Here is a 144,179-nt window from a genome sequence, read left to right as displayed (position 1 = left end):
GGACCCACCACTAAAAATATACAACTATGTACCAGGGGGCTTTCGGGAGAAAAAGGAAAAATAAAATCTTAAAAAAAAAAAAACTTGCGCATTACAAAGAGTTAATCTACAGGCAAATACATTATCACGGGTTTTATCCTACTAGCTGGCCAGGGTGGGTGCGACCTCAGCCAAGCCAGCTTTGAAAGAGAAGGGAGGTAGCATTTTCTTTGCTTCAGTCTATACCTGGGGCAGTCTGGTCGGCAAAGACTCGCTCAAGTTGTAAGTCTCGACATCTCCTCTTAAAATTCCTCGGCCAGATGTCCAGCCGCAGCTCTGGAGGAGTTTGTCTGCTCGGGACCCTCACCAATTTCCTTCCAGTTCTTAGCACGTTGACAGTCAAGGCTCCAGAGCCAAATGCTGAAGGCAGATTCTTACCGCAAGTACCTACCTGTGGCAGTTTCATATCATTAATATCCCAGCTTAATATCTCTTTGTCCTCAGAACCAAAGTCTTCAGGTTGCATGATAAAGTCAGGTCACGCACAGGGTCCGTCTATTCAGCTCCCCTCAGAAGTGCCTGAGAATCTGGCTCTCAAAGGCTCTTAATACGGTTGGATCAGTCCGCTCAAGCAGCTTAGACCAGGAGACTGTTTTCTGACACTAAAAAACAAATGATAGTAATACTGACCATTAAAGAGATCCAAATCAGGGCTTGTCTGCCAGGAAAATCTGTTTTGTTGGCATTTTTGCGAGCACTAACGTACGAATAAAAACAAAATGTAGATGCTGTTAGCAGTCTTGCAGAAATAAAGCTTGACCATGGGGGACCAGAAGCACGGCGATCATTGCTTTCTCCTTCGGGTTTGGGCTTCCTTTCTCGTTGCTGGACCCAGGCTGTGAGGCCTTGGTAGGGACTGTTGTCACCTGTAAGCAATGGTTAGGACCTTTCCCTCCGTATACCTGTGTTGGGCGGAAGGGAGAGCTGGCTTGGAGTTGCTTCCACAGAAATGCCTTCATATGTTAGCGAAGGTGTGGTTAAAGTTACAAGAGAGAAACATCACAACAGAGGTGTCTAGGAGTATTTTTTTAAATCCAAATTACCATAGGGATCAATTTTGGTCTCCTCAATAAATCCAGTGTGCACTTTCCAGCTTCAAATATTATCAAATGATATCCTCATATCAGATTCCTCTAAAACCTCGGTGTTATTGACATTTTGGACCTGATAATTCTTTATTTGGGGGGTTATCTTGTACAGTGTAGGATGTTTAGCAGCATCCTTGGTCTCTGCCCATTAGACGTTGGTAGCATTCCACTCTTACTTGTTGTGATAACCAAAAATTTCTCCAGACAATGCCAAAGGTCCCTTGGGGAGGGGGAAAATTGTTTGAGCACCACCACTCTAAAATAGCGTTTCTCAACTTTGTTTAACTCAAAGCACCTTCAAGACGTTCTGACTTTTATCTTAGCGATCTCCTTCTTCCTTGCGGCCCACAAGAAAATTCTGCATCACTTTACTTTGATTAAATTGGATTATGTAAACGATAGATATTCACAAACGTTTCTGCCAACTTCATTCTTTACCCCATGAGAACTACTGCTCTAGTTTCTAGCTATAGTTGGTTAAAGAGGATTTAGAAAGAAAGAAGGAAAGAAAGAGAGGGAGGGAGGGAGGGAGGAAGGAAAGAAAGAAAGAGAAGAAAAGCAAGAGAAAGTTCTATCCTGAGAAAAAAACTAATCATTTTGCAGATGAAAGGTGCTTGTTAGTAGAAGATGAAATGAACATGTTGACATGCGTAACATTTCTATCCGTTGGTGCTCTTGTGAAAACAGGGGAGAGGATGTTACGTGGAATCACTTACTAGTAAACTCAAACTACAAATTAGATTAATAGTCTCAACCTTAGGAAGTCTCGTGTGCTCTGTTCTTGGTTATTTAACTTTATGTAACCCGAATACTTGTCAATCACTGAGATGTATTGAGCGAAAGTGTATGGATATAGGGACTGTTGACTGAACATATAAATGAAGTTCTCAGCCATTAAATAACAAGCTAAGTGGAGTCTCTTCCCTCCCTTGCCCCCCTACCCACACTCACCTGCAATCTAGTGGTTGCAGACTCAAAAGGCTTGAAGTCGTTGCCCCCCGATACAAATGCTGACATGCAAGATTAAATTCCCATGACTTTTAAATCAAATTCTGTGTTTGGGAAATAGACACTGAGTAACTGAAGAAATGGTGCCACAGGTTGACTTTAATTCAGGAGATTTAAGTAACAAGTTTATTAGACACAAATATCAATTGTACACGTGATAGCAACTTTTTGTGTACTTACCTCTTTCGACATTAACAACAGTAACTCAGGTGGCCTAAAATTTGTTATAGTTAATTGGAATAGATTGATTTTTCTTTTGAAAACTTGAATAAGAAGATTCACTTTTCGGAAAGCAGACAACATTCTTTTAAGCCTAGGCAATGTAGATATAATTCTTTTGCTTTTAAAGCAAGGAGAGCAGAATCAAAAATCTTGCTGCAGAAAACACGACATTGCTTTTTAAATTTTCCTGATATAAATGTTTGCCAAATAAATGAACATTAATTTTGTATTTCCCTGAAAATTAAGAACAAAACATAAAAAAGAAGACTTTTGCAGCCCTTAAAACATAAACAACTAAACTCAGTTTTCCTCCAGGACCAAAAAACTAAATTCATCGAGACTGTTTTTTTTAAAGCAACTCAGGCCAAAGTGTATTCAATTTTCATCATTTCTACAGAAAACCAAATAGAACAAATAAAACCCTGTAGAAATGGGGAGGCCATTACCGTATCCCTTACATTTGCCTCTCCCCAGAGTTTGTGTCTTCCTTACCTTCTGACTTCTTATGGAGATGCAGACAATACCATGTTATAAAGCTGTCACCTCTGGTTCAGGTCCCAGCAGGCTCTGGTCATTTTCTAGGTGAGCTGCTGTTCCCTAATCCAGGTCAAGGTACACTATGCTAATGAGCTCTGGCGATAGTCCAATCAAAATCTAGATGCTCTCAGCTAGGGATAGGTAAGGCCAAGGGGGCCGCTTCACCAGCCCAATTCTCTGCAGAATGCCAGCAATGTGATGAATATTCTATGGTGCGCCCCTGAACTTTCTCTTCCTTTATGTTATGAGGACATTTTAACTGAAATAGACATTGAAAAGAGCCTTATGAGAAAGTATAGATGTTTCCCTTCTTAAAATTTCATAGGTTGGGCTCAAGGCGGACTGATTAACAATCGATTCTAATTCTCCCATCATTTACCCCTGCCTGTGTACAAGAGCGGACAGACAGACACCAGTAAAGAGCTGTCACACTGATGGAATTCACCGGGATAATGGATAGTCAACATCTCCTAAACCAGAAAAAGCAAAATGCTATCCTGCCTCTAACAGTGATGTCCCACTAATTCGTTGTTTTTTTGTTTTTTTTTTTTTTGAGGAAGATTAGCCCTGAGCTAACATCTGCAGCCAATCCTCCTCTTTTTGCCGAGGAAGACTGGCCCTGAGCTAATATCAGCGCCCATCTTCCTCTACTTTATACGTGGGACGCCTACCACAGCATGGCTTGCCAAGCAGTGCCATGTCCACACCCGGGATCCGAACCGGCAAACCCCGGGCCACCAAAGCAGAATGTGCGAACTTAATCGCTGCGCCACCGGGCCAGCCCCCTGACTAATTCTGAATGTTCTACTTCCCCCCAAATAATACAATTCCCCCTTCTAGAGAGTCCTCAGCAGTCTGGGCACATCCCAAGTGCTGTGTTCCAGGCAGTCTGCTGGGCTCTGGAGATACAAGGGAGAATGAAAGCCATTAAGAAGTTCAGGGGCCGGCCCGGTGGCACAGCGGTTAAGTTCGCAGGTTCCGCTTCAGCGGCCTGGGGTTCGCCGGCTCGGATCCCGGGTGCGGACATGGCACCGCTTGGCAAGCCATGCTGTGGCAGGCGTCCCACATATAAAGTAGAAGAAGGTGGGCCCCGATGTTAGCTCAGGGCCAGTCTTCCTCAGCAAAAAGAGGAGGATTGGCGGCAGACGTTGGCTCAGGGCTAATCTTCCTCAAAAAAAAAAAAAAAAAGAAGAAGAAGTTCAGTCTAGTGGAAAAGATGAACAGACACTAAATAAGCCTAAGATAACTTGATGCATGGAATAGAGACAGTCTAGAAGGAGTGCAGAGGAGGAAGGTGTTAAGCTGGAGGGAAGAGAATCAGAGGAAACTTATTCCACCAACATGATGCCTGATCAGCCTTTTGAAGGATAAATAAGGATTCATCAAGTCATCATGGAATAGAAGACGGTGTTCCGGTAGTGGCAATATCATCGGCAAAGGTAGAGTGCTAAGAAAAGTGTGGTGTGATCAGCATCACAAGAAGTCGGGACCTTTCAGGAAGGTCTGGACCATCAGAGTTACGCTGTGGAGGAAGGAATGAGCAGGCCAGAAGGCAAAATGCTTAGGGAGCCCCATAGGCTGTGTGAGGCAGTCCCTAAGAGGTCTCCGACAATGCTGACATTTCTCACCAGTCTTTCAGTTCATGAAGGAACTCCTCTTCCACCTGGAGGTTAAGACTCTGCATTTCTCTTTTGCAGTCCCTCTTTGGTCAGTAGGTTCTCTCTCTATCTCCGGAACACACTGTAGCAGGACCGAGCCTAGCGGTGCGCCAACCGGCAAAAGAGAAATGTCTACGGGGTCCAGCTCCAGAATCACAGAGCAGGGCAAAGAGGAGCTTTAGAGCTGAGAGGCAATCAGTTGATAACAAGAACACCTGTCAGGATTATCCACTAGCTGAGGACCCTCCAGAGCGTCTGCTCCCACCCACATATCTATCCTTAAGGAACCCCCGAAATGCCACCCCTTTATGAGAACTTCCCACACTAGTCTAGAACACACGATGTCTCACTTCTGTGGTGCTCCAGAACTCAACTAAATTCCATGCTGTCTTAGATCACTTAGAACTAACATTTTTTCTAATTACAAAATAAATTCACAGTCTTTAAAAAAGTCCTGTTCTGATCTCCTAGAGATTCCCACGGTTTACATTTTGGTCGTGTCCTTTCAGACTTGCGTTTTTCCCTACATCCATCACCAAACACAGGTATTCTTTGCCTAGTTGTAACGCTACTGTACGTACTGTTGCTTTAACTGTTGATTGAGTGTTAGTCCTGGCTCCCCAGCTAAGCTGCTATGGTTCCCTCATGGTGAGGTTGGTATCTTCCACTTGCCTTCTCACAGAAGGCCCTGCTGGTATCCCAGCTACAGCGTCAGATCCATCCTTGTTCCAAGAACCAACCCTACTCTGACATAGACAAGAACTGAGATGCTGTCTCCACACCCTGATTGAGCTATGACCTTATGTTCCAGACTGGTAATAACAGCACTTCTGCTTTCTGAAGGCCATGGTCCTACCTTCTTACCCAAATTCTCCTAATTGGATCTCTGTCCCTGTTATTAATAACAATAATCATAGCAGCTTCCCTTAACCAAACACTTACAACGTGTCAGGTGCTAAGCACTTGATCTTTACAGCATCCCTGCGAGGTAGATGCTATTTTTATTTTCCCCCTTTTGCAGAGAAGGAAACCAAAGTTCAGAGAAATAATACCTCACAAGCACTTAGGCGACACGGCTGCTGGCCACAGTCCTGCGTGAACTGCCCGATGCCGTTCAATGTCTGGAGTCTTTGTCTCTGCTCCTATGTACTCGGAGCTCCACCTCGCTCTTTCCGGTCTCTGTCTCCTCCCTGAAGACAGGAATCCTGCCCTAAAAGGCAGGTGGCTAGAGGCCCTATTGCTTGGTGACCAACCTCAACCACTGTAGCTTGGATTTCTCAGTCTCTCTGCTTTTAAATTCCCTGTCCCTCTGGAGCCTGCCTATTGAGATCTTTCTGGGTTCTTTCATCATCAGTGGTGCTTTAGGCATTTTAGGAAGGATAATTCTTTGTGACTGTCCCAGGCACTGCATCCTCAGCCAGGAAGCCTGACTTCAGAGCTGCTATGGCCATCTCTGGTGGCACATGGCAGAATCTGAGAGATGAAACCAACAAGGGAGCAAAAACCAGAGGGGAGAGAGAAAGAAAGGGAGAGGAAGAGGAGAGAGCTGGATACAGGCAAGCCTGAGGCCAGCTCCAATCCTCTCCTTTCCAGTTATGTGATCCACAAATAGTGTTTACACTTAGACTCCTTTGAATTGAGTATCTTCATTTTGCACCTATTAGAGATCTACTAACACATCCCCCATCGAGGTAAGCCTGAATATAGCCAGGACCTCAAAATAAATCTCTTTCCTCTTTATTTATGCTTCTAAAGGTTGGCACCCAAATGGACATATCTGACACACCATAAAATCAGAAAATGCCCCATAATGTCTCACCTGAGTCAACATTCAGGGCTCAGAGGGTGGCCATCACCAGCCCGATGAGACACTTACCAGCACAGGCAGTTCTTAAAGCACGTACTCGAGAGACCTCTCAGGGGTCACTTCTCTGTGCTGTGTAACACTGAACTTTGGATTTTTCCTTTAGAGTTTCTCAAATTTTAAGTCATTTGTGGCTCTCATGTGGAGAGTCTCCAAGTTCTGTATAATATACTTCATTTCTAAAGACCAACCTGAGTCATCTTAAATTGGATTCTGAGCTGCATCTGTTCTGAGAAAAGAGACTGACGTAGTGGTCTTTCTCTATATCTCTGGGCAGACAAGACACACACGGTTGGCTGTTGAGAGTCCCCAGTCGGTGGTTCAGGTGGGAAAGCCCCTGCACGTCAGGGTGCCCTTTGGAAAACATTGTGAAATTTTAAAATATTTACTTCATACAACTTAAGAACTGTTTTACTAATAGAAACTATGACTAACATATGGATATGTAATACCAAAATCACAACTATGAACCCAAGGGTGAACCCCCTAAAAGGGGAAAAAACAAGCTCTCACATTTATCGTGGTAGATTGTTTCCCATTTCCTATAAACATTTTGCTGTCCTTTGGTTTTGTGCTAGACGGCAGGAAATGAGGTGTCCTACAGGTTGATGACAACGTGGGTAAATTCAGAATTGAGAGAATTATTCTATTTTTTTAAATAATTTTGCAAATTAGGAAACCAACATCAACTTTTTCAAAGGTAAGCACCACAGCCCAAACAAAGCAGGAATATGATCCCATCATTTCCATGAAGAAGCGAGGTACCCCAATTTTTTTTCATAAAAAATATAATTTTTATGGTTATTCTCACTAAAATATGGTTTTATGGTTCTATTTCATTAAAATGTTATTTATGTAAAAATGTAATGAGTTGCTACTGTTATTTTAGGTGAATCAATGAATATTTCAAAAAACATTGAGTTCTAGTTTCTAATATGGTAAATATTGAGAGATATAACCACATAAACAAAAGGTACTTGAGGTTCTCATTAATTTTTAAGAGTGAAAACTCGTCCTGAGACCCAAAAGTTTGAGAACTGCTGCCATAAAGTATTAAATCCTAAAGTACTCCACCTTGGTCATCAGGCAATGGCTGTTCCTGGTGGTACTTAGCACTCAGAGTGTAAACCGCCCCCTCTCTAGGCCCCCATGGGCTCGTATTCAGGACGAGCATGGAAAGGGGAAGATGATGAACACGAAGAGAGATGCTTTCAGTAAAACCGCACACCATCAACTCACACAGGACAAAATACCACTTGAGGAGGCAGGCCCTGCCCACAGCAAGGGTTTTTGGCACCCAGCACCGATTCCAGCAGACCCAGCGCCCTAACTCCTGCAGCCCGGGAGCCCCCATCAGCGGCAGTGGAGGCGCCCAGCAAAGGTGGAGGCGCCCAGCCGAGCCTGTTTGGGGATGCGTGACCCTGGCAACTGAGTTATCCTCTGCAGCAGGCTGTGGAGACCTTAGCAGCTCCCACCACCAAAGGGGCAAAGCAGGAGAGGAAGAAAATGGTGGACATATGTGCTATGTGAAGACTCAGTGATGAGCACACAGCACACACCGGAAGAAGACACAACCAGGGAGCCGAGATCCTGCAGGTGGGTCCAGGGACCAACAAAAAACAGCCTAACTCTCCTTATGTCACCTCAATTTAAACTTTTGAAGCCTCGTGAAATCAAAGATCACTTATTTACAATTAAAGAATACCGAGGCAAATGCAACAAAAACGGCAACAGCTGTGCTTTGTGTTATGGGATTACTGATAACATTTCTTTCTTTTTTGATATTTATCTATAATTTTCTAAATTTTCCATAAGAAGCATGCATTCTTTTTTTTATCATGTGAATCATTTAAAAAAACAAAAAGGCCAATGATACAAAGTCAAAACACCTATTTGTACAGTATAGCAGCAGTTCTCAAACTTTTGGGTCTCAGGACACTCAAAAAATAAGCAGAATCTCAAAGAGCTTTTGTTTATGTGGTTATATCTGTCAATACTTACCATAAGAGAAATTAGAACTGAAAAATATTTGAAATATTTATTAGTCTAAAATAATAGTAATAACATTACATTTTAACATTTTTATGAAAAGTAACTATATCTTCAAAATAAAAATTGAGAGGAGACACATTGTTTACCACTTTTGCAAATCTCTTTAGTATCTAACCTAACACAAGACAGCAGGACAGCTGATATCTGCTTCTGCCTTTGGTCTGTTGCAATCGCACATGTCATGTAAGTTCTGGAAACTGCACCGCATACTTGTGAGAGATTTACAGCAAAAAAAGGGCAAATAACATCTTAGTATTACCATGAAAATAGTTTTGATCTTATAAACATCCTGAAAGGCTCTAGGGGACCTCCAAGACTCCCTGGGCCTCACTTTGAAAACTATTTTCTTTGAACCATACAAAATACATTCACAAACAAATCTCATTTGACTCTCAAAAAATATTTTGAATTGGGCATGTTTTTAAACAGATGAGAAATCTGAGATTCAGAGAGGTTAACAAATTCATCCCAGATCACACACTCAGATTCCTCTTCAGATTCTGAATTCAGGACTCCATTCCTGACAACCAGCACATCAACTCTGGAAAGGCTTTTTCACCACCCACCTTTCCCAGATAAACCACAGCCTGGGACACTCAAAAGAACTTTCACACAGTAATTAGGATGGCTAATATTTTAACTCTAGAATGTGGTAGAAAAATGGAGATCCAGAGAAGTTACGTGAAACAGAATATGACATAGCAGAAATAAGCACAAGTCCTGGGATGCAGCAGACCCGATTTCTGGACGTCACCCGCCACTTCTATGTGACTTTGAGACAAGTTTCTTTACCTCAGTGGGCACCAGGATTGCTTCATCTGTAAAATGGGATAATGATATCTTACCTGCCTGAAGGCATGGGCTGGACCAGATGATTGCCCAAGGTCCCTGCTAATGGAAGGGCTGTCATTTACCAAAAATCCCAGTCATTTAGGAGGTTAGGAATACAGCCAGCTGAGATGGACTCTCCTTTTGAAAATGTAGTCCCTATAAATTTTTTCTTTTTCTCTAACATAATATCTGGAACTTAGTATTTATTGAAAGCTATTTCAGTTATCTTTCTCATAACTCCTTCAAACTTTGTCTGAAGATCAGCCTGGAGAACAATTCACTGAAACCACTTGAAAAGTTGATATGTAGAAATCAGACGCAATCCACAAGCCCAAGTATATTGAACACCTACCGTTGTGCAGTAGACGTGTAAGACTAGCGAGGCCTGCACATCCGATTTTATTTCTGGGCGTGCTACTGGATTTGCACATTGACAATGCACTTAAGCTGCTTTATTGTTCCCATTTTTTTAACTGTGGTAAATATATATATTGCATGAAATTTACCATTTTCACTAGTTTTAAGTGTACAGCTCAGTGGCATTAAATACATTCATATTGTTTTGCAACCATCACCATCATACAGTTCCAAAACTCTTTTCATCTTGCAAAACTGAAACTCTATACCCATTAAACAATAACTCCCCGGGACTGGCCCAGTAGCTTAGCAGTTAGGTTCACATGCTCCACTTCAGCCACCTGGGGTTCATAGGTATGGGTCTGGGTATGGACCTACTCACTGCTCATCAAGCCAAGTTGGGCAGCGTCCCACATATAAAAAATAGAGGGAGATGGACGCAGGTGTTAGCCCAGGGCTAATCTTCCTCAGCAAAAAGAGGAAGATTGGGAACAGATGTTAGCTCAGGGCCAATCTTCCTCACCAAAAAAAACACAAACAAGCAAAAAACAATAACTCCCCTTTCCCTCAGGCCCTGGCAATCACCATCTACTTTCTGTCTCTATGAATTTGACTACTCTAAGTACCTCATCTAAGTGGAATTATACATTATGTGTCTTTTTGTGACTGGCTTATTTCACTTAACATAAATATCCTTAACGTTCATCCTTGTAGTGGCAGGTGTCAGAATTTCCTTTCTTTTTAAGGCGGAACGATATTCTGTTTATTGTATACCAAATTTTGTTTATCCATTCATCTGCCAATGTACATTTGGTTTGTTTCCACTGCGTTCAAGATTTCAAGCCTGCATTTAAAGGTTAGAGAGATTCCACCCAGGCAAAGAAAAAAGAAAAATAGAGCTAATGGCGCTAGACATGGATCACAGAAGTATGCACTGAGTTTTTTCAAATCTGAGGAGTAAATTCCAGTGTTTAAAAAAAAAGCCAGATTTTTGTCTTTGTTATTTTCCTCTCTCCTCTAAAGATATGCTACTAAATTGTAAGTTTCCTAAGATCAGGGAATGTACTGCATCTAACTTCGCATTCCGCGTAACACACAGCAGAATTCCAGGCAAATTCCATTACCTTATCTTCGAATACAGCAATGTATTGTACAATTAATGAAATATTTTGATCTGAATTGCTACATTTGATTTTACAACAATCTTCCGAGAAGGACAGGGCAAGTATTTGTGCAATTTTATAGACAAAGAGGCTGAGATCCTCCACCCTTAGCTTACCGCTAGGCAACATGGGATCCAGGCCACCACCAGAGGTCTTGTCACACCAACGCCAGCTCTGGCCCTCTGTCCCTACCATCTGTCGGGATTTGTGAATGAGCATTTGAAGTCACTTCCATGGAGGCACAGAAATATAAGCCAGACAACATCTTAAGGTCCTTCTAACCTTACAAAGTGAAAAACTTTATGAAAACTAAAATCAGGGAAACTTTCCAACCAGAAAGTTAAACCAAAAGTCAAAGAGAACAAAAATAGGAACTAAACTTAGAGGCTCAGACTAGAAAAGTCTACTTAACCAAAATTAAAAGCTGCCAGATAAAGAAATAGTTGAAGGAAGAAAAAATAAAGAGATACAAGAAATTTTTCCCGAGTTGAAGGACGTGAAACTCTGCACTGAAGCTTCTAGAGGATGCTCACGTGTAACTGAAGGCAGATCTGTCCTGACGTATGGCTGGGAAAGTTCATTTAATTCTTAAACTTTCAGAGAGAAAAAGCAGGTTTCATGCAAAAGATGGGAAATCAGAATTTCACGAGATTGTTCCAAAGCACTCTCTCCAGAAAAACCAGAAGTTGATGGAGGAATCCCTCCAAAATTCCAAGAGAAAAGTATCTCCAAGCCAGAATTCTAGAGTGAGCCATGTCAGTCAAAGGTGAGGAAAGAAGAAAAACATTTTTAACATGTAAAGGCTTTAAAATTTTACTTCCCGTGCACTGGAAGCTACTGAAGGATCCACTCCACCAAAATAGAGGTAATTGAATGAAGAGAAAGGGCTCCAGGAGAGCAATGAAGAAAAGCCCAGGACGACAGTGCAGGGACGTCCCAGCAGGGCAGGTGCAAGAAGGCCCTATGCATGAATAAAGGATTCTGGGAGAGAGATTGCGATGGTTAAATTTTTTCTGTTGTGTGATGATTATTTTATACGTCAACTTGGCTAGACCAAGATCCTTACATATGTGGTCAAACACCACTCTAGATGTTGCTGTGAAAGTATTCTTTAGATGAGATTAACATTTAAATCAGTAAACTTTGAGTAAAGGAGATTACCCTCCATAATGTAGGTGGGCCTCATCCAATCAGTTGAAGGCTGTAAGAGAAAAGACAGATGTCGCCTGAGGAAGAGGGAATTCTGTATCCAGACTGCCTTTACACTTGAGCTGCAATATCAACTCTTCCCTGAGTCTCCAACCCAACAGTCTGCCCTGCAGATTTAGGATTTGCCAGTCTCCACAATCATTTGAGCCACTTCCTTGAAACTAAATTTTTCTCTCTCTGTATGCACACAAACATCCCATTAGTTCTGTTTATCTATAGAACGCTAACTAATACAGAAGTCGACAGGAAAAAATGAGAGGCAGTGCTTTTGTGAGTATGGAAAATATTATTGGTCAGTATGTGGCAAAGTTTCAATAAAGTAAATTAATTATGAGTACATAGGAAACCGAGCAAATGAAAAAATGAGGCAATTTTTAACTCCAGGAAAAACAAAGGATTGTACTTCAGCAAGAAACAATTATTTGTTTGTCAAGGTAACGCAAATACCTACCATCAACTAGCCAAAAATGCTTTACGTAATTATCTGGGGAGAGGAGAATGAATCAGTAATATCTAAAACTGATAAATTGAGAAACACAATATAAACATATTATTCAGAACCATGGAGAAAAACGCTAAGACAAATTGTGAAAAAAGGCAAGAGTCATTTCCCGCAAATACAGGGGAGGGAGGCAAGAAAAGTCAGATCCTTTTTGCAGGGTTTCATCGTAAGCCGTTTGACAATTTGAATTTATGTTCAGGCATTGCTCAGTGAACATCTGACATGGACTGTCATAGAAAAGCACAAAACTCCTGCTCAGGATTACTCTGAGTGCAGGGCGCGTCTAGGGGGCAGTATGGGGGCGGGTGCGGCGACAGGACAGACCCTAAAGTATGTCCCGCACTGGTTTTCCACAGACGCCTGAAATTCAATGACGATCTCATTTCCTTGGCTCTTGAAGGCTTTTTGATATTTAAAGTTGGCTCCTAAGACAGAAACCTTCCCAGGAAAGGAGCACCCCTTAGTAGGGATTACTCAGCTTGCTACTGAGAATGAGAATGGAAAATCGACCGGGAGGGAAAGGCGGCGGCCGTGGCCACACTGGACTAGCCCTGGGCCAGGTCCCTGTTTTCACCCGGCACCGCGCCGGGGCAGGGAGAAACCAGCTGTGGGCCTGGAGGATTTGCAGCAGCAGCAACCGGCCAGGAGGTGGCAGCCCTGTCTCATCTGGTGCCCCAGCCTCGGTCCCTGCAGCGCCATGGAGGCGGGGAGGGCAGGGCAAGAGCCGGCAGGGTCACCTGAGAGGCAGAGAAACTTGGCAATTCTGAGCCACAGAAGTAGTTTTATGACATTCCTGCTGCGATTGCAGTGAGCATGCAGCAAATATTTGTTTGAACCCGTCAATTCCGTGACCGGTCGTTCAGATTGCTCCCTTGAATGCACCCTCGACACCAGGGCGGGGACCACAGCCCGGGGTCATCCCACTCTGCTCACCAGACTCCCGGCCCCTTGCAGCCAACAGTGGCCAGAGAAACACGGCGCAGACTGCTCTCACTTAAACTCATGTCCCTAAATGTCACCTGGCCCTTAGTCATCCTGTACTTCCCCAGTGTGCTCATTCTTCCACTCTCTCCTGAGACAACTATTTGACACTTTCAGCTCACTTGGCAGACCTCCAACGCCTCGCTCTGCTGCTGGCCTTCCTTCCCACTTCACTGGGAAAATGAAGCCCCCAGAAGGGAACTTCCACGAGGCCCCCGCCAACATCCACACCTTGGAGCTGGCTTTCCTGCCTGTTGTTATAGACAAACTGTCCTGGCTCCTAAGGGCAAGCCAGCCTGTGCCCCGGATGGAATCCCCTCTCATCTCCATGGGAACATGACTCCAGCCATTTTCCACCTTGTTTTCCCTCAGCATCAATTTTCCTCTCTCTACTGTGTTATTCTCACACAAACCTGCTATTATCTGTCCCATCGTTATTATTTATAATCCCTCCTTGGCCCCAATTACATATCAGCTGTGACCTCATCTCTGTCCTCCCTTTTCCGGTAAAATTCCTGGATTTTCCATGCTCTCCGATACTCGCTGTCTCCGAAGCTTTCCTGCCGTTCTTGGTTAACCCCACGGCTATCAGGCTTCTGCTCAGCCCGTTCCAGAGAAGTTCCCCTTGCCCTCCACATCGCCTAAATCCAACGGTCAACTCTTTGTCCTCATCTTAACCTTATCTATAGAAAGCACTTAACACAGCTGACTGCTTGCTTCTGGAAACATGTCTGCATTGGCTCCCAGGTTGCCATCATCTGGCTTCTCCTCTTCCCTTCCTAGTTCTTTGCCGATTCTGTCTTTTCTCCCCAGTCTCTTATTCTTAAACTCAGTCCTTGGACTTCTTTTCTAAACATAATCGCACTCCCTTGGTGAGCTCCTCTAGTCCCATGACTTTAAATACCACTTAGATACTACAAGTCCCAAACAGACACCTCTGGCTCAGACTCCTGCCCTGACGCCACACTGTGACATCCAGCTGCCCACCCAGCACCTCCCCGTGACCGTTGAGTCGACGCCCAGATTGAGATCCTGATAGTCCACTGTCCTGCCCATGGTCTTCCGATCTGATCTGTTAACGGCAGCCCTATTCTTCCGGTTTCTCAGGCCAAAATCCTTGCAGGTGTCTTTCATTCCTTCCTTCCTCTCACATCCCATGTCTAATCCTGCAGGAAATCCTGTAGGCTCTCCCTTCAAAATATATCCGGATTCCAACCGCGTCTCAGCACCTCCACCACCACCCTGGGCTAGCCACAGTCATCTCTCCCCCAGTTACTGCAATAGGCTCCTGACGGGTCCCCCCACTTCCACGTCGGAGCTCCTACAGTTTCATCTCAATACAGCAGCGGAGCGATCCTTTTTTAAAAAGGCAGATCATGTCACTCCGCTCCTCTAAACTCTCCAAAGCTCTCCCCATCTCAATCAGAATAAAAGCCAAAGTCCTTAGAAAGGTGTATAAGACGCTAGACCAGCACCATCCAATAGAAATATAATAGGAGACACGTGGTATTTTCAATCTCTTGGCAGCCACAATAAAAAGGTAAAAAGAAACAGGTGAAATGAATTTTAAGGGTACGTTTTATTTAAGAGTATCTCTAAAATATCGTCATTTCAACATAGAATCCATATAAAACTTGAGAAATTTTTCATTCTTGTTTTCAAAGTCTTTGAAACGTCGTACATCATTTAGTCATATAGCACGTTTCAGTTTGGACTAGCCGCATTTCAAGGGCTACATGTGGCTAGAGGCTACTATGCCAGACAATGCAGCTTGAGCCCACGTCTCTCTGATGGTACCTCTGATCAGCCTCCTGCTCCCCTCCACCTTGCTCACTGCTCCAGCCACCAGGCGGGCTTGTGCCTCAGGACCTTTGCACAGCCTGTTCCCTCTGTCCCCCCAACCCTCTGCTCTTTCCCCTGATAACCTCATGCCTGCGTTTTTGACTCCTCCTCCTCTTCACTTACAAGGCCATCCCACTTAAATTGAAGCCACCTGACTTCCCATGCTGATACTCCCAACTCCTCTTACCTGCTTCAATTTTTCCCCCTTAGCACTTATCACCTTTTGGAAGATCATATATTCATTGGGTATTCTCTATTTTCTCACAGAGAAGATAAGCTCCACAAGGGCAGAGGCCTATTGTGTTCCCAACAGTGCCTGGTACATAGTAGGCACTCAATAAATGCTTCTTGACGGAATGAATTCACGAGAGCATAACTCTATCCCCCCACGAGGGTTTTCAGGTTAGGGCTTGGAGCCAGTATCTCACACCAGACCACAGCAGCACTGATCTTGGAGTGATGGAAACAGAGCCATCTCATCTGTTAGCAATCCTGGCGAGAAAAGGCAAGGCTAGGTTCAACGGCAAACGTTCTCTGAGCGTCCACCGTGTGCTTGGCCGTAAAGCAGCGGCCATGGATTTCCTCCGCACAGCCAGAGGCCAGAGCCAGCACCAAAGGGGGAAACTGACAGACTGATTTCAATTTGTTGGAAAGAAGAACGTTTGACTAATCAGCACAATTCAAAATGAATTGGATTGTCTTAGGAGGTCTAACCATGGCCCAAATCGAGAAACCACCATTGCTAAGAAGATCTGGGCTCTGGGTGGGAGGCTGGACCAAATTTCCAAAGTTGCCTTAACAGGCTAAGATGCTTAAGCCTACATTCTGATGTAGTAGAAATGATATGGGTTTTGACATCCGACAGCCTGGGTTCGAAGTCTTGTTCCACTGTTCGCCTGCTGCTGCTTAACGATTTGCATGTTTGTTATATATTTTCAGGTTATTGCCTGTCCCCAAGGATTTTTTCCAGATCATGTATGTAAAACTGTTTTCCACACGAATTGACATCCAATAGAAAGTACGTCATTTTTTCAAACTTTTCTTGGAGGACTTTCTCTTAGCTTCCAGGATTTCCAAAATTTTCAAGGTTTCCTCCCCCTTTATTTTTGAATTCCCAGGCTATTTCTAAAACTCTGCTCTCACCACATGGCTCTCTCTTCCCCTCTCTTTTCCCATCAGCAACAACCACTGCTCCTCAGTGTCAGGAGCTATCTCGTTTCATCTTTGCAGAGGGTGTGGAGGTGTTAGCCAGAATTGTCTCATTATTCAGATGAGGAAACAGAGGCTCAGAGAGGCTAATTAACTTGCCCAAGGCCACGTATCTAGTTAAGAGGCCAAAGGTAGCCTAGGAGATCCCAAAGATTTTCTTTCACTGTTCTGTTGTCATTTGTTTGCTCAACAAGTACTCACTGATCTCCTAGTGCAACGGTTATTGTGCCAGGAGGTCTGCTAGGAACTGAGGACACAGCCACGTGCAAACCCCTTCTCTGCCCTCTGCGCCCTTGGACTCTGGAGTCAGGTTGGAGGCTGTGGACCATCACCTGTCCCCATTCACGTAATCCCCTGTCAGCCCCTCCAGGCCCGGGCGGGATCTCTGTAGATGCTGCTGGTCTGCTGGTCTGCTGCTGGCTCTGCAGGATTTTCCTGAAATTATTGTAGCCATAGTTGTGCAAATAACCTAATCATTTTCCACTTCTGATTGGATAACAAGACGGAGGTTGGGGCCAGCCCAGGGGCGCAGCAGTTAAGTGCACATGTTCCACTTCGGTGGCCCTGGGGATCCCAGGTGTGGACATGGCACTGCTTGGCTAAGCCATGCTGTGGTAGGCGTCTCACATATAAAGTAGAGGAAGATGGGCATGGATGTTAGCTCAGGGCTAGTCTTCCTCAGCAAAAAGAGGAGGATTGGCAGCAGATGTTAGCTCAGGTCTAATCTTCCTCAAGAAGAAAAAAAAAAAGACAGAGCTTACTTTTGCTTAAGAAGCAGCCGCACATCTTAGCCAACATCTCGCAGAGTGGACTGTAATTTGAAAACCTGAGAACTCCGAAGCCCCCTTCATGTCTCCTTGACTTCCAATTTGTTTCGGAATCCCAGTTACAAACTGTGCATACCTTGGGGAAGGGTAGTTGTGTGTGCACACTGAAATGGGGCGGACATTCATTAGCAAAAAACGTTTGCCTGCTCCTCCCCTCTTCCAAAAGGTCTAAGTCACACCTCTGTTCCTGTCACAAACCCAGCCCTTGCTGGCCCCTCCCTGGCCCCTCCTGGGGCCAACTTCGAAGGCCAACCATAGGCACTCAATGCGTGTTTTAAGGGCTCAACCTTCCTCTTTTTAGTCAATCTGATTTTACTCACTTGTGCTGGGCAAAGTATTTTCTAAATTACTTTCATTTAAAAAGTAACCAGAGGGTCTGGCCCAGTGGTGCAGCGGTTAAGTGCGCATGTTCTGCTTCGGCGGCCCGGGGTTCAGCGGTTGGGATCCCGGGTGTGGACATGGCACCACTTGGCAAGCCATGCTGTGGCAGGCGTCCCACATATAAACGAGAGGAAGATGGGCACGGATGTTAGCTCAGGGCCAGTCTTCCTCAGCAAAAAGAGGAGGATTGACGGCAGATGTTAGCTTAGGGCTAATCTTCCTCAAAAAAAAAAAAAAAGTAACCAGAAGAGAGGCCAGCCCCGTGGCCGAGTGGTTAAGTTTGCACACTCCGCTTCGGCAGCCCAGGGTTTCACTGGTTCAGATCCTGGGTGCAGACATGGCACCACTCATCAGGCCATGCTGAGGCGGCACCCCACATAGCACAACTAGAAGGACCCACAACTAAAATATACAACTATGTACAGGGGGGATTTGGGGAGGAAAAAAAAAGAAAAAAAGAAGATTGGCAACACTTGTTAGCTCAGGTGCCAATCTTAAAAAAAAAAAAGTAACCAGAAGATTATGAAAGCTTAAAAAGAACTAACTGTAGTTAACTCATGCCCAGGTCATATGATATCCTAACATAATGTGTTTCAAGTATTTAAAATGCTTTCATATTCAGGAATGTCAAATGGGAGGAGGTGTGCTCATTTCATTGATTTTTCTCCTTTTCTCCATGGGGCAGGGGAGCAATAGGACATGAGGGGTCCTAAACTTCTTAGTGTAACATTCAAGGGCCTCCCTGATCTAGTTCTAAATGACCTTTCCAGCCCATACAGGTACCATGTCACTCTAGACTGGAACCCTCTGATGAATCTTTATTTCATGTCCCCACACAGTGCTGGACACATGGTAAGCATGCGATATTTTCAGTCATCGTATGGCATTATCAAGACACTATCAATGTATATGATCTCCGTGAACAGTCGGTTCCTTGACTTCTTTACCTCCAATGATCTTGTCCTCCACCCAATGCCACCCACTCACCCCCACGGTTGGACCTAAATTTTGTCTTGACCAGAAGCTGCAACTGCTCATGATCTCCGCGTCAAGCATTCGATTCCATCTCACCCCTTCTGGCAGCCCTCTCCAGCAGTCTCCCCTGGACTAGACCCTCCAATCCATTGATGCTCCAATTTGCAGTGCTCCCTCATCTGCGCTGTGTTCTCTCTCCCTCCTAATCACGGGACCTACTTATACTCAAAATTGTTGTTGATCTGAAATTCACATTAACTAGGCATCCTGCATTTTTATTTGCTACATCTCACAATCCTACAGTCATTATAATCACTCTCTTATTAAACTCCCAACCTCTTTGGTCTGGTCCAACTTGAAACTCCCTTGGCAAAACCATAGCTTGTTAAAGCCAAACTTTCTGACAACTGTATCGCCATCCACGCAGCTGATGGAGGCTGGAGAAAAGCACAAGCCCACTGAATGGATCTCGCTTGAACTTCACGACCGCAAATCTCAAAAGAGGTCTTAATGCTTCCTGGAGAAGCATTGGACTTCTCTGTTCCTAGTCAACTCACGCTCTGTGTTTTACGCCTTTACTTCTGAAATCTTCAATACCTTCTCTCTCATCCTCATTCACAGGGTCCTACTTCACTGAGAAAATCAAAACACTCAGGAGACTTCCCAGATGCTGCTCACCACACCTTCCCAGCTTATTTGTACTCACCTACGTTCATTTCTTGTCTGTTACATAGATTGAAGGTCGGCCACCGATGGCCTGTGGGCCCAATGTGGCCCACTGCCTGTTTTGGTACAACTTTTAAATAGTTGGAAGGGGAGGGAAAATCAAAAGAAGAATATATTTTGCAACATGTGAAAATTCTATGAAATTAAAATTTCAGTAGCCTAAACGAAGTTTTATTGGAACACAGCCATGCCCGTTCGTTTATGTGTTGTCTGTGAAGGCTTCAGAGCTACAGCAGAAGAGTAGCTGGGACAGAAAGCGTATGACCCAATAATACTAAAATATTTACTATCTGGTCCTTTATAGAAAAAGGTTGCTGGCCCCTCATCTATCTGTACTCCAATCTAAAACTCCTTAATTCCATCCCTTTGCTCCTTTTCGAGAATATTGCCCTAGGAATTCTACCCAATCCTGCGTCATCAGGTTTACCCTCCTAAATCATTCCTACTAGTGTCCCAAAAGGCTGGTATTTCTCCAATTCTGAAAAAACACAACCACACACCGCTCTCTGTCTTCCCCCTGCCCCCACCAGTTACTGCTCTCATTTGCAGCAAAAATCTCCAAGAATCATCTGCACTTGAGGATCACAATTCTTCCCCAAATCTCTCTTAAACCATCCCCATCACTCTAGTGAAATGCTCGCATCAGTTACCAACGGCCCCCGCGAAGCGAAATCCAGCGGCCAGCCGTCCATCTAGTCCATCTCGTCCATCTCGTCTTACCTGATTGATGGGTGGCATGTGACAAAGAGGATCTCTCTTGGCCTCAAAGCTCTTTTTGCATTTAGCGTCTGAGACACCACACCCTCTTGATTTTTCTCCTACCTGCTGGATGCTTCCTCATAGTCTCCTCTCCTTGTTCCTCTTTCTGTCCTCTTATCACTGGAGGGCCCCAGGACCTCCTCTCTTTTATCCCTGGTCTCTCCTTCGCAGCCTCCTTCAGTCCCACAGCTTTAAAGGCCACTTCTCATGCTTATGACTCCCCAACATATACTTCTGGCTCAGACCTCTCTCCTGAGCTCCACGCTTTATGATCCGGCCGCCTACCTGCCGTCACCACGTGAGCATTTAACAGACATCGCAAAATCAACATTCCAGTCCAAATATTCAGTCCAGAGCTGAAATCCAGGTTCTTCTCCATCCCCAACCTGTCTTTCCTTCCTTCTTACTGGCAACCCCACCTTTCCTTTCAGACCTAAATCCTTGCAGTCGTTCTTGGTCACTCTCTTTGTCTCACACGCCACCTAGAATCTGTCAGGAAATTCTGTTGGTTCTACGCTCACAGCTTATCCAGCAACGGCCCGCTTCTCACCCTACCTCATCATCTCTCCCCCAGGTTACTGCAACACCCTCCTAAGAGTTCTCCCTGCTTCCTTCCTTGTCTGACATTCTCCTCTCTACCAGCAGCCAGAAAAGTCCTCTTAAATGGAAGTCAGATCAGAACGCTCCTTGGCTCCCCATTTCACTCAGAGCAAAAGCCAAAGTCCCTGGATGGCTGACAAAGCTCTGTGAGACCAGGCTTGCTGCCTCCCCTCCCTTCACCTCTCTGACCCCTATCATCTCCCCCAAACTCACTCACGACAACACACTGGCCTGCCTGCTGCTTCTGGGAAAGACAGGGCTGCTCCCACTTGGGGCCTTTGCACTGGCTGCTCCTTCTATCTGGAATGCTTTTCCCTAGACAGCTGCATGGCCAACCTCTGTCACCTTCAAATCTGGTCACATGTCCCCTTTTCAGTGTGACCTACCTGACCAGACCCCTCAGCTCTGCTCTGCTGTATGATATTGCTCTATTAGCTTTGGACGTATTAGACTATGCGCTTACTGTGCAGTTCACTAGAATGCTGACTTCAAAGCCAATATATTTTGTCTGTTTTGTTCGCTTCGATTATTTGGTTTCAAGTGCTTGGAATTAAAAAGTGTCCAATAAATGTGTTGAGTGAGTGAACTGAACGTCTACTTGCTAGACGATTTCGCCTTTGTTTTTCTTACTTAATTTTTCAGTAACGTTGAGAGTTATGTGTCGTCTTCATTTTACCTTGTTGAATTAAACAAGGAGGCCATTAGACCGAGAGGTGGCTCTAAATCTCTGGTGGCCTACAGAAGCAAACCCAAACCTAAGCCTGTAATGCCCACAAGTTAAGAAATCGGAACCTAAAGATAACCATTCACGAACAGCCAATTAGGCTTTAGCGGTAGCCAATCAAATAATCGCCTTTCTCTGCTTTGCACCTCCTCTATATAATCACCAAAGCGCTCCCACCCACTTTCCATTGACCGCTGCCCCATTCGAACCGATTTTTGCTCAAATGAACTTTTCAAATTCTTAATATGCCTCAGTTTATCTTTTAACAACCTATAAGGATACCAATGCTTAAGAAGTTTAAGTAACTTGCACAAATCACAAGTCCTTAAGTTGAAAAGTGAAACTGAGGACCTTAGTCTTTTTTTTCACTCCACAAATAATACTGTTTCCAGCTTTCTGCATGGCGGCCTCCCAGGTTCCAGTTCGTGAGGACCGAGGAATGACAAGTTCACTCACACCAAAGATGGACTCTTGGAGTCTGGGAGGAAAGCAAATTTCTGTAAATCAAAGAACTTCCCAAAATAATGACAAATGAAAAGTTAGGAGCGGACGCTCGCTTGTGATTATAATTCCATTTGTCCCTAAAATAACTCACGCATTTAAATAACATAATTTTTAAATTATTTAAATAGGTAGAAATCTTTTTAAAATACTCAGAGAAGTAAACATCTAACAAATCACTTACTTTGATCAGGTTTAAAGGTTTCTTTGAGGGCGTTGTGGTTGTAGAGAATTGAGATGAACTTGATGAGACCTGGTTGTTGGCTTTGGGCCTCGAAAAACGGAGAATAAAAAAAGAGTGAAAGAAGACGGAAAAAATTAGTGGAAAGATGTTACCTAAAAACTTTAGATAGAAGACACTTTCTAGATCACTAAAGGTGATGACCTCAGAGAACCTTTCTTTGTCTTAAAAAATCTGAAGATGGTAGCACGCGCTGTCTTTTGCCTTCGGGAGAACCAAACGCTATAGTCCAGATCGAGAGTATTGTACCTAGAAGAGAAAATCAGGACAAAACCAGCAGAACATCTACTACCCTCTGGTCCCTGGACCTTTCAACCCAAAACTCAAGCTCCTCCCATTTCCGCTGTGGGAAACCCTCAAATTTGCATCAGAAGCTTTAGAGGAGGGATGTCTGGGGACCTGGTCAACTGAAAAGCTAGCTGTGCCCAAGGGTACACTCACTCTTCCCATATGTGGGTATGGCTGTAATTGGCCCTAAGATTTGTAAGGAGACGGGAGGGGGACATTTTTATATGTCATCATTAATTCTCATTTAAAATCAATATAAAAACTGCAGAATCTCTCCTAGTTAATAATTAAATACAAGAGCCATCAATCTAGCCATATTAGGATTATGCATTTTTAAAAATCAGATGCTGCAGATAAACAAGCACTGTCATTGCATGAATAACGCAATGTAAGAAACGATAAACAGGACACGTAGTTATCTTTTTTCCTCATTCCTCTCAAGCTTACTTGCCAAAGATGGAAAAAACAATAGGCAGCCACATACCCTAGTGGAGTAAGAGGGCGTGGGCTGGGCCATTTATCCTGAACTGCCCCTCCTTCCTAAGATCGTTGCATTTCAAGGGCTCCTTGAAATTGTTAAATACAGAAAGTTTGAAAAAGAATGTAAGTGATTTCCAGCCTGGGTCCCAGATTGGTTCCCCAGTTGGCCTACCCAAAGGAATAAGCCTCCCACCATTGCTGACAACGCTTAACTCAAAACTAGTCTCTGCTGGGGATTCAGTTGTGGAAGAGATACTGCACAACAACTTCAGCTGAAGCAAATCTCCACCAAAGCACCAGAAACCAGGAGCCTGGTATGTTCTATCTGTTATGTCATCACTAGAGGCTAGAGCACATCTCCTATGGCTCCACCTGGTAAACACAGTTAAGTAAACTATTCATTTAGTAAAGTAAATGGGTAGTAATCTAAGAACTATGTTCTGGTCTTATCTATGCCACATCTATACAGACGTGGAAGATACTACATTGAACAGATCCTTAGCAAATGTCTGCATATTGACTCATAATGGATCAATAAAATATTTTGGCTTAGGGCAGGCCCCATGGCCGACTGGTTAAGTTCCAGCGCTCCACTTCGGCAGCTGCGGGCTTCACCGGTTTGGATCCCGGGTGCAGACATGGCACCGCTCATCAGGCCACAGTGAAGTGGCGTCCCACATGCCACAACTAGAAGGACCCACAATTAAAATATACAACTACGTACTGGGGGGATTTGGGAAGAAAGAGCAGGAAAAAGTAAGATTGGCAACAGTAGTTAGCTTAGCCGCCAATCTTCAAAAAAAAATTTTTTTAAATATATATATTTTTGCTTACAACATGTTTAAAGTTGGCTAATCTAACTCAACTTAGGAAGATAGTTAGATCTAAAATATAACTTTCCTAAGAATCATAATGATATCTAGCAAATTAAGTCATTACCACTGAAAAGCTTATTTTTAGTTTAGTTTTTTTTTTAAGATTGGCCCTGAGCTAACATGTTGCCAATCTTTCTTCTTCTTCTTCTCCCTAAAGCCCCCCAGTACATAGTTGTATATATTGTAGTTCTAGGTCCTTCTAGTTCTGCTGTTTGGGACACTGCCTCAATGTGGCTTGATGATCCATGACGTCTGCACGCAGGATCCGAACCGGCGAAACACCAGGCTGCTGAAGCAGAGCATGCGCACTTAACCGCTCAGCCACAGAGCCAGCCCGTTTTTAGTTTTGAGCAATTAATCTAAAAGATGATGGCATGGAGCTTGCAGAGTAGAGTAAGTTCTATTGGGTTATATGGCTAAATAATATTGTTGCTTGACTGCCTTTGTGCTAGACACACAGTTGGACAACTGGAATGCCAATCCTGGCTACCCTACTTACTGCTTACAGACCTTGGGCAAGTCGCTTAATGTCTTCGCATTTCACCTGTGAAATGGAAATGATAATACATCCCTGCCTCATTGGTTAGACTAATGTAGGCGGAATAACTCTATGACTCTAAAGTTCTGTACAAAAGTTAGTTATTTTTACTATCAACTACTATAATTGCCAAAATGGCCAATATCAGCCAAAAGCCACATGGGATTGGCCCTAATCCCTTGAAATGGATTTTTTGATCACATTCTGGATTATTATATTTTATATGTTCCCAGTAGATGGATGACAAGAAAAACTTACTAATGTCTTTCAACTTCCATTTGTGACCCCCAAAGGAAACAATCTATATAAAGTCTTAATGTCTTCATTGGTGGTGTGAATGAGAGCAAAAGATTGGAGTCAACCTAATTGTCCATCCACAAGGGCTGATAAAATAAATTATGGTTTATCTATCCTATAGAATACTGTTCAGCTTTCAAAAAATAAAATAGGGAAGCTCTTTCAGTATAGTTATATAAAGACTTCCAACACACATTGTTAAGTGTAAAAAACAAGATGCGGACCTGTATGTATGGTATGCCACTATTTAGGTTAAGAAAAGGGAGAGAGACAAACTGATTCTAAAACATACATGGACATGGAAAGGGCCAAATATAGCCAAGGTAATCCTAAAGTGGAAGAAAGCCGGAGGACTCAAACTACCGGATATCAAGACTTATTATGAAAAAAAAAGATCAAACTCCTTAAAACTCAGTAGAAAAGTGGCTGCCAGGGGCTAGGAAGTGGGGGAAATAAGGAGATGTGGGTAAAAAGGTACAAACTTTGGGTTATAAGATGAATAAGGTCCGGGGGTCTAATGTATAACATAGTGACTCTGGTGGATAACACAGTATTGTATGATGAAATCTACTAAGAGAGTAGAACTAAAATGTTCTCACACACACACAAAAAGGTAAATATGTGAGGTGATGGACGTGCTAATTAACTTGATGGGGGGAATTCCTTCACAATATATACCGTATTGTCACATTGTGCACTTTAAATATATTACAATTTTATTTGTCAATTACAGTACAATAAAGCTGGGGGGGAAAATACTTATTACGAAGCTCTAGTAGTTAAATCAGTGTGGTATTGGTGCAACGAAAGGCAAATAGACCAATAATATGGGCAACTCACTTATAACAAAGGTTATTGCAGTGTGGTAGAGAAAAGAGAGCCCCTTGCAAAGATGGTGTTAAGTGAATTGGATATGCATGTGGAAAAGAAAAAATGAATCTTGACCGCTAGCTTACAACAGACAGAAAAATCAACTTGGATGGATTGGAGATCTGAAAACATAAAACAATCAAGTTAGTAGAAGAAACATAGATAAATATCTCCATGAGCTTAGGGAAGGCAAAGACTTCTTAAAAAGGAAACAAAAAGTGCTAACCATAAAATTTCCCAATTGGACGACATTAAAACTAAGGACCTCTGTTCCTCAGAGGACACCACGAAGAGGGTAAGAAGGAGACCACGGAGAGGAAAAGCTGTTTGTAATACACACAATAAACGAAGGACTCATAGCCAGAAACGTAAAGAACTACTAATCAGTGAAAAAATAGAAAAACCTGTTTTTTAAAATGGGCAAAAGGCCTGAATACCTAAAGCTATCTGAGTGACCTGTAAACATATGAAAAGGGGTTCAACTATTACTCTTTAGGAGAATGTATAGGAAAACCACTCCGCAGAATGACTCAAATGAAAAAGACAGTCACTATTAAGTGTTGGTGTGGATGCAGAGCAGCCCTGAAGGGATTGTAAACTGGAAAATTGCTTGCCAGTAGATAGTAAAGCTGAATGCACATGGCCTGTGAGTCAGCAGTTGCACTCCTAGCTATACAACAGAAACGCTACACGGATTCACAAAAGGCAGGCACAGTTACAGCTGCGCTCTGCACTACAGCCCCCCAACTGGAAATGACCCAATGCCCACAGAGAGCAGAGCAGATAAATAAAATGTGGTATATTATTTATACAAGGAGTACTATTTAGCAACAAGAATAAATCAATACCACTACGTATCACAACACAGATGAATCTCACAAACGTAACGCTGAGGGAAGGATCTGGGCACACTGGAATACATACTGTATTATATAAAGTCCAAAAGCAGGCAAAACGAATCTATGTCGTTACAAATTCATGTGGAAAGGGCGTGGGGTGAGCCAATGGGCTGGTTATTGACTGCATATGACTTTGAGATTCTGGTAAAGTTTTCTTTCTTGATCGAGGATTACACGAATGTATTCACTTTGAGAGAAAATCTTGAGCTGGGCACTTACGACTTGTGCATTTTATCATCCAGGCGATTATACTTTAATAGAAAGTTTACATTTGAAAAGTAAGGTAAGTAAACATTCATATTCATATGCATTAAAATCCCTGGAAGAATACAGAAGAAATTTGTTTCAGGGTGCTGGGCAGATGGAGACAACTATGGGAGAGAAACTTCTCACTCTAATTTCTTCCTATCTTTTGAACCATTGGCACGGATTACGCACTCTAACATTTAAAAAATAAACTTAGGGGGCCTGCTCGGTGGCACAGTGGTTAAGTTTGCACGTTCCACTTCGGTGGCCTGGGGTTTGCCGGTTCAGATCCCGGGTGTGGACATGGCCCCCCTTGGCAAGCCATGCTGTGGTAGGCGTCCCACGTATAACGTGGGCGAAGATGGGCACGGATGTTAGCTCAGGGCCAGTCTTCCTCAACAAAAAGAGGAAGATTGGCAGCAGATGTTAGCTCAGGGCTAATCTTCCTCAAAAAAAAAAAAAAGGGACCCACAACTATGTACGGGGGGATGAGGGGGCTTTGGGGAGAAAAAGGAAAATAATAATAATAAAATCTTTAAAAACTAAGCAAAAATAAAATTATAAGATATGAATCAAAAATAACACTCTTCTAAAATTCTAAGAGTTGTTTTCTTGGTGGTCACCAAAATTCTTGTTACAAGAGCCAATAGTCCATCAACAAATGAGCAACCAGCTATGGAAATTGAGGATGCACACAGAAAGGTGTTTTATCATTTTGCTAATTATTTTGCTAAAAAGATGGTTTATTATTTTGCGAATCGATCAACTTTCAGTCTTTAACAAATGTACTCATAAAGATGACAGCTCAGCAAAGGATTTAGGAGTGTAATTTAGGACGAAATAAACAGGTTGTGACTGGGCAGCTCTCCTTGTCTGAGGACTGTCCTGGGAGGGCCGGGGGCTCCAGCCCAGTGGAATATAAGACACATTTGCCGAAATGGGAATCCGAAAAGAATTCTCCACCGGCTGGGAAGGATGCTGGCGAGGGAACACTATTATTGTCTATTTATCTCTTCCAGAATGCTTTGCCATCAACTTTTAGCCAGACTGCTGGCAGCAAAAATACTTGTCTATTCTTTCATGTGCTTGGATCAATACAAGAAGATTCTTTAACAAAACCTCTGAGTCACTGCTTGTTCCGTCGCAGGACAGGATGTTCTGGTTAAACCAATGTGATATCGAATGCTTCAGCCCCAGCTTTCCGCAGCCAGCACTGAGTCCACAAGGAGAGGCGAGACTGCCCTCATAACAGGGAGTGTGGAAGAGGTGGAGGAAGGGGCCACGGCAGAGCACACAGCTACTGCCCTCAGAAGCACAGCAGAGCACGTGACAGAAAAAGAGAAGCAGAATTTACCTTTTTGTTTTTCTCCCCGAGGCTGTGGAAACAGACACAGCGGGGACAGGGGTTCTCAGGATGACATGACCTTGCACTGGTCAGTGTTTGCAAATTTTCCTTGGTCTCTAGGCTCCAAGTCTGCTCCTCAGAGCATCCTTCCTTCCTCCTGTCTTTGTTTTCCTGCCTTTCTCCTGCTACTCTTCCTTAACTGTTGGTTGTATTCTGTTTTTATTTATTTATTTCTTATTTTTATTTATTTATTTTTTTTTTAGGAAGATCAGCCCTGAGCTAACATCTGCTGCCAATCCTCCTCCCTTTGCTGAGGAAGATTGGCCCTGAGCTAACATCCGTGCCCATCTTCCTCCACTTTATATGTGGGACGCCTACCACAGCACGGCTTGCCAAGCGGTACCATGTCCACACCTGGGGTCCGAACCAGAGAACCCCGGGCCACCAAAGCAGAACGTGCACATTTAACCACTGTACCACTGGTCCAGCCCCAGTTTTTATTTTTAAAATCAGGTTTATTAAAGTATAATTTACATCGAGTAAAATACCCCCTTTTTTGGTGATTAGTTCTATGAATTTTGACAAATGTATACAGTTATGCAACCACCGAGACATAGACCCTTTCCATCACCCCCCAAAACTCCCCTCGCCTCTTTGTGATCCATCACATCCTCCCAGCCTGGGCCCTGTCAACCTGATCCATCTTCTGTCTCTTTAATCTTTTTCAGAATGTGGTACAAATGGAATCATAGAGTATATAGCCTTTTGAGTCCGGCCTCTTCCAGTCAGCATAATGCTTTCGTAATTCATCCATGTTGTTGCGTATATCAGTAGTTTATTCCTTTTTATTGCTGAGTAACTATTCCATTGTATGGTTGTTAGTTTATCCCTTCACCTGTTGATGGATATTTGGGTTGTTTCCAGTTTGGGGCGATTATGGATAAGGCTGTTATAAACATTGGCAGACAGGTTTCTGCGTACTCCTTAGTTTGTTATAAATATTCAAACATACATAAAAGTGGAGAGAGACAGTACAGTGACCCTGCACACAGCCATCGCTGAAATGCAATAGTATCAACATTGGGCCATATCTTCTATATCCGTCCCTTTTTCAGTTTTTTGCTAAAATATTTTAAAGATGCTTGAAATCATATCGAATCTCTAAAAGCACAACAGATCTCTAAAGCATGATGTTTTCTTGTACAACCTCAGGACCACTATCACGCCTAACTAAGTTGCTTTTTCTTGGTATTATCTACCATATTGCCCTTAATAAGACTTCTTTCATCATCTCAAAAGTGTTTTCTTGCCGTTGGTTTCCTTGAATTAGAGTCCACATTACACGAGGTTGTTAAGTCTCTTTAGTGTTTTCATCTAAAGTAGCCCCCTCTCCTTTGGCCCCCATGTCATTGACCTACAGAAAACAGGTCTGTTTTCCTATAGAATGTTCCCCATCCTGGATTTGTCTCTTTGCTTTCTTGTGGCATCATGTAACCATCTCCTCTATTTCCTGCATTTCATGTAAGTTAGCCCTGAGGATATGATTACTTTGTTGGGAGTGTTAAAGGATAAACTGAGGGGCCGACCCCGTGGCACAGAGGTTAAGTTCGCACGGTCCACTTTGGTGGCCCAGGGTTCACCGGTTGGGATCCCAGGTGTGGACATGGCACCTCTTGGCAAGCCATGCTGTGGCAGGCATCCCACGTATAAAGTAGAGGAAGATGGGCACGGGTGTTAGCTCAGGGCCAGTCTTCCTCAGCAAAAAAAAAGAGGAGGATTGGCGGCAGTTAGCTCAGGGCTAATCTTCCTCAAAAAGAAAAGATAAACTGAGGCAAATTAAATATTTTTAAGAGTTTATTTGAGAAAAATCAATTCCAAACCAGAGGTGTTTGGGAGGGCTCCACCACTGGAGCTTGGGAGAGACTTTTATAGAGAAAAGGTGGAATTAAAATAAGGAAATTACTGATTGGCCATAGCTTAAAGCCTAGTCAGCTGTTTGTGATTGGTTGTCCTTAGATTTCCACTTGGTAACCTTGAGGCACGTACAGGTTTGCTTAGAAAGGCCGCCTCAGTCTAATGACCTCCTTATTTAGTTAATTCGTCATGGGTGAGACTCCTTTATGGGTGGGGCAATGAGCTTCATGTTCCATTACATCAGGAGCTCCATGTCTGCTGCCCCTATTAGTGATGCCAAATTCGATCAATGTCAGAACACGCATGGCAGGTCAGTCATGAAAGGGACCGTCAAGCCATCTTTAAAAGTCAGGCTGCTGTATTTGCTTGACTCTCCCCGTTCCCTTCCAGGGAATCCCTGTCATGGATGTGGAAGCCTGGGCCCTCTGTTCCTCACTCCTGCCGGCACATCCCCCTGCGGAAGGAACTCTCTCTCCTAACAGCTCTACTTGGGTCTGACTGCATTCTGTCTGGCTTATTTGCGCCCACCCCTTTTAGGTGCAAGGTTTCCAGGGCCGGGCGGTGGTTCCTGTGTCTCCTCATCCCTACTTCCCTAAGCGGTATGATGTTATCGCTCAGAGCACAGCTCTGGAGTCAGACTGTCCCTGTTCAAAACCGTCTCTACTCTTGTTGACCGTGTGCTGTGGACAAACGACTTGGCTTCTCTGTGCCTTGGTTTCTACATCTTTAAAGTGGGGATAGTAACAGAAACTGACTCAAGAGGCTGTTGCGAGGAGCGAATACTCAATAAAAATCGCTTATCTTCATCGTTACTGTGCACAGTGGGCTACCTACAAATAACTGTTTGTCCCGTGGGCTGCCACTTCCTCACACATTGCTGTATCTCATAATTGCTTCATGCTCAGCAACGAGGTACCAGTGTACTGTTGGTTTTCTCTAATTTACAGGATTCTATGATCCTCAAACTGAAGAGATTATCAGGTCCAGTCCCTGGCCTTCACGAGGGGACATGACGTTGTTGTCCTCTTCTTACAGAATAGCTAACTGTGGTCCTCAGAAGCTAATCCAATCACACAAGGGGGCGAGAATTGAAGATCTAGTGGAAGATGAGAAATTGTATGGCAATGGGGTAAGTCGTTCATGGTAATCATACAGATAAGCCTTCAAAGAGGGTCAGATTTATTTCAGGTTTCCTGCTTCCAAATCTAGAGCTCTTCCTCCTACATCATAACGTTAACAGATTTATCTGCTCTTTAGATCTTTGGGAATGTGTGTGAGGAAGCCTGGCCCTGAGCTAACAGCTGTGCCCATCTTCCTCTACTTTGTATGTGGGATGCCTCCACAGCGTGGCTGATGAGTGGAGTAGGTCCGCGTCGGGGATCCGAACCTGCCAACCCCAGGGCCGCCAAAGGGGAGCAGGAGGAACTGAACCACTTGGCCACGGGGCCCGCCCCTGCTCTTTAGATCTTCAGCTGCAGTTAGTGACAGTAGCTGTGGCAATGAGCAAATCCTCAATGGAAAGGGAGAAAAACTCAAGGCCAGTTTTGCAGGCAATCCCTTCTGCAGTCCTGCGTTTGCTCTCAGTTTTGCTATATTTTTGCTTCCGCCTCTCTGTGGTAAATGTTTCCAGTAGAAAGAAAGAGAAAAGCATACTTTCCCCTGCTTGACTATCTGTATGAGCAGCTCCGGAGCTGCGGTCAGGCCCTTGCAGATGACTGAGTGACGTGGGCCTGGGGATGAGCACTCTATCCCCTGTACCCGATCCCGCCTATGCGGCCTGCACACAAAGCCAGACGATTTAGTGTGGCTAGGATGTGTACCTTTCAGGAAAAAGCTGCCTGTTCCCCCAAACCTAACCCTAATGTGCACACACACCCCTCTCCCACCCCCACCAGCTCCTTCATCTGAAAGACAACTCTGAGAGAACTCTGTCCCTTAAGCCAAGGTGTCGTCTCCACGACGACTTCATTAAAGTGCAAATAGACCCTGAAAGAGATAAGAGACCCATTGTACTAATTAACGATGACTCAGTGCTCCTGCAGTCATTCTGATTAAGTCTAGGAGAAGAGCCCTAACACTTGCTAATCATCCTTTCCGCAGGCAAAGGTATTAAAGTAGATTTGAGAGTCTTTTATTTCTGCTGTATTTATTTTGACAGTTGCTTTATATTTGTGGCAAATGTGTTTTCCATTCTATGATGTCACATGAAATTTTCTTTTAAGATACATTTATTTAACTTTTAAAAAGTGAATACATGTTATTAAGTAAATAACTAAGTAAATAATAGTCCTCAATGTGGGCCGGCCGGTGGGGCAGTGGTTAAGCTCGCACATTTCACTTCGGCGGCCCGGGGTTCCCTGGTTCGGATGGTGGGTGCAGACATGGCACCTCTGGGAAGCCATGCTGTCGTAGGCTTCCCACAAATAAAGTGGAGGAAGATGGGCATGGATGTTACCTCAGGGCCAGTCTTCGTCAGCAAAAAGAGGAGGATTGGCAGCAGAGGTTAGCTCAGGGCTAATCTTCCTCAAAAAAAAAAAAAATAGTACTCAATGGTACTCAACACGGATTAGTACTCAATAATGGCAAAAATCAGGAAGGCTGTGTGCAAATGACTGAGCATAGAATTATGCCATCCCCGACTTAGTAATAGCTTAGCTTAACTTTTAAAAATTAATCTTAAATTATAAAATAATGCAATCAAGTTAGTGAAAGTTCGGGAAATAGAGAAAGAAAAACAAACAAAACCGCTATAAACCTTGCGCTTGCAAATATCACCTGTGATCCCATTCACACTTGAGTGTTTACTGGGGAGAGTCTCTGGGAGGAGGTCCCTGGGATATAAGAGACATGGCAGGCAAGTCTGATGGGGTGAGAAGTGGAGAGATGTCTTGGAACAGGTCAGTATTGGAAGATGGGAGAAGGGGAAGGGAGTGGTGTAAGGAGGTCGTAACAAGAGGAAAAGAGAGATTGAAAAGGCAGATGGGAGAATGTTGGGCACCATTCCCTAAATTTGCTAAGCACAGCTTTGTCTGGGTGACCCTAGTAGGAATGAAAATCTATCACCTAATTGCCTAATGGCCAGATATGACCTTCGATTTTCAAGGACCAACGACACCTTTAGAAGAAGATGAGGAATAAGTAAAACACGTATGAGACTGGATTGGACAATAGAATGCTGATGTATTAACGCAGAGCACAAAATGTAACTCGCAGACCGGAAGCACCGATGTGGTAAAGATCAGAGATTCCCACGCTGCGGTCAAGATGCCTTGGAAGTCACAACATAAGCAGAATCATTATTTTTTGATCCACTGAAATAGTTCACCTTACGCAGGGACCACTAGTTTTCATATGAGGACCAGGTTAACTTAATTCAACAAGGAGGGCCTTAGACCGAGGGGGCTTCAAGGCCTTAGCAGCCTACGTCAGCAAACCAAAACGCAAGCCTGCAATGCGTCAAGGTTAAGAAATGGAAACCGAAAGGCAACCAATCACAAACAGCCAACCAAACTTTTCCGAATAAGGCCACCGCTTAAGCTGTAGCCAATCAAATACTTTCCTCGCTTTGCTTGCAGCTCTTCTCTTTAAAGCCCCTCCCCTCCTGTCCCTGGAGCGCTCCTAACCACTTCCAGCCTGGCTCTGCAGGATCAGGATCGGTTTTAGCTCAAATAAACTCTTAAAATTTTTAATACCCCTCAGTTTATCTTTCAACACTGGTCTCTCCCAATAAATGTGATTAAAGCAGAATTTAACAGTTACTTGCTAAATGAAGTATATCAGAACGTGGATTTAAAACGAATAACTTATTGACCACCTGCTATGCGTCAGGCCCTGTAGACACTGGGCAGACAATGGCAAAGGATGGACAAGGTCAAGGACTTGCAGTCTAATGGGGAGACCCAATAAAATAGCTTGACAAATAAATATATAAGGCAATTTCAAATTTTCATAGAAATAGCTACTATAAATACAGAATGTGGTCTAGAAGGAGGAGAGAGTCAGTGCGTGTGTGTGGTATGTGTGTGGTATATGTGTGGGGGCTGCATGGTGGCAGGAGATGTTGCTTCTTTTTACTGGGTGATCAGGGAAGGCCTCTTGAAAGAGGTGACATTTGAGTTAAGCCCCAAGGGATGAAGAGGATCCAGGAAAAGATCTGGGGGTAAGCAAGGGAGGCAGTGTTGGGCAACGCCGGAGCAAAGGCAGACCACCGTGGGCCTTTTAGAGGAAAAGGTGAAAGCCTGCAGGGTCGGAGGAAAGAATGAAGGGGCACAGACTGTAGAGTTATACGCCCTGAATTCAAATCCCCACTCAGCCACAAACCAGCTGTGTGACGGTCGACGTGCTACTTAACTTCTCCACCACTCAGTTCTTCATCCATAAAGAGGGGGAAATTATAGGACGCTATTTCATGGAGTTTCTATGAAGATTGCATGAGATAGTCTAAACAATGCACCATGCCGAGGCACACGGTTAGTCCTCAATAAATGTTGGATATTAGTATGAATGTGGCCATCTCCACATAAACTCTCGTCCCGTGGGTAAGATTTCCTCTCCTTGGGACTGCACGTGGAAGGACACTGCCAATTTAGGAGTCTATGGCTACTTTTTCAAAGTTGAGTCATAATACGTCAGAGGTCTGCAAATTATGGCTCCTGGGCCAAACTTCTCCTGATGGCTGTTTTTGTAAATCATTGAGTTAAAAATAGTGTTTACACTTTTTAAAAAAATTTTTTATGTTTTGTTTTTGGTGAGGAAGATTGGCCCTGAGCTAACATCCGTTGCCAATCCTCCTCTTTTTGCTTGAGGAAGACTGTCACTCACTGAGCTATGTCTGAGCCAGTCTTCCTCTATTTTATATGTCGGGACGCTGCCACAGCCTGGGTTAACGAGCAGTGTGTAGGTCCGCACCTGGGATCCTAACCTTCGAACCCCAGGCCACTAAAGCAGAGCGCATGAATGTAACCACTACGCCACTGGGCCAGCCCCAGTGTTTACATTTTTTTGGAAAAAATAAGAATATTTCATGACACATGAAAAATATGAAATTCAAATTTCAGTGTCCATAGAGTTTTATTGGAACACAGCCACAATCTTCATTTATAGCACCATTGAGAAATTTCAACAGAGACCAACATAATCTACAAAGCTAAAATACTCACTATTTGACCCTTTACAGAGAAAGTTTGCCAACTCCCATAATATATCATAATTGTTAGGAGTGTGGGTTTTGGAGACAATGAGTTACCTGGAGCCTGAATTTCTTTCTAAGCAAATGGACATAATGACAACTCCCTCAAGAGATTGCAATGATAATTAAGAATATTTATCCTACAGTCTGAACTCAACAAGAGTACTTGTGGTTTTAACATGAAGATAATGATGATGACGAGGATGATGATGTTTCTCTAGCTGACAGTTCACTGTCTGATTGACACTTTTCCTTCTTAAATTATGTATCTATTTTCCTCGGAAGCATAATCTTTCCAGCCTGGAAGACAGTCTCTCTTTTTCAGCTCATTTTGCATATCTGTATGAGTACTAACAGGTTAACTCTACGATGGCAATCTTTCCCTGTTATTTCTAGGTTCCTAGAGGGTTTCTTACCTAAGATTCCCAGTGTTTAAAAATACCTACATCTATGAGCTGTCTAACTCCCCTCTCCTATCTATGCCCAGGTTGGCAAAAGTTCACGATTCTGTTTGAATGATATTAAACAGAACACCTTTACAGACTCAGTTTATTTGATTCTTGACTATGGAATAAGGTCTGATTTTGATTTTATGCTATCTTGAGATAAGCTAGTAATGTTTATCATCAGAAGTCAAATGTTCTCCCAAATTCATTGACTTTTTTTTCCTTTTAAATAGACTTTATTTTTTAGAGCAGTTTTTGGTTCACAGCAAAATTCAAAGTACAGAGTCTCAGATGACCCCTGCCCACACACGGGCACAACCTCCACTACTGTCAACATTCCACAACCACAGTGGTACATTTGTTATAGTTGATGAACCTACACTGACACATCATTATTACCCAAAGTCTGTAGTTTACGTTAGGGTTTACTCTTGGTGTGGTACATTCTATGGGTTTTGACAAAGGTATAAGGATATGTACTCACCATTATAGTATCATAGTGAATAGTTTCACAGCCTTAAAAGTCTCCTGTGTTCTGTTTATTCATCCCTCCCTCCCTCCATCCCCTGGCAACCAGTGATATTTTTTTTTACTATCTTTTCCAGAAAGTTGGAAAAGTTGGAATCATTCAGTTTTTAGCCTTTTCAAATTGGCTTCTTTCCCTAAGTAATATGCATTTAAAGTTCTTCCATGTCTTTTCATGGCTTGATAGTTCATTTTTTCCCCCACGCTCAGTCCCTGGCAACCACTTTTCTACTCTCTGTTTCTTTGATTTTGACTTTTTTCTTTGTTTAGAGTCCACATGTAAATGATACCATGCAGTATTTGTCTTTCTCTGTCAGTCTTATTTCACTTAGCATAATGCTCTCTAGGTTCATCCATGTTGTCACAAATGACAGGATCTCCTTCTTTTTCAAGGCTGAATAATATTCCATTATATTGATATGTTACATTTTCTTTATCCATTTATCTGTTAATGGGCGCTTAGGTTGTTTCCATACCTTGGCACTTGTGAACAATGCTTCAATGAACATGAGTGTACAGGTGTCTCTTTAAGATAGTGATTTCATTTTCTTTGGATATATGCCCAGAAGTAGGATTGCTGGATCATATGGTAGTTCTATTTTTAATTTTTTGAGGAACTTCCATATTGTTTTCCATAGTAGCTGCACCAATTTGTATTCTCACCAACAGTGCACAAGGGTTCCCTTTTCTCCATATCCTAGACAGCATTTGTTATCTCTTATCTTTTTGATGACAGCCGTTCTACCAGGTGTGTGGTGATATCTCACTGTGGTTTTGATTTGCATTTCCCTGATGTTTAGTGATGCCCAGTGTCTTTTTATGTACCCACTGGCCATTTGTAGGTTTTCTTTGGAAAAATGCCTATTCAGGTGTTTTGTCCATTTTCAAATTGGGTTATTATTATTTTTTTTGCTATTATTGAGTTGAATGAGTTCTTTGTATATTTTGAATATTAATGTCTTATCAGATATATGATTTACAAATATTTTCTCTCATTCCATAGGCTGCCTTTCTGTTTTGTTGATGATTTCCTTTGTTGTGCTGATACTTTTTAGTTTGATGTAGTCCCACTTGTTTATTTTTGCTTTTGTTGCCTTTACTTTTGGTGTCATAGTCAAAAATCATTGCAAAAACCAATATCAAGGAGCTTACTCACCATATCTTCCTCTAGGAGTTTTATGCTTCCAGTTCTTAACCCATTTTGAGTTGATTTTTGTGTATGGGGTAAGAAAGGAGTCCAGTTTCCTTCTTCTGTATGTGGCTGTCCACTTTTCTCAGCACCGTTTATTGAAGAGACTGTCCTTCCCCCATTGTATATTCTTGGATCCCTTGTTGTAAGTTAATTAACTTTACATGCATTGGTTTGTTTTTGCTTTCTATTCTGTTCCATTGATCTATATGTCTGGAGTTTTTTTGTTTGTTTGTTTTGGTTAGGAAGATTGGCCCTGAGCTAACACTCATGCCCATCTTCCTCTATTTTGTGTATGGGTTGCCACCACAGCATGGCTTAATGAGCAGTGTGTAGGTCCATTCCTGAGATCTGAACCTGTGAACCCCAGGCCACCGAAGTGGAGTGCAAGAGGCCAACTCCTACATCACTGGGCTGGCCCCTATATGTCTGTTTTTATACAAATACCATACTGTTTTGATTACTAGTTATTTTGTAATATGGTTTTAAATAAGAAAATTTGATGCTTCCACCTTTATTCTTCTTTTTCATGATTGCTTTGGAGTCTTTGTGGTTCCATATAAATTTTAGGATTGTTTTCTCCATTTCTGTGAAAAATGTCATTGGAATTTTGATAGAAATTACATTAAATCTGTAGATCACTTTGGGCATTATGGAAATTTTAACAATATTAATTCTTCTGATCTTTGAACATGGAGTATCTTTTCATTTATTTGTGTCTTTTTCAATTTCTTTCACTAATGTGTTATAGTTTTCAGTGTTCAGATCTTTCACCTCCTTGGTTAAATTTATTCCTAGCTACTTTATTCATTTTAATGCTATTGTAAATGAGCTTGTTTTCTTAATTTCACTCTCTGATAGTTCATTGCTTATGTACAGAAACACAGCTAATTTTTGTATTCATCTGGTATTTACCTGGATGAGTTGAAAACATGTTCACACAAAAACCTACACACAGATGTTTACAGCAGTTTTATTCATACTTGCTAAAACTTGGAAGCAACCAAGATGTCCTTCACTAGGTGAATGCATAAATAAACTATGGTACATCCAGACAACGGAATATTGTTCAACATTAAAAAGAAATCAGGGGCCGGCCCTGTGGCCGAGTGGTTAAGTTCGCATGCTCCGCTTCAGCGGCCCAGGTTTTGTGGGTTCAAATCCTGGGTGCAGACTTGGCATTACTCATCAAGCCATGCTGAGGTGGCATCCCACATGCCACACTAGAAGGACCAACAACTAAAAATACATGACTATGTACCGGGGGGATTTTGGTGACAAAAAGGAAAAATAAAATGTTTGAAAAAAAAGAGAGAGGCTTTTTAAAATTTTTTGTGAGGAAGATTGGCCCTGAGCTAACATCTGCTGCCAATTTTTCTTTTTTTTCCTCCTCAAAGCTCCAGTACATAGTTGTATATCCTAGTTGTAAGTCCTTCTAGTTCTCATTTCTTCTATGTGGGACACCGCCACAGCATGGCTTGACGAGCAGTGTGTAGGTCCACACCCAGGATCCGAACCAGTGAACCCCGGCCACCAAAGTGGAGCATGCAAACTTAATCACTACACCACTATGCTGGCCCCTGCTCATTTTCAAACTGAGTTGTTCATTTTCTTATTGTTGAGTTTTAAGAGTTCTTTGTATATTTTTAATATAAATCCCTTAATAGATATGCCTTTTGCAAATGTTTTCTCCATTCACTAACTTTTCTTTTTTCCTCCCCAAAGCCCCAGCGCATGGTTGTATAACTTAGTTGTAAGTTGTTCTCGTTCTTTTTTGTGAGCCGCCACCACAGCATGGCAGCTGACAGACAGGTGGTGTGGTTCCACAACCCGGAAGTGAACCTGGGCCCCTGAAGCAGTGAGCACTGCACTTTAACCTCTAGGCCATCAAGGCTAGCTTCCATTCACTAACTTTTAAAGCAGAAATTATTTGTGGGTTCTTTTGGTTGGAGAAGGAATGTGAGTTTTGCTGTATTTAAATATCAGATAAGACGGGGCCGGCCCTGTGGCCGAGTGGTTGTTTTCATGCTCTGCTTCTGCAGCCCAGGGTTTCACCAGTTCAGATCCTGGGCGCTGACACGGCACTGCTCAACAAGCCATGCTGAGGCAGTGTCCCACATGCCACAACTAGAAGGACCCACAACTAAAAATATACAACTATGTACCAGGGGGCTTTGGGGAGAAAAAGGAAAAATAAAATCTTTAAATATCAGATAAGAGAATTGACTACAAGATGGTAAAACTAAAATCATTTTTCCATGCTAGCAAGCAAAAATTATTTATTGGAATGACAATTTTCAGTTTGGGTAATAAAAATGTTGTCATCACTCTATTCTTCCATTAAACCATTATTTATGGAGGACTTACTATACACGAGGGACTATTCTAATCTACTCCCAGGAAGGAGCTCAAGAGTAAACCTCTCATAAATCTCCTCTCCAGGGGAGTTTTGTGGCCATGAAGAAGACAGAGAGACTACTCACACTTACATAAACGAATATTATCACAAACTTTCTGATCTCCTGTTTGTTCTTCTAGAAACCCATTTGAACAGTCTAATCAAATGACTGCTTACTCCCCAAGACTCTGAAATATTCAACTCAAATCCTCTTCTTGCTGGGTCCACCACTTCTAAAATACATCATAACCTTTGCGCAACCCTAATCAAGCCTCTCCAGGGAAAGCCTTGCCTTCCACTCAATTCCCAGAGCTGATAAGTATCCCAACATCATGCCCGAGCTCCAAGACTCTGTCTTGGTGGCCGCGCACTCTTTCTCTCTTATTGTGGTAAGAATAAACTCAGCTTTGTCTTATTAATAGGTTGTTTCTCTGATATATTCTGGAAGCCACTGCTGTACAGGGGTAAATTGCAGTTTTAAGGATAATCATCAGGTAGGCCTCGTTAGGAACACGATATTTGAACAAAGACTCAAAGAGAGGGGGTTCGCCCCAAGGATCTGTGGGGGAAGAGTTCTCCAGGCAGAGAGAACAGACAGAACAAAGCCTTGAATGAAGGTCAAGCCTGTCTTGATTACAGCAGAGTGAGCGAGGAAAGAGTGGTGAGAGACAAGGTCAGGGATGTCGTGTGAGCTTGAGTGGCGGCCGTGTGTGGGTGTGTCTATGGGAGGGTCTTGTGGCCAAGTATATATTTATTTGTGTTTCTGTAAAAATATGCGTGAAAATAATTTCCTCGGACTACTTAGACTCAGGCTCTTCTCATTTACATTTCTCCCAGTATTTCGTCCAATTTTCCCCAGGCTGCAGCTCCCTCAGAAAATGTTTGGAGAATTGTCCCAAGTTCCCCTGGAGCTAGGGTCCAGGAGCCAACTTCGTGATATTTCGTCACACTTGAGTGAGATCGAACTCACAAGAACTAGCCGCAGAAAGAATTTCCTAATAGTATTAGGCCACCCCTTCAATAAATTTCAACGATGATCAGCGTAGGGGTTAAATAAAAGAAAAGAAAAGAAAGTCAGGGTTTGAGACAGAGGCAGAAATTGTAAGGAGTATTTTTCTGGGAGAACACTTTTTGTGTAGGCAGGGCCAGCTCGTGGGTCTACGATCTTTGCCCTTGCACAGGGCTATACATTTATTTTCATGCTTTGCTGTTGGTATCTTAAAATTCCTAATAATTTTTTAACAAGCTATCCTGCATTTTCATTTTGCACTGAGCTCCACAAATTATTACCTAGAGTGTAGGTTAGCATTTGTCTCTAGGGCAGGCGTGTTGCTGCCAAATACAGATCAATTGTGACACATTAGGGTCCTTGAGTGGATTAAAGAAGACGATATCTGTATGTTGGTGGTTGTGTCAAGAATAATGCTGTACAGTGTGGATGAGTAGATAAGCTTAGTGTTTGAAGGCATCACCATTCCCTTAGGCCTACTTAGACCAGATCTTCTTAATTTCACAATTAAAAGGAAAAAAATACTAGTTTAAAAATATTGATATATCTGAATATTGTTCAGCCTTAAAAAGGAAGGAAATTCTCACACATACTACAAAATGGATGAACTTTGAAGGCATCACACTACTAAGCCAGTCACAAAAGGACAAATGCTGTCTGAGTCCACTGATCTGAAGTATCTAGAGTACTTAAACCCACAGAGACAGAAAGTGGAATGGTGGCTGCCAGGGTCTGGGGGATGGGGAAATGCGGAGTTGGTGTTTAATGGGTACAGAGTTTCTGTTTTGCAAGATAAAAAGAGTTCTGGAGATTGGTTACCCAACAACATGAATATAATTAACACTACGGAACAGTACACTTAGAAAGGGTTAAGATGGCAAATTTTATGTCTGTGTGTTTACTACAATTAAATTAAAAAAAAAATATATAGATACTTCCGAAAATTCAAAAACAGAGGTGGTTAAGGGAACATACCAGATGTCTTCCTCCATGGTGGAAAAGACAGGAAGTTTGAGATTTCTAGGTGGTTAATGAGAGATTTGGTATCAAAAAAGACAGATTTTAAAGGCTTGACACACTATTTCATCTTTTTGCTTCCAAAAAACTATATCACGTGAACTATGTTATATTGTTCCAACTTTCCCTAAGTGTGTTTTTCTATTATCCTGATAACGTTTCATCTTATTTTCTAAACAAACATTTGTGGAGAGCTTGCAATGCATGAGGCGCTGCCCTGGGCAGTGGGTATACAGTGATGAATCCAACAGATTCAGCTCATTCCCTGCCCTCGTTGGCCATAGGTTCCTGTAAGGGAGACAGCTCATCACATAACTGACTTGTGATCAATGTCATGAAACAGAAATTCAAGAGGCAAGGAGAGAACGTAACAGAGTCTGAGGCCTAAACTGGAGTTCAGGGAAGGCTGCCCTGATTGTGGTAGAATCAAGAGGGCTGCAAATTCTTTGCCCTTCCCCTGATGGAGAGGTCGGGTGCATTTACCCCCCCTCTGATTCTAAGCTGGTCCTGTGACTTGTTTTGACCAAGCAAGTGCAGTGGAAGTGAGGCTGGGCCCTAAGAGATCTACAATGCTTGCCTTTGTTGCTTGGAACCTTTTTCCCTGGAGGCCAGTTGTCGTATAAGAAATTTGACCACCATGTGATGAGGAAGCTCAAGTTAGGCATGTGGACAAAGAGAGGCCACGTGGACGAGCACCCAGGCACCAGCCACGTGAGTGAAGCCTTCATGGACTTTCCAGCCCGTCCCAGCCCGCTACCAGATGAATGCAGCTGAGTTAATGACCCCAGCTGATCCCACAGAGAGCAGAAGTACCCAGCTGAGCTGTGCCTGAATTCCTGTCTCATAGGATCATAAGCAAATAAAATCATTGCTATTTTGAGGCACTATGTTTGGGTAGTTACACAGCTATAGCTAACCGGAATATTGAGGAAGTGATCTTTGACCAAAATAGAAGTGATGTTTGGGCTTTAACACATGAACAAGATTCCCAACATTGGACCGTGGCAGTGGTTTTCAAATTGTACTTTATAGAACTATTTTTGGATCCCAAGGAAGACTGGGGAACAAGGAAGGGCTGACCGTTCACAGTAGGGTCAGGATGAGAGGCAATAGATCAAGCAGTATTCCCTCAGCCAGTGGGGACTTGCTTTCTCTGAGACTGGTGGGGCAGGGGTGGCGGGATGGATTTGTAGCATCTGAAATCAAAACGATTTGCGAGTTGCTCATAAAAGAATAAATAAACACATCCCAATGCTTTCTCAGATTTTGCATCACCAGCCTACCTATAAACTTAGAACTTTCTCATCCCTCTGGTACCTCTCCTGGTCTCTGGCATCCATCCGTTTAGCTTGAATTTCCTGGTGCCGCCATGTGTCTACCGTCAAAGCCCTGCTGCAGTGGGACACTTTGCTGTTCCAGGAAGAATTTCCTGGAAGACTCGAACCTCTGCTTCCGCTGCATCACCAGCCACAGCACCTGCAAGACCCAGATCCTTCCAGAAAGCAACGCTTGCTAGCCAGGCCTTCTCTCTCCATCTTCCCCTGGAATGGGCTTAAAATGAGAGGAGAGGGCAGACAGTCGCTGTGCTAGTGAGAACGCCTTCCACTTCTTGCACACGACTGTGACCCAGTAGATTTTAAATATCACAGCTAGCTCATGAAGAAGGAAGTGTTATCCCTACGTCATAGAGGTGGGACCTGAAGCTCAGAAAATGTAAGCGCCTTGTCCACATTTACACTGCTAGTAAGTGACAGTGCTGGGAGCGTGCCCTTTGAAGAGGGCAGGGACCTCCCCACATGTGCTCCAAGCCGTTCAGGACGAAAGGCTGAGTCCTTCAGGCAGCCTGTCTAGCAGTGGGCACACGTATTCTTTCAGGGAAGGTCTTTGTTTAGGGGATGTGACAAAGACAAGATAGTATTTGAAATTCTGCTGTCTTGGCACAAATGGGCTTTTTTGAAATTATACATCTATTTATTAACAGAATTCATCTGTTTATAAATAGCCCATGTTGTGTATGTGGCATTGAGCACAGAGGTCTTCATTATGAGTCAGAAGATGTAAGTTCTACTTTTCATATGAGTTGGAACTCTGTGACAAATTGCTTTATTATTCAAAATTTTCAGACCTCAGTTTCTGTCTCCTTCACTGAGCTGAGAAAAAGTCCAGGGCAGGGAACGCTCTGGTCTACCCTGTATCTCTAGCCTCTGGGTCAGGGCCCGAAAACTTTGGAAGGTGGAAAGAAATAGGAAGGAGGAAAAGAAAGAAGGAAGGAATTTATCATGTAACACCAGTCATGGGGTCAGTGATGCGAATTTAAACGACTTGCAGGGTTTGTGGAAAGTCATGAGATCAATCTGGGTGGCAAGCTTTTAGGAGGAAATGGGAGCTGTAGCAAAGCCCTCTTTTGCATAAAGGCACAGAAAATGGAATTGACGGGTACATACAATCTAATGCCTTGGCATCTTTCCCCTGCTCCTCCCAAAGCAACTGATACCACAAAATGACAAAGTGGTGAAACAAGAGGACGGCTGTCAACGACATCTTATCTGGCTGCTTCCTTTTCAGTTACCTTTGCGGGTAGCAACAAGAATAGAAAGGTTGGAGGAGCCCCTAAGACAAATGTGGAATTGCGACTTAGTTTTGTGCCACCAAACTCACCTCATATGTGTTCTTTGGTGTCCTCAATTCTTTTGACCTTTGCAGACTGAACTCCCATTTGAGGATTGTGCCAGAATTTAAACTGGGAGCCTCAGCTGCAGAGGGCAGAGGAGTCAAGTTAATAAGCTCTCCAGTTCTGCTTCTTGCAGACTCAGTTTTGAAGAAGGCATTATTTTTAGAATTCCTTCTTGCTTTCATCCTGTACCCTGAATGATTAACTCCTAGCGTCTCTCTCTTAATATTAACTCATGTTTCCTCTGCAGTTGCTCCTGGGGAAGCAAGTGTACTTTCAACTCAGGCAGAGACCAGAGGTTTTTTTTTTAAAATCATTTTTAATCTGCCTCTTCCCCTGCAACCTCACCTCTCCATCTTCTGCCCCCATCCCCCATCTCCTCCTATTAAAATCATCTCCACCTGGGCTCCAGGATAACGGCGGCTTGTTTGGGAGGTGGTAACCCTGCGAGATAAACCTTAGATAATGTTTAAAGTGCAGTTTAATTCTTCTGGTGTCTAGACAGAGCAACATCATTGGATCTCCAAGTGGATGATAGCTTTACTTGATTTATGTCATTAAAATAGAGAGGCTGGCCCAGGGTTCCTGGGTTCGGATCCCGGGCACAGACCTATACACTGCTCATCAAACTATGCTATGGTGGTATCCCACATACAGAAAAAAAAATAGAGGAAGATGGTCACAGCTGTTAGTTCAGGGCCAATCTTCCTCGTAAAAAAAAAACAACAACAACAACTGAGGTTGGGATAAAGGGAGAAGGAAGCACACAGCTCAGCATTTGGGGAGTTTGTTGAACACTTCCATGGTCTTTCATAGAGTAGGCAGATGAAGCCTCTCTTCACTTATAAATCTACAAAATACTTTAGAAATGTAACTTATTCAGTGGTTTGTTTTTGCCAAATTATCTTTTTACAAATCTGAAAAAAAGTCTCAGGGAGAAAATTATAATTTCCTTTCACTCAGTTCAAAATCTATAAGTATCTTTCAGATAAATTTTCTTAAGAGAAAAATACACACAAATAGTTACGCTTTGGGAATATTTGTGCCTAAAACTGAAGAACAGGCTCTATGTGAATAGGGAGTAAACCCTAATAATGACTTATCAGATTCAATGTATTATTTATTTATTTATTTATTTATTTTTTGAGGAAGATTAGCCCTGAGCTAACATCTGCCACCAATCCTCGTCCCTTTGCTGAGGAAGACTGGCCCGGAGCTAACATCCATGCCCATCTTCCCCCTGAGCTAACATCCATGCCCATCTTCCTCTACTTTATATGTGGGACACCTACCATAGCATGGCTTTTTTTTTTTGCCAAGTGGTGCCATGTCCACACCTAGGATCCGAACCGGCAAACCCTGGGCCGCCCAGAAGCTGAACGTGTGCGCTTAACTGCTGTGCCACGGGGCCGGCCTTATTTCTTTTTTTAAAAGATGTGACTATGGTGACCAGTAAAGGAGCCAAAAAAGATGCTTGTGATTAAATGGAAACTTTTAAGTTAATATGAACTTGCAGTAATAAATGGATTCATTTGGTGACCCTGCCAAAGTTGTACTGAGTCTGGTTATAGTGGTTCTTGAGATATAATGATTAGAATTTTAAATAAATGTAATTTATCCTTTAATTCTCTAAAGCAAGTTTTAAATAAAGCCTGAATCCAACAGGAAATCTTGCTATTCATTCTTTGCAAAGTTCCAAGTAGTTAAGCCACAGAAGGAATTTCTGTTTCTTTGGTATGGCTCATGCAAATAAAAATTGGCATCAAAGATGTAAAGAACACAGTGTTAAACTCTGAAGTACAAATGACTTTAGGCAGAGGCACAGATGGGCGAGGAGAGGGGAGACAGAAGGAGAGATTTCTCTCCCATGAACACATCGTCCCAAAAAGGTGCCTTGTGTGCAATTTTTAAGGTCACATGTTAACACGATGGCTGTTATGACTTTGATGAAAAAAAGCTTGAGGAAGCCAGAGTGAAATACTCGGATGAAACGTCAGCGGTGAGACTTTGAGACATATAAAAAAGGTCCTCAAACCCTGCCATCTCTTTTATTTGCTCTCTCTCCCACCAAACGGCATCTCTGCTCACATGTTAAAGAAGGAGGAAATATTTGTTGAGAATACAGTCATCCTAATGTGCTAGATGAACGAAGAGGTGTTGCAACCGCGTGTGACAGAATGTATTTGTTCTTTCCTTCTTAAGTACCTTGTATTGTCCTTTACTAAGCTTAAAGCTTGTCCAAACAAGATGAATCACACACACGCGGAGATGTAAACACCAACCTCCCCACTCCTCCAGTAAGCCCCAAATAAATCTGATCTGCTTGGAACGATTGCTTTCACAGCTCCCACTGCTCTCAGGATGTAGTCTGATCTGGTGCAGCAGGTGCAGCCCCGCAGGAGCTGGCCCCTGCACCCTCTGCACCCATCCGTCTCCTCCCTCCCTCCCTCCCTCCCTACATCATATTGACTTTGAGGTTCTTGAACCTGCCACTCTCCCTTCTCACACCTCCAAGCCTATTTTTCCTGCTCCCTTCACCTCCATGGCTGCCTGTCTCTGATCTGACCTTCCACAATGAGCTCCCATGTCACCTTGCCCTGAAAACTTTGCTGGACTATCTCCTTGCTCATATCAGGATTGGTACCTGGCCGGTCTGTTCCCACACATGCTGTCCATGCCTCTACCACAGCATCCCACCAATTTGAAACCCTTGGTCTTTTCCTATTGACTGTTTCTTGTATTATAGCACAAAACCTGTCCCACAGTGAGAGTCTACTGTACTTTTGATGAATGAGTGGTTCAATCAGAGGGTGTTTCTAATCTTGTTTCTAGCTCATGTTAGCTGGTTCACTTGTGGGCCTAAGTGGGTGAGGATGATAAATCTTAAATGGTCTGCTTGACAAAAAATATTTTCCTCAGAGTGATTTGGCAACTTGAAAATTAGTGGGGGAGGTAGTGATAGTTTCTGAACAGACGGCCTTTGATTATCTTCACTTATTCAATCTATGAATGCTGGAGATAACAATAATAACTAAAAATAATGAAGACCACAATTATTATGGATATATGCCAAACATCCTATTATTGTTCCGAGGGCTGCAATTGCAACTCCAGAATTCGTCTTCTTCCCCCCACCCTGCTCACCCCCAACACACACACACAGACACACACACACACTCCCCTAGAGCCACCTTACCAGATTTTGTCTTTATTAGAGTCCCTAAGACAATGTCACTACATTTCCAAAGTCATAATGGATCTTATAAAGGAAAGCTGTAGAAAATGATGATAAAGAGACCCACTCAGTTGGCATAAGAGGCTCCCCTTTGACCTCTTCAAACAAACCAAGAAATCAAGAGCAAAAGTCATCTAAGAAAGCAAAACTTGAGGGGCCAGCCCCGTGGAGGAGTGGTTAAGTTTGAGTGCTCTGCTTCGGCGGCCCAGGGTTTCACTGGTTCAAATCCTGGGCGCGGACATGGCACCGCTTGTCAAACCACACTGAGGCGGCATCCCACATGCCACAACTAGAAGGAGCCACAACAAAAAATACACAACTATGTACTGGGGGGCTTTGGGAGAAAAAGGAAAAGTAAAATCTTTAAAAAAAAAAAAGAAAGCAAGACTTGGGATATTCTCCCAGCACCGCTCAGCCCATCGCACCAGTCATGTGGCTCTGTGTCAAGTACAAAGTCAGTTCTACAAGTCACCTGGTAGAAAGAAGAGTTATTTTAGAATGACCATCTTGGGAAGCTTATTTATACTCTCTCTGAAGTGATGAGTCCAATGAACTCTTGAACTGGAGAGTTGAAGTCCCTAATTTTTGCTGTCACTTGGAAAACATCACTCAGTAATTTTCTACGTAATTTATTAGAGAGCAGCAAAAGTGGCTGACAACATTATTAGCTGGACTTTTGGTCTGTTTTGGTAAATACCAGATAAAACGTTTTAAGGGTGGGGTTTAAAAGTCTAATTACACAACACTGAAAACAAATGTCTTGATGTCAAGTCTGTATTTTCAAATGGACACGAAGGACTGTCAGAACAGTTCAGCCAGCAATTCCGTGTTTCGGAAAAACGAGGTTATAGGTTTGGCATAGAATATGACATAGACTCTTTTTCTACAAGGTGTAATAAGAAAGAACACTGAAGTAAGAGACTTAAGACTCAGTTTTAGCTCCGGTTTTGCCTGTGCGACCCTGGCCAAGTCACTTCAAAGTGAACTTGGACTTCCACAGCCACGAAATGAAGGAGTGGACTTTTCGTCTCCTTGCATCTCTGACGATGTGTGGGGTTATCCCACATCTGGATAAAGGAGGCCAAATGTTTTTGGCAACACTACCTACCATGGAAAAAACAGCCTTCCCTCGTCTTAGTTGGGGCAGAGGTTAGGCATGCCCTGCCTTCCACTCAGCAGCCATCAGCTGACCAATGTGCCCACAGCCTGTTCCAATGGGTCCACTGGTTGGGATACTTGTGGAGGCAGTTGGGTTACACCCCCTGACCAAAACCGGCCAGGTAGGAGAGAGGCAGATGTGCCAGGAGTTACATCACCCATCCTCAGGAGGGAGAATGGGGTGAGGGAACAATGGTTCTAGGGCAAGACTCACTCAGGTGATTTGATCTGTGTGTCCAGCCCAAGGCCCTTCACCTGGCCTCAACCCACCTGCAAGGCCGGTGCCTCCTCCTTCTGCTTTCCCCACACCTTCTCTGGGTCTCTATTTCCGTTCTGACTGGTGTAGCTGGCTCCTGCGGGCTCATACAGAAGATAATATAAGTAATTCACCACCCCCCCAACCCTTCTGCACATGTCTTCCTTGTTGCCAGAAGTCTGGTTATGTTCAAGGGTGCCCCCAGCCCCAGGGGGCGAAGGGAAGGTCTTAAAGTCTCAATCCCAGGGGAAAACCCTGAATGGGGTGAGCGGTCACCGAGCTCCCATTCTACTGTCCTCACGAGTGACTGGTTTAGGAATGGCTATATACTGTGGTGTGGTCCTGGCCAGTACCAACGTGGTGTGTTCTGGTTCAAGCTTCTAGGAAAACATATATTGTCATGCCTACATGCTGTGCCTGGAGTACCATGGCTGTCTTTTGAAAATGAGAAAGTTAAGTTGACAGGCTGAGGAGAGCACCAGCAAGAATCAGCTGGGTCCTTGGTACTAAAGCTGAGCTGCCTAACTCAGCCACCCTGGAGCCCCTCTACCTCTCGAATTCTGGTTATGCGACATAACAATTTTTTTCTTACTCTTTGAGTCAGAAGCCAAAAGCATCTTAATGCAGCCCAGGCTAGCATACTGGAGAGGCAATGTGGAAACCCCTGGGCTTTAGAATTAACATGGACCTGGGCTCAAATATCAGTTCCTCCACTAAAAAGTTGTCGCTGGGCAACAAATTACTTCAAAACTTAGCAACTTAGAAAAACAATAAGCATATATTATTGCTCAGTGTCTGTGGGTTACAAATTTGGGAGGGGCTTGGGCAGGCAACTCTGGCTTAAATTCTCTCCTCCGGCGAGATCGTGAACAGGTATGGGTTGGGGCTGCAGCCTTCTGAAGGCTTGACTGGGGCTGGTGGCTCTGCTTCTTGGGTGGCTCACTCACAAGGCTGGTGGGACGGACGCCTTAGTTCCTCCTCATCTCGGCTTCTCCACAGGACTCTTGAAGGTTGTCTGTTTTAAAATATAGGTTTTATCATTATTTAGGCATGGCAAGGCCAAGAGATCAGGAGATCACTGCCAGTGAAAAGAGAGTTGGTTGGGGATGTGGGCTCTGGACTGGTTGCATTGCATTAGAGAGGTGTGCTCACAGACAAGCTGCTTATTTTCTCTAGGAATTGGCTAACCCTAGGAGGTGCAGTCCCTCCAGGGTCAGCAAGACCCCAGAGGTCAAAGTAGCAAAATACAGAAAGAATAGACGTGGTTAATACATCCTCACAGCATGGTGGCTGGCTCTGCCTGCAGTGAGCAATCTAAGAGAGCCAGGCAGAAGCTGCAGTGCCCTTTATGATCCAGATTCAGAAGTCACATACTATCACCTCTGCCATACTCCACACAGACCAGCCCTGATTCAGTGGGAGGAGATGACACAAGAGTGTGAACATCTAAGAGGTGAGGAGCACTGGCAGTCACCTGCAGGCTGGTTACCACACATTTGATAAGTTATGTAACCTCCAAGTGTCAGTTTCTTCATCTGCTAAAAATAGAGCCAATGTTGTGTTAGCCAGACTTCTTGGTTGCAAACAACAGAAAATGACTCTGGCTCACCTATGCAAAAGATGGATTTATTGGATGAATTTGGGGCAAAGCACACCACGGAGGCTATATAACCTTATAGATGTGCAGAAATGAAAGGAGGCCAGGGAGCAAGTAAAGATGTGCAAGGTTGAAGCCTCAGGATTGTTCCAGTTGGGACACTGGTGTTGACACTACCCCCACTGGCCACTGGCTGTTGTCGCCAAAGCTGAATTTCTCTGCTGTGAGTAACTGTCACAGCAGCTCCCTCTGCCCTTAAGGTTCCACAGCATGGGGAGCATGGCGACGGGAGAGTGTGGCCCCTTCTGCTTCCAAGAATTCAGCTAATGTCCACTAGAAATTCCAGTCTCCTGGGATTCTCATGAGGATTCAACAGGAGTATATGAGCCTTCGGAAAACATAGTGATCAGGAGTTGTTGGTTATTGAACAGAAGGAAGAAAGCAGTCACCTTGGAATGGCGTACAGTGGGTTTAGAGATCTCAAGGTGAGGGGGATTGAGTCCTAGATCCTGAAGCATTCTCATAACATTTCTAGACACACTGATCATTTCTAATCGCACCCTCTCCCCACCCCTGCTCTTACACGCATACACAAATTCTAAATTGCTGAGATTTATGCAAATCCTATCTCTACTCTGATCGAGTTGCCCGATGACCAGAGCTGGAGGCAAAAGAACAGTACGTGATTAATTAAGAAAAGCTAAAGTGCAAGCTTCCTATGAAATTGCAACCCTGGTTCCTTGGGAGCCTGATGTGGTCCACAGTCAACCGCACTCTCTATGTGGTGGTGGCTCCCATCTGTGCTCTCAGTGCCTTTGCTTCCATCTCAGTTTGAATTGCCGAGCCATGACAAGATACCTCTGCCCAGAGAGCCTGTGTTTTTCTAGCTGTGGGTACGGGCCTTACTGTTCAGACTCAAGGCTTTTGTTCAAAGTGTTTCACCTCCCTTGGGTTTTAACTGAGGTTGACGTGTTTACCTTAGGTCAGTGGTTCTCAAACTTTAGTGTTCAGGCTGACTGATAGGAGGGCTTGCTAAAACACAGATTGCCAGGCCCCACCCCCAGAGTGCCAGATTCAATAGGTCTAGGGTGGAGCCTGAGAATGTGCATTTCTAGTAAGTTCCCAGGTAGTGCTGATGCTGGTTTGGGGCTACACTCTGGGTCACCTGATGCTGGTGCAGGACTGCTTCGTAAACTCCTTATATTCTTCCTAAACATTGCCTTTCATAGAGAAAACCAAGACATCACTCACAGAGCAAAACTCTATGATGCTGAGAAATAAATACTGAAACATGATTTCAGTTATAAAGATATTTGATTACATGGAACTGAAACTTGACCATAGGAGCTTAACCAGATAGCAGTTTATTATTTTTCCTCCCATTCTCAAGAAGACCAGGGGCTGTCTAAGGCTGGTGAGATGATGCCACGTGATCAGGGGCTCAGGCTCTTGCTAACTTTCTTCACTGCCATCCGGTAAACTGTTATTGCCCTCATGGTCACAAGATGGCTGCCACATCTGCAGGTATTGCCTCTGCACTCCAGGTAGGAAGAAGATGAAAGATGAAGAGGAAATGCACATGTGAGCTTTTCTGAAAGCCCTTCTATAGACTTCTGTTCCCTTCTCATTGGCCAGAACCATGTCAGTTGGCCCCACCTAGCTTCAAAGGAGCCTGAGAATTCAGGTAGTTTTAGCTCAGCCCTTGTTGACCCAAATAAAAAGGGGTTCTGTTACTGAGGAAGAAAGGGAGAATGGGTGGTAACCAGCAGCCTCTGTGTCAGCACTCACCTGCTCAGCTCCCAAAGGACCCAGACGGCTGACTCTGGCCAAGGCTATGTACAGTGCTAAACCCACCATACCACGGGTGAGGGGCCGAAGACAGGACATGGAGACATTGTCTACACTAGCATTTCTTGTCGCATGCTAATGGATGTTACGTGAAAAGGGCAAATTCTGGGTCAGAACTTGTTTCTGTAGGACTGAGAAGTTTTATTAGGCTGAGGTATGTAATGACTTTCCAAGATAGGGACAAACACGCTGCATTTCCCAAGTGTATCTGACCACAGAAGCTTTTAAAAAATTTTCCTGGAGCATCTCTCCAAACTAAGGTCCACAGGACGTTTGCCAAGAAACCTTGATGTACACAGCGTCGACTATCAGTATGTTTTCAGAACCCCCGTACATGGAAAAAGCTAGCATGCTCTTCTTGAATCAATAGACTAGCCTATTTTTTTAAGGGGAAGGAAGTGAAAATAGGAACAGCTAGTGAGTCAGGACACGGGGTGTGGTGCTGGTCTGCTGTCTGGTAACTGCGTGAGCTTGACAACCCCCTTGCCATCTCAGAAGTCTCCGGTTCTTATCTGCGAAACAAGATCTATAGTAGATGACCAGGTTGCATGCAACAAACCAAAATTCTGCAACTTCACAGCTCCTAGAAACATCAAGAAGTGATGTCTGGATAAATCTTTGCTAATGGGTGACAGGAGAACTAAAGAAAAATGTCTAAGATTAAAAAGTCTTTCAGAAGTCAGGAATCATTTTAAGGGAAAAAATACCTTAATGAATATAAAAGATGGAAAAATGAGGGATTGCATTAGTTTCCTGTGGCTGCCTTAACAAATTACCACAAATTTGGTGGGTTGAAAAAACACCCAATGTATTATCTTGCGGTCTAGAGGCTAGAAGTCCCACATGGATCTCACTGGGCTCAACTAAGATGTCAGCAAGGTCACATTCCTTCTCCAGAAGGCCCTAGGGGAGAATCCACTTCTGCACATCTTCCAGTTTCTAAAGGCTGCCCACCTTCCTTGGCTCAAGGCTCCCTTCCTCCAAACCAGCAATATTGCATCTCACTGATCCTTCTCCCCTGTCACATCTGCCTCTCTGGCCACAGCCAGGAAGGGTCCTCCCCTTTAAGGAACCATGTGATTGTGTTGGGCTCACCCAGAGAATCCAGGATCACTCCTTCTTTTAACATGCTTCGTCACATTGTCAGAGTCCCCTTTGCCATGTAAGGTAGCATATTTACAAGTTCCAGATGTCAGGAGGTGGGTATCTTTGGGGGTGGGAGGCATTATTCTGCCTACCATGTGGATGAAATCTGTTTAAAGAAGTTTAGGTGTTGAGAAACTAACAGACATCACGAAAAATTGAAGTTAGGCTTAATAATTTGTGAGGCAAAAAGAGGTAGAGAGGGTTGAATAAAAAAAAAGTCCAAGAAAGGAGATAAGTTACAACATGAACAAAAATAGGACAACACTAGTTAACAGTGTTAGAAGCACATTAATCCTTTGTGAAAAAAACAGAGCAAAGAGCAGAGGCTTAGTTTGGGATTGTTTTTTGCTGTTTTATCATACCTTCACAAAACAGAACTAAAAATTGCACTATTTAAACAGCTAGAATGTGTTAGCTGTAAACTAAGTTCGTCCTGCAGGAGGTCCTCCAGGGGTGGAAGGTTGGGGGAAGCCCCAAGGATGGCCTGAAATCATCGCAGAGCCCCGACAGTGTTTGGAAGGATTTATAGAAACCTGGTGACATGAGGGCAGCCTTTGTTTAGCAGCTTCAGGATGTGGAACAAAAAGGAACGTGGCATTTACATCCAAGGTGAGAGTGGGCTTGGGGCCGAGGGTGGCAGAAGCAACAGTCCTAGGGTCAATAAGACAGTAAGAACCAAATTCAAGGGACCCATGTGGAGGGTACACCCATGCTTTCTCAGCCTCCGCACCGTTGCCATTTTGGACCAAATAATTCTTTGTGGTGGGAGGCCATCCTGTGCATCGTAGGAAGGTTAGCAGTATCCTTGGATCCTGTGCACCTGAGGCCAGTAGCACCCTTCTCCAGGTTGTGACAACAAAGATGTCTCCAGGCATTGCCCAATGTCCCTTGGGAGGCAAAGTTGCCCCAGCTGAGAACCCCTGGTAGAAACTGAGAGAACAGGTGAGGGGCAGCAGCAAGCCAGCCTGCAGAGCCTGAGAGCCTGGAGAGAGTCTCTGGCTGCAAGGGCAGGAACCGAGGGATCCTTCTACAGGAACTTTTGCTGGAGCTCCTGGGCTGGCAGGGAGCCACCAGAGCGCCCAGCTGGTTTGCATATTGGTCTCTGAATTGGCTGTGGCAGCCTCCAGGTCGAGAGAGCTCAAGTACAATTGGTTCAGGGATCACACTCTGGCTATTGTCCATTTGTTATGCAAGCATAGGCTTTAGAAGGCATGTCACCTGGGCAGGTGACATGCTTGTTTGCAATCTAAACAGCTTGGGACCTATTCTCTTGTTTTCCTTCATCTAGGTTAACTGCCAGTTCTTCTGACCCGATTCACTGAGTAGGGAGAAAAGGGGGACTGTGGAGGGACTGGTATGCAAGCAGGGCCACCTCAAGCCGCATTAGACCGATGATGTTATGCAAAGTGGAAAAAGTGCACCCCTCGTGGATGAATTAGAAAAGGATGTCCCTCTGGGAGGGTCAGGAGCAGGGCTAGGAGAGCAGGTGGCACATGTGCAGCCCTGGCCCCACTCCACATGGCACCCTGCACAGTGAGCACCCGCCCCGCCCCTGGGGAGGCCAAGCTCTGTCTCCCACACTGTGTCGTACCTGTCACCGGAGACAGAGGTTCATACATGGAAACCTTGGGAATCAGGCACAATACTGGGGAGCCCCAAACTCTGAGAGGTCCTAAACTTTCTTACAGCAAAATTAGAATTTTGATACAACACATGGTCAGAAACAAAGGCAATCTATTCTGTAGGAATGAGGGCAAAGTAGTTTAGAAATCATCTAAGGGAGGAAAAACCAAAATGGACAGCTAGGACAGGCGGTACCCAGTTGCCTGTGCGTGTGGTCAGAGGAGCCTATTCATTTAGAGACTTAGGACCGAGGTGATGAGGGGGACGCAGAGATACACAAGAGAGCTGCGCTTGGCGAGTGAGGCAGACCTCCGAATGCCTCCTGTTTCAAACACCAACCGCCCCAGGCCTCTGTTCAGGAGATGCCACTCCCCAGAGCAGATCATGGTGTGCTGTGTCACTCCTGTGAACTGGCTTTGATGACCCCGGAGGAACAGCCTTGTTAACCTCCTTCCTGGTTGGGCAAGGTGTCATCCTGCCAAAGGGATGGACAAGAGATTCTAAAGTCAGAAAACTCTCACCAAGTGCAGATTACAGGTTATGGATGGAGACCCTGAAGCAGAGTCGGGCCAGCCCCTAACAACTGCAGGGCCTGGGGCGAGAGCATGAATGGAGGCCCACACTTCTAACGTCTATTTAAATAAAACTTGCTTGAGCCTTGTATTTGAATAAATATATCCTCATAGCAACAAAATTGGGGAAAAAAGTGAAATTTATGTTTTTTTATGATGTCAAATTGGCAAAAAATTTTAAATGACTATTCCATTATCATTGCACACTTGTGGGTGTTCGATTAATGAGCTGATATGCTAAAACTTTTTATTTTTTCTCCCCAAAGCCCCAGCACCCAATTGTATACCCCAGTCGTAGGTCCTTCTACTTCTTCTACATGGGACACCACCTCAGCATGGCTTGACGAGTGGTGTGTAGCCCCACACCCAGGATCCAAGCTGGAGAACCCTGGGCCGCTGAAGCGGAGCGTGAAAACTTAACCACTCGACCACGGGGCTGGCCTCAAGGGCTGATATGTCTAAATGAGCAATACAATAAAGACACAATTCATGTATGGTTATATATTTATCCATAAAATTAATCTTCCTGGTTTTCATTTCAGCAAAACCACTAATTATGTTGTTATAATCAATATTTTCACATCATTTGCGTCCTATTAAAAGTAATGCACACTAGATGACCTTTCTCGAATCTTTGGGTTTTTTTAAATTTTCAATGTAGAGAAATTTTGCTCTGCAGAGGCAGCAGCAATTGAAATCGTCAATAAAATTCTTAAAGCAATACTTTGATTTGGAAATGGATCATGAGTTTTATATACCAACATTGTAATTGGGTTGCATCTGATATATTCATGATCACAGACACTGTTACAAATGTTTTAATTTCATCCTATAAATCACTATCATTTATTTCATGATTTTCAAAATCTCTTAAAACAATATTTAAAAATATACAGATCCATATAGTGTTGTAAAGAGTTGATATCATGCTTCACACATATTATTGGTGCACCTACATACATCTGCATTTAAGTGTACCGTGAACTGTTGTGGATATTGTGCTAATTCACGAGTAATTCCAGAACCATCCGTTGGAACATGAAGAGAAACCAGAGACTGTTGCAGGCAGGCCACTTGGAGAGGAGGATGGCACAGCTACGTCATCTTCCCTCTCTCCCAGGAGCTTCTACCACCAGCATCTTCCTTGCTCTCCGAGGCAGCGTCAGATCTGAGGTCAGCAGTGGCACACTCTACAAACCTTTGCAGCTTTGGGCGTGGTTACCTTCTGCTTGGAGAACACGGGGCAAAAGATGTAGGGGATACCTTGGGGCCTGGAGGGTGTCAGTCACCTGCAGATGTTCAGCATTGGGGGTTACACTGAGCCCGTGCCATGTGACAGAGGGCCTTCTAAAGTGATGGGCCCAGGAGCCCGCCCGCCCAGGGTGATGGCCAGTACTGCACTGCTTGCTAAATAACCATATAAATATTACTGTAGTGGATTGAATGGTGGTCCCCGAACAGATATACCCACATCCTAGTCCCTAGAACCCGTGAATGTGACCTTATTTTTGCAGATGTGTTAAATTAGGGGTCTCGAGATAAGATCATTCTGGATTATCTAGGTAGGCCCTAAATACAATAATGTGTCCTTCTAAGAGACAAATAGAAGAGAGACAGAGGGAGAAGGGGAGAAGGCTGCATGAACGTGGAGGCAGAGACTGGAGCGATGCATGCAGCCCCAAGCCAAGGAATGCCCACAGCCACTGGAAGCTGCTAGAGGCGGGGAAGGATACTCCCCAGAGCCTTCAGGGGAGCACCGAGCTGCCAACACCTTGCTTTCAGACTCCTGGTCCCTAGAGCTGCAAGAGAATAAATTTCTGTTGTGTTAAGTTACCAAATTTGCGGTAATTCATCATGGCAGCCCTAGGAGATGAGGGCTAAGTACAATTTCCCACAATGTCCAGCATTTGTCAGGGCTGATTGTGTACCAGGCACTCTGCAGAGCCCTCTCTACAAGCATCATCTCACTTAAGCCTCACAAGGCACTGTTCTCACCCTCACTTTACAGAGGAGCGGAGAGAGGTTCTAAAAGGCAGGAAGCTGGCCCGAGGCCACGTGGCCAGGAAGCTGGGATCTGAACCCAGGTCCGTCTGCTGCAAAGATCTTAGAGCACCCGGAAGCCTCCTCGCCTGGTGACACAGCCGGCTGTAAGATGGATTTACCCTGTGCTTGGTGGCTTCTAGCTGAATGTCACCTCCTCTTTGTCCCCCTACTTAAAAGAGGCCCACATCTTTTAGCACTCTCTGCTCTAACCCTCGGCAATTTACCACCACCTCAGAAGTGAGATATAAATTACAACAGACCATTCTTCTAACTCAACCGATCATGGGAACACTGTTTGCTGTTACAAAGAAACATTCTAGGCATACACAATCACGCCTAGTTCTTTGCATCTATTTAGCCTCGGGGTCATTCGGGTTTATTCGCACACATTGCCAAGATGAATCAGAAATCTGGAGAAACCATTTGTTCTTGGAGAAGGACAGCAGTCAGGAGGGTTTTTTGTTAGTTTCTTTTTGTTGATTTTGAATTTGTATGAAGACTATGTCCCGGTCCCAGGAGAAAACAGACAGAAAAGTTTGTTTTCTTAAGACTTAAAATATATTCTCTGAGCTCACTAAGCCATCAGAACATGCCACTGGGCTCTGACGATGGCGTGATTTAGGGAGTAAGCATTTCTTTCCGCTCTATGTTTGCCCTGTCTTTTGGGGACTAGAAGAGATTGTTGTCCATCTGCTGACAAGCCCCAAAACTGTGTGTGTGTGTGTGTGTGAGTGTGTGAGTGTGAGTGTGTGTGTGGTGTGGCTGGGGGAAGGGGGTCTGGATGAGGTGGTTACTTTTATGTTGTTACCCTTCATTTATTTTCTTTCAAACAAAAGCTACCCCATTTCACAGGTGGAAACACTGAGTCCTGGTGGATGGAAACGATGTTCTCCAAGGTAACTCAACCAGACAGACTTAACTACAAATGCCATGCTGTCCTCTCAAGAAACCATTCCATTTAGTGAAAACGAGACCGGTTATGCAATGAGTTTGAGGCTAATTTTAAAGCAAGTCATGTGTCCTTCCCGTTGCTCTGACCCAAATACGAGACAGGGACTCAAAGTTGCACACAAAGAATACCCAAAACAATCAGGACACTCGACATGAGCCATCTGGTTGATGACGGGAATGCAAGCGTCATTTTTCAGCCACCGCAAGGCTCCGGCACTGGGGACTCGTTCAGCGTTCCAGTTAGGACACCGCCCGGAGACTGTGCCAGAGACCGGCCCCAGGTCGCTAGTTCTGTCTGCAGCCAGATTTCTAGAGCAGTAAAGAGAAGCTAACCTAACCTCTCTCACAAAGGTGGCTTTGTGCTGTGCTGACCAACAGCAGTTAATAGGGATTTGAAGCCAGGGCCGGGGGCTTTCTCCTGAGGGCTGACGGGAGGGGAAGGACAGAGTCCTTAAGGGGCAGACACGCGTGAGCGCAGACAGAAGGTGTGGCCTGATGCAATGAAAGTCTACGCTGATCCCGCCTTTCTGAACCCCTTCTCCTGTCCAGGTCTGCAGCGCGCCGTCACTGGGCCCGGGCCCTAGGGCTTCCCTCTTCTCTCACGTCTCTCAACCAAAACCCGCTCCCGGGAAAGAAGACGAGAAATTCATCCGCATCAAGGAGAACGGACAAATTTATCTTCCTGGGAGCGTCCCGGAAAAATAATGGGTCTCTGGGCAGTTTCAGGTATCCGAGAAGTCAGGTCGGAGGGGTGGGATCTGCTCTGGGGGCAGGGAGTGTTGGGGGGCCTGGGGCGGGAAAGTCGGGGGAAGGCAGGACGGGCATTTTCAGAAAGGCAGGCAGAAGTCATCAGAAGAGTCCAGGGGCCGGCCGGTGGCGCAGCTGTTAAGTGCGCACGTTCCGCTTCTCAGCGGCCAGGGGTTCGCAGGTTCGGAGCCCGGGTTTGGAGACAGCGCTGCTTGGCAAGCCATGCTGTGGTAGGCGCCCCGCCTATAAAGCAGAGAAAGATGGGCACGGATGTTAGCTCAGGGCCAGGCTTCCCCAGCAAAAAGAGGAGAACTGGCAGTAGTTAGCTCAGGGCTAATCTTCCTCGGGGGCGGGGAATAAAAGAAAGGAGTCCAGGGCCCGGCCCCGGGTGGAGTGGCTAAGTTTGGGCGCTTCGCTTCAGCGGCCCAGGGGTTCCCGGGTTGGAATCCTGGGCGGAGACATGGCACTGCTCATCAGGCCACGCTGAGATGGTGTCCCACATGCCACAACTAGAAGGACCCACAACTGAAAATATACAAGTATGTGCTGGGAGGCTTTGGGAGAAAAAGGAAAAATAAAATCTTTAAAAAAAAAAAAAAAAAAGAGAGAGAGTCCAGCAGCAGATGAAGGAGCTAAGGAGGCAGAGAGCAGAAAACCTTGAAGTCTAAACTCCCTTTGGGAGTTACCCGCTTTTCCTTAAAGTAAAAGATTCAAGAAAACCGAGTGTGTATATAAAGCTCACTCTATACTTTCATTCATTCATCCATTCCAATGAAATGGTATTTCCTGTGTTCCAGATACCAGAGAGAGAGCCAGGAAGAAGATATGTGAGATCTATGCATGGAACCACGGAACTTTCTGTCTGGCTAGCAGGGGAGGCTAACAAACAGAACTTCATGTGGATGTTTTGAAACAAGAAAGCAGGGTAAGGAGATAAGGGAGCGATGGAGCCCGAAGGCAGCTGAGGGGCCCGCAGTGTCTGGCTGAGCTGGTGAGGAAGGGCATCCTTTGTAGGGTTGCCAGGTCTAGCAAAGAAGAACACGGGGCACCTAGTCACATTTGAGTTTCAGATAAACAGTGAATACTCTCTCAGGATAAGTGTGCCCCGTGCAATATTTGGGACATACATGTAACTAAAAATTGCCATTTGTCTGAAATTCAAATGTAACTGGGTGTCCTGCATTTTATCTTGCACCTCTACTGCCCTGGGGCCCCCAGGAACGAGGTGGGGAGAGAAACAGTCAGCCCAAAGATTGCCAGGCAGAAATGGGCTTGGCTCTTGTTCCAGTGTGGCTGGAATAGAGGGAGGCAGGGAGACGATGGTAGAGATGACCCCACAGAGGCAGGCCCGCTAGGAAGAGTTTGCGTTTTATCCCGATCAGTAGAATTTTAGGAAACACCCTCACACTGCAATTCTTCATTTCCATGAATATTCCAGTTTAGTATTGTGTTTCCCGAAGCAGGTGCCACTGACCTTGCTTTAAGGCCAGACTTTAGAATGGGAGACTAGGTGTCCCTGCCCTGGGTGTCTCACCTAAATTTACCTGACCTCCCCTCTCTCTTTTCACCCCATTCACTATTGTCTGCAGTTTTCCTAGTGCTAGACAGTCATCGGACCATAAGAAATGAACTTAAAATGCTACTGGGAGAAGAGATTTAGGGACTCAAATTCTCACTAGTGTGTAGATGACTATTAGAAAGTGTTTTGAAAGTGAGGAAGGGAAGAGCATATAGCACAGGTCAAGGAAAGGTGGGAAAAGAATAAAAAAGGGAAATTTGAGGGCGCTAATGCCAAGCTTGACCAATTTGCCTTGCTGTGACCCTGAAGCTGAGAGTTGGCTGAGCAGAACTGCAAACCAGTTTTCCCCACTCTCAGTGTGGAGATGACCAAGAGTCTGTCGTGGAAGAGAGATTCAGAGCCAGGCCGGCTGCGAACTGATACTGCCAGATGGCAGAGCCGTCAAAATATTTAGCTGTGAAGCCCACACTGTGTTCGGGAAGAGGCTGAACTCACCTTCCTGCCGCAGACCCTGGTGGGCTCCCGTCTGTGGGTGCCGCCTGCCTCCTCAGCCGGCCGCTTCGGTGACTCACTGAGTGGCTCACTGAGTGACTCACTGAGTGACTCAGGCTGGGCTCCGGTGGTTCATCCCTGGCAGGGATTTATCCAGCTGAACCAGCTTCCTCTCCCGCCTTCTAGTAAAAGATATCCTGTGTCGAAAACGGAGTCTTGACTGTACTTCTGTGAGAACGGCCCTACCTTGCTTCCGGGGAATGTGGGGTTTTCTGGACCCAATAACACACAGAAAAGCAATATTGCTCTCCATGTTATAGAGGGGAAACATTGTGAGAAGACGGGCTTGCCCAGGTTCCGAGTGCTGGCGGGTGCACTTGAACGCCCGAGTCTTTTCTATCACACTGAGGGTGGTGAGTCCATTTGAAGATTCCTTAATGACGTGTGCAAGATTGCATAACTACTTGCTGCCCTCTGAAACCGAAACGTTCTTTTTCTATAAAATCATGGTTTAGAAACCAAGAGCAGAATCTACAAGGGAGAAGTTGTTTCCCCCCATGTTTTGAAAAACATTCATTTCAGATAATGAATCCCTGGGCAATGGACTGGTTGATTCTTTCAAAAGAATTTAATGACCCCTCCATTATACAAATAAGAAACGTTTATTGCAGAAACTTTGGAAAAGTTAGAAAAAAACAAAGGGGAAAATAAAAATCACCCGTCATTCTCCTAGTTAGATATAATTGTTGTTATTTTGATGTGTGGCCAGCCCTGGTGGTCTGGGTTAAGATGTGGCGCTCTCACTGCACGGACCAGGTTTGTCTCCCATCAGGGACCACACCACCCATCAGTCGTTGTCACACTGCGGCAGCTGTGTGTTGCTGAAAGCTCTGCCACCGGGATTTCAAATACCAGCAGGGTCACCCATGGTGGACAGGCTTCAGTAGAGCTTCCAGACTCCGACAGACTAGGAAGAAGGAGCTGGCCACGCACTTCCAAAAATTTTGACCATGAAAACCCTGTGAATAGCAGCAGAGCATTGTCTGATGCAGTGCCGGAAGGTGAGAGGATGGCGCAGAAACACCCGGCAGGGTTCCGCTCTGCTGTACGCAGGGCCGCTAGGAGTCGGAATCCATTCCACGGCACAAACGACAAAAATTTTAATATGTATCCTTCCTTTTTTCATACACGTGACCATATTTTAACAAATTGGAAAAAATGTGCTATAAACTGATGAATGATACTTCCATGAGCGTTTTCTCACATCAATTTCTTTCCAAGCGTCTTTGATCCATAGCACACCCTCTATCCTACGGATGATGTATTTAATTTACTCCACCTCTTGAGACTTTTAGGCTGTTACCATTTTTTTTTATTATAAACACCACCACAACAGGCTTGCTTGGTCTTATAAATATTTAGTGAGGTTTCCACCCAGCCATTTGTATGGGCTTTGGTTTGAGAAAAACTGAAAATGGAAGAACAGAGAAGGTTAATAGACATTGGTTTGATTTTTGTCTGGCAGAGAAGGGAGAGAAGGAAGGGCAGCCATCTCAAGTGTCCCCTCTGTAAAGGTCATTTCCGTCCCCCGGGCTCTTAATTCTGTTCCTCTGACTTGACTCCGGTGCGCTTTACCATCTCCGTCTCCCCACAGCTCCTCACCTTCTCGCCACCCTGTCACAATCTCTGTTTGCCCTCGTCACACTCTGGGGGCTCTCCTCAGGGCCTCCCTGGTCTTGCCCGCTGTTGATGAAGGTTTTCTGTGTCTCGACTCAGTGCCTGAGAAGTTATTTCTAAGAGCAGCAAGTGAAGGATCCCGGCACAGTGTACGAAGTCATGCCCATAAAGCTCTTCGGCAAATCACTGCATCGTTCCACCCGTTGGGTACAGCCCGCAATGCGGCTGCAACTGACCGGGCCCAAAGACGAACAACAGTGGTGTGACCTCTGGACTTGTCTAATTTCTCCACTGGACTAAGCGACTGCCCCTCCATTCCCTTCCCATCAGGCACTATCAGTGTGTCAGCTCTAATAACAACTAGAAAAATGGGGACAATCGTTATTCCCAAGCTACAATTTGAGAAACATCTAAGAGAGTCATAAAATCGAATAAGGCTCAGCTGAGTGCCTTTAGAAAAAAAAAAAAACCATCTCATTTGTTGCAGGTTATTAAAATAGTTCCCAATGCTGTCCTTCACCTTCACAATTATTTTCGGCTTCAGTTCTAAATCTGAATGGCACAGAGCAGCAGAATTTATACATTTAAGTTCATAAGAGAACAGACAGCTCATTAATTCTTAACGTTGGTGGGATTTGACTGTTTGCCATCGTATGCTCCATTCCGAAATATGTCTGGGTCTGCTTTTCTGAGATGATTAAAGTGTCTTATTGATAACCTTGCGGCTGTTAAGAACACGGTGCCCTTCAGGTATGAGACAAGGTTACACGCCCCTCCCACCCAAGGGAGGGTGTGGGCAACATCAACACGAATCATCTCACGTTTATCCATTCACAACTTCATTTAGTCAAATATTTGAGATTTTCCCATGTGCCAAGCAAGAGAAAAAGCCCTTGTCTTCCAGGGGGGAGACAAATAAGCAAATTTGTAACATAATGAAAATGTGACAAAAAAAAAAAATAAAGCCAAGTAAGAGAATGAAGTGTGTGGGGGGATGGGGGTGGTACTTTAGATCTGGTAGTTAGGCAAGGCCTCTTTGGGGAGGTGGCATTTAAGTGCAGGAACGAGGCATGGAAATAACTATCAGGAGGAGCAAGGACAAAACCCTCGAGATGGGAAAGGCTCCACGAGAGAAGGGGAGCAGCAAAGAGGTGAAGGTAGCTGAACGCAGCGAGGCAGGGAGAGGGAGATCTGAGGGGGCCAGGAGCCAGCTCAACGAGAGCCTGTCAGCCACGGACCTTGCTCTGCTCCACCATGCTCTCTCCCAAGTGCCAATTCACTGCAGACTCTCACGGTCCCTGAATCCAGCGGTGACCACCTTGGGTCCCGGCAAGCTGGAAGCCCTTAGGGATTCCTGGGAAAGCTCTGGGTCCTGTAAAGTGGTCACTGCGGCTGCCAGGCCCACCCTTTTGCTGGTTTTACGATTCAGATGAGCTGCTCCTACAGCCTAGGTCTGCTGCTATACCACCACCTCACTTAACCATCGACTGCTGTGTGGGGATCACAGTTCCTGAGTTCTCCTGTAGACCATGTGATCTGTATGTATTTCCCCCCATCCTAGAGAAGGAGGCTGAGTTTCAGGAGGTTAGGGACAAGGTCACATTGTGCCTTAGTCAGTTCAGGTTGCTATAACAAAGTACCACAGACCAGGTGGCTTATAAAATCTGTTTCTCGGTCGCTCTGGAGGCTGGAAGTCTGGGATCACGGTGCCAGCACAGGTGTCGGTGGGACCCGCTTCGGGTTGCAGACTGCCAGCTTCTCACTGAATCCTCATATGGAGGAGAACAGAGAGAAGTGGCAAGGTCTCTTGTGACTCTTCTAAGGGCACTAATCCCACTCGTGAGGGTTCCACCCTCACGACCTCATCTAATCCTAATTACCTCCCAAAGCCCGTCTCCTAATACCATCACGTTGAGGGGTAGGGTTTCAACACAGGAATTTGGGGGGACACAAACATTCAGTCCATGACACTTGGTTATTGAGTGAGGGTGGGATTTAAATGCAGATCTAATTGACTGGAAAGTCTGCTTTTCTTACATCACGTTGCCTAATCCTTCCTGAGCACTTCTGTTCATTGATCAAAATATTTAGTGAACATCTGCCGTGTGTTTGGTGCTGTGCTGAGCATCCCCGAGGGACGGAGACACAAATAAGAGACAGTTCCTGCCCTCAAGCATCCTAGAATCAAGTGAGCCGTCTAGTCTATAATACATCCCCAGCATGGAGTGGGATTGTAACACAGCTCCACCACCACACACACACACACACTCACACACACACACACACACACCCCGTCGTTTTGGACTTTCTCACACAGACATTTGTCTTATTCTTCTCATTAAAGAAACTTGCCAGCTGCCAGGCAGGATGGGCCACTGCCAAGCGTGAAAAGCATGCGTTGACCCATCTGGCCTTGGTTGACATTGGTACTATTGTTCACAGTTGGATTTCATTTAAATTTGGATCTTAATTGTCACTTTAAAAAATCTTCAAAAAGATCACCCTATGTTGCAGGGCTAAAATGGTAAGACGTCACTGTAGAAGCCTGGCCGTCACGCGTCGGCAATGCAGCCGAAGGACAGCAGGAACTGCCACGTCTCTGAGCTCTCCCAGCAGTGTCAGAGCCAAGCCCAGGACTCACTCAGGCATGTGAAGGACGAGCGTTCAGGTGGAGAACACACAGCTCTATCAGAAGCTTCCAGACGACTTTCTAGAGAAGGTGTGATACTTCCAGTGGTATCTTATTCAGCTCGGGAATATATGAACTACAAGTTTAACCACATCGGTGAAATGTCTCAAAATGATCTCCATCCCAACAGTGCCTAAGAGATTATTCTCAGCCTCAGTACCCTGGTCGTTTCCTTTGCTATAGTTCCCATAATTTGAAATTACTTTATTTGCTTGTCTTTGTTTCACGATGAGGTTATCTTTTCATTGTTGTTTCTCCAGCACATGGCAAAATGCCTCAAGCAGAGTCGGGTTGCGGGAAGCAGCTTCTGAGATGCTGTATACTCACCGTGGCCAGGACGATTTACAACTCTTTCTTTAGTGTCTGGGAGAAGCTTGGTCTCAAAAGTTTTCTTGTGACGCTGAAAAAAATAAATGCTATGTTGTTGTCTAAATAAATATACGCTACTGTGAGTTTTTTAAAACACAGAGTTATGAAGACGTGATTTTTTTTTTCTGAAAAAAATTTTATTAGCTTTACAGATACTATTTGGTGTTAATTTTTATGACTTGGCAGTTCCTCTTACTCAGTGGCATCACAGAATGAAGGAAACAGTATAACAAGAGACCTTTAAATATTTTAAAGCTTTAAATCAGAGATTGTAATGTTTGGGAATCTCTTCAAACGACTCTCCCAACATCTCTAACCCATTAACAAAAAACTCTCATTAGATAATGTGTACTTTCCAAATAATTTGAAATCACCTTGATAGGGCTTGTAGGCAAATCATCACTGTGGCTGGAAAGGAAGATGCGAGCAAATGTGCTGTAATTGTACTGAAAGGAGCTGGTCCGAGGGGGTCCTCTCTGGGCGGCTCCCTGCATCGTGAGCTCTGTGGGTGGCATCGGCTTTGGAATAGGAGAGCCTTTTTGAACGGTGATGTCACGCTTACCTTGGGCAGGTGATGTGTCCTCTCTGGGTTTCAGCTTCCTCGTCTGTAAAGTGGGGAAGAGAACTGCCAATCCCCAGACACGAGGAGGAACCCGCAGGTCTCACACTCAGTGGCGCCCGCCGTACACGGCCCTTGTCTTGGTCCACTCGGGCTGCTGGAACAGAACACCGTCCACGGGGTGGCTTCTGAACAACACACATTAATTGCTTACAGTTCTGGAGGCTGGCAAGCCCAAGATCAAGGCCTGGCAGATTGAGTGTCTGGTGAGAGCCCCCTTCCTCACAGAGGGTCATCTTCTCACTCTGACCTCACGTGGCAGAAGGGAGCAGCTAGCTCTCTGGGGTCTCCTTTATAAGGGCACAAATCCCAAACACGAGGGCTCTGCTCTCATGACCTAATCACCTCCCAAGGGCCCCACCTCCCAACACCGTCACATCGGGCCTCAGGTTTCCACACAAGAATTTGGAGGGGGTGGGGTACCAACGTGTGCAGACCATAGCAGCGCTCCCTCCTGACTCCTTTCTGGAACACCTGAACCAGTGGCGAACCCCTTCAGCAATTTGCAAGGCTGGCGAGAGCACCACCGCTATTTCACTCGCATCATCTCTAGAACAGCGCTCCTCCTCCGGGGCTTTTATTCCATCAACGTTTCCCTCTTTTTCCTTTTATCCACACTTTGTACTTTTGTCTACTGTTTCCTGCCTCTGCTTCTTCAGAAACCTCCTTCCCAACGTCACCCCTTAGGACACAGTCCACGCTAACTTGGATCTTGGGCCACCGCGGACACTTGAGAGGTTGCTGAACCCTTGGACCTCATTTCATAAAGGGCCACGTTTAAGTCACCTCCCATCAATTCTTTTCCGTATCGGGGTAAATTCAAAACATGCTGTAAAAAATATAAAGTTCTTCCTCAAACATATTCTCCAAACATTAGGGACCCACTTAAACAAGGCCAAATGAAATTATGCTAGATTCAATCGGCACGATGACGGTCTCGCTTAACTCCACACGTTGGGTATTCACCTTTAGGGCCTCTTTCCCAAGCAGTGTGGAGACACACAATGGAAGGTCAGATCGTCTATGGTCCCACAGAGCCGAAGGGGCTCGCTGTACAGGATTCTTTGTATTATATGCTGTGCATTCAAAGTCTCACCTTAGAGAAGTATAAGAAGCATGTTCTGCCTTACGTCAATGTCCTGGAAAGGCAGGGAGCTAGAAGCACATTAGGGCTATGTCAGAGTCCTACTTTGGAATGAGAGAATGTTCAAGATGGAAGGCACTAGAACACTCCTACAACTCCCTCATTTACAAATGAGAGACCCAGATAATCATGATGTGCCCTACCAGAATTACATGCCAATAAGTGCTGTAACAGGCAATTTTTTTTTATTGAGTTCATAATAGTTTACATCAATGTGAGATTTCAGTTGTACATTATTTCCTGACTGCCACCATATAAGTGCTCCCCTTCACCCCTGGTGCCCCCGCCCCACCCCACTTCCCCTGGTAACCACTGAACTGTTTTCATTGTTTATATTCCACATATGAGTGAAATCATCTGGTGTTTGTCTTTCTCAGACTGGCTTATTTCGCTTAGCATAATTCCCTCTAGGTCCTTCCATGTTATTGCAAATGGGATGAATTTGTCTTTTTTTCTGGCTGAGTAGTATTCCATTCTGTATATATACCACATCTTTATCCAATCATCAGTCGATGGGCACTTGGATTGTTTCCATGTCTTGGCTGTTGTGAATAGTGCTGCAATGAACATAGGGGTGCATATGTTACTTTGGATTGTTGATTTCAAATTGTTTGGGTAGATACCCAGTAGTGGGATAGCTGGGTAATATGGTAGGTCTATTTTTTAGTTTTTTGAGGAATCTCCATACTGTTTTCCACAGTGGCTGCACCAGTTCGCATTCCCACCAGCAGTGTGTGAGGGTTCCCTTCTCTCCACACCCTCTCCAACATTTGTTGTTTTTAGTCTTAGTGATTATAGCCATTTTAACAGGTGTAAGGTATCTTAGTGTAGTTTTGATTTGCATTTGCCTGATGCTTAGTGATGTTGAACATCTTTTCATGTGTTTATTGGCCATCTGTGTATCTTCTTTGGAAAAATGTTCATCTCCTCTGCCCACTTTTTGATTGGGTTCTTTGCTTTTTTATTGTTCATTTGTAACATACAATTTTTGTTTTTGGGTGACTGCTTAGGATTAGACAATTCTATTTAGAACCATTGTGCAAGGCAACTAAATTCAAGACATCCAATTCATCCAATTTATTTTCTTTTAGAAATCTGAGTACCCTTACCAAAAGATAGTATTCACTGAGCTTCAACTAAGGATAACTTGATGGAAAGAATTTGTGTTGAGCAATAGAATTTAAAATCTGATGCAAATTGATCAACGTGCACTTTCTTCCTTGTTTACTTACCTATCTGGTCTTTCTTCCTTGATAAATAAATGACTGTTACCATAAAGCCTTGTGCTCAGCACTTCATATTTCACCTCTGTACTCAACCTCAGTCATCAGAGTTAAGCATCCATATCTGTCTCTACAGATGAGGAAACTGAGGTTCAGAAAAGTGAGGTAACCTGCTGTGGTCCCACAGTAAACACCAGTCTTTATTGTAACATGTACGTTATGCCACCTCCAAAGATACACGACCCCTTCCAGCACAGACAACAGTGCTTCTGTGCTCTAAGATGCGTATCCTATTGCACTCAGTTCTAAAATAAATGTAAAATTTGGGGTCTAGCATGAGGCCATCACAAATTCCCTCTTCTGGAGCCCTTAAGAAAGCTTAAGATTTGGATTCCAACTGCTCCCTTGTAAGGGCATGGCATGACTTTGGGCCTTGGTCTGAAAACACCTTTCGCCCAGTACTCCTAAAACAAAGGGCTGAACTCTGTGTGAGCCCTTTATTTTGCACAGAGTGATGGTAGTAACATGTTGACATAATCACTTGAGGAATTTGTTTACAGGCTAACATGGAATCCCACCCATGACCCATTCCTTCAGGTGCCCCAAGTTTTGAGACTTCAGATGCCAAGTCTTTGGTTAGGAGGAATTTTCTGGAGAAGGACTGAGGCCCCCCTTCCATCAGCACCATCTGACAGATGACTCCTATCAGTTTATAACTAAGACACGAATCCCACTGCCTGCTGCATCACCCTCCTGCTCCTCGCTAGCACTGCCTCTAAGGGAGGGCAGAGGGAGGGCATCTGGGCAGGAGGCTCCGCTGGTGATGATTCTTTTAAGGCGTAATTACTACTTCCCCTTGGGAATCTTGAGCAACATTCTACATATTTCATCAAGGACGACACCCAAATTCCACCCACTTCCCACTTTACCTCATTTAAAAAATAAGCAGTTCTCTCACACATCCGGTCGTTGAGTGAAATATGTTGTGTCTCACTGGCTCAGCCTTCTACTCATTCGCTTGTGCCGTTTCCTGTACTTGGAAGGGCGTCTCCCAGGCAACCTTCAGTCACCACCTACTAAAATGCAGACCATCTTTGAAAGCTCAGATCAAGCCCACTCCTTCACAGAGCTCTTCTTAATCACCTTGCTAGAAGAGTTCTCCCCCAACCCAGACTCTCAGAGTAGTTGGTTTACGTCAGTCTCACAGCCCTCGGCACAACCACCCTGGGCTGAAGTCATCCGCGTGCATGTCTGACGTCAATGGAGCAAAGGCTCCTTCGGGGATTCAAATCCTCTCTCATAGATCCCTGTCTGCTCGATACACCTGGCTCGGTCCTCTGGACCAAGCGCTCTCCCAGTGAACCAGGAAACATTCTTCAAAGGTCTGGTCAACACAAGAACAAAAATGGGCAACAGAGGGGACAGTAAGCTCCCTTCAAGTGAGCCTGGATGATCTGAGATGGGGGCAACCACACGATTGCATCTCTGCCACCACTGTATCATCAGTTATTGGGTTCCTCTGCTCATTCTACAACCTCCAGCCCGGAGCCCAAGCCGTCTTCCAAGACTGATGTGGGGATAGTGGGAGGCACCTGTTTAAAGGAGTTCACACAAAACCTACGCAGGTACTGAAACAACCTGTGGGTGTGAGTGCAGCACTGCTGTCAGAACTCTGGAGAAATCAGGAGCGACAGAAGACCAGAGACTGAAGACACTGCCCTATTTCCCAAAGGCGAAGTAAAGTAGATTCTAGAAACTCCAGAATGCTGAGTTTACTGTAAAACTCTGGCAAAATCTGTAATAATATAGATGGTAACCATTTTGACCCCTAACAATGGCTGGTTTCTTTTCAACTCTTGATTCAATGCAGTGTCATACCAAACTAACTTCCTTTCCTTTTTTGATAGGCTTACTGGATCAACCAACCCAGGAAATAGTAAAACAATAGTTGATAGTTTAAAGTGACCAGGGGGGTGGACTGAGCACACCACCACCTTGAAGATAACAGCTAACACTTGCATAGTTTATTCTGTGCTAGACCTGGTGCTGAGGGCTTTGTACATATTTAATCTATTTAATCCTCATAATGACCCCAGAATATAGGTACTATCATGCCCACTTGGGCAGCTGAGAAAACTGAGGCAGAGTTAAAGCAATTTGTCTAAAGGTCATGCAGCGAGGATGACAACCAGGCAACGTGGCCGCCAAGTGTGCCTTTCCATGAATGGCAATGTTGCCAGAGGGGAAATGGGAAGGCTCCCTTTGCCATACAGGTTGAGCGAGCTTGCCCACTTGTCCACTTCTGGGCAGGAGAGGGAAAGTAGCATGGGAACACAGCTGGCCTTGCTCCACCCCGTGACCCACTCCCTTCTCTGAGGGCAAGAGGTTGACTTTCTGATTGCCAAGACTGGGAGATGCAACTGAGCACACTTTTTGGGCCTGGAAAGGTCATCAGGGCAGAATCTGCGCTTCAAGGGGAGCTTGTAGTTTAAGTGGGTAAATTCCAGGACTGATATTCAAAATATTTTAATAACCAGTTCATCACCAGACCAACAACCAGGGCGGAGGCAGCCATGAATCCCTGGTGTGCTAGTGCCAGCCCCGGTAAGTTTACCTCAACAGGGTTATTAGCCAGGGTAGTTACAGAGCCCTACGGTGGTCTCAGCTTCGCCGATCCAGGTTTTCAGGAAGAGAGGACCTATTTTGATTTCCATTAGTCTGATTTCTATGTCTTGTTTTTTTCAATTGTTCTGGACTTAGTGGGGAAAGACAAGGATATGAATGATCACTACCAAACCCCCAACGGGCTGCTACACTTTTCAGATAGTATCCCAAATACTAAATGCAGTTTCAGATGACATTTTTAAGATGATACTGACAAACCAGAAGGCACTCAAAAGCTGGGATGATCAAGCCTACACTGGGAACTGGGTGGTATGAAGTTGATGGAAGGAAGAGGGGCCATTCATGTCACTGTTCCCACTGTGGGTGTGGATAGACCTGTAAGGCAGACTAGGGGGAGCCAGGATCTAGGACATGAAATGGTCTTTGGCAAAGAAAGTGATAAAGCTTTGGAAGCAAGGTAGGACCCCATTACTCTAGAGTCGGGGTCAGCAAGCATGGCCATAGGCCTTCTGTTCTGCATCAAGTTTTACTGGAACCCAGCGACGCCCATCCATTTACATATCGTCTATGGCTGCTTTTGCACTCCACAGCACAGTCGGCACAGTTGCAAGTAGACCATATGGCCTGCAAAGCCTAAAATATATACTATCTGGCTCTTTACAGAAAAATGTGCAGAGCTCTGGTCTAGACCTAGGAAAGTAGCTCTAACAGCCTCCGGGAGTGTGGGAGTGCGGGAAAGGACCAGGGGAAGGGAGGAAAATAAAGGAGTGTGCTTAGAGCTGAGGGCTTTAGTGGGGCAACCTGGAAAAGGCAGGAAGGAGAGAATTAGGGGGGACCCACCACTATGCCTTACTCCTCATGTGAGCTGAGCTACAATACAACCTTTCAAACTGAATTATTTACATCTGTTTGGGTGAGTTCCTAGACAGTGAGGAATGTGGATTTCCCTCCAATCTTTCAGAATTGGCAGCACGTAGACACTGTAAAACGCAAGCACAGGTCATCAAAAATGTTTTAATGATTAATGTTTAGACATTATTTAACAGTGTGGGTATATCCAGATGAGCGAAAGCACACTCTGATAGTACACTATTGAATGTTCTAGTTTTTGTATTGGAATATGCGAAGACATTCGCAAACTAGTACCTAGAAGGACATACATTTACAAACATACACATTCTAGATTTGATAAGGTAAATGTAAACAGATGCTGTGACTCCTTCCACACAGACAACCCACAAAAGACTAATAAGAGAACCAGTCGGCTCCCTATGATACGAATGTGCAAAATTAAAGCATGATAAACTGGTATTTGCATAAATATCAAAACAATTAGTTTATACATTGTCAATGACCTTCTAAGATGTGTCATGAGTGGTTCAATGAATGTGTCCCCCCCACAATGGAGAAGGTATTCAGAGACTAAACTCCAACACTTTAAAATGACACACAAAATAGTCTTCATCTGTTTGACCACTGCCCTCAAGGGTGCAAGACATGATTTTAAGATAAGCAGTCTATCGTTTTGAGATAAGCGTTTCTAAACAAATCTTCAGATTCTAAGCAGAAAAGATGACAGGTGCTATTAGACTGACGTTAAATAAATGATCTCCATCCAATTTCTTATGCTGTAGCTATCTGTTTAACTTTACCTTAAATTTTTTTTAAGGTCCTTCCCCTCCCCTCTTTGTTAATTTTGGTAAGCTAGGCACATTTTAAAAGGAAGTTTGCGTCAAAACAGATAGCAGTAATCAATCCAAATTTAGACCCTGGCCACCAGTTCCCCATTGCTCATCTATGGGACTCTGTCAAACGGTAAATATTCAGTCATCTCTCTTGAAAAGTACACATCCTCTCTCTCAGGAGTGGAAAGCAAAGTGGGCTTTGCTTTCCATATAAAAACACTTAGTACTTTACAAATTAAAAATGACCTACTCATCCTATACACTTCCTAAAATCTTGAAGACAAAGAATATATATTTAAGTTTCAAGACTGCTTTAGAGCCCCCCCTACTTTTTTTTTGTACATTATTAATAGTGGCACTCAAAATAAAAAAATAAGATCTGTTAAAAAGTTAAACTGACTGTTCCACTAGATTTGAGGCTTGCCTGATTTAAAGCCAATATTACAAAACCGAAGGTGCCGTTTCTGACTTCACACGTACAAGCCACTTGAAATTACGTGTCACATGTTCGTTTCACAAATCGCCGTCTTTGACTTTTCTAAACAGAGCTATTAAAAACGAATAGAAATTTGAAACATACCCTAATTTAAACTAAAAAGCTTTGGGCCCTGCTTTTTAAATTTTAAGGCATGTGTGTTTCTCTACTGTAACAACGTTGTACAAATTTACAATCACATGCATGATCTACAGTAAAAAAAAAAAGTTTGGAGTACAGTGTTTTTAAATTGTGAATCACAATTCAGCACCTATCATGTTATAACTAATAAGGCAACAGCAGTGTCGTATACTACAATAACGCTCCCTCCAGAGTCTAGCGCAGGGGTCGGAGAGAGTCCAGAAATATTAAAAATCTTATGCCTACTTGTATAATTGGTGTACGTTTTCTAAGGGTTTGAACTGATGAAAGAGGCCCCACACGAATCTCACTGTAGGCCTAGTTACAGCAGCTGTTCACGAGCGTCGGGCACAACTCATACTGTGCTTACAATCAGAAAAAGTGATTTGGAGGTTTGCAACTCTGCAACTTCAATCCTTCCGCTGCTTCCTCAGCTTCACATTGTTCTCCAGGGAGGAAAAGCTGGTGGTGTGTCCATTCACGGCGGCCACCGACCCGTTCTGGTGCTCCCTGAGGCGCTCTTTCCTCCGAGAGGCGCTCTTCTTGTTGTAGGTCTGAAACGCACGAGGGGAGAGGGGAGCCATGTGACCCGGGAGCTCTGTGGGGACCGCATCCCTAACTCAAGAAGCAAACTCTCAACGAGTGACTGCCGTAGTCAAGCAACCACAAAAATGATTCTTGCCACTGGTTTCCCTCTTCCACTTTTTGAGGCTTAGCCTGGGGTAAGTTCACTGAGTCATGGGCTGCAAACATAAATGCTATTTTAAAAATTACATAGAAAATCCAATGACGCTTTACGTGGCTTTGCCCTTTCAGTGTCTGGATGGCAGAGGACAGGGGTTATGTGGCCAAACTGGTTTCTCCCACTTGGTGCCACCTCTCCCATCACTCAACATTGCTTGTCTGCAAAATTAGCTTGTCACTGCAGCAACTATCTCGACCCTGCGTACCAAGTGCTCTGCTGCTATCTGAGCAGTTAAAACAAGTGTGATTTCAGTTTCGTCACGGCCTATCCTGTAACCTCCCCTACACCTGGTGAATGCCAAGTGTGGCATAAACCATGAGCCCAGCAGTATATGAACTCAACTCAAACATGCCAGGCCCAGGGGTGGGTGATGAATGGCGCAGGCGGGCAGAGGGAAACATGGCTGAGCCCCAGGTGGCTGCTCGACACGACCAGGCTTCCCTGCGTCTGCCTCCGTCTGCCCACCCTTGTTCCTGACTCAGTGTGCCTGCTCTGGAGCCAGGCACTGCAGGAACACGTCATCCAAGGGGGACAGGAGGCAGGGGAATCAGCAGTGGCCACACAGTGGTCAGGATCCACCGGAGATAATCTGCCCTAAATGGACCTTTCTGGGAGGAGAAACCTATCGTCCATCACCCACTTGGGAATGAACTGAGCCCCCAGACCTGAGAAACGGATGTGTAAGGAAAGTGGGACCAACAGGCGGATTTCTCCCTACAGCAGAGGACCGTGATGGAAATTTCTTCCGACATTTGATTTAGCCACGAAGTTCAGGGCAGCGCAGCTGTGAGACTTTGGATTGAAATCTCCTGTCGCACATCTGCAGAAGCCAGAGAGAAGCAATGCGGGAGCCTGTGGAACAGTTCTGCTTTTCCTACACGAATCCAAGCTTCCCTTGCTAAAGATCTAGAACTCTGAGGGTCTAGGACAGGCGGAGCATCTCCTCTGCTGGCAGTAACCCGGCCCCCTCCTGAAAGCAGGGCCGCCCCGTGACTGAATTAGAGCCCAGCGCCCACCACACCACGGGGGCCCCACACATCCCCCTTAAGGGAAGGGATGGGGCCTTTGCTGAAAAGTTCCAAAATCCCAATTTCCATAGAAGAAGGAGATTTACCTGAATGTAGAAGTTTGTGAAGAGAGCAATCAGAGAAATCATGTATCCAATCTGGAAATACAACCAACCGAGAGGGAACGTACACGGCCAGATGACCCCGCAGCTGGTCTGGATGATTGTCAGCACAAACTGAAGCTGGTGAAGAGAGGGGACACAGCTGAGCAGCGCAGTCACGGCCCACAGCCGAGACGAGACGCCCTGCCCGGCAGGCTCCCTACCCAGCATCCCCCGAGTCTGAATTCACTTATGAACCTCTCTAGGCGCAGAAGCCATTTCATGAACACGATGCATACACTAAATTTATTCTTACCTACATATACGTCTGTGTTTATCTTATATTCTCTTCCTCCTCTTCCGAGCTACTTAAACCATCTTCTCTAAATTTCAGGGAACAATCAACAACACTGTATGGTAGATTTGAAAGTTGCTAAGAGCGTAGATCTTACAGGTTCTCATCACAAGAAAAGAAAGTTCTAACGGTGTATGGTGATGGATGTTAACTAAACTTACTGTCCTAATCATCTTGCAGTATACACATATATCAAATCCTTATGTTATACACTTTGAACTTACACAATGCTATATGTCAATTATATCTCAATGAAGCAGGGGGAAAAGAAAACTTGTGAGAACAAAAGACACACACAAAAACTTCAGGGACAGTATATAGAGGCAAGTTTTCTTTTTTTCTTAATTTTTTTTAAGGGAGGAAGGAAGGGTGTGGGGTCTTATGTTACAGGGAACCATGATGTCTCTGTGGGATGCTCAGTTCTGCTGGACATTGTTACTATTCCTTATCCATGTATCTTTTTGGTTTGGTTAAGGCTGGTGAACAGATTTAAACTCTTACTGGGATACAACGCCAAGTCCATAGACAATTTCTGCCGAGTAAATCTTGAAAAGCAGGTGGAACTGCTTGGAGAAACGGGGAAAAGGTGTTAAAGTAGGGTGTGGCTACTGGAGGGTGCATCTTGAAGAGGACTAACAGCAGAGGGCTGGGTTCTGCCCAGCTCCCAGTATTTCTACATAGAGAACTGGGTTTTTCCTTTTCTTCTCTCTTTTCAGGTAAGTCCTTTAGGCTGAGAAATGATTAGGAGTGATGCTTAAGAGAAATCTACACAAACTGGTGGAATCTTCCACCTCAAGGGCAGAGCCCGATGGAAGCCTGACCTGCCCAGTCTGTTCTGCTCCATCCTGCCTTGGCAGAGCCACAGCGGTGTGCTCACCCCATCTGTGCATCGCCTCTCCTCAAGTGAACGAGGAGGTCAGAGACAATTATCCTTCCTCGCAGGTGGCGTGAGAAAAGTTAACAAGGACTGTACAGCAGCTGGCGAGAGGCGATAATGAAATGTCAAACCCGTAAGTAGCTTAGAAGAGCTTCTCAGATTTTTTCTCTAGATTGCTATTTTTAAATACTGAAAACTCACAACTGACTAAGAGGATCTGAATCAGCTGGGTTTCTTTGGAAAAATGTATTCATAAGCCAAGGCCGGGGCTAAAGGTTTAATGTCTGAACCCCCCAGTTGGCTGCCTTTGGCCTACTGCCTCAGTGGCCTCCTCTATAAGATGGGGATGATACCACGAAATCAGGCTATTGGGACAACTCATGCAAAACCGCTTACTCAGCGTGAGCACCCGGCACAGTCAACTCAACAAACGTCAGTGTTTAATGTTACTCATAACAGTGTTAATGATTAGGTCATGAAAGGATTCATGAGTGGGAGCAACAGGGATCTATAATGTCCTCACATCTGGGGAAAGCTTAAGAGAAGTGGGGTGAGAAATAACCACCGAGTGCCAATAGTTGCTGGGCAGGCCTTGAGAAGGGGCTGTCACCTGAAGCACAGGTGCCATTCTCACCCACAGGCGCTCTGCTACATGGGGGTGGAAGGCTCGCGCAGCGCCTGCCTTAGCAGACATCCTTACTAACAAGCTATGAGCGCCTGGACTCGCCACCCTCCAGCTCCTGCTGAAGCCCCTGGGAACATAGACAGTCTCCTCTTTGGACTTTGACTATAATTTAAAAACCTGCACACACGTGCTTCGAGCACAAACTAAGAACAAAGGACTGAACTTGAAGTCATGAAACTAGATTCTAGCCCGCCGTGGGCACCTCAACTAGCTGTACACCCATGGGCACAGTTTCTCCATCAGTTAACATTAAGAGAATTCCCTGCTCTGCCCACTTCTAGGAGGTTAATTGGATCAATGGGAAAGGGTGGGAAAGGCACATTAGACGCTATTAAGCAACAACAATAAAGCCGGGAAGGCAGCAGAGCATCCCAGGAAGAAGTCTGTGCCCCCCAGGCTCCAAGTCCTGGGGGAAGAGGCTGAGTCACTCACCAGCTGCCCCTGAGTGATGTACTTCTTCCACCAAAGGTACGGACGCATGGAGGGGATGGACGACAGACCATAGTACGAGTACATGAGGACATGGATGAAGCTGTTCAGTGTGGCACCAAAATAAGCTGCAGGAACAGACGGGATTGGGGGCACGATGCATCAGTGTTTTATACATAACAGGTAAAAAAAAAAAAAAAGACTCTTTTTAAATCCAATAAAAAGATGATTTTGAACAGAGGCTGGAAACCCCGCAGTACTGGCAAGCACTGCATGGACCTGTAGTCAGAATTCAATTCCCGCTGGGCAGGCAGCCATCTAACACAGGAGTCAGGGGACCACCTGCCCCACTGTGGCACTGAAGGCTTTGCTGTCAGAGCCACCCGCTTTTCTTTACATGCCCTAGGGCCTCAGGCCGCTGAGTGGATGGCTCAGGGAAGACAGCCAATGGCCAAGATGCTCAAAGCCGGCTGTGTCTACACATTTGCTGAGGTTTGGAGAGGCCTTTGAGGTCACCTCCTAATTAATCCCCAGGACTGCAGGCCTGAGGCCATCTATTTTTATTAATAATACAGTCCAGAGTCCAGTTCCTTAGAGACAAAAGGCTCCTCTTTTATCAAATGATTTTTAATTTCTAGTAGGACCACCAGTTCTTTTTTTAGACTCTCTGGCCTCCTCTCCAACAGCAGGCAAGCAAACAAAGCTATGTGGCTTTTCCACGTGCAGTCAGATGTACACATGGCTGGGGATGAAGACGGAGTTTCTACTCTGGGCTGTGACCATCACTGGCTGTGCAACCCCAGATAAGTGACAGCCATTCTCTGGTTGTTTCTCAAGGGCTGGGGGGGGCTAGTTAAAATCTGTCATCCTACAGGTTCTTTGAAAATGTGAAGCACTCTTCAAATGGGAGGAGGCGCTGTTTCTATTAGAAGGTTAGGTCAGTTAATGCTCAGCCATGAGGTGTGATGCTGGAGGAAAATCACCAGGGAGAGAGGGAGGGAGGGAGGGTCCTGGAGGCCCCAGCCCTGCCCACACTTCTACCGGCTCAGTTTTCTCCCAAACTGAGAGGGGCTGTGTATGGCAAGTGCTTTCTAGTTCTAAAATGCTGTGACTGTGTGCATCCCGGTGGGCCGAGTTACCAAGGGCGTGCTACCCTAGGAAAAAACATAGGTGACCAGACCCAAAGGTTCTCAGTCAAACTCGTCTGGGTCAGACGGCAGGAATTTTGGGACATTTGTTAGAACTCCCAAGCTGAACGTGAAGGTAATGACAATCTCTGAAATTTTTAAGAGACTTCAGAGCACGAGCTTTAGAAAAACCACACACGTCCTTAGAGAATTCACTTCAAATTGTGGTGCCTGTCATGGAAGACAGCCTGCTAAGCGTGCTTCACGGACCACAGAGGGTCACTATGTTAGATACAAGCGGCCTTCCTAAGGCACCCATCAGCGACTGCTGCACTGTCATCTGCCTTGTTCTCTGGGGCTCACTCAGTGGTGTCATTCCCTCTTCCTGGCCTGTTCCTGTCAGTCAAACACCTTCCAAATTGCGGAGAAACAAGAATGAGAAATAATCTGGAACAGCTGCCCTCGATGAGGGACGATGACACCCCTATTTCTTAATAGGCCCCAGGTTGGGAATCTGGTACTTCCCTCATCTTGCCACATCAGCAACAGGACAGTTTAGTAACAGGATAGTTAGTTACTAAACTAGAAAAGGGTTTTGTCACCTCATTGAGTGCACAAGCCACACAAACTGTCACTACAGCCACTGGGACACAAGGTTCAAGGCTTGACCCAGAAGGTGACAGAAACAGCACTGCTTCTCAAAGCTTTTGTTTCAATTCATCAGAGCCCCACACCTCATCCCCAATCCCCCCCACCCCGCCGAGGGCTTACAGTGGCCACAGGGGACCCAGTTCATGACAAACCACCAGATGTTCAGCATGGTGGCGTGGTGGTAGACGTGCAGGACCGTGATCTGGTGGTTGTTCTTGCGCAAGATGAAGAAGAAGGTGTCCATGAACTCGATGAGTTTGGAGAAGTAGTACCACCAGAGGACTTCGATAATCTGAAGGGAAGGCATCGTCAGTGTCTCTGGAGGACCACCTCGCACGCGCTTCACTGACATCCCACAATACCCCACGTCCACTCGGAGAAGCCCGAGTGGCACCCAGCTCCTCAAGTCCTGCAGCAGTGGGGAGCTGTGGTCACTCCGTGAGGGCCTCTGACCGAAGAGCAGGATGCGGGACAGCAGGGAGGGTGGAAATGACAAGAGGGAAGGTTTTAAAAGGGCCACTGCCATCCTTCAAGATGAAGAACGGGAGGCTCAGAGTTCAAAACCCTGAAGTCTGCCTATTTCCCTCGGAAGGAGCCTGCAGAGCATCACACAGAAGAACCGCCAGAGAGGCGCCTCCGATCTCAGGTGCGGGCGTGGGGCAGGTGACAGGACACGGGGCAAAGAAGAAAAGGAACGAGAACTCCCAGCGTCAGGTCCCCGCCCAAGGGAATATGTCAAATGGCGCTCTAAGGAAACGACTGTCCGTGCTGAGCCTAGACCAGGAGGCTTTTATTTAAAAAATACAAAACACTCAAGAGTGGAGGTCGGAACCTACAGACCACTACTCGGGGGCGCTCAGAGACAGGAAGGACGCCTTTAAGAGATCATTCTTCAATCCTGTTCATATAATATAGCATTAACACTGATACAAGCATGCAACTGTTTTTCCTGGAAACCTAACAGGACTGACTTTTGCAGAGAGGGAAATTTTAGTTTCCCATTTTGTACTTTTCATGTTGTTCCAATTTTCAGACCATGCACGCATACTGCTTTCTTAAATTCTTTTAAAACTGTTAACACGGATCACCTGGACAGTGAGGTGATGAGCCATTTCATCTTTTGTACAATTTATTTAAAAAAAAAAAACTACTTAAAAAAAGACAATACCTTCATATCTGCTTCTCCCGCGCTGCGTGTGCCTTGACAGAAGTAGTTGTAATTGTTTTCCCATACTCCTGTCACTAACTAAAAAAGGAAAACAGGAAAAAGGAGAAAGCCAATCACCAACAATATCAGAACCAGCAAAGCCCTATGCAGTCAAACCCTATGCATTAGCGCAGAATCCGTGCAAACCGCCCTGGGGCTGTGCTGAGGCCATTTGCTCTGAGGAAGAAACACAATGCTGGGGAGGTGGACGAAGGGGAGTTTAGTGACGTGAGCCTCAATTTCACAGGGATGGGCGTGCTTACAGATGAAGGGGTGGTCTGGGAGTCACTCTTTTACAAGCTGCCTCTCCCCAAGACCCTCAAGTCCCTCGGCTATCACCACTGCCCTGTCAATTCCAGGGCCCTGGCCCACTCCATCACAGGCTCCCATCCTGCCCCCAGCGGTCTCACTGGGGGAATCACACGTCACAGTCAGGCTTTCCCTGGGCCAGCGCTTCTCAAACGTGAGCGTGCAGCACCAGAATCACCTTAAAAGCACCTTAAAACACGCGTCACTGGGGCGTTTCAGATCTAGGAGGTCTGGGGTGGGGTCCCAGAATGCCCACCTCTAACAAGTTCCCGGGTGGCACTGCTGGTCTAGAGATGGCACTTGGAGAACCGCGGCTGTAAACCTGGAGATAATGTAGTCCCACCTCATCATCATTATTTCCTATTGCTGTGTCAACCCCGGGATCCATGAATTTGACCTCTGCAGGCTGAAGGAATCGTGCCCATGCCTCAGAATTCACCTGCAGCAGAGTAAGCACTGTGGGGTGACAGGAAGGACCCCAGTACCGAGTGCAGGCTCTAGGTTACAGACCTGCAGTCACCAGCTCGCTGTGATGGTCTCAGTTTCCTCCCATGCACACAGTGAGGACACCTGGCCACCGGAGACCTAAGGCCCGCTCTCACAGTGCAGGGAGAAGGCTGAATTTGACCATCCTGTGCATGTCCACGCTGTGCACCATGTTCTGGCCAACACCTACAGGATGCTGCTCTTTGTGCATGTACTGTCAACTGCAGCTGATTCCTCCTGATGCCTGGGGTGACCTTGAGTTTTCCTGGCGACTTCCCTGCTGGTGGTCAAGTGGTGGCACGTGGGGAGAAATCTGAGGTGGCCCGCCTTGTGCCTGATCTCATCTGGCTACCCGACACAAGGACCTGGCCACTGGGTCTCAAAATGTGGTTCTCAAAGTGTTCCCCAACCCAGCTGCATTAGCATCATGTGGAAACTTGTAAGACATGCAAACTCTTGAGCCAGAATCAAAACTAAGAGTGGACCGTCAAGGCAGGGCCTCAGAGTCCAGGATCACAGATCCTTTGAGAATCTAACACTGTGGTTTACAAAGTGTGGTCCTCGAGCCAGCAGCATCAGCAGCACCCAGGAATTTGTCAGAAATACAAAACCTCGGGCTCTACCCCAGACCCAATGAACGAGAAATTTCTGGGCGTGAAGTCTAGTGGTGTGAAACAGGTCGTTTCACAGGTGACTGTGACACAGCTGAAGTTTGAGAATCATGGCTTTAAGCTGTGGTTCTCATTCCAGCTGGACAAGAGGATCACCTGGGGAGCTTTTAAAACTTACTAAAGCTTGGCCTTCCCCCAGACGATTAAACCGGAGTCTTCAGGGGCCTTTCACCCAGCTCTAATGTGCACCCAGGAGTGGGAACCACTGGCTTCAGGCTCTCAGCTCAAATCAACAGTTGGCCTACCAGTGCCGCCAGGAAGATGGCACTGAGCCTCAGGCCTCAAGAGCCTCCGGCTGCCCGCACACTGTCCTTGACCACAGTTTAGTTGGGGGAGCGACACAGATGCCCTCAGGGGGCATCAGGGGATCACAACACTTCCACCCAGACTCACTCAAAAAGCGATGCCACAGTGGGTGTGTCACCGACTAGTCACCCAAGGAACTCAAAGGTGGGTTTGGATATTTTAACTGTTTCTCCAGATTATTCTTTTTCCTTTTGTTATGTTAAGGAGATGCAATCACCAACCACCCTGAACCAGACCAAGCCTCGCCAGAGAGCTAGGCCTATGACCTTTTCCTTATTTTTTATGCTAAGATCTCTCCAGGAGGTTTGGCCTCATTACCATCACCTGCAGGGTATGTGGAAGCATGTTTTCCAACTGAGCCTGCGAAAGCGAATACCACCTCTCCCTTCTGAATATTCATTCTCCATCCGAAATAAATGTCCCTGCTTCCCCTTGTTCGGGGTTGCCATAACTTTGGAAATGATTCTGCGTGCTCTCCTATTTGCTGCAAATATACTTTACTTTGTGAGACGGCTGGGTGGAGAGTCTGATTTAACTCACCCGGAGGGAACCCACTTGGGTTTCAGTAACAGGTGCGGCCCCCACACTCACACTCAACACCCTACTCAGAATCTGATTCCTCTTCTATTAACTTCCTTTTATTTTCCTTCTGCTTTGTTACCTTCTACACATTAAAAAAGCATTAAGAGTTAACAGGTTTTCACGGCCCAAGACCAGCACAGGGATTCAGACTACACTGGAGGTGGGGCATCAGCTTATGATGAAAAGAACCCTGGATCAGGGAGCACAAGATGGGGGGCCGGGGCTAGACAGACAACTATCTCCATCAGGGTCCAGCACCTGAGACAAGCCAGCTGATTCCCTAGGCCTTGGTGGTTTTTACTCTAAGAGCATGAGGTTGGACTCAATTACCTTGAAAGATTCAGTTCTCATTTGCTACAATTTCTAGGTTAAGACTTTCTGAAAACACACAAACTGTACTACACTGTCTTTGAAAGACCAGAACCCACACGACATTCATTAGAAGGTATGTTAGGTGTCTGGTCTTATACGACTCTGTAAAGTCACAGCCAGGAAAGCACACACAGGCAGCCCTATCAGAAGTGCCGAGCATTAAGGTCCACAGCCCAAGTCCCAGGTGGAGTTGGCGGGGAGCACATGCTGGCCTGTGCGTCCTCAGGAGACCGGGGTGGAGAGAAGGAAAGAAGGAAGCGCTGCCCTTTCTTCTACCCCTCGAGGGACCGGATGAATTACGTTCTGTGGCTGGAGGGCACAGAGAGGGAACTGATGGTTCTTGATGAAATTCTCACAGGACGACCGCAAATGAGAATAATAAGGACGACACTGCAAAGTTTCATGAAGATAAATCCGTGCAATTTAAAATATACCTTTATTTAAAACAACAGCCTTACTCGGCAAAATTAAAAATTGACTAACATGATTGTCCTTCTTAGGGATGCTTTTGAAATTGTATCACCTTATGAATCTAAAATTCTAGGACTCTCTGACACATGCCTCCTTTCTTTGAAAATGTCTTTCAGAAGGAATCCAGGCAGGATTGCCTTGACTCTTTAAGCTAATTAACCTAAAATTCTCTTTGCCCCTCCCCTCATAAATGGAAAGAAAAGTCCCTGTATACACCACCCACTGTCTTTGGAGGCTAAAGCACTCGAACCCAGGAGCTGGGTGGTGAACTTCCCAACACTGAAGCAGAAAGCAGGTACCCGATCCAGAAGCCGCTCAGTCAGCACCACTTCCCGGCCCCGAGGCCACCATCCGTCTTCTCCCTGGACAGGCTCCCCACGGGAGCTCTGCCACACACCCTGGATACTGCTGCCACTCGGGACTTCACTTCCGCTGGGGCCTCGAGCTTCTTCAAACCATTGACCTCTGTGTCAAAACTCTTCAGTGTCTCTCAGTGCCTTCAGAATGAAACCCCGAGCACTAGGCACAGTACTCGGGTGTTCACATTCTTTTACACTGCAGCTCTAAGCTGATCCCTATCTTCCCTTCCTCCCTCACCTACAGTCAGACAAGCGTGCCTTTCCTTACTCACCACACAGTGGCCAAGGGGCCAGCACAGGGCCAGGCACCAGCTAGAAGGGGGTTTGAATCCTAGCTTCCCCGCGTTTAGCTAGGGGACCTTGGGCAAGGTATCTCCATTTCTTTAGGCCTCAGTTTCCTCACTCCAACAGGATGAAAACAGTATGCTTGCCTGTTGAGGCTGCCGAGAGCAGTTAACAAGATAAAGTGTGCAATGCTTATCATCCCCAACCCGGTCCCTAGGATAAGCACGATAAACGTGAGCAACGACCATTACTCTACTCTTTTCACCTGAAATGCTCTCTGCACCCATGCACCCCCAATTCCAGCTCTTACAATCCCATCCTTCAAAGTTCAGTTGAAATTCTATTTTCTTCATGACTGCTTCCTTGAACGCTCCAGCCTGAAGTCTGTTCTCCCCCCTGTAAGCTCACCCTGCCATGACTCGTAGGTATTTGCTCATATGCTCCCTGTAAGCCCTTTGTTAACGGGTCTGTTTTAAGCTCTTCTGTCAACAATTAGAGGTGGTGACTGTGGCCCCAGTGTCCACAAAATCCAGCCCGGGGACTTGTACACAAGAGGCACCGAACAAATATTTGCTAAATTAATGACAAAGAATTCAAGGCTCTGCTTTTGTCCCCGGAATCTAGGCCTAACGTTTTATTTGCAGCCAAAAAAAACCCACTTCATTTCTGCTTGGCAAATGTCGAAACTGAAATACAAAAAAGCATTTTCATGAGGCTTGAACGTGGACGATACTCATCTGCATTCTATTCACAAGACTAAAACCAGCCCTCACCAAAGGTCATCCTGGTGACATGGAAAGTTCAATTCTCAAATATCCTTGGCTTCAGAAGGGACAGAATAATTTAACACATGAGGACCAAGTATCTGAGTTCAAGTTTATTCATCGAAGACTCATACACTGGCCAGTATCAGGGTCCTGTGGCCACTGTAGACCGCAGGCTGAGGGCCCAGGAGGCTGGATCAAGGAGAGGCACTGAAAGCAAGGGCAGGTCTCTGCCTCAGGCTTCTGGGAGCCACCAGCTTGGAGGAGGACAGGACGGTACTCCAGTGAAAAAGCAGGCCACAGGGAAGAGCCTGCCACTAACTACGCAGTTCCTGATACCACCAACTACTCCAGGAGCAACCGAGGGAGCCTTATGCACCCCACCTGGCTTTTCCGAGTAACCAAGATACAAAGAACAGCACTGCAAACCACATGTGCTTCCTCCTTCCGTGGACGAAAGCAAACTTTAATTAGGAGCAAAGCACAAGAGGAACCATAATTAAAGCCTCGCCAGCAGCTTTCTTCTCTCATCATGAGGCAAATTCAATAAGCAAAGGTAATATGCATTTTTCATTTACAGAAAATTCAGGTGAGCATCACCAGGTCTGCAAGACACAGTTCACAGAACGGATCATTTCTAATGGCAAGAGCTGGCTTTCTCATCTAACACCACATTTCACCACAAATGAGGTACAACCTTTAGCATGATCACCATTCGCGTGCCACTTTCTGGAATGCTATCACAACATCTCAAGAAACAAGGTCATAACCAGAAAAATGTCATCCTGGGTGGCCTTTATCAGTCATTCACCCCAACATCCCAAGATGTCAGAGCGACAAGATAGCCCCTTTGCAGAAGGGGCTGGCTGCTTTCAGTGAAAGAACTGAAGAACTGTGGTGTTATTACTCTCTAGGCAGAAATGGAATGAGGCAATGAGAACAGAGACTGTCTATATTGGAACTCAACTGTACCACAGGACCGAGGAACTCTGCTAAGCATCACCACTAGAAGCGTGTGGGGTTGACGTTTTCACAGCTTTGACTGTTTCTATGTGAATCCCCAAGTGTGTACTTTTTAGGCCTGGGACAAGCTCATGTTCTTAATAAAGAAACAGATGAGCAGTGACACAGGCGGCCCAAAGTCCCACAGCTTCTTGGTGCCACCGCTGGGACGAGCACCCGGGAATCCTGACGCTCAGTCCAAATGCAATTTCAAACAGCATTTCCAAGCTCCCTTGACCTTCTTTGCTTGTTTTTGAATCCTTAGTAAGATCACATTGAGACTCCTCTATCCATGAAGAATTCTGTGAAAACTAGACCTTGAGCTGTGTCTTTCTCTTCAGCAGATGTTTGGTTTAAAATTAACCATCGGCTACTCCAAAATTAAAAGCACCCATTTCCTCTAGGATTTACCTGGCCAACCTTGCCAGTGCCATTATGAAATAGGGTCAGGTCAATGCATGTGGTTTCGAATTTCAAATCTCTCATGGCCAGAGCATGAGGATGCCCATTAAGATAATGTCACACTTGCGACCTCCAGGAGTGTTTTTTCCCCCTTAGGACCAGGAACACTCTTGGGTTAGAGCTGAATGGCTGATCTTGGTTAAGTCATAAGGAGAGGCTCTATACACTAGAGAAGTCTTTAGAACAAAGCACAAAGAAACAGCTTGTCCTCAGCCCAACCTGAGGCAGGTATGTCTGGCATCCTTCCCCGAACCTAGGCCCTGCCCTCTGACGCTGGCAGTCCCTTTCTCTCCCTGAGAGGTGGCTTCTGGTAGGCTGCTTCCATGTACCCCATGAGAAACACTTAATTTCTCCTTCATGGGGGTGTTAGTGGCTGGGAGGGAAAACCTCAAGCTAAGACTTAGCATTTTGAGGTAGTACTGTACAATGGTTAGAAGCACAGACTTGACTCCCTGGTCCACCCTAGAACCTTCCCTCTGTAGAAAGGGGAGAGCAATAGTGCAATGAATATTAAATAAGGTAGGCACTATATAAGTCTTTGTTATGATTCTAGCCAAATGTTCACCAGCTCTGCTTGCAAAGCTTGAAGGCCCATGACTAGGTCTCAAGCGATGTTGCTCCTACTGTGGATGGAGCCCCAGCCAGAGCATCCTCTGCATAATTGAAAGAGACATCTGCAGCCGACCTACTCAGGCTTGCTTGGCAGACTAGGTCTGCTTTAGTTAAGGATTTGTAGAGTGACATGTTCCTTGTCACACCAGCTGCATGGCCAAGTTACCAAAGGTTTGCAGAGTCAGTTCAGAGGAGTCAGGCCTGGCTTTTGACCTACCCCAAAGCCTCCACTCTTTTGGAAGGCATCCCTGCCCCTCCCCCTGGGGGTGAGGGGGAGGGGAGGCTGTCTGGGCTGCATCCTTCTCTCCAGTTGCCCCACTGTGAGGCATTCTCTCGGGCAATGCCAGAGAAACAGAGAGGTGAGTAGCTGAGTGGGGTGCTTCCACTCCCCAAGAGAAGTTTCTTTCTGGGCAAGGAATTCCAGTTGTAAGGAATTAAGAGTGAGGAGTATTTTAGGCAATGCTCAGGCCTTTCTTACAAGTATGAATCTCACCAGATGTTTCAACTCCTCTATACTTCTGTTAAATGGGAAAAAGCAGAATAGAAAATATCTTTTTCAAAGTATATTGGTAAGCAAAATAATTTTTTAATCAAATTCAATAATCGATTGCCAGGTCTTTTAAGTATTTTTCCAAATCCTATTTTCCCACCATAACATATCTATTTTAGGAAAGCCTAAAGGCAAAGGAAAACAAGACACTTTAGAATAGAATGTTTCCAAAGCAACTGCTCTGAGGTTCTATCGAGAAGTGCAAAGCCAGAGCCCTGGGAGGGACCGCCTGCTAGGTGCCTGGGGAGAGCCATGCTCCCGCAGCATGGAGCCCACAACTGCAGAGAGGTCAGAAAGCATGAGCTCAACACCCCGCCCATCAAATGCTCACTTTCTTTCATCTTCCAAATAAAGAAGCATCAGAAATCTTCAAAAGAATATTCAAAGAAAAAATACTGACTTCTGATTCCGGCAATGCAGCAAAGTGAACAAAAGCAGAGCCAACTCCCCCACTATTAACACATACAGAAATCCTACGCCAAACACGTCAAAAAAACATCATCACTGATGCCTAACTATAAGGTGAGGTTTTTTTCCCCCCAAAAAAATTATTCAGAGAAGAGGAAGTTAGCTTACATTCAAGTTCTTTAAATATCTTTCTTTTGTTTGGGGAAGACACATTTACCTGAGATGACCCCAGCAATACCATCTGGCATGCTTACACAGGACCCCCGACAACTGTGCTGTTTTTGTTTTTAAAGAGATAAAGAAATTTAACACAGGTTTCATAATTATTCCCAGAGACATGACCTCACAGATGTACCTGAAAGAAAACTTTTTAAAGAACATTTTATCTTGTCCTTTGAGGAAGATTAGCCTTGAGCTAACATCTGCTGCCAATCCTCCTCTTTTTGCTGAGGAAGACTGGCCCTGAGGTAGCATCCCTGCCCATCTTCCTCTACTTTACATGTGGGATGCCTGCCACAGCATGGCTTGACAAGCAGTGTCATGTCCACACCTGGGATCCAAACCAGCGAACCCTGGGCCACTGAAGCAAAACGTGAGAACTTAACTGCTGTGCCACTGGGCTGGCCCTAAAGAACATTTTAAAAAGCAATACAAGCAAATGGTTAAGTTTGGAGATCACTGGCACATATCTATATCATGAAGGAGAAAAAAACCAATGTTTCCATGTCATGGAATGAAAAAAAGAATGAGCAGTGAATTTTTAGAAATAAAAGGTACACAGTTATTGGAACTAAACATGAATGAAATGGATGAAACAGATTAGACACAACTGAAAGAATGAGTGAATTAGAAGAATGCGGAAGAGAGACATCAAGATGGAAAATAAGTGAGAGAGGATATGTAAAGTCTGAGAACGTCCAACACAGGTCTAATAGGAGCTCCAGAAGGAGACAATGGAGAGAGAGGAAGAGAGCCCCCAGCCACGGAGACAATGCCTGAGTATTTTCCGAATTAATGAAACAAATCAATTCTCACATTGAAGGCACGCAAGTCCAGAACAAGATAAACAAAAACAGATGACCACCTAGGCACACTATTATTTTATTTTTAAACACAATTTTAAAAGTACCTAGAAACAAAAAAATTACTTACAAAGGAACAAAAATGGGACTGCAGCAGACTTCTCTGGAATAAATTTTCAAAGTGCTAAGGAAAAATAACTGTCAATCTAGAATGTCACGTCCTAAAATACTATTCAAGCACAGAGACAAATAAACCGATGCTCACAGAGAGGCCGCGTTCACCCTTCACTGAAAAGAACTGTTGGAAGAAGAATGATCCTCCAAAGCAAAGAATGGATTTCACAGATCAATGGTGAGCAAAGAGAATCAGTATTGATTATCATGATTGTTTAGGACCTTGGAAGAAAGTGGAACTAAACATTTGCCAACAATAATATGGAAGATGGGGATCAGAGCTGAAATATCTAAGGTCCTTGTATTGTTCAGGAGAATAGAAATAATAATTCACTTTAGACTTTATTCAGTCAAGGATGCGTCTTAAAAACTTAGGGGTAACTACTAAAATAACAGAATGAGTAACTTTTAAGTCAGTAAAATGAAAAAAAGGAAATAATATAAAAATTCAACAGAAAGCAGGAAAGGAGGGGGAAAAGGGCAAAGAAAACATATACACACACACAAAAAGGTGATATAAATTATTCCAAAATAACAGTTATTATGCTATATTAAAACAGATTAAATTTCCCCACTAAAAGACCAGAGACTGCCCAGATTCAGTCATTAAATTCCTATGTGTATACCTGGCAAAAAAATACGACTCAGACATGCACAATGGGACACATCTAAGAAAATTCAACACAACATTGTTAATGGCTAAGAACCTACATGTCCACCCAAAAAAAAAATGGATAAAATGGTATAATAAATTCTAACACTGAAATACAGAAAAGTTAAAACTAACGAGTTAAATTTCTAAGATTCAATATGGATTCATCTCAAAATATACTGCTGACTATAAAAAGCTATTTGAAAGAGGAGAAACAATATACCATTTATGTACCAAAAAAACCTGTCTCAGAATATACCATATACTGTCACATATACATACATGTATAGTAAGAAGTATAAACACATATCCAGAGCAGAAACAGATGAACTTTCGAAGAAAGTTACGCCTGGAATGGGGCTGTACTATAGATGCACTTAAGTAATGTTTCTTTTTTAAACAAAAAATTCAAGCCAATAATAAGTGTCAACATTTGTTAGGTACGTAGACACTATTTTTATGATTTTATTTTCCATATTTTGAAGTAGTTCCGAAATCAAAATTTAAAATAAAAATTGCAAAGGGAAAGAAAGAATATGTTTTGGACCTATGCCAATCCACATCCACTCATCCAGTTAGCTCTCAATCGCTGTTTTAAATCACATTTTCAACATTCTGAATGTTTGAGGGAGAGATCCCTCTCTCACACTAGTCACGTCATACAGTTCTAACTGCGGGGGAATATATACAAATACTCAAAAAACAATCTTGTTTGTAACCTGCGATTTCCCTTTGTTCAAGTCCAGCGGTGGTTCTGGCAGCTGCTTTTTCTATGCTACTGGTTCAGGATACGTCTGGTGGAGCCATACTAACAACGGGAAGAAAGAGGTGTGGAAGCGGCATTTTAATCACAGCCATCCTGTGAGCCAGCCACCTGTGTGTGGAGGTGAAGGTTGGAGGGCACATTCCCGGGCAGCCAGGAACAATGGGCAGGCCAAGGGGCTGACAAGTCTCTGCTCTGGAGCTTCAGTGCTGAGTCCTCGGTGCTCTCCTGACTTCCCAGAGGGACTGACGCTGGAGCAGAGTCCTCAAAACTGAGATGCAGATGGTCAAACCCAGGTGGGCTGAGGTCTGGAAGGAAGGTGGAGTTTATACGGGGTAGAGAAAGGTCCAAAGGAGCAAAGAGCCTGGTGTTGAGGGGGTCTGGGCAGAGCTGGGCATAATGGCAGGCGAGGACGGCTCAGCGTCCCCTCCGAGGGCAGAGCTAGCAGTGCTCTCCCTTAAAGCCGTGTGTGCCATGCAGAACTGCCCTGGCCTCCCAGCAGCTACCGATGAGCCCGGGGTCAGGGCACGGGCCTCAGGCGGGTCAACAGACACAGTCCCCTTTGGACCCCAGCAAACCAAGCACTTAGATCCTCTCTGCTTAGGGGGACAAGAAGCCAGAGGCGCGGAGGGAAGGGCAGACACGACAGTTCCACATCAGGCCAGAGCAGCTAGCTGTGTGGGAACCCCACGTGTGACCTGGTCACAAAGGAGCTGGGAGCCTTTGGGTGGGCCAGGGGAAAGAGGAGCCCAGCCTGGGTTCATACTACCTGACGAGGAAAAGCCACAATGCGGCATCAGGTAGGTGGGGATTCTCAGTCTGGGGCTGGGGACAAGGGGAAAGACGTGTGGACAGTTTGAAAAAACCATGGGGCTTCTACTCAAATAAAATACGCCCTGAATCTCAGGGGGCAGAAAGGCACACAAGATTTTTGTGTTTGCTCTGAGGACACAGTTTTCCAAAGCTGAGTAACGAATGCAAACTGAGTTGTTTCTCTTCTGTAACTTCACTTTTATTTCTGAGCCTTCAGCATTGACTGTGATCTTAGACAACACCTGATGTAACAAGTAAAAGCTAAAAGGCCTGCCGCAGAGTCCTGTACTTTCAATCTAAAACATCCCACCATTCAAGTATACTTCTCATCAGGGATTTCTGGTCTTCTTCCTGGAAATAAGCACTACGTTCACGAGAATTACAAGTAACGCCACGTCTTTTCATTTCCTTTCTACCAAGTGCATAAACCATGAACAAGTCTACATTTTTTTTATAATTTAAACTCCGTTTCACAGTTTTAAAACTGTCATTTACTTATTTTCCTTCTTCTAGGAACTTTTATGTTTCAATGACTTTCTTTTCATTTCCTCTTTCTCTCCCTTCTTTCAAGATTTCTCGTCTCCTTTAAGTGACAGTTAATTTTATTTGTATTATTAACCTACAACTCGCCAAGGCAGCTGTGAATTCATGACACAGGATTAAATAAACAAAAATATCAATGACTACATATTTATTCTTAAAATTCTTTACAGACTCAGGTATGTAGATAAGCAGGAGAGTAAACAGACTAATAACCATGACCATGCCAATAGTGTGACCACAGGCAAACGGCTCCAACTCTTGGGACATTTCTGTGAAATGAGGGGCCCAACGGGGCTCCACGGTCACCTCAGTTTGTTTTGTTGGAAAACTCAGTGACTGCTTTCCTAGGCTTTACCATTCAATGGAATATAAATACTAAGTTTAAAAAGAAAACTCAGGGGCCGGCCCCGTGGCTGAGTGGTTAAGTTCGTGCGCCCTGCTTCGGCAGCGCAGGGTTTTGCAGGTTTGGATCCTGGGTGCAGACATGGTACTGCTCACCAGGCCACGCCGAGGTGGCATCCCACACAGCACAACCACAGGCACTCAGAACGAGAACCTACAACTATGCACTAGGGGGCTTTGGGGAGAAGAATAAAAAAAAAAAAGATTGGCGACAGTTGTTAGCTCAGGTGCCAATCTTTAAAAAAATAAAAGAAAAAGAAAAATCGGTAGCTAAAAAGAAATTTAAAGCTTGAGAAAGGATATGTTTAACAGTATTACTGACAAGTTTATGAGAGTACAGGAAAAAAAGACAAAAATCAAATGTAAATATCATCTAACTTGGAGTCCTAGGGCTCATTTTCAACTCAGGGTTATCTGATGTGCGTCTATTTTTATAAACCTGATTTAATTCAAGGAATGATTGTGAAGCAGAAATGTCGTTTCCTCTTCTGTGTATTTCTTAAGTCTCCGTACTCAGTGCTCAGACACGGCTCAACATCTTCTATTGTTCTCACCAAGCTGTCAGAGGAAAATCTGAACTATCTATTACGATGTGTTTGGAACCCCCAAATTCGCTCCTATGCACATAGCAGCAATTTATACAGCAATTTCCTTCTCTTCTTTACAGAGGCTAAATTATGAAGTGATAGCTAGATCTCCAGGGCTTGAGAAACATATAAGGCAGAATCTTAAGTTCTATAGATTTAACAATCTTAAATATTTTTTTCTTTAGACTATTGCTATGCTTAATCATAACTTCTATAAAAGCTTTCTTAGGCAAATGACTCTATCATCTATCAATTATGGGAAAGGAAACAGTTCGCTCTGAAAACCTGACAGCTGGCTGCGGTTCCGTCCCTTGAACACAGAGAGACGTGCACAGTGCCGGGCCCAGGAGTCACTCCTGTGTACCGCCCCTGCCTCCAGTCCTGCCATATCCATGCTGGAGGCTAATTTAAACTGCCTTCAATCTAGAACAGGACAGAAAAAAGCAAAAAAGGAGTTGTAAGCATTTCACAGGATGTCAAGCATCAAAGAGTGATAGTAGCAGTATCTATCATTCTAATCATACAATCTCTACCTGGGCTTACGAAACACATGTGGGAGAATAAGACGCAGCTCTCGGGCAGACACACAGGGTGTCTTCCACTCGCTTACATACCCATGTGCACGCCCGCACACAACCACATGCAGACAGGAGACAGCCTGAGGCTGATGGAGAACTCATTCTTTAAACACTAATTGGAAGACTGATGTTGATTTCTCGCCTTCCCCTCCTCCCCTTATCATCTTTACTACTCCTCGGAGAATTAAAGCCACAATAAAAGGTTAAACATCTAAATAGGAGTATTTGAAAGTGTTCACTTTACGTATGGCTTAGTTCTCCACCCCAGAGAGTTAGCAACAGTTCTGCGTCATAAGCCTGAGAGGTTGTAGTCCTTCCCCTAAAAACGTACACAGATGGAGCTTACCACCGGAGGCAGCTTTCCTCCTGCTTCAGCTTTACAGGCTCTATCACTGTACCGCGCAAAACAGGCAGGACAGAAGCGTAGATTCCAACTGTCTTTCGTTCTTAGGCAAGCTACAACGTTTGCCCTTGAGATCATCACATTTGGTTCTCAACATCCCAGTTACACAGACGAGATAATCTGGCCTGAACTTACACAGACCATTCAAACCCTAAACGTGCATCTCTCTATCCATTCTTCTTAGAGCTTTTAAAAAATAACTTGTCAAATCTCAAAGCTATTGACAGTTATCGGATCAGGATAGAGGGCTCACTTACCACAAACATACCCCCAACACAAGTACCACCCACTTCCTTCCTCCCCCACCGCCAAATGAGAACCAGGCATTTATTAAATGCTTAATAATAAAATGCTCATAGATCTGTCTTTCACACTGTTCACTTGCCACTCCGCATTTTGCCTGCATCAGAGTATTTCTGAAATATTTATTTTAATTCTGAATATAATAAGAAATGTAAATAACAGAAGCATCAATAGTAAAGCCTTCTCTTTTAGATATTGTAGAAGGCATATTTCTACAAACAACTCTGGCATTTTGAAAAATCAATTTCAAAACACACTCAAAATGCATTAATGTACTCGCTTCTCCCAGTTCTCTCCCGACCCCAAGCACCCGCGTTTCTTCATTTAGGAACACAATTCAGGATAGCGATCTGAGGACATTTAAGTGAGAGGAAGCCTGTGCTAACCCCTGACCTACCTCATAGAACATAAAGAGAGACAGCAATGTGAGTCCAAGGTTATACACCACTAAAATTCCCCGGCAAGAGAACGGCTGCCTCGTCTTCATGTATTTTGGTCCCAGCCATACAACTAGTAGGTATATGGCAGTGCAGATAAAAGTAGGTATATAATTGTCCAGAAGAAACCATCCTTTTACTCTGGTATCTGGAAAACAAAGGAAAATGATTAGTGATGAATCAGGCAGCTATGTGACAAGGCTACAGGGAGCATCCTTACACACAGCTTTGCATAACTGATCCAGATCAGCTGGAGTCATCGAATAGCTGAGTCAAAGGGCATGAGCATCTTAATTTCAACAGGAGACACAACACCCTCCAGAAAGGCTGCATCAGTTTAGACTCTTTCTCCACATCCTATTAGCACAGACGGTATCGAACATATTATTTCATCTGTGCCGTACTAATAGCTGAAGTTCCTTTTGTTTTCTTTTGTATTTTAAAAATCATGGGTGAAACTGAGAGTCTTTTCATCTCCTTAAAAGCCTCTTGTAGTTTTTCTATGAAACTTTCTGTGAACCTAAAACGCTCCTTCTTTATAGATGAGACATTATACATGACATTAAAAGAAGGCAAAAATGGAGCTGGTTTACTTCCTAAAAGATAATAAAAGATTAAGAGAAGTATAAAAAGTGAGTTCAGGTGTATATATTTACCTGTTGATGTGACAAAACGTGAAAGGACTTTAAAAAGCCCTTAAAATGTAAAAGGGGCAGAGTTTTCAACTCCTGCTGTCACAGTGCATTCTGGAGACACACAGGACTGAGGAAAACATCCCACGGGTAAGGATGACCCTGCGGCATTCCCAGCCTCCAGATTTACGGACTGATCTCCAGCTAAAGTCAGCAGAGCGACACAGCAGCTGTGCTCTGCTCCAACAGCTAGGGGACATCGCCCCTTCAGTGACCACCAGAGGACTTCTCCAAGCCCCATGGTATCCAGGACAAAGTGTTACTTTCATCATAGAAAATGCTAATGTTTTCTAGACTCTCTTCATGCAATATTTACAAGTAGCTGTAATTGGTGGGTGAAGAGGTGAGCAAAACCGAAAAACGCCTTACCTCGGGGGCCCAGCAAAGCCCTGAAATAGGGACTCAGTGATGCATCAAAATTTTCCATTTTAAAACCTATTAAGAAAAAAAGACACTGATTAGTCTCTACTCAAAATGCTTTTTATACAGTATTTTTTCACAAAAGAACAAAAACGAATTGTTTTCAAATAATATGCTATGGACAAGATTAAGTTCCTCATGTTCAAACGATTTTTGTTTTTAACTCACAGAAGTAACGTACGCGCTAGTTCTAATTTGAAAATCAAAAGGAAAGACACAAACCCATGAATTCACTTTATAAATGAAGCGCCAGTTTTCTGAACTTCTTTTCTCAGCTCCATAAAAACTCCTTCATCGAAGCTGAAATTTCAGTGGGGAGAAGAGAATTGGATTGACAGGGGCAGAGCGGGGAGGGGCCCCTCTGGGAAGAACCAGAGCTTGAGGTAAGACAACAGAGACAGACAACCTCCTCCGAGAGAGGAATGCCACAGAGAAAGTTGGTTTCCTCTGCCTGTTACTTTTATTAATTATTGTTTTTAAATACTTCACGTCCACAGTAAAAAATTCACATATTAACAATAAAAAGAAGCGGTAAAAAAATCTGATCACTTCCCTCCAACCACACTCCCTAAGGGCCTCAGTCAGAAGGAACCTGATGGTGACATTTCTTGGGTCCACTTCTAGAGATTTTTCTTTTTGGGCACAAAAGAGGTCATGCCTAATGGATGTTTTTTACAGTTGTGGACTACAGTCCATTAGGAGATGATCGAGTGAACTTAGCATTACAAATAATAACAAACTGATCCTGATCAGAGCGCCCTACCCTTAGTGAGAACGAATAAATATTGTTTCATAAATCTTTAGTGAACATATTTATAAGTATTATGTACTCAGCTGTGATATAAAATATATTCTTACTGTGAGAGGTCACAGGAAAAAGAAACTTAGAAAAAACACTGTGATATTGAGAAGTGTGTATCTTAATAAAACGTCTTAGAAACGGTCTCATATTAGTAGCTATAGATCTATCTCCGCCTTCTAAGATTTTATTTGTTGTTTGTGCTGTGGAGTGGATTCCAACTCCTAGCGCCCCTGAGTACAGCAGAGCGGAACCCTGCACGGTCTTTTTGGGCCATCCTCTCACATTCCAGCACTATTTCAGACAATGCTCTGCTGCTATTCACAGGGTTTTCATGGCCAATTTTTTTGGAAGTGGGCGGCCAGGTCTTTCTTCCTAGTCTGTCTGAGTCTGGAAGCTCCGCTGAAACCTGTCCACCATGGGTGACCCTGCTGGTGTTTGAAATCCCGGTGGCATAGCTTTCAGCAACAGCGACACACAGCCGACAGGACAACCGACAGGACAACCGACAGATGGATGGTGTGGTTCCCTGATGGGAAACAAAAGCGGGCCATGGCAGTGAGAGCGCCAGATCTTAACCGCTGGACCACCAGGGCTGGCTCTAGGATTTTATAGCTCCCTACATTTCCCCCCAGTTTAAGAATTACAGTTAGAGGGGAGCGCAGATTTTGCATCTGTATACTGATGAGATTTCCTACATTAAAGTTGGGAGGCATATATTTTCAACTTTCCTGGTCATTACTCTCATAGAAATAACCACAAGTATTTTACGTCCCAAGAGCAATGGTAAAATCGGTTTTATTAACTAAGCTGTTAATCATTTAATGCTACTCCTCTTCCTTGGCTTGCAACACTGAAGTGTTCGCATTCTTTGGCTAATTTAGGATAAACTACTTTATCCAGGAAATTACCCAAAGGGTTGCAGTAGTCACAACTGAGCCAATCCAGCCAGTTGTGAGACAGAGATGGTAAGGCCATCAAAGATACTCTGAGAGCAGGAGGTAGCAGGGTTCTGTCCTGACATCTGTCCAGCCCCAGGGCAGAACAGAGGAGGGTACGACTCCCTCAACCCATGGCTGGAAACCAGGAAGCCACCAGCACCCACATATCCAAGTGCCAACAATTAGGTATGTCACCTCTGTCCCTCCATAGTTACACAACCACAGCACTAGATCACTTCTGATATTCAAAAATTAAACATCTTTTACACAAATTGTACTCTGAAGGCCACTCTGGTCTTGAGCCATTTTTCTCCTCCAGACTGAACCTCTTGAGGGGACAGAAATTCTAGAACATCTAGAAGAGAATTGGTTAGCGTTGCATTTCCTCAACAGAATTCCTCTTAAGAAGGACCCAACCCTTAAATAAGAAATGCTGCATCTATCACAGGCTATAAGTCCTGCAGTTAAAAAATAACTTAATGGTATCTAATTTTTTCATCATCTATTGAAAATCATCTGGCAAATGCAAGTTTTGGAAAACAATAGTCACGTTTTTATGGAATTGAAATCACTCTAACACAATTTAACTTCATCCGTGACGGACGGTAGGCCATGCACAGCCATGCACTGCGTAATGACGTTCTGGTCGACGACTGACCACGTAAATGACGGCGGTCTCATAAGATTAGTCCCAGAGAGCCTAGGCATGTAGTAGGCTATATCAGCTAGGTGTGTGTAAGTGCACTCTGTGATCACACAACGACAAAAGCGCCTAACGACGCGTTTCTCAGAATGTGTCCCTGTCGCATGAGTATATATGGAGGGCACAGGGTCCTCTGAACCCCAATAAAAAGTGAATAAAGACATAGCTCACGGACATACAAAGTCATGAACACCATGACTACTGGACTGAATTACTGATGGACAAGCTGCCCACTGCGGACAGATTCTTCGAAGACACTTTAAATCTAGATCCTGCTATTACAGAGGAGTACACAGTTTATTAATGGTCACGTTAAACGTAGAATAATCAGGTATTAAGCACGAAGGGGCTGAGAGCAGGTGTGAGGCAGAACAGGCTGGCAGGTGACTGAGTGGTTCAATGCTGAGCTCTCTAACAGACAATGTGGCTTTGAAATATTTTTTCTACTTACTAGAAATGTGACTTTGGACAAATTATTTAACCTCCTATCTGTAAAATGGGGGTAAACAGTAAAGAAACTGCCTCTCAGGTTGTTCAGAAGATCACACGATTCAATATACACAGGTCCTCAAGAGCGGTGGCTGGTATGCAGAGTAAGCCCTTACTGTTTCCTACAGTATGTCTGCCAGAGGTCCAACTCCATAATGAACAGTGCCAACCATCTGCGGCTGCCCGTGCTTCCCAGCTGGGACACCGCTGGCATTCCGTCCCTGGCCCCTGTCCACTAAATGCCATCAGTGAGCCCCCAGTCGTCATGACAACCCACAGTGTCCGCCTCAAGTCCTAACATCCCTGGGGGACAGCAGTGGAGGATGGGGGAGCTGATACCATCTCGGGAGAGAGAGGACTTGTTGGTATGAGACATTATCTAAACCAGAAAGACAAGGCTAAGATGGACGTACTAATTAAATACACAAATATCAAGCATTTGCTGTGTACAAAGGATTGGCAAACAGAGAGGAACACAAAGGACCATACCTGGAGACCTAGAACAAACCAGACACTCACGATGGGGAAGCAGCTGGGCGCGGTCAAGCAAAACCAAAATCCAGTCTGCAAGTGAGCAGGTGCTGGACTGATGCACACTGCAACAAACCGTATTTACACAGTTAATACCAAGCTGTGAAAACAACACGCAAGTCACCGTATCCTGGGCTCTAACATCAGGAAAATACCCGGCAAAAGCAGTAAGGTAATCATTCTAGTTTTTAACTAGGAGGCCTTTCAGAGGGCCGGAACCAGTTTTGGTTTCTAAGTAAGGAGGATATAGAAAAGCTGAAACAAGAGTAAAGAGATGTTTAAAAATGATGGGAAACAGACCTGTGGGGTGGAACTGGGGGGAAGATCATCCATGGACTTGGAAAAAAAAAATGAGGCCCAGGAATCGCTAAAAATGACCTGTTATTACAAGGACAACAATGCCTGGGACAGAGCTCAGCCTGAGAACCCAGGCTAACATCACGGCACCAGAAAAGCAGCTTGACGGAACAGAAGGAAAATTTCAGTCCAAGAGTGCTGGGCCCAGCAGCAGGCGACCAAAGAGAGTGTGGAATGCAGTATTTTGAGATATCGGAGAATTCTGTTACAAGCCATCTGTCCTGAGTAATCTGGAATTGAGGCCCTCGGAAGCTGGCAGGCACAGGAGCACTCCTGCATCTTTCGAGACGGAATGCGTTCTCTGCAGAAGCGAGCAGGAAGGGATCTTGTCAATAACAGCACATCTGTTCTCAGCACTTCTTCTCAGCTTGAGAATTCTTCTCTGAGGTTCACAGAACTTTTCATAACCAAACTTAGGAACATAGGAAATAGCTAGCAAAACATTCTCTAAAAGAACATACGTGGAAAATAATAATTTTCAAAGAGGCTGCTCGTGATTCCTGAAATGCCTATGTTGAAAAGGAGGAAAGGACGGGTAGAGGGGAGGCCCCTGGAACACAGGGCAATCAGCACAGTCCTGACCTGTGAATCACAGGCCTGATTCTGGGCTGGACTCAGACAGGCTAAGTGTTTTCCCCAAACTCTCCCTACTACGCCCCCACTGGACATGGACCGTAATGTTCTCAGACAGGGCTGTTTGTTTCCACACCGGTTACTAAGAGACATCTTCAAAGGTTTACTCTCGTCGTTCACTCAGCACGATGTCACGTTTCTGTCTGGCCAGCCATGTACCTAGCCCCCTCGACACCACGTGTTCGCTTCTTCATTCATACCACACCCTTGCCAGGTGCCCATTACTAAGGCCCTGAGGGATACTGCAGGCTGGGGGAGAAATACACACACACACATAGTACGTATGTAAAGTAACTGTTAAGCAAGAAAAAATAAAGCAGGCTAATGGGGTCACGGCACAGAAGCTTACTTTGAAAGATGCTGTTAGAAAAGGCCACCCTGAGAAGGTGACACTAGAGCAGAGACCTGCATGAGAGAGCAAGCTACCTGTCCATCAAGAGAAAGGGCACTCCAGTTAGAGGCGTAGGTGGGTGCTATGGCCCCGAGGCCAGGCTACTGGGCAGGCTCCAGGACCACAGGCAGGGCTGGAATGGTGGGTGGGCAGTGAGGCGGGTTGCCTGCCTTCCATGTGCTGCGTGGCGGCCCAGACCTCACTCTGTAGTGGTCCGTAAAAACCAATCACACAGCACAACCTGCAGAGAGCAAGCGGCCACCAGGCTGGGAAGAGAGGAAGGTGCCGATCGTGAACTGCCCTTGCTGCACCGTGCCCCATCTCCCGGCTGTAGCCTGCTGCGGCACCCTGTTCTTCTCCCCCACCGCCCGGCAGAGCCTATCTGCTGTGACCAGTAACATACAGGAGGTCTCGGCAATGACGTCTTACCTGCCAGGCTGGTGAACTGGCACTTGTTGAGTGGCCTGTGGGCCGAGCTACACTCTTCTGTACTTTTCTAAAGGGCACAGGGCTCTGCACAACCAGACACTTTGCCTAGTGATCTGGAACCGTGGGAACGGCATGACCTACTTTGTGTAAGTGGTCTACCCACACTGCCAGCCTGCAGCCTGCCTGGCCGCTGCGGTTCCTCCACCTTCCCAGCTGCATGTGGCCAGTGATCTCACTTCCTAATAACCTGAGTCACCCTCCAGGCAGCCTGGGCGAGCTGGGCCAAGTGGGAACACAGCTGCCTCTGTACAATTGTACTAGCAGGGACCAAGCCCAGGCGCTGGGCCCATGGAAGGGGAGCTCTGGTCCTAAATGCAGCAAAAGAATAAGCCATTCTTTGATCTGGCTGATTCCCCACACGCAGACAGGAAAAGGGACATGGCTGGGGATGGTCAGCACCTCCCAGGAACCAGCTTCAGGCTCACACCAAGCCAAGCATCGCTTCCCCAGCCTCTCTAACCAGGAGTCTGTGACACCCACTCCATCTACGGGACTTCCCAGACGTACAGGTCCTTACAGGGACTAAAAGGATCTGTTAAAAAAAACAAAAAAGCCAACCATAACAGTATCCAAAAGCTATTCACTAATTCAAGGCCACACACAGAAAATGATGACAATGAAAACAGAACAGGGCTGGAAAAGAAAGGCAGGGAAATTACAAGAGATTTTAAAGAATTCCTCTTTCATGCACGTTTTCCAAAAGACACTCTTAGTTGAAAGCCACTTCCCACTATGAAATTCTGGTGTGTTTCTGGTAACCACCCAGCTGTACGATAACTGTCCCTCATCATAAGTAGCTCATTAAAAAAATTAATTGGAGCTGGTCATTCTCTCTAAATTACCCTAGATTAAAAGAGGATGTGAGAGTCAGCACACCCTCACTTGAGTGAAGGATGAGTTCTGTATCCCGGGGCAAGTGGCTGGTACACGTCCTCAGGGCTCCAGGATAGAGACGAGCCTCAGGCTCAACTCAGGAGAAAGGTCAGAACTACCACACACGAACTACAGAAACCTGGAAGACTGACGCAAGCAAAGCACAAAAGGGCAAACCCGCATCCTCCATCGAGAGCCCTGCTCACGTGGAAAATCCATCTGTCAGCCAGCTCTCTCCAGGAGCAGTGTGCCCAGGTGGATGGTCTGCGGGAGGTTAAACAGGCATCAGTGTTCACTCTGATCTAATATCAAGAGAGTCCGCTGAAGGCGTGTTTGAACAAAGACACTACAATAAGCTCTATGGCAAAGCAGTCCCTCTTCCCTTCCATTTGGCTCCCAGGAGGGACAATAAAATGGGAGAGAATGGGGAACAGGTGTGGGGGGGGGCAATGGAACAAGGTGGGGGCGTGAACGAGAGATGGCACAGTAAGCGGCTTCCATCACAATTCTCAGGATGAAGTTATCTATCCCAAATGCAAATGCTAGTCACCACAGCCATCTCTATCTGGAGCAGGAGAAAGTGTGAAGGCTGCTCAGCAAATGAAAAGGACTGGGATCTTAGAGTAACCCTGTTTTAAAAGACATCAAGATTAAAAAAAGAAACTTAGTATAGTAAAGAAAGTTAATTTCCTAAACCCACAACCAGTCTGCTCACTCTAAAGCTTCGCAGGAAAGCTCTCTAGAGCCCAGGTTTGGTTCTTCTTGCCGCTGAGGCAATCGTGGCAGGGAGCAGGCAGCTTGCTCTGAAAGCCCCTTTCCTAGGAAATCAGTCAAGTTACCCTGCTTTTGGCTTAAAAAGATGTTTATTGCAGACGTTTACCTTCTGGTTAGCATAACTTCCTCATCGCATCCTGTCTTATTTATTTTTTGAATTCTCACAGTTCATCTGAAAATAAGTCAGTTGAGCTGAGCTGACCAGCTACAAGCGGTCCGGAGGAAATTTCCCGCCATCTGCTCTTCTCTCCTACCCAGTCCTCCCTTTTAACAGTCAATTTGTGCTAAGCGGGCATGGGAACAGTCTCCAGGTTGGCGGCCGGTGACACAAAAAGTTATATGGTGTGTTAATTTGGTAGTCACAACGCTGTTTCTTGGAAGGTTTTTCTAGGTTGGAGAAAATCAGCTCTGGAATGAGAGGAAAATAACCACACCTTACTCAGAAATTTTAAGACAGAAAACACTGTCATAAAGACCACAAAGGAAAGAACAGCTAAGTACTAACAAGCTTTCACATATGAAAGTGAATCGACAACAGAATCCTTTTCGAATGTCAGCATCTAAATAATGTAACTCAGATTAAATCTTGGCTCAAGAGAAATTATCTGCCACATCGACAGCGGTACCGTCATTCTGACAGCCCAGGAACCCATGCTTACTCTTTTTTCCTCGGAGAGTTCCCCTACTTTCTAACCTCCATTCTAAAGGCATAACAAACTCTTGTTAATACAGTCATCCCTCAGAATCCGAGGGGATTGGTTCCAGGATCCCCCAGGATAAGAAATTCACAGATGCTCGAGCCCCTTATAGACAATGGCGTGGTATTTGAATATAACTTACACACATCCTCCCGTATACTATAAATCATCTCTAGATTACTTATAATACCTAATACAATGTAAACACGACGTAAATAGTTATTATACTGTATGGTTTGGGGAATGACAAGAAAAAAAATTCTGTACACGTTCAGTACAGATACAATCATCGTGGGCCTTCCAATCTGCACGTGGTTGAATCCATGGACGCAGGACCCGTGGATATAGAGGGCCGAGTGTACCCCGACGGAGGCATTTTCTCCCACCATCCATCATACGCATAGAAAAAGAACACAGCCCTGTTCGGGACCTTAGATAAGTAACTGGAAAACGAGGGCACTGATGCGCACAGAAGCACGGCTACAAGGTAGCTCCGTGGTGAAAGGAGGCCGAACGACCTTATTCTGGTATAATGGACAAGCTTGGGGGAAATGTACGTGTTGCAACAGCATTTGTACAAAAATAAGATTAGACAGGTTAAAAGAGAAGCCCTAATCTTCCAGCTCCTTGGTTGCCACCCATTACTTAAAAAGCACTCTTTTAACCATGGCTGGAGACGGACATTTGCTAAAGCAGGGGCGAGGCACCACCGTGGCTTTCTTGTGATGTGAATTATCTGTGGTGCCTCCTCCCTGCCCTCCCTTGTCTTCACTTCCAACCCCTTCTCCCAGGCCCAGGGTACAGGTTAGAGGCTCCCCTTCGGCCTCTTGTAGTTCTGCTGGCTGGACAACTCATTTAGCACACAGCAATTTCTATTTTCATATGACTTGGATACTTATGTTCTCAGGTATTATAGGAACATACTCTGTACCATTTCGGTTAAAGCCCAAATTCATGAACAGCAAGTACTCCCATTTGTTCAATGCGTGCAACAATTATCTGTGGGTAACACTACAAGTGAGGAGATATGCCTGCTATTACAAAACAAAAGGGAGGGAAAACAGTGTTAAGCACTGACACTCAAGAGCCCACCACGGCAGCTTCCTAGAACAAGGACTAAACCTAGTTACAGAAGGCATTTTCTCAGGGAAAAGTTCCCCCATGCTGGTGATCTGGAATTCTAATGGAAACATTCTAGTCTTGTCTGTTACATGATCAACAAAGGCATTTTACAAGGTGCAAAAGAAACAAACACCAAAACGATAACACACACACCCACACCCCTCTTAAACATGCAACAGTTTCTTCCCCACTCAAGAGACAGAGATTTATTTTTCTAGATTAGGAAGGCTATATATTCCTGAAGGAAGAAACTCCGATGTGGACGGCTTTTCCAGCAGTGAGCAGAGATTAACACGATCCTAGAACAGTATTCTAGGCGAAATCCTACTCACAGCTAAAGAAGAGAACGGACCGTCAAGTTCAAAGTTCCTCCCTAGTCCTCAGGTGGGACAGACAAGGACCCCACACACCGATCCACTTACCCAGCAAGCACTGGGAAAGGAGTTTACTGGAGAAAATTACTCCTGTAGAGTTTTATTACCTTAAAGATGATGACTTAACTTTTACTTGAAAATGGAAGAACAAGAGCCAGTGATGACTTCTGCCTGGGTGGAAGCACGCTCCGTCATTTGGAAAAAGACAACACTAACCTACACACAGAATGCTCCTTGCTGGCGGACGAAGGCCGGATTGCTGTGAACGGACTTAGAACTCTGCTCTCACAGCGAGCTTTGCTGACAGTAACTAATTAATCTCCCAAAGGCTGCAGTGAGACAAGGTAAGAAACCCATGAGTGCCAGGCTCAGGTCAGCCCCATGGCCAGTTTTATTTCTGCACTCCCGGTGATTCTCAAAATGACCGCTGTTCACGCCACCAGTCATTCGAAAGGCGCTGACTCACTGAGTTAACAAATATTTAATGGATGCCTACCATGTGCCAAGCAGTATACTGCTTGTTAAGAAAACAACAGTGACAAAGACAGACATGACCCACGCCCTACTAAAAATCAAAGTAGTAAGAAGTATGCAAAGACACCTGTGGGCCAATCACCCTGGTGTAGCAGTGGGTAGGAGCACACCCTCTGGAGCCAGACAGCCTAGGTTCAAATCCCCGCTCCTCCACTTACTGGATGTGTGACCTTGGGCAAGTTACTCTCCCTTCCTCATGTGATTAAATGAGTTAATATACGTAAAATACTTAGTGCATGGCACACAGGAAGTGCTGCAAACATATCTCCATTATCATCATTACAAAAACTTTTGGTATTGACCGATTTCACATTCAATGTTAATGAAGAGTTTTGCTAAGCCATAAATCGGAATTTTCTGCAAAGTTCATGGGCAATGAAACCTGCTCATACATATCCACACTTCACAGCTGTGTTTTCTCCCACTTTGGAGGGAATCTCATGGCATAATGATACTTGTGAATCCAGGGACTTTTGAATCTCTAGATAAATTCCTCTGGAATATTAAGGGGATGCTGGTCATTGACCTCTCTGTGAGTGGAAGACAAGATCAGTGTTCCCACCACCCATAGTACAGAGCAGAAATCCATCTGGATCTGACACCTTTTTGTACTCCCAGCATAAAGTAGAGGCCCAATGAATTCATTCACTTACTACAATTGGAGACGTGACTGAGCTGCCAAAGGGCACAGAGCTTGGGTGGAGCTAAAATTTGACCCTAGATCTTCTACCCTATGACCTACTGCTCTTAAAATACCCCATGTGGCCTTTCAAGGGAGCATCTTCACATGTTTATTGTTAAGAGGATGGTGACAGTATGTTATTAATATTGTTTGAGTTCTTATAACTTTATCCATGAGAATAAGATATAGAATTAACTTAATTTTAAATAATATTATCAAGTTAACAAAAAAAAAAAAACCAAGAACTAAAACCAGTTGTGTTCACCCATGATGCCTGGTAATAAAGGCGTGAGCAATCTCTGTAATTCAGACCTAGATGGGAAGATGTTGGAAAACGAAGGGACAATCTTCCTTGGCCTCGTTTTCGTATGCCCATCATCACTTTCACGCTATCTCACTTGGTGACAAAATTATAGGCTTATTTTTTAAGTGTTGTGATTACTGGTTATACTGTAATTATCTGTTCCTTTGTTCACAACCCCCATTAAGCTCTAAGCTCTTCAAGGGCAGCGCCTCTGATAGTCCCATTTGTACTCAGAGAGCTTGGATCTATGCCTGGCAGACTGTTGATTACTGGTTGACACCATGAATGAGTGAATGAATGAACGCCTGCAGGCCTTTTAGAGTTTCTTACCAATGGATTCTCAAATGTCTCTGCATCTCAGAATCACTCAAGAGCTTTAAAAAGATTTCTAGGACCCACCCCTAGAAATTCTGATTCAACAGTCTCGAGGCTGAGAAATTTGTCTTTTTGAAAAATTCCGGGGCCAGGCCCGAAGCTGAATGGTTAAGTCCATGCCCTCTGCTTCAGCGGCCCAGGGTTTCACGGGTTCAGATCCTGGGCGTGGACATGGCGCCGCTCATCAAGCCATGCCGAGGCAGTGTCCCACATGCCACAACTAGAAGGATCCACAACTAAAAATACACAACTATTCACTGGGGGGCTTTGGGGAAAAAAAGAAAAAATGAAATCTTAAAAAAAAAAAGACAAGTTCCTTAGGTAACTTGGAGAAGCCATCTTCTTGGGAACCACTCACTGCTGTATATGTAAATTAGGCTTCTGGACTCTTAACTAAATCCCCTGAAGCTCCCGAAGTTTGGTCACCCAGACAGTATCCACGGATTGTATCACAATGACAGGGTCTGGACTAGGATGGTGGTCAAAGACAAAGTATGTTTCATTCCCACAAACCCAGTTACAATTCCCTGTTTACGTCCACTAGCTGGAAAAAAAAAAAATCATTTCTTTTCCAACCATCTCTCAAGCTGAAATAAAACCCCATTAAGTTAGGAGATGAGTTCTCCTATCTTTCAAACACTGTGTTACAGAGGACCCACCACATAGAACCACCACATTAAGTAGAGCAAGCTCTTTATTCTGGAATGTGGTCATAAAAAATACTACTGTCAGTAGAAGACACTCCTTAACCTCGTCCCCACTTCCCGAGCCAGCCATCAGCGGTGGCCGAGTTTGTAAAGCTCACTGAGGGCAGGGAACATATCCAGCTTGCTCCCTGTAATCCCCAGCAGCTGTTCTTGGCACAAAGAAGGAATTTAGGAACTACTTGTGTAATTATATTGAACTGGAGCAGCATGGGGTGCCAATGAGTGGCTGCAGCTGCCAAACCTCATGTCACATACGTGGCCACAGCCAACCGCATATACTGCTTGCACGGAGACAAGGTGGGCATGGGAAGAGTCTGGACACTGGCTGAGACGTGGGCCCTGTTATCATCAGTCCTAAACCGAGCCACTTCCTATTAGCCGCATTACCTGCATTAGAGAGTCAAGGCCTCTCCGAGTGAACTTGGTACCTGTGGAAGGCAGCCTCACAGATGGTCCCCAATGATCCTATCCTGCATCGAGCCAGGGTTGTGTGTGTGACCAACAGAACACAGCAAAAGGGACGGTATGTGACTTCTGGGATTAGGTTATAGGAGACACTGTGACTTTCACCCTGGTCAGGCAGTATGTTTCTCTCTCTCTGCCTCTCAGATCATTAGCTCTGGGGAAGCAGTCCTCTGGGGAGGCCAGTGTGGAAAGAAACTGAGACCCTCTGCCAACGACCCCCTGAGGGAAGCTTGGAAGCGAATCCTTTGGCCCCAGGCAGCTTCAGATGATTGCAGCCACAACTGTAACCTCATGAAAGACCCTAAACCAGAACGCCCCAGCTAATCCTCTCTGGGTGTCCTGACCCTCAGAGACAGTGAGATCAATGTTTCCTGTTTTAAGGGACCAAATTTTGCAATATTTTGTTACTCAGGAATAGATAAAAGGCTTAGAAATTAACAAGGTCAGTGGGGTTGGTGGAAGAGATTCTTAAAAGTCGACTCTTCTTCCCCTTGCTAGCTTTCCTTTTGGTTAAGACACATAATCCAGGTACCAACGAGAAGCATGGTGCTGAAAATAAATGCTCCCCCGCCCCCGCCCCCGGCCCCGATTTAATTGGATCTGGGAAGGAAATGAAAAAGGCTTGTTATCTAAAGCACAGAATTTGTTTTTGAAAACAATCCAACACTTTTATTACTAGCTTGAAGCTTAGCAGACAAGGGGGCTAACACTGTCTCTTGCATACCCAGCTTTTCAAAGACTCAATAAGGAATTACCCCCATTTTCTAGATGGGGAAGCTGAAGTTCAGGGACTTTAAGTAACTTGGGCAAACAACAAACAGAGCCATTTCATTTACTGCAGGTTAGGGAGCACCATTGTCCTGGCTTATTGGAACTTGGGGGTCTTCCCGGGATGCAAAAATCTAGAAGAACAAAAAAATTAGGAAAGTCCCGGGTCCCCCGGGAAGAGCTGGTTACCCCACTATGTCCAAACCTTGGGTCCTGCAAATCACCACACAGTGGATTTTTTATAAAATACATTTTAAAGCTACCATTTTGGCAGCGTATGATCTGCAATGAATTTTCATGAAAATGAAAACCACAAGCCTTTCTAGTCTTTATCTTACAGTATCCAAGAAAGACTTGTTTTTCCTGTGAAAGAGTAAAACAATTGCTGTTCTACGATACAAACTAGCATGGGAACTTTTCAGCGATACAAACTAGCATGGGAACTTTTCAGCTTAAGAGTTTCTGCAAACTTCTATTTCAAAATAGCAACAGAGTCCAAAGAGCCAGCAGGTCCTCCTCCGGCCTCCGCAGGCCCTCCAGCTGGCTCAAGGGCTGCGGGGCGTGAACGGGTGGGCTCCTCACAGAGCAGCACACCAAGTCAAGTGCTCCGGCTGCAGGGTCAGGAAGCTTCCTAATTCCTCTTCTACAGAAGCTCAGAGACAGCTTCCGCTATCACTGGGAACTCAACCTGAGCAGTGCACGAGCGGCATGCATTCCTGGTAAGTCAGGAGGGCCAACCAGCAGCAAGTTAGCGTTGCCCAAACAGCTCTGGTCCTTTCTCTTTTAAAACGATCCACGTACACCCACTAGGACAGCAAAGAGGATAAAGACAGACAATAACAAATGTTGGCAAGGTATGGAGAAACAGGAACATTCATACATTGCTGGTGGGATTGTCAAATGGTGCATCTGCTGTGCAAAACTTTGGCAGGTCCTCAAAAAGTGAAACACAGAACTACCATATGACCCAGCAATTCTACTCCTAGGTATATACCCAAGAGAAATGAACACATATGTCTACATAAAAACCTGCATGCAAATATTTACAGCAGCACGATTTATAATAGCTCCCAAATGGAAACACCCCAAATGTCCACCAAATGAATAATAAACAAAACAAACATAGCACATCCATACAACAGAATGTTATTCGGCCATAAAAAGGAATGAAATACGATAGATGCTATAACATGGATGAACCTTGAAAACATTATGCTAAGGAAAAGAAGCCAGTCACAAAAGGCCACATATCGTACAAGTCCATTTCTGCAAAACGTCCGGAACAGGAAAATCCATAGACAGAAAGTACATGAGTGGTTGCCAGGGGCCGTGGCTGAGGGGAATGGAAAGTAACTGCTGAAGTGTATGGAGTTTTTCAGATAATGAAAATGCTCTAGAATTAGATGCACTTAAAAAGATTAAAAATAAACTTTAAAAAAGGAGAGGTACTTAAAACAAATAAAAGCTTTAAAATTTTGTATACTCAATTCCACTTCTAGAAATCTTTACACTAAGGAAATAAAAACAGATATGCATTAAGATCTACCTATAAGATTGTCATCCGAGATGTAACGGCAGAAAATAGGGGGGGGACCTTTATATATCCAACTAAAAGTAACCTGCTAAATAAACTATGGGACAGGAGTGGGCATTATTCAAGAGAAACGAAAACTTAGGTTCACACAAAAACCTGTACATGAATGTTCACAGGAGCTTTATCAACAGCCCCAAACTGAAACAACCAAGATGTTCTTCAACAGGTAGATGATTAAACGAACAATGGTACATCCACACCACAGAACATTACTCAGCAATAAAAAGGAACACACTACTGATACACGTAACAATCTGGGAGAAGCTCCAGAGAATTATGCTGAGTGAAAAAGACAATCCACTTATGCAACCTTTTTGAAATCACAAAATTATAGAGATGGAGAAGAGATTAGTGGTCGCCAGGGGTTAGAGATGGCGTGAAAGCAGGAGGGGAGCAGGGGTGGCTATAAAGGGCATCATGTGCTGATGCACACATTCTGTATCTCGACTGTACCAATGTCAGTATCCTGGTTGTGACAGTGATGTTACCAGTGGCAGAAACTGGGCAAAGGGTATTTGGATCTCTATTATTTCTTACAACTGTTTATGAATCCATAACTATCTCAAAACAAAAAGTTACATCTTTAAAAAAAGACCCACAAAAGTGAGGAAAACAAACCAATAAACAAGACTAGGCATACGATTTTTAAAACAAATTCAACCACCATCCCCTCTCCCCAACTCAATCACACACAGTCATGACTTCTCACTGTTTGTGAAATGCTACTGTTTGTAAAGGAAGGTTTTTGCTGGAGAGGGATAGTGTGAACTGACTCTGTTCACGAAAGCTTAACACTTCACCTAAATGCTGGTGTCCAATATTTTAATTTTGACTACAGTCTAACTTAGCTTCCCAGTAAATGCTTATTTATCCACACTGCGCAGGCAATGGGGAATACTGGTTTGCTCTAACGTTCTGATGCTCTTCAAGGGACCATACAACTCACACAGGCCAGTTTTGACAAAGTAAGAAAATCATTAAATAACACCTTCCTGAATCAAATTTAATCTTTGATGATTCAGAGGCACTCTGTGATCTTAATGTGTTTCAGAGTCAGAATTACGAACGTCAAGTCCCATTTTACAGGACTGCGGAGGAGTAGGCATAGATAATCGGAATAAATCTGTAAATCTTCTATGCCTCTATGGCTTTAAATGATAAGTTCCTGCAATCAGTTATTTCCTCACCACTTTCCATTCTCATAAACAGAGCATAGAAAACTTTAGATATCAAAAGTTTTGAGTTGTCAAGATTCTAGATGTTTTTTGATAATGAAAAATATTAATAAAAGCTTACTGCATGATGAAAAATAAAAACTGTGCTTTCTTCTGTCCTTTGGATCATTTTCTTGTCAATCTCCTGAAAAACACAAAGTGGTTAAGGAGCACTTTTTTTTTTTTTTAAAGATTGGCATCTGGGCTAACAACTGTTGCCAATCTTTTTTTTTTTTTTTTTCTGCTTTATCTCCCCAAACCACCCCCCGTACATAGTTGTACTTCTTAGCTGCAGGTCCTTCTAGTTGTGGGATGTGGGATGCCGCCTCAACATGGCCTGAGGAGCGGTGCCATGTCCACGCCCAGGATCCGAACCCTGGGCCACTGCAGCGGAGTGGGCGAACTTAACCACTCGGCCACGGAGCCGGCCCCAAGAAGCATTTTTACAGTGCAGAGGAGAGACTCATCATCCTGTGACGCCACAGCTGACTGCAGTGAGCGCTGGGTGCTGGGCAGGCGGCACCCGTGTGCTCTGCAGGGGGCCCTCTGCTGCTTGTCAACAGGAAGGAACCACTCAGCCCCCACAGCTCTCCAGAGAACAGCAGACGGCTTTCCAGAAAAGAAAGGCTGAGATGACTTCTTCTGTAACCCTCTGCAGAAATTCTCCAGCAAGATTAGATCTCTTCCTAGCAATGCTTCTCTTTTCACTAAGTGCTACTTTCAACAACTGCCACTGTGTTCAAAACCCCCATAACAACTATTAAAGGTGAAATACTGAGAATCAGGCCGTAAAGTGATTACATTTTAGTGGAACTGCAAGTATTTTAGCAAGTCATATTCATGTAACTGAATATTCTGACTGGCTAATAAGATTTTCTCTTCAATTCTCCCCAAGTACCAATATTCAACTCCAAGCTGTCATAAAAGCCATTCTGCTGTAAGAAAAAGAAGAAAGAGAAGCCAGTGACCAAATTAACATAAAGTCAATTAGGTGCCCACCCAGAGCCAGAACACCATGAGACAGACTAACAGGTCTCAAAATGAAAACTAAGGAGGGCCCAGCCCTGTGGCTGAGCGCTCAAGTTCAAGTGCTCTGCTTTGGTCGCCCAGGGTTCGCCGGTTCGGATCCCAGGCACACACAGGGCACCACTCATCAGGCCACGCTGAGGTGGCGTCCCACATAGCACAACCAGAGGCACTCACAACTAGGATATACTAGGTACTGGGGGGCTTTGGGGAGAAGAAGAAGAAAAAAAAGAAAATTGGCAACACGTTAGCTCAGGTGCCAATCTTTAAAAAAAAAAGAATAAAAAAATTAATGATATAGTTGAGGGGGAAAAAAACCCCAATCTGTGTATAGAACTTGAAAAAATTCTTTCCTGGAGAAGTCAATCAGGTGAAAATTTTAGAAAAAGAATTTAGGCGGTAAAATGGCATATATCATTGTTTAACAACATGCCTTTCTTTACTGAGCACCAAATGTGTTTAAGACATTATGGCAGCAGGCAGAGCTACTGAACACAGGCCTTTCACCTAAGCTCAGAAACCTAGCTGTCATCCCATTGGAATCCATATTTTTAGCTCATTTCAAAACACAGAAATTCAGCACAAATTAACAATAGTTCAACATACAAACCCTTCTGAAAGGCAAGAACATTTAATCCAGGCGGGTGGGGAGCAGATATAAAATGATACACAATATCCCACTTTAATTTGGAAAAGTGATCACATTTTTTCTCATCAGAACCAAATGAAAACAATTACTCGAAGAAAATTTAGATGACTACAGAAGCAGTGACACGTTTAAAATGTACTGTGGTTTGCTCCAATGATTTTTTTCATACACATGAACAATTTAATATATGCCACCAGGTTGGAGAAGGGAAGAGAGAACGTTTTAGCTCAGGCTGCTCTAACAAAATATCACAGACAGGAGGTTTAAACAGGTTCACGGTTCTGAAGGCTGAGGAGTCCAGGATAAGGTGCCAGCAGATCCAGTGCCTGGTGAGCGCACTCTCCCTGGCTTGCAGACAGACACATCCTAGCTGTATCCTCATGTGGTGGGGATCGGGCTCTGGTCTCCTTCCTCTTATAAAGGTGCTAATCCCATCATGGAAGCCCCACCCTCATGAACTCTTATAAACCTATTTCCCTGAAGGCCCCACCTCCATATACCATCACAATGGGGGTTAGGGCTTCAGCATAAGAATTGGGGAGAGGACACAAACACCCAGCCCACAACAGAGAGGTAGTTTTCCATTTAAGAGGTAAAATGAATGACTGTTTACAGAGTCAAAAGAAAATTGCTGCTTTTTAAAAATCCGTAGTCACTAAAATGAATCATTTTCATTCATTCATTCATTCATGTTATCAAAACACATAATCTCTACTTTACTAAAGGGCTGTGTTCCAGATGTTAATTTGTAAACCAGTCATCTGGCCTTTAGAAAATTCTGTTTTCTGTATTCTATTTTCTACAGAAGTAATGTTACCTTAGTCGTTCTTAACCTTTTGGGGACCCCATGTCAATTGTGAAAATGTGATTAAACAAAGGAGACCTTCTCTCTATCCCCAGATGACAGAGAGTTTAGATAAAACTGACATTTAGGGTCCCTAAAATCCTACGCGTCCTCAGTCCCCAAATTAAGAACCAGAGCTGTAAGAGGTCGATAGATCTCCAGATGGGCCCTAAACTACTTAACTCATAATGAAACAGCACCTACAGGACTACTGATTCTATTTGTACGAGAAACTATAATCTGTAATATGTCTAATTTGAGTTACACTCCCCTAGGCTCTGACACTTAACAGTGTAATATGATCTTTAGTAACCTGCTAAACCTGCACAGACCTCCATTTCCTGATCTATAAATATGTGAATAATACCTATACCTCATGCAGTTATTGAGGATTAAATGAGATTATATGAAACACCTGGCACAAAGCACAAGCACCTCAATTCACAGCAGCTATTTTTATTATCATCAGCAGGCATCCACCAAACATGCATTTAATGCAAAACAGAAATCCACAAGACAGTAAATCTGTCTCCAGAGAGGCAGGGGAGAGAGAAGTGATAACTAATGAAGCAATCGAGGTGCCTTGACAAAGCACCTACGGAGGTTAATAGGGGGATAAAAAAAGAGGAGTCAATTTCACACAGGGACGAGTGGGTCAGGTGTCTTCGGGTTAAGGCTTGCCAGTGGGGGTTGGGATGGAGGGGAGGGGAGAGAAAGTGAAAAACAATGTTGGAGAAGCAGGTAAGGGCTCCAGTGTTTAATTTTAAACTGGGGAGGTGGGGTGAGAGTGGGGGTGTGCAGGAGGCTGGCAAGAAGGGCAGATCAAGGTCAACTGAGAAGCCCAGAGCAAGAGTCCACGTGAGAGATGGAGGACTTCCTGAGGCCATGGCAGGGGAAGGGACGCAGGGGCCACAGAGATGTTCTGGGTGGGCAAGATGAAGCCCCAGCTCTGGCTTCTCACTCTGCGCCCTGGATGGGGGTGCTATTCATGAGTTAGGGAGCACAGGAGCAAGCAGGACAGAAGAAGGGAACAGGGGAGAGTTCCGACCATCATGCAGAAAGGTCCTGCTCTGCTACTGATCTTATTAATCACACATCCATCATACAGTTTCTTCCTTTTTTTTTTTTAAAGATTTTATTTTTCCTTTTTCTCCCCAAAGCTCCCTGGTACATAGTTGTATATTTTTAGTTGTGGGTCCTTCTAGTTGTGGCATGCGGGACGCTGCCTTAGCATGGCTTGATGAGTGGTGCCATGTCCGCGCCCAGGATCCGAACTGGTGAAGCAGAGCGTGTGAACTTAACCACTCGGTCACGGGGCCGGCCCCCATCACACAGTTTCCTAAGTGCCTGTTGAGGTAGGAGGCAGGGCATATACTGTGAATTATTAGTGTGCAAATTAGTGGAAATTCACTGTACTGACATGTTCTCTTCCAGGAAAAAATTTGGAAGATGAACTGCGCACTGAGTTCGTAATGTTAAGTATAAGAAGTTCAGGCTGAAGCTGGAACCTAAGCCACACATTTGTCCAGGGATTCATATCCTCTTGTTGTTCTAAGAAAACATTAAGCCAGCTATGCTCTAACATGAATTACACACTTCAGGAGGCTGAATTATTTAGCAAATTGCTATTTCCCTCCACTAAATGGTTTGCTAATGACTGACTGCTCCAAAGAAGCTTTCTAAAGCCATCCTCCTATCTCATTAACATCTCTCCAAGAGAAGCTTAACAACCACTTGGAACCTAACCCAGCCCACCATTTCAAATGATTTTCCTTATTTTCAAGTCCTTTTCTTTGAAGAGCATAATGATTACGTATAACAGGAGCAACTAACACTGAGTCCTTACTATGTACCAATAGATTTTCTGGTAAAATTTACAAGGATCATCTCACTTACTCCTCATGCCAGCCCTTTCTCAGGTCCCCTTCTCAGAGACGAGTCCACTGAGGCCGAGAGCAATTCAGTCATTTATCCAAGGCCACAGCGACAGCACCATTACACCCACTGCCTCCCCATGTTACAGTTAAATAAAAAAGGGACATTTATGGCAGAAAATCTGGAAAGCAGAGAAAAGCTTGTTTCATTTTAAAGCAAAAACAAAAAGTAACCAAGGCTGTGGCAGGAACCCTGTTCACCCTTCTATTGTTTACAAGCAGCGTGATCTCAGGGAAGCTGATGTCTGGAGGCCTGGTGTCCCCACCTGGAACATTCTCCCCAAACGGGAAAAAAAAAGACTTACCTAATCAGCGGAGATGCTTCACAGAGGCATTCAGCACGGAGCTAGGCCAATATTACATAATAAATATGTAAAATATAAGTAATTGTGTTGTGTCTATTTTTCGGCTTTAAAATAACAAACACTTGTAATCTTGCGTTTCAACACTGTAGCAATTACTTTCTTCATGACCCTAATTTGAGTTCTGAAGCAATATTTATATAAATGCTTTAATTATTCCCCCATTATTAGTTATTTGATCTGTTTCCAAGTTTTTACTGTTCTCCAATAACGTTGTGATGAACATCTTCGCACAGAAAACTTCAGCTGTATGTTAAAATTATTTATTTGAGTGAGAGTCCCAGAAATGGGCCAATTACATCAGTCTTAATATACACCGCAAAATTTCTTTCCAAAACACTTTTACCTATTAACGTTCCCACCAGCAGGATTACGTGAAAAGCCTATATAACTCCACCCTGGCCAGGACTGCGTAATCTCATGGAGGAAAAGAAAAAGATTTTTTCATTAATTTAGTCTAATATAAAATGCCCTATGCATATATTAAAAATATAAATCATATAGAAATCCCAAAAGCTGAATAAACACTGTATATGTTGAAAATTTATATAAAAGCCATTCCCAGCTAATGCTTGTAACAGAAAAATGAATAATAAACTGTGCATCCTCTGCTTTCTAAAAGATCAGTCTGTTACTATAAACTGGTAGTTGTTAATTGGTCACTTATGTTAAGAGTCTTTCCTCTCTCAGGTTATTAGTAAATAGAATTGTCTGCATTCCACAAAAATTCTCCCTCAAACCAAGCATCTAAGTCTGGTTGCCAATTTTTAAAATCTCTGAGAGAAGCATTATGTCTTACATAAACAGCAGTGATCCTTGTTGAGAACAAGTATGGATTACCAAAAGCACAGCTAAAGCACTTGTTAAGTATCTATTTTATCTAGGGTCATGGACCGTTTAAAAAACTGAACTGAACCCAAACACAAAGAAGCCCTATAAAACAACAGAAAATTCGCTTCTAGTAAGAGAGGCCCATAAAACCAGCTTTAAGAAAACCTAGTGTTTCATGTATTTAAGAACTTGAAGTAAGATGACTTTTCCGGTTGGTTTTTCAACTGTGTACATAACATCTTGCAGAAGATAGGCCATTTTTGCTAATCAGTAGCCGAGTCAGCCAAATTCAGTTTATGTCATTAGTATTATTGTCAACAAAGCATCATAAAACAGCTTGATTTTTCCAATCCCATGTGGAGGCACGGAGTGAGCAGTTAGAAAAATATTTGGACTTGCTCACAGAGAAATTTCGTATGCACTTCACAGGACATGGATGAGAAACCCCAGAGAGCCCTCTTGCCTGGACTTTTCAGCCCAGTCACCACGCGCAGAATAAGTTAAGTGGCAGAGGACCCGACAGCTTCCATTTAGAATCAACCGACTCCTACTCGGGTCATAAAAATCCTCATGACGACAAGTGGTCCACTCTGCGAGAACTGTCACACGGAAAGGAAAACTGGATCAGCAAAACGTCAGGCAGGCACTGGGATAAGCTATCCAAGATCTAAGGATGAAATGGCATTATCTCCGGCCTCATTTGTTCCAGCATCAAACAAATCTTCATCATTATAGCTCGTAACGCCTCACTAATGAGTTAAGAGGATTTCATTACGAAACCATAATATTCATTCTATGGAGAGTCCGTGGCTTCAGGCTGGTAGCATCATTAAAAATAGAAAACATAACGACGATAATAGTCCGCACAGTAACTAACGGGGGACACAGCGTGCGCTACGCATCACTACCCCACACTTCATGTGCACTATTTAATCTCCTCAGTAACCCTGCGAAGGATTATTTTTCCCACTTTGCAGAGGAGGAAATGGAGGCTCACAGACTAGAAGTCACAGCACATGATCCCGAGCCTGTCCCCGGTTTATGGGATTCAAACCTGCCTGCTTGGACCCACAACCTGAGCTCTTAATGCCTCTTGTGAAATTACACTGAGCAGAACCGAGTCTGCTAGGAAAATCGGAAAGTGCATCAAACTAGCAACTCACAAGTGCCTGTAACACACCACTGGGCCCCAAGTAATAAACCAAGGTTTTGTGAGGAATAAGCTATGTCCAAGGCAACCTAACAACCAGACAACGGTGTACAAGGCAGTGTGCCAGTGAGCCAAGGGTGACAACTGGTTACAACGCTTATGGAGCACACACTTGAGGCGGTTTTCCTTCCCCACTCAACTGAATCACCAGAAAGAGTCTGGTGTCCTGTAGACAGCATAAAGGAGGTTGCATTAATTCTCAGGTCACAGGCATGCTTAGAAATGACATAAAAGCAAGTAACGGTGATAATGTCATTTCAGGGAGGCTATGACTGAAAAAATCTCAAGTGGAAACTTCTGGTTTGAGTGTTCTGGAGGACAACACGATACAGAATGAGAAATGTGTCCGCCATGTCCTGTACTGATCTGTTTCTAGAGCCAGGATGAGCAATGGGTTTTTCCCGTGTCCCTTCACACGATGGATATGCAGCATACAATAAAATCAGTTGTAGACCTCTCTCTAGATATTAATTACATAAATTTATGTAATTAAATACATTTTAAAAACATGGATATATAGAGTTAAAAGATTAAAAAAAAAAAACACGCCTCTGGCAAGTGGTTTGCCATAATTAGTCTTAGATCAAGACAAGAAGCTGAGGAATGAGCTATCATAAAAAAAAAATCAGAATTTCTCCATCTCCAAAGGGGATCAAAGAAGGAACAGTACTAGCTTGCGGTTTGATATAAGGAAGAACTTTCAAAGATGTGCAAACACAAGGAAAGGCGTGTGGGGTTTTGCACACATAAGCCATTCTCTCCATCCAATGGCTGGAAATATAGACTACTGTGAGGCCAAGGACTTTTACTGAACACTGATAGCCCTATTCCACACAGAGTGAAAAAAACTCAGAAAAGCCCTGGGTTAAAGGTCTCTAGTCTCCCAACTTTCTAACGTGAAAACCCTATCCCACCGTTCAGTTCTTCTAGGAACGTCAGTTGACAACTTATCCTCCAAAATGCCGTTTGTTTCACACCGGCTTTACCACCGACCGGCCTCCCCTGCACTGAGATGTCCTATTCAAAAAGAAAACTTCCAGAAAGATACAGCAAAGCAGAATCATTTGGGTATTACTCTTCAAACTAAAACATACACTCTAGGCTAAGATGCCCATTACTGTGTCATAAGCCAAATGTATGATACATCCAAATGCTGGTTTTTTAAAAAGTGCCCATATCTTATCTATCACCTATGGGAATTCATGACGATCGTGAGCCATCTGTAGATACTTCTGTGTGCTAACTATTTATAAGTGCTCTTCTGGATGGAGTGGACCTGAAAGAGTCTGTAATTGCCCAAAATAACTGGACTCACACATGCACAGCAAATTAATACCACAATAGCACCCAGTAAAAGAGAGGGAGAGCCCCGGGGTGAGGGCCGTGGTGAACAGGGAGAGGTGTGCGAGAGGACAGCAAGAGAGGGTTCCAGAAGAGTGGGGCTCGAACTGCCCCTTAAAGCATCAGCAGGTGTGGGGAGGCCAAAGAATGCAGGAAAGGTGTTCCACGTGAAGGAAAGTGTTAGCCAAGGAGCAGGAGGAGTGGGGCTGCCACGCTCTGGGAAGAACTGAGATGCTGAGCGGGCCTGAGGACAGTTTCCAAATTCTACCTCAACTTTATTAAAGCAATCGTCTAACTGGCGTGAGAGAACACTCTGCCTTCACTAGAAAACCAGTCAGCAGTGATTTAAAGCACATTAAAACTAGGGAATGCTCCAAAAATATTTGCTAACTGGATGGATTCTGAGCAGGGGAAGAGGGAAGCCTTCCCACAAGTGGCATGTGACCAGGTTTTAAGGATTTTACAAGGCAGACGGCCGATGAGACAGAATGTTGATGGGTATTTCAAGCTGAAGTCCCAGCATGAAAAGAGGCATGAAAGGATACAGCAGGTTCCAGAGGAGCAGGGTACCAGAGCCACTCAGTCATCTCTGAGCCTGTGGATGCTATCTCCCAAGTACCTCAGAAACATCCGCATCTTCCCTTCTGCATCACCGTCCAAGACAAGGGCACTGTTTTCTTTCACGTGGACTCCCGGCTGGCCTCCAGACATCCACTCCTTCCCTCCGATCCATCTCCACACTGCGCCAGAGTTCTCTTTAAACCACCAAAACTGATCGAGCCACTTCTGCCTGCAGCCTTTCAGCTGTGTTCCCTCATTCTGCCGATAGAGTCTACAATCCCTGCTTAGTTCAGAACCACCTTTAGGCACTGGCTCATACCTGCTTCCCCGGCCCAACTTCTGCCCTCCCCTCCTGCTCACCGGCGTCGACCACACCTGCTTCCTTCCACCTTCTCCACCGCGCCCTTTACCTGGGCAGATCCTACGTACCTGTCCCACGTCCCTCTTATTCCTATTTATGCTGTAAACTTCTGCTGCAAGATGTTTACTTCAGAGAAGTCTTGCCTGACTCCTCCCCGAAAGCCCCAGGCCAGGTCAGGTCCCTCTGTTTACACTCTAATCACACCCCAAATACAAACCAACATTTGGTTAGTATCTAAGTCCTTGAGGACAAGGGCTGTGTCTGTCTGGGTTCACCATGTAGCATCAGCTCAGGCTTGGCACACAGCAGGTACCCATTACATAGCTGTGGAATAAGTGGTGTGCTGGGTCATGAGGCTGGACAGCAGACTGGGGACAAAATGGGGAAGAATTTGCAAGCCAGTAAGTCCTTTGACCTTTATTCTGTAGACAGTTGGGAGAGACAGCTGGGCCCAGTGTCGGCCTTGCTGGCCATACTGCCGGCCTCCATCACTGCTCTTGGCACCAACCAGAATGGCTGACTCAGCTTTGCCGACCTTCATCAAAGGAAGCAGAAAGAAACTCAAGGTCTGCTTTCCACCACTCGGCTCCCAACTAAGTGAGAAGCCCTCAGAGCAGCAGAGCAGAACAAGATCACCGAGCCTTATGCCTCACCTGCCTCCTTAGACACTTGGTCCGTCCACCTGCTCACTGCAGCAGGCACTTATGGATGACTCTGACCAACCCACTTAAGATGGGCTCGTGGTTCCACATGTTTTCTCTAACTGTGGACCCCAAATTTACCCCATTTTAAAATAGGATATTCCTTCCCCTCTTAAAGCAAGTTCCTACCCACCCACTCCTCCTCCCCACACCTCCACAGGTAGTAAATTTGCTCCTGGCGATCTCCACCACCAGACCCAGACCTTTGACACCCCACCCTCCCAGCTCTGGCCCTGGGGGCGTTTCCCTGCTCAAACTGGACCTCACAGTCATTCATTCCACAAATACTCTTGAAGTCACATCCACCCCTATGGAGCCTAAATCCTAGGTAAATCTAACTGGCTGAACTGTTTTGCTGAGATTCAGGCTGTCAATAAGAATTTCTTAAAACTTCCTCTCTGTAAAATGTCATGTCCCTTTTTACACACTACAATGGGGATAAACCTCGAAAACATTACGCTAAGTGAAAGAAGCCAGAAACAAAAGCTTACATACTATAGGGTTCTATTTATATTGAACAGGCAGAAGAGGCACATCCATAAAGATAGAAAGATTAGTGGTTGCCCAGAGGCTGTGGGGGAAGGGAGAATAGAGTGTGACTGATAACCGGCTCAGGGTCTCCCGTGGGGGAGATGAAAATGTTTTGGAATTAGAGAGAGGTGGTCAGAGCACAACAGTGTGGATGAACTAAATGCCTCTGATCTGCCACTTTAAAATGGTTAATTTTATGCAACTTTCAGTTCAAGAACAAAAATCCAAGTACTTGAAAAGAAAGTCACTCTTTTCCCTTCCAATTCAGAGTGGCGTCCATCCACCAACTTGCTCTCCACATCCTTTCCCAAGTCTTTCAAGACTTTATTCAACTCCCATTTCCCCTTTTACCTTCTATTTCCTCTCTCTACAGGATCCTTTTTTTCTGTTGACAAATCTGTTAAGTCTGCCCAACCTAAAAATCCCTCCCTTAATCCTGCTTTCCCCTGGAATCTCATCTAGAACCATCTCAAGATCTCATAAAAAGCAGCCACTATCAACTGTCTCCACTTTTTCACCTCCAATATTCCCCGTAGCTCCATTCCTGGCTACAGATAGTGAAACTCACCTGCTACAACACTCTCAAATCGAAAAAATGTACAAAACTCTTGTAGAAATGAACAGATGAGCCTCAAGAACCTCTGAGGCCAAGAATGAGAGAGGCAGGAGTCATTAAAAAGAAGCTGCCAGAAACCCTTGGAGTTACACTGTCCAATGAAAGCCACATGTGGCTATTTCAATGTAAATTAAAATTAGATTAAACTAAAAGCTCAGTTTCCTAGTTGCACTAGCCACATTTCCAGTGCTCAGTAACTACCTGTAGCCAGTGACTATCATATTGGACAGTGCAAAATATATCCCATAGAAAAATCTCAGTATCTAGAAACAGAATGTCTCAATATGCACCAGCACCTGATTCAGATTATCACAGAACCTGAGGTTATAAACATCTTGAAAGAATTCCCCGGAGTAAAATAAAGGGAAGGCAGATGCAGCGTTTACTAGTCCCCAACGGAGAGCTCGACATGATGAGACATTATACAAAAATGGCCAGAGCAACCTTTTGGTGACACATCAAATCACAAAGGCTAAATGGTAAATAGCACAAGGTAGAGATGTGGGACATGATGCAGCAAAATTTTACCAAAGCAACAGCATTGTCCAAAATCACCAGGAAAAAAGTCACGTATCTATCAGACAGAGATGAACTAGTTATTTTTAAAACTACTCCCAAAGACAGCCAGTCTAAAGGCCCAAATATTATACTGCACAGACAGCAAAGAGAATGGGGTAAAGAAAAAAATTAAATGAACATCGAAAAAGCTACTGATGGGGGCCTGCCCCGTGGCCGAGTGGTTAAATTCGTGCGCTCTGCTGCGGCAGCCCAGGGTTTCGCCAGTTTGGATCCTGGGCGCAGACATGGCACCGCTTGTCAGGCCACAGTGAGGCGGCATCCTACATGCCACAACTAGAAGGACCTACAACTAAAATATACAACTATATACTGAGGGGATCTAGGGAGTAAAAAAAAAACATATAAAATAAAAAAAAAATAAAAAGCTACTGACACTACACTGAGACCTTAATCTCTTAATTTACTCCTTTTTCTGCTCTGGACTTTTATTTTAAAAACTGACCACTATAGTCCTCCCAAAGAGCAACCACGTAGACAACCAGTGTTGTTAGAGGACATGAATTTACTTTTAAATAGCATCCTACCAAATAGGGTACCCGACAGATACATCTGACAAACGACCAAAACCAGGCCACCTGAGGAAGTTCAAATATAAAGTGACACTCAGAGATCCTGTGGCACAAAGCAAGAAATTTACTCAGGCAGGAGGCAGAAGAGGCAATAGCTGCTGAAACAGGAAAAAAAAAAAATGACGTTTTCTTAGCTGAGTAGAAGGGCGGTCCTTATTTAAAAATACAGTAAATAGGATCTGCTTAGAACAAGGTTCTCAAAGTGTAGAGCAGACACCTCCGAGGGTCCTGGGGCCCTTTTCAGGGGTTCTGTGAAGTCACAACCATATCCATAATACTACTAAGAGATTACATTTTCAGTCTCATCTCTCTCATCATTGTAAAGTGTCCCTGAGGCTACAGGATATGTGATCTCAACAGACGGAATGCAGAAGCAGCAAAGAGAGCCAGCTGTCTTTCATTAAGCCATATATATAATACGTTGGCAAAAAGGCCTGTTTTCACTAATTTTTTTTGGTTTGGGAAATATATTTTTCATGAAAATATAGATTATGTTATCATGTAAAGGGCTAATTATTTTTAGATGAATTACTAATTATTTAAAATTTTTATTGAAAAATAATTAAAAACTTCTAAGACAGGAAATACCAACAGGTATAACCCACATAGACAAAAGCTCCCTGAGATTCTTAATAATTTTTTAAAGTGTAGGTCCTAACGCCAAAAAGTTTGAGAGCTGCTGTATGAAAAATTGTGTACAGAATTTTTTTCCGCTCTATAAGGTTTTATTTCCAAAAAGACATTATAAATTTAGATTCCCAACTTAAAGGCAAATATTCCAAACACACCTCACAAAGAAATGTGTCTTTATACTTGACTTTAGGAGTTAAATTTAATGGAGGACACAGAGTTTAAACAGAGTACACTTAAATACTTGAGGTTTGTGAAAATATAGTCATTTTGAAAGCAAGCTAACAATAATGAATAAACTGATAATAAACAGATTATAATTTAAAGTACTCAAATAAATTCTCACCAGCCCCCACTAAGTCATCAAATGACATGTGGTATGGTACTATGAGACACTCAACACCAATCAAGCAGGTCAAGCTGATTTCCACATTACTATGTGGGTGTAAAAACTCCGGAAGTTTCTGAAAGCATGATACTAACTCCCCTTCAAACGAGGATACTCCTCATGGAAACTCTTATCAACAAAAACTAAAAGCTTAAGTCATCAATAATGAGAGATGCAAATTTCCTGTGGCTAATCACAACAGGTAGTTCTGCAAATAGAACGTATTCACTCGTCAACCACTATAGAAATGCTGGAGTGTGTATATATCGAGAGCGCAAATGAGAGACCGCTGGCTCAGAATTAAAGTCAAAATTCATTTTCCTGACTTCAACTTGCCACAACAAAACACCTTTTAAGAACCACACTTTTGGGGCTGGACCGGTGACACAGTGGTTAAGTTTGCGCGCTCCACTTCAGTGGCCTGGGGTTCGCAGGTTTGGATCCTGCGTGTGGACATACACACGACTCATCAAGTCATGCTGTGGCAGCATCCCACATACAAAATAGAGGAAGATGGGCATAGATCTTAGCTCAGGACCAGTCTTCCTCACCAAAAACAAACGACACTTTTCATTTGCGTGCCCATCACCTCAGTTGTACAATTTTCAGAAAGTCCGAGTTCCTTTTCTTTCTTTCTTTTTTTTTTTTTTTTAAGACTCCAGGCCCAAACGCTTCAATCTGTCAGCCAGTTCTCTTTTTCCTTTTTAAAAGATTGGCACAGGAGATAACATCTGTTGCCAATCTTCTTTTTCTTCTTCTTTTTCTCTCCAAAGCCCCCAGTACATAGTTGTATATTCTAGTTGTACGTCCTTCTGGCTCTGCTATATGGGATGCCACCTCAGCATGGCCTGATGAGTGGCACAGCATGGCCTGATGAGTGGCACTAGGTCTGTGCCTCAGACCTGAACCTGTGAAACCCCGGGCTGCTTGCCAAGTCCTAGTGTCTTTGACTCATTCTGCTAATCAGTAGCATCAGTAGGAGGTTTCCTAAAACTTTCCAACTCCACTCCTCAGAGGGAGAGCCCTCTTCCCCTGCAGGCTGCAGCAGGGCCACAAGCCACTGTCAGCACCAGGGGCTGGCGGGGCCACCTGCCTTCCTCCTCTAAATGCAGCGTCGGTTGCAGGGATGGCCCTGACGTTGTTCAGGAATATAATTACCAGAAGGAAAGCAGAGTCTCAGCTGAAGCAAGAAAAGGAGACAGACAGAAAATATATGCATAAAAGAGGAGGAAAATCACACGACACCCCCTTCTCTTTCAAAATAAGCACCTAGGAGCGGCATAGCATTTCACCTAAGAGTAGCAAGCATGACTTTCATCGTTTAGAAGCGCATTCCTCTGAAAGAGAGCAGTGTCAACGGCAGAACCAATCCTGTGTGGACCTTAACTCTTACTTGCTACGAGGGGACATCACACCCTCCCCATCTGCTGCAAAGAAACTCAGCTCTTTCAAAGCAGAGCACGGAGCACTCACCTTCAGGTCGTGGCCACAGAGCATAAGTCTGCACGCTTCTCTCTACAAAAGGTTTTCTCTGTTTGCTCTCCTAGTTTAGAAACCATTATAGAGAAATGCCTGTAAGCCAAGGAAACTGTCTCATTTGGGGGAACAACTAGATTTCAAGAAAGAAAAAAGAAAATCACGACCGTGTGTACAGTGGACGATACAGCTGAAATGTTAACAATGGGCCTGAAGCACAGGACCAACACCTTCTCCCCGCCTCCTCCTTCCCAAGGTGGCTTCATCGTGTGGCACTCGGATGTTCTGGGGGCTGTGTCTTCAAGAGACACTGATTAAGGTAAATGACAGCCCACAACTCAGCACACATAAATCCGATTCTAATCAAATTAAAGGGCAAGGGAAAGAAAGAACAAAGTTTAGTTGGTCAACTTAGAAGTAATGGGATCTCTTGTTTCAATCTTACTTCCCTTTCTGGAGAATAAAATATAAGTAACTCGAAATTAAAGTGGTTTTCATGTGTGGCTTATGGAAGTCCTTACTTTCTTAGTCATATCTCCTATCATTATAGGCTTTAAAAATTTTTAAATTCTATTCAGTACAGTCTTCATTGAAAAATCTTCCTTTTCACTTGCAAGCTTAAATTACATGGTGCAAATGCCACCAAGGAGGAGGACAGCGATCAGAGACAGAACAGCATCAGCAGACCCGTGGGAAGGCAACGCCGTGCCGGAGAAAATCTCCTCCACATCAGTACTTTCGACACAGTTGCTCTGAAATGGTCTCTCCCGTTTCTCAGGAAATAGGCTGCAATTTCAATCTTTATAACCAAGTTCATGATGAAGAACAAAGGAATTCAGAAACCAACAACTTTCAGGAAGCGACCATGTCTAAAACAAGCGTATATTTTTAAAAACAGATGTGGAAATGTTATATCAAGTACCACTCATTTCCCTTCTTCCAGCACAAAGCCAAGTTTTGTTCAGACCTCCATCCTCCCCGACTCTGTGGGTGAGATCTGACAGTGTCAGGATGCAGAGGGGAGGAGCATGTGACCCCAAGTGACTGGCTGGGTGACAAAGAGACCAACCAGAGCCAGAGAGACTTCTGGGAAGATGACATGCTGCACAGGGTAAAATATGCAAGGGAAAGTTACAGAACTATGTTATTTTTATTTAGTTTTTAAAAACTTATTTATTTAGTATTAATTTATCTACCAAAAAGACCTAAGGGATCACAGAATTCAAATGGCAGGAAAAATAATTTAGGCAAAACACCAGGAAAAATTTCTTAATTTTAAGGAATGTGACATACTGGATTCTTCAAAAGGGTTGCTGAGTCTCTTCACTGGAGAAAGGTAAAGAAAGGGTATACGTGGGGGCCGGCCCAGTGGCGCAGCGGTTAAGTTCACACATTCTGCTTCTTGGCGGCCCGGGGTTCGCTGCTTCGGATCCCGGGTGTGGACATGGTACTGCTTGGCACACCATGCTGTGGTAGGCGTCCCACATATAAAGTAGAGAAAGATGGGCATGGATGTTAGCTCAGAGCCAGCCTTCCTCAGCAAAAAGAGGAGGACTAGCAGTAGTCAGCTCAGGGCTAATCTTCCTCAGGAAAAAAAAAAAAAAAGAAAGAAAGGGTATACATAAATCATGACCAATGACACCCAATCCTGTATCCCCAATCCCAGCCTCAGGACCAGTTTCCATCCTCACTCTCTCCACCTACAGACACGTGGTGCCCTGAACCTCACACTCAGCAAGCCACAAATTGAACTCATCACGCTTCCCTCACAACCTTCTCTTCCTTCTGACTCCCTTACTTCTGTTACAGCCCTGTAACCCTCCCAGGAATCCAGTCCGGCAGGCATGCTCGATCCCTGCTCTGCACTGGACACCAGGCCACCCAGGGTTTCGTCCTGTCACGACTCTGCAATTTCAGCCCTCCCATCTCCCCCACCCTCCTACTCCTCTCCTGTCTCATCCTCGTCACCTCTTTACAGAACTTCCTTCTGCAAACTCCTTGGCCTCCAGAACTTCCTTCTACCCAAAGCATCTAATACATGAATCTGTCTCGTTGATCTCTTAAAGCAGAGATCTCATTCACTCAGCAAACAAGCACCGACGCGGTATTAGTTCTGTATGGCTGCTGTAACAACTTACCACAAATTTAATGGTTTACAACAACCCAAATTTATCTTACAGTGCAGGAGATCAGAAGTTCAGAACGGTCTCACTGAACTCAAATCAAGGTGTTGGCAGGGCTGCGGTCCGTTCTGGAGGTTCAAGAGGAGCATCCTTTTCCTCGCCTTTTCCAGCCATCAGAGGCTGCCTGCATGTCATGGTTCCTGGTCCCTTCCTCCACCTTCAGAGCCAGCAGCACTGAGCCAAGTCTCCTCACGCCGCCATCTTTCTAGTTCTCTTCTGCCTCCCTCTTGCACAGGTAAGACCCCTTGTGATCGCCCTTGGGCCCACCTGGATAATCTAGGCTATCTTCCCTATTTCAGTCAGCTGTTTGGCAACCTTAAGCCACCTGCAACCTTAACGCCCCATTGCCTGTAACCGAGCATATTCACAGGTGCTATGGAGTAGGACACAGACATCTTTGTGGGGGCCATTATTCTGTTGACCACAACTGCTCGATACGAGGCAGCAGGACAGGTAAAAGTTAAACAAGATGCAGGCTTTGCTGTCAAGAAGATCATGTGAGGCCTTTGATACCAAATGTTAACTGGTTCCCTGCTGTTTAAAGAATTAAGGCTAAACCACTTAATTTTACTTTCAAGCCTTCCATGATTTCCAAATCCTCCTCCAGTATTATCTTCTGCTTCCTTGAAGCCCGAGGTTCACCCTACCCTACACTCTCTCACTCTTCATCACTGTAGTATGAATAGCTGTTCATTTGTCAGTATCCTCCAACAGACTCTAACTTCCATGTGGGCGCGACTGTCAATCTCATCCACCACCTGTGGTACAGACTGGTGGTTGTTGCCCAATTCTGTAGAGTAGCAGGACTTTTAATCTCCCACAGCTACCCAGAATCAAGACAAAATTTTCCAGCCTTTCTTGCAGATTTATGCGGCCACATGTTTAAGTTCTGCCCAAGGAGACATAAGAAAAATTGTCTAGGGGCAGTTTCTGGGAACTTCCTAAGAGAAAGCACAAATGACTCCACTGTCCCCTTTACTTTCTTGGTCTCTTCTTCCATCCTGCTGCCTGGAAGATGGGGCCACACTCTAAGGCTGATGCATAGCGAGCTAGTAGGAGCCTACGGTTGGTCATTTCAGTCCTGGACCCCCTCTCCAGCCTTATGGGAGAGACAAACTTCTCCCTTGTTTTGAGATCCCATCATTGGAGCCATTATTATTTTTGGATCTCTGTCACTTGCAGTCAAGCCTAACTGCAACATACATGGCCATACCCACAGTACCAATAATTACCTATTGATTCAGGTACATAGCTTACCTCTTCTACTGGATTATAATCTCTGCCAATCGGTGTTCTTAGCAGAGAGTAGCAAACAGAAATCCTCAATGGTGAGCGAGTGTGAACAATCAATGAATGAAAGACCATGTGGCTAGTGACATGGAGAGGCTCTGTCCAACGCATATGGTCTACTTTAACCTTGGCTCAACACTGTGGCCAACCAAAATAAGGCTAAAAAAGAGCGTCAGTTTCCACTACTATTTGATCATGGGACAGCTGGGAGCCTAGATACCAGAGTTCACTCTATTCCTTCCTTGGACATGGTGCCATCAGTGTGGTCTATCACTGGCACAGTCACCTGAAAGCTCTACAAGGTTAATATGCAAATAAACAAGGCCCTTTAAAATAATAGCAGGTCCCCTCTGCTCCTGGGCAGGTGGGATGTCTTGCAATTGGGACGGCCTGAAGGCTGTTGTTGCTCTGCTCTCTCAGCCTGGAGGGGGGAACAGCAACGCTAAGCTAGGAAGCCGGCCCTCCAGAGTCCCCAGCCCAGGTGGGCTCATCTGAGGTGTATATATATTCTCAGGCTATCAAGGCATACACACCTGCACCCAGCCATTAGCACAGATTACAGAACTGACTATACAGTAGGGACCAGAACACAGGGAGACAGAAAAGAGCCAGTGAGAAACTGTAGTCAGCCAGGAAGGGACTGATGTGCTGTGAAGACTGGACAATGGGGGCGGGGAGGGCAGCGGAGAGGGACAGAGCAGAGCCTGAATGGACAATACTTGCTGACTAACAGCTGGACAGAGGCAGGGAGGGACGTGGTAGATGAGAGAGAAGCTTGATGGCTTGGGCAAACCGGTGGATGGTAGCGCTCCTGACCATGGTGGCCAAGAAGAGAGAGGTTTGTAGGGCATGCGGGAGAACGCAGCTGATAAGAAGTTATGAATCTGGAGCTCAGAAGAAAGGAGTAGATTAGAGATAAATATCTGAGATGCACAATGGGTGCGTGGACAGATACTGAATCCAAGGGCAAGGAGATCACCCATCGAAGTTGGTCTTCCAACAGTTCTTTGCAACTATTCATCTAAATCTTGAGTTTGGGGCAGCCCAATTAAATATGCCAGTCCCATTTCTCAAAAAGACAACAACGTCAAGCTTGGAGTACTGTACCAGGGGCTCAATGAAAAGCACCCACCTCCCTAGGCACTGCAGTCATGGCCACCTTCCTTTGGGGGTCACTGAGCCGAGTCCAAACCTACTGCTTCTTGCAAAGTAAACAAAAAGGAGCTGCTGGGCAAATGAAGCAACCACGGTATCTACAGCAGTCTCCTGGGACACAGAAGTCCTGGGATGCTACCTTTAAGGGGCTCTTTGAAGAAGCTCTAACCAGTTCCACAGGGCAACCACCTTCTCAGCTGAAGCACAGCTGTAGAGAAGACAGCCAACGGCCAAAGCAGATCATGGACATCAAGAGCCCACGCAGGCCTCTAACCATTCACTGAAAGACTGGGCTGAAAGAGACTGAGCTCTATTTTAACCATATTCCTAAGATCTAAATGAGACTGCACTGCAAAGAATGGGGAGACAAACCTTTAAAAGGCTTTTAAGCAACTTTTCTGGTACGGGCACCTACTTATAATTCTTATCTGATTGCAGACTCTCAAGTGATATGCTAATTTGTACAAAATCTACAAAGGCAGTGTTACAGCCTCAGGTGAAAGTAAAGGAGGGCGGAGAAACGTAATTAACAAAGATGAGTCATGCACCCCGCCCCCCCCAAGAGAAAATGTCTTAAAAGATTTAAATTCAAACCGGTGGAACATAAATAAGGCATGTGACAGGAAAACACGTTTCTTTTTCTAAACTCAATCTAAACATCCACATTTTGTAACTGTTGTTTGGGTGTGGGGGTGAACGAGGAGAGAGACAGGCAGAGTTAAAATGTAAGTCGGCTACGACGTGGTATTTTTAAAGCAAACACAATCTAGTCATCACTTATTCATCTCTTCTATAGAAGGGTGTCTAAAGTCAACAGTTGTTCCATCACCTGGTCACATTCCATGTTAATATACAAGCCATTCTGTGAATTTTGTGATCCTCTTATTTTAGGAATTATGGTGCTTATAGCCATCAAAATGTCCACCCCAGTGACCCACACCCAGAAAGAAAATGAAGAAGTTCTAAGAGTCTAAGACTCCCAAGAGAACTTGGTGCGGAACATCTATCTCAGCCTGAACACGTGGCCCTTCACGAGGCCTGTCAGAATGACCTAGGAGATGTTCTCAAACACACAGGACTCCACCTCCACCCAAGGGAGACCAGACAATCTGGAGACAGAAGCTCCCTGGAGGATTCAGGTGCCCTTCCCTGCTAGCCACACCTCTCAGGTCTGATTATACACCTTGTTAATAAAGCCCAGGTGGAGCCAGGGCCAGGTAAGGAGGCCACCGCTAGACGCCCTTGACCAGTCAGGCTAATCCAGCCAGCTTTCGAACACCGAGTTCTCAGACCGATAATTACACAGCTCTTGCTGTGTGCTGCACTTCTGACTACACCAAAAAGAAGAGGCTTAAGTTCAGAATATCTAAAAAAGGAGTTTGAGAAGAAACAGAAGGTCACCCTTTCAAGGAGTGAACCTCAATATTAGTCCCCTTTAGCTGTCTTTGTCCAAACCTTTGTTTTGTTGCTGTCAACAGTCCTACACTGGTTATACTGTCAACCTTCCAAAATGTACTGAATAAGAAACCCTACTTTGTTTCCCCTAGCTCTGTATCCAGAGCTGCAAATGCAAAGATTACTAGTTAGGGCTAACAGATGCACAGCACAGCAGGTAGCTTTGAGCACAGTGAACCAGCCTGCCCAGGTGTGAATCCCAGCTCTGCCACCTACTAGCTGTGGAGCCTTGAACAACTCACTTAACTTTGCTGTGCCTTAGTTTCTTCATCTGTGAAACTGGGGTACCCACTCACGGGGTTTGGTGAGGCCAAATGAACGAATATATGCAGAGTATTTTAGCAGTGTGCCTGGTATACGGTACAGAGCAGCTATAGACTCAGTACCCTCAGAACAGCCTCATTCTTTTATAAGCCGCAAAGTATGACACTGCCTAGCTGTGGTGCAATTTATTCCTCTGAAGGACATTTACTGTACAGACTGTTAATCTCTTGCTAATAATAAACAATGCTTCCATGAGCATCCTACACAACAGAGGATCTTTTTACCATGCTCATCAAATTAAGTCGGTCCCCACGTAACTTTCAGGTATAATACTGGTGGTTTGACCATCCTCCAAAGTAGGCACAAGTATCAGTCCCCTCAAGTTCTACACAGAAGCCTCAGAGACCGGGAGTGACTCACCCGCCCCAGCCAATACAGCCCCAAATAGCAGGGCGGGAACCCTGTCCAGATGTGTGGCTGCTAACCTGAAAGGCACCTTCTTCAGTAGGTTTCCTAGAGCTTTCTTACTCAAAAAGAAAGCATGGTAGACCGTCTTATAAACGCACCTCCGATCCACAGGAGGGAGAACTGCTTGGAAGCTCTGTTAGACACAAACTCAAGCTCACGAAGAGGGCAGATGGAGATGTCAGCAACTTCGGTAACTATTACAGTAATTTATTTCTTCTGCCAAAGACGGAAGCAGAGGTACCCTGAACACGACCCTGAGGGACAGGCACCACACGGCCAAACTCCCAGGGAAGCCAATGAACAATTACTGAATTTGGTACCATGAGAACTATTCTTTGGGGAAGGAGAAATTCCTAATAATTACTGCACAGTAGCATTTGCTGTGCCAAGACAGAAGGGGAACAGAACTCTGGGGTTCAGAATAACTCAGGTAAAATAAAGACCTGAGCGGCCAACTCTCTCCAGGACGGTTTTAATTAGCTTTGTTGAGTACGGGATTCTAAGAGATTAGTTCTGACAGGGAGAAATTGCTGACAATGGGAAAAGAAAAGGGCAAAGGCAGAACTTAACAGAGGTGGACCCTGTAACCAGCGTGTGCCAGCAGGAGGGGGCTAACCTAGCACAAGGATTACAGTTAGAAACTGCAGGTGTGTTTCAAGAAAATGGTTACTCTCCTAACTAGAGAGAGCATGACAGTACCAGCACTAAAAATCCGAAATAAGACACTACTTCCTAAATCCCGCTCAGCAAGAAGACATCAAACAAAAGGTATAAAAGTCTAACTTAAGATATAAGGAATCTAAGACATTCCACACCACTGTGCTTCAAACAAGACTGGTGCAAGCTGGGGGGAATTCAGTCTTTCTCAACACTCACCAAGTCTGACTATTTTAAACCCAGGGACCACACAATTCTAAAAGCAAATGCATACAAGTCAAATAAAAATATTTCTGTGGAGGAAACACACCAGAGGGAGCCCAGTGGGAAACTAACAGTTTGGTAATGCTAGCACTTACGTGTTGAAATAGGGGTCAGGGGTGTGAGTGGCTGGGTAGGGGGTTCTATTACAGAAGCTTAAAATTAGGTCAGGTTACCTTCCTAACCAACTCACTTTGCTAGACCAGAACATGTCCAGCAGTTCTGTTTAGCCTCTTGAAGAGAAAACTGTATTTCCATCACTGATTCTTTTTTTTTTTTAAAGATTGGCACTTGAGCTAACAACTGTCTCCAATCTTTTTTTTTTGCTTTTTCGCCCCACATCCCCCTCAGTACATAGTTGTATATTTTATTTATTTATTTATTTGAGGAAGATTAGCCCTGAGCTAACATCTGCTGCCAATCCTCCTCTTTTTGCTGAGGAAGACTGTCTCTGAGCTAATATCCGTGCCCATCTTCCTCTACTTTATATGTGCGACGCCTGCCACAGCATGGCGTGCCAAGCGGTGCCATGTCCGAACCCAGGATCCAAACCCGCGAACCCAGAGACACTGAAGGGAACGTGCGCACTTAACCCCTGCGCCACCGGCCGGCCCCATAGTTGTATATTTTAGTTGTGGGTCCTTCTAGTTGTGGCATGTGGGACGCCACCTCAGCGTGGCCTCACGAGCGGTGCCGTGTCCACGCCCAGGATCCAAACCAGTGAAACCCTGGGCCATCCAAGCGGAGCTCGCGAACTTAGCCCCTTCTCTCCAGGGCCGGCCCCCTCCATCACTGACTCGGACACATACCTTTCTAAGACCTCAATGCTCCCACCTTTCATTCGCTATGCCTGGCCAAACAGAAACCAAGGATTTGCTCTTAGCAAAAGTGAAAATGAAAAACAGTGGTTCTGAAAGGGGCCTGGAAACCACCAGAGTTTCATCTTTCATTTTTAAAGAAGAGACCAACGCCCAGAGTCGATTTTCCTATGGCCAGTGGCAAGTTAGAACAAGAAACCATGGCAGCCGGGTTCTATCCAAGGATGAGGCAGCCAACTTGAACAACTTTGCCTTCCAACCATTTCAAATTAGTTCACTTGTAACAAACAAAGAAACATGCACATGCTTTACCATAATGCTTTACCAGGAGGCAACATTTACTTTAATACCTAGCATGTGAGGTGAGGTAACCCAGCTGACTGAGGGAGCCCAGGAGCCATGGTGTTCACCCCCTGGCTCTGCCAGCAACTGGCCGCAGGAGCTTTAGCAAGACGGGGAGTTTCCTTTTCTCACTGATACTTCATTAAAAGGTGGGAAGCATCCCGATTTCAGACTTTTTTTAAGATTTTATTTTTCCTTTTTCTCCCCAACACCCCCTGGTACACAGTTGTGTATTTTTAGTTGTGGGTCCTTCTAGTTGTGGCATGTGGCACGTCGCCCCAGCATGGCCTGATGAATGGTGCCTTGTCCACGCCCGGGATCCGAACTGCCAAAACCCTGGGCCTCCGAAGCAGAGCATTCGAACTTAACTGCTCAGCCACGGGGCCAGTCCCCTCAGACATCTTAAAATGCGGACAAGTGCTTGCCATGATTCTCAGATGCCACTGATTATAAGCTGCATCTCTACCGCGCTATGTTAAAATATGAAAAACTGTCTCTGAAAGTGGATGAAATGTGGTGGAAACACAAACTCGCAGAAGGGCAATAAAAAAAAGTGGCCGACAGAGCCTGTGCAGAGGAGTTAGGACTGGTGGGGAAGAAATGGCTTGTCTGGAGATGTGCCTGGGCCCTTAGGATATCCCCACCTGATTACAACCCTTCCTCTTTCTCCTTTAGAATACCATGCTTCCTCTACCTCGCAGTGTGTTAAGAGCACCGTTCCTCTTCTCAGCCTCGAAATCCAACTGGTCTCCACATCCCACAGATCTTATCCCAGGAACAAGCGCGTACAATTAGCTCTCTTCGGTCTGTGCTTATGGCTGTGGCTCCAGGTGGGGCCTCATCACTGCCCTGGCCTCCTCCAATACCTCATCAGTTCTGGGATGGGCCCCAGGTTATCAGATTTCCACTGTTTTAGTTACTACCTCAAGAACCAAGGCCTAAGTCTATCAGCTCAAGGCCAGGGACCCTCTTTGTAAGGCGGTGGGAAGGGAAGTTCCCACATGAGAACACGGTAATGGGCGGGGAGACAGGTTGCGCACCTGGACTGTCGCTGGCGGTCACCTTGCAAAACGAGGCTATGGACACAACATCTGAGAGGACTTCAGAGAAGCAGACCAAAAGTTCTGCCCTCTGCCCTCAAGACTCTTCGGGTCAGGTGATCACTTAAACCCCTCTGAGTTGGGTTTTCTGTCTCTCCCACTGAAAGCATCCTACCCAATTTGGCGGTGCTTGGCACTGAGATGTCTCACACGGATAGCTCTGCCACACAGCTTTCTAGATACAGTGAGACAAGTGCCCCCAGAACTGCTTCTGGCTCCCATTTGGTCCAAAGTGTAGATTAAGCATGGGTATAAAAGGATTAAAGTGTAAGCTAGTTGAGATGCCCTTTGGAGTCAGGAACTGTGTCATTTCACTTTATAGACAACCTTGCCCGCCAACACACACACACACACACACACACACACACACACACACTACACACTCAGTAGCGGACAAGGCAATGAATTAATAGAAAGAATGAATCAAGTATGGGCTAACAGAAGGGAACAGATTTTAGGCAGATTTGAAAGATGACAAGCCGTTCATCTTAGATCGCTTGAAGATGGGCCTTTAGACACGAGGTTAGATTTTTAAGTTACAGAGTAACAGAGTTACATAAATGGCACACGGCCCACTGAAGAAATCCTAGCAGTACAAGGACAGACAAGGAACAGGCTTGACGTAGGAGACGGAGCTATGTGAATTTGGAAAAGTCACTTGGCATCTTTAGGCCTTAGTTCTCCATTCTTTACAAAAAGGGGTCAGGGATAACACCTCTTACAGGGATGTTCTAAGAAGGTGCTCACATCCATAATACCTAAAACAACACAGACAAAGAAAGACTTATTTATGGGGTAATAAGGCAAAGATCATGCCATCAGTCACAGAAGAGTTGGTAGGCACAGAGGAGGAATTCAAAATAACGACAAAATTTCTTGGGAGAGGAAGGATGTGGCCGACTAACAAGGAAGTAAAACCATCACTCACAGTCTACCATCTACTTAGGCATCCAAGTTACCCTAACAGAAGGTAAACAGCTTTGCCTTGATTTGTATAATTCATGTTGGAAATAAGACACCCAAGGATTGATACTCACCTCTAGAAGCAGGAGGATAATCAATAATTATAGAACAAGGTAGGAGGTACTGAAAAAAAAGATCCTTGCAAACATCAAACATCCAAAAATTAAGGTCTCTAACCAAAACAAAAAAATCTCATTTCTCTTACCTCATTTTCAAAAGTGACTTCATAGGGATACTGGAATTCGAGGCTATGAAAACCTAGTTTTATTTGAATACTTTCCCAGCAATTTGAGATTCTACAGCTTTGTTCTTGGCCACATCCACTAAACCTCACTTCCCCTTCCCCAAGAAAAAAAATTAGGGAAGAAGGAAACACTGATCAAACCAGTATTTGGCATACCCCATGCTGGGCTCTCTCATTTGTTATTACCTCCTGAAATCCCTATAGCAATTCTGCAACACAAAACCCCCATTTACAGACAGGGAAATTGAGTCAAGGGGGTGAGGACAGTGTCTGAAGTTATGAGTTATTTTTCTTGAAAAATCTGAATCAAATTTGAACGTGCTTTCTACTTTCACTTTTCAGCAAAGTTCTATATTCTTTAAATCAGCCATCTGTAACCATCAATAACATTTTCCCTTTTGTCTTAAGTTAGAAATGGAAGAAAAAATAAAATGCAAAAAGAGAAACAGTACAGAAAAAGTTCCTGGCAATGATAAGTTATAATCTGGAGTATGACTCTAAAAGGGCCAAGAGTGACTTTTCTCTTTCCAGCGCGGAGCTTTCTCGGGGAATCCCGGGCAGCGTCTGAGCTGACTAAAAAGGGATCCACTTGTCCCCTAACCGCAGATGGAAATTTCAAGTGGTCGTCGACTGCCATCGAATGCAAAACTGGCTTGTCTGTTTCTGTAGATTCTGCACCAATGCTGCTGGCTGAGATATGCAAGCAAAACAAGTGCAAACCAACAGGTTATCTATCCAGTGGTTAGGGGCACAAGTTACAAAACCCAACCAGCAACATCAGCTCTTCAGGACAATCCTATAAAGCACTTCCTGCCACGGGTCCCGCTATTAAAGAATTAAGGCTGACGTATCCTCACAATTCCCTCGCCAGCACCCCTAGGTTCCCCAGCCCAGTTAATAAGTCATGCACTGGATTCTTCCATACAGGACCCACCCCCAAGCCCAAAGTTGGCCAAATGCATTCTGCAAATCTGCAATCAGCAAGCCGGGGGGATGAGCTTAACTGCAATCAGGAGGAGGGGAACCACCACCCTTGAGACACAAGGGCACGGAACAGTTGCGAGACAGTTTAAAAGAACAACTCTTGCTCCAGTCCTGGCTCTCTCCACCCCGGGGCGGGACGGCAGCAACGCAGGGGCGAGGGGGGCGGGGGGGGCGGGGGGGGGGGAACGAGTGTCGCTGACGTTGAAACTGTACAACGGCACTTTTCCTTACAACTCGCTACAGACGTGACCGCAGGGGTTCCCCCGGCCTGAGCCGCTCCAGCGCCGCGCCCGTCCCTCCGGCGCCCGGACTCTCCAAGGGCCGCCCAGGTCGCTCTCGAGTCCCCGCCCCTGCGCTTTCCCACCGGCCCCATCCATCCCCGAGGACCGCGGCTGCGGTTATCTGGTTTTAATAAAAACCGAAATGGTCCCAGGCTAGAGAGCTTCCCGCCGGGAGGCAGAGACGGAGGGAGGAAGAGAAAAAAGAAAAGGTCGGAGGATCCCTGCATCGCTGGCTCCAGGAGCTCCCCGCGGGGCGAGGGCGGGCGCGCCCTGGCTCTTAGTGCCCGCCCGACCCGCGCCCCCGCAGAGGCTCTCCGAACTCACCCAGGTTTTGTTCTCCCCAAAGAAGGAGCGCTCTCCCTCTCAGCGGGAGCTGCCCTGGACCTCCGATCCGCGAGTTCATCCCGCCAGGGCGGGCGGACTTGAGCGCACAAGCCCATCCATCCTGCCCCTCGTCTGGGCACAGTGTGTGCCCCCGCGGCGCTGTCAGCGTGCAAAATGGCCAGCCCGCTACTTCCACGCGCCGAGCAGGTGCGACAGCATCACGCTGGAAACTCCCGAGGCGCCCAGCCTCGCGCCCGAGGTCCGAGCCCAGGAGGCCGGACTGGGGACCCCCGGAGCCGGCCAGGCTCCTCCGCCACTCGGGCGGAGCGCGGCCCGCGCCGGCAGCTATTCCGCGGTCCCGGGTTCGGGAGCTGACGGCGGTTAGCAGCCCTCACGTCCCGGCCGCGCACTCGCCCGGGTGTCATGGCCGAGCAGCGGCCCCGGGAGAAGTTTCCAAGAGCTAACGGCTTACCTCTTGGCCCCACGGGCGGCAGCAGCAGCTCGGAGAAGCGGCGAGGCGGCAGCAGGAGCACCCGTGGCAGCCCGAGCCGGGAAGGATGTCGGAGGGAGGCGCCGGCAGCGAGGCACCGCGGCGTTGGGAAGAGGAAGGCGCCGGGTATCTACAATCAGAACGTGGGCTGACCGTGACGTCACAATGGCGCGGCCAGCCAATCGGGGCCCGAGGGCTGAATCAAGCGCTATGATGTCATGCGGCCGCGGAGCCAATCGCGAGATAATAGAACTTTCGTGATTGTAAATTCCAGAATCCGATGCAGTGGGGGAGCCGAGGCCGGGGTTGGTCCCCTCAGGTTCACGTGTCTCTGGGCAATTTTATCCCCTTTCTTCCTAATAAGCCTGCGTGGAACGCAGAGCCTGCGCAATAGCGACAATGAAGGTCCGACGCCCTGAACTCCGACTCTCCCGGTGCCAGGCGTGGCAGGGCGGTGTGGCCACGCTGGGACGGCAGAAGCGCACTCTCGTAACGGTCTCCTCTACGGTTCTGAAAGGGTTCTAGTTCCCCTTGGTTTTAGCTGAAAGGGTTAAATGCCTACGGGGACCGCTGGAGCGAAGGTCTGCAGTTGGACAAGATCAGGCAACAACCCAAAAAAGCGTTCGAAACGTGGGACAGCTGAACTCCCTTGTGATAGATTTACCGTGATTTTTCTTAGGGGTTCTGATTTTCCCTTAGAGGTCACTACCAACTCCATTTCTACGCTAGAAATTATTCCAAAAGCTTGTGAAAGGAGGAAGGGTGATGGAGTAAGTGAGGTATTTTCAGCTGGACGAATTTAAGCACTGAACACGAAGTGCTGTGTGCTCAGGGCGCTAATAGAAGATCTTTGCTGTTTTTCATTGATATTTGGATAATTTAAGGCCCTCATCACCCTAGTATCCTACTCTTTCTCCCTGTCAGGGCCCGGAAGTCCTTTGGCCTTAGTGCTTTCTTACTGTATTCCTACTCCATCGAGTCAACCATTTAATGTACGCAAATTTATTGTTTTACATGTTTACAATGTAATGTTTATCATGTGCCAGCTGTGTCCCAGGCATTGGGCCGCTGCAGTAGGAATACAGGTGCACAAATTATATGCAAATTAGGTAATTTAAACATACACAAATAATTGAGATTTGTAACAAGTCAATTGCCGTTCAACTCCACAAACAGAATGCCTTCGGTTTGTCAGATACTATGCTAGATGTTAGGAATAAAAACCTTCGAGGACCACCTCCCCCTGTAAAATGATACAGTCAGGAAACAACTACCATTGCAGAGTGGTAAATGCTACAGTGGACACCAAGACACACACATTAACTGGGAACTTTCTGTCAAGGGGCCTGTGAAAAGCATTCGCTAGAGGTGTAAGTGGGACAAAGTTATCTCCTTTATTCTTCACTCTTCTGCCAGCAGCCCAAGACCAGAGCTAGTTCAGCTCTCTGTCACCCTCTCCAAGTTCTGTCTTTCCAGGTTTTAAAAGTTTCGAATTTAACTTGATACTCCAAAAATCTCAAGTTTTACACCACGCTCCATTGTTTTCTTTGTGTTCACCTGTCAGTAAAATGTTTTAAGCCCACACTACCAAAATATCTGTTTTTATTTTTGATTAAGGATTTATATAACTCTCAAGTCATGCATTAAATATTAATTTGTTCTTATTTTAAAGTAAAAGTAAATATAAAGTTGTAATATTTTATTCCTATCCCCCAAAGGATGCCTTTCCACATGCTCCTTGACAGACAGGTCTTAGTTAATCTGTGTATCTTGGTTTCCATTGTAGCGTTTTCCACTCTGCACTTGTGGTTGTTTCCTGACTGTACTGTCTTGCTCAAACCATGGAGTGCCTGAACCCCCCACCTTACGGTCCACTACTTTAGGTTGTAAACTCCATTGAAGGGAGAAACATGTTGAAATTTGCTCATTATTTATCCGCAGGTCTTAGAACGTCCCTGGTATGTAAAAGGAGCTCAGGAAATACGTTTTGAATGAATGAATGAACTCCTTCTCCTACTCACCACTACCGTGTTCATCCTGGTGCTTCCATTTTCTGCTCCAGAATTCCAACCATCTGTCTGATAGTCATGTCTCAGGACTCTTGACTCCTAAAAAATCAAAGTTGGTCAGGTCATGTTCCCACTCTTCCTCCAGCCAGAGACTTAGGGTTCCCAATACATAGATGATTAAGGGGGAATGTCCTGCCCGCACACAACTCATCTTACACCCTACAGTGTAAACTGATTACCATGACCTCAGTATGAATTACTCCATGTTGCAGCACCATCACATTCATGGTCAAAGGGCAAGAAAAGCAGCAGAACTGAAATGACTCCTCAACTTACCTGTGGTACTTTTTTCCAAATAAATCAAAAGAATGCCTAGGATTGGGGCCGGCCTGATGGCTCGACTGTTAAGTGCACACGTTCCACTTTGGTGGCCCAGGATTCACCGGTTCGGATCCCAGGTGAACCTATGCACCGCTTGGCAAGCCATGCTGTGGTAGGCATCCCACATATAAAGCAGAGGAAGATGGCTATGGATGTTAGCTCAGGGCCTGTCTTCCTCAGCAAAAAGAGGAGGGTTGGTGGCAGATGTTAGCTCAGGGCTAATCTTCCTAAAAAAACAAACAAAAAAGAATGCTTAGGATTCAATGCCAGGGTTCACGGTACGTGTTCTAGTTAGCATCCAAATCAGATTCCTGGCCATCCAGGTTCCAGACACCACGCTGGAGCCATCCGAGTCCTTATAACCCACCTATCAAAAGTAAATCCGGGTGGTGCAGAAACAAAACACTGTAACTTGCGTGTTTCTTTGTAGCATTCATGTGGTCGTCCCCCGAGGAGTGACTGTTGAATTATCTTCATTAAACAGTTAACTATTTTATTTCTTCTTCTCTTCTTCCTCCTATTTTTCTTTACTTTTAAATTCTAGTAGCATTTTTCCCTCTGCTCCTAGTTTCCTCAGTGGTCCTGAATCTCCTCCAACCACATGCTTGCAAGTGTATTAGAAGGTTACTTCAATATCACTCCTGAGAAAGAATATGTAACCCACTGGGACATTTGCTCTATTGTTATATAGCGTCTGTAGTTGAATCAAGAAATGTGATTCACAGTTTCATTTGCATGCCACTCTGATTAATGAGACTGTTGTTTCATTAAGGATGAAATACTGTAATCTGCTTGACATAATGAAACCTGTCTTTTGAAATAGGATGTTTGCCTCTGAACATTTAAAATTTGACTAAGACATAGGCCAAGGATAAGCTAGTTTCTGTAAGATTGCCACTATGCCTTCTCTCTTGGTTTCTACCTTTTTGTCCCCCTTCCCTGTCATCCTACTTTTTTCTTCTCTTCTACTTTGTATCTTATCTTGTTGCCAGGGGTTCCCAGTGGCCTGGCTTGCCTTTGTTGGAGGCAGACAGAGATTAAAGCAGCTCCTTTCCTACTCAGGCCTTGCAGTCAGTCCCACACTTACATCGTTGACTTTGCGGCTACTCCTCTTCAGTGCTGTTCACCCTGTCCTGAGGTTTATCTG

The 144,179-nt window shown here is 44.8% G+C and overlaps 2 protein-coding genes and 1 long non-coding RNA gene across 10 annotated transcripts in view; 1 reads left to right on the top strand and 2 right to left on the bottom strand.

Annotated features, from left to right (window-relative positions):
* The window catches only part of GCM1 (glial cells missing transcription factor 1), a 15,905-nt gene extending 15,287 nt beyond the window's left edge, over positions 1-618 (bottom strand). Inside the window, exon 1 of the mRNA XM_044776873.2 lies at positions 431-618. Coding sequence (XP_044632808.1) covers positions 431-505 — 75 coding nt within the window. The 5' untranslated portion in view covers positions 506-618. The remainder of the gene's footprint in view (positions 1-430) is intronic.
* Positions 619-59,066: 58,448 nt separating this feature from the next.
* On the top strand, positions 59,067-61,688 carry LOC139045820 (uncharacterized). Of its 2 annotated transcripts, none has more exons than XR_011504942.1 (4): positions 59,067-59,201; positions 59,470-59,646; positions 60,465-60,592; positions 61,496-61,688. It is a non-coding gene; the product is annotated as an uncharacterized lncRNA (long non-coding RNA). The 2 variants fall into 2 exon arrangements; XR_011504943.1 differs by having other exon boundaries at positions 59,164-59,271.
* Positions 61,689-73,018: 11,330 nt separating this feature from the next.
* On the bottom strand, positions 73,019-141,143 carry ELOVL5 (ELOVL fatty acid elongase 5). Of its 7 annotated transcripts, XM_070514734.1 has the most exons (10): positions 106,219-106,374; positions 104,024-104,325; positions 100,359-100,465; positions 96,887-96,952; positions 95,786-95,973; positions 81,471-81,548; positions 80,423-80,594; positions 78,528-78,652; positions 76,185-76,319; positions 73,019-74,879 (listed from the first exon to the last, which is right to left on the bottom strand). In XM_070514734.1, the coding sequence occupies exons 2-10, from the start codon at positions 104,035-104,037 to the stop codon at positions 74,736-74,738; spliced, it is 1,029 nt and encodes a 342-aa protein (XP_070370835.1). In that variant the 5' UTR covers positions 104,038-104,325; positions 106,219-106,374; the 3' UTR covers positions 73,019-74,735. The 7 variants fall into 7 exon arrangements, with proteins under 7 accessions (XP_070370835.1, XP_014719350.1, XP_044632809.1 ...); XM_014863864.3 differs by lacking the exons at positions 100,359-100,465; positions 104,024-104,325; positions 106,219-106,374 and adding exons at positions 112,837-112,899; positions 140,625-140,975; XM_044776874.2 differs by lacking the exons at positions 104,024-104,325; positions 106,219-106,374 and adding an exon at positions 140,625-140,869.
* Positions 141,144-144,179: the final 3,036 nt, after the last annotated feature.

Source organism: Equus asinus, chromosome 8 (genome assembly GCF_041296235.1).
Source record: "Equus asinus isolate D_3611 breed Donkey chromosome 8, EquAss-T2T_v2, whole genome shotgun sequence".
Classification (NCBI taxonomy): Eukaryota; Metazoa; Chordata; class Mammalia; order Perissodactyla; family Equidae; genus Equus; species Equus asinus.
The sequence above is the reverse complement of the archived record's forward strand: the minus strand, read 5'-3'. Positions and strand labels throughout refer to the sequence as shown.

Excerpts from the sequence above, each read along its gene's own strand:
- ELOVL5 (XM_070514734.1), bottom strand. Across the intron at positions 95,974-96,886 it reads GGCTTTGCTGGGCCCCCGAG|ATACCAGAGTAAAAGGATGG; the intron begins GTAAGGCGTTTT and ends TTTGTTTTCCAG. Across the intron at positions 76,320-78,527 it reads ACATCACTCAGGGGCAGCTG|CTTCAGTTTGTGCTGACAAT; the intron begins GTGAGTGACTCA and ends TCTCTTCACCAG.